Raw genomic sequence first — 144,179 nt, forward strand, 5'->3', positions numbered from 1 at the left:
TAACTTTTTTTCTTCTGTTAGTATGTCTTTTCTCCATATCCTCATCTGGAGAAACAATAAAATGTGTTTGTTTCAGTTTTGGCCAGTTCAGTACACCTAATTGCTTCAAATGAGTATGTAAATCAATGCATATCCTAGGGCTTGTGAAGAGTTTGGCACTCAGTAAATATTTGCTGAGTAAATAAATTTATTATGTTCTCCTATGACTCTTCTCTAATTTTTTTGATTTTTTTTAAACCACACAGTTAGATAAATTAGTTGGAAAATGTATATAAGATTTTCTTGTACAGATGGCTTTTTCTAATCATGAGTTTTGTTTGCTCAGTCCTCAGAATGTAGTGATTACATCTATTCTTTAACAGTTGCCTTGTTGAAACATATTCACTAAATTGGCATAAAGATGACCACAAATTTAGGACTTGATTTTAATGTTGACTGATTTTTTTATTCAAGGTGAATTTTCTTTGTAAGCTTTTTTTAATTGAAGTATAGCACACAAAGTGCACAAATCTCAAACAGCTCAATTAATTTTTATGAATGAATCCATCAGTGTAGCCATGACTCAGATCAAGGTATTAAAACACTACCAAGATTTCAGAAGGATTTTCGATGGCTCCTCCCAGTCAGTAACCTCCTTGCAAAGATAATGACTATTTTGACTTATATTAATAAAACCAAAAATTAATTTTGTCTATTTGAACTTCATATAAGTGGAATCATGTAGTATGTAATCTTTTTTTTCTGGATTCTTTTACTTAATAAATACTCAATGTGGATTTCCTTATGACAGTAATTTGTTTCTTTTCATTTTCATCTTCATATGACTGTTACAATTTATTCATTCTACTTTTATGGATACTTGGTTTATATTTGCTTGGTTCTCTTAGGAATAAAGCTGCTGTGAACATCCTTGTCCATGTCTTTTCATACACATATGCATTCTTTTCTCTTGCATATATTCATGGCCCTAGGATTCCTGGCTCATAGGATATTCATATGTTCTACTTTAGTAGATACTACTAAGTAGTTTTTTCAAAGTAATTGTGTCAATTTACATCACCAGCAGCCACATATGAGAACCTCAGTTGCTTCACATTTTCACCAACATTTGATACTTTTTTTTTTTAATCCATCTGATAGATACGTAGCACTATCTGAGAGTGGCTTCGATTTGCACCTCTGTGATAAGTACTGATGTTGAGTACCTGTTCTTCTGCTCCTTGGCTATTTGGATATCTACTTTTGTGGAATACTAGATTAATTCTTGTACTCATTTTTAAAAATTGGAGTGTCTGTCTTTTTCTAATGGATTTGTAGGTATTCTTTCTATATTCTGGATATATATATTACAGATATCTTCTCCTCTGTGACTTACCTTTTCACTCTTAATGATGTCTTTTGATGAACAAAGGTTTTGAATTTTAAAGACGTCGTGTACCATTTTTTTCTTTATAGTTCTTTTGTGTCCTCTTTAAGAAACTTTTGCTCAACCCAAGGTCATTAATGTTTTTTGCTGTTACCTTCTAGAAGATTTATTTTAACTTTCATATCTAGATCCATGAACCTTCTATAATTTGTTTTTGTGTTTGTTATTAGGTAAAGGTGAAAGTTCTTTTTTTAACATATGGTTATCCAGTTGCTTTAGCGCTATTTTTTGGAAAGACGATCCTTTCTCACTACGTTTCATTGGCATATTGTTGTAAATTCAGTGGTCATATATGTGTGCTTTGTTTATCAACTTTTTATTTTCAGATGTGTTTATTATTTTTGTCCCTTTGTATTTTTACATAAATTTAGCAATAGTTTGTTAATTTCCACACACAAAAATACTTGCTGGGAATTATTGGAATTTCATTGAACCTGTGGTCAACTTTTCCTTAACTGATTTTCTTTACAACATCGTATCATCCAGTCTGTGAACACCTGCATTAATTTGTTTAGATTTTTTTCAAAGATGTTTTGTGGTTTTTAGTGTAGCTATCTTACACATTTTGCATTAGATTTATGCCTAGGTATTTGATATTTTTGTATCAAATTTTGACCTTTTTTATTTTTTATTTGTTTCTGGTATACAGGAATAGAATTGAGTTTGTTTATTGACTTTTTATCCAGTGACCTTGCTAAATTTCTATTAAATTTTATAGTTTAACTCTAGCTTTTTTTGAATTTTCAAATCATGCAAACAAGTCATCTGTGAATAATGACAGGTTCATTTTCCCCTTTTTAGTCTTTATAACACACACTCTGTCTCTCTCTCTCTCTGTCTTTCGGGGTTGGGAAGTAAACCTTATTGCTTTGGTCACATTATTGCTTTGGTCACATCTCCAGTAGAAACATTGAAGTAGACATTATTTTCTTATTCTCATCTTCAAGGGAAAAGCTTTCAGTAATTCACAATTAAGTATGATATTTTTTATAGGTTTTTTGTAAATAGATAAGGAAATTACTATCCCTAGTTTATTTAGAGTTTCTGTCATGAATAGTTGTTGAATTTTATGTTTTTTCTATATTGATTGAGGTGATCATTTTTTTTATTTATGTGGTAAATTATACTGATTGATTTTTGAATATTAAACGTCATTTCTGGAATAAACCCAGACTGGTTTGATATAGTATCTTGCTAATGATATATTATCTTGTTCATCCTGTTCATGGTGTGTTGAAGATATAATATATCCTGTTCACGCTTGGTGCAATGGCTCACAAGCCCCTGTAATCCCAGCGCTTTGGGAAGTCGAGGTGGATGATTTGCTTGAGCCCAGGAGTTCAAGACCAGCCTGGGAAACATGGCAAAACCCCTTCTCTACAAAAAATCCAAAAATTAGCCAAGTGTGGTGGTGCATGCCTCTAGTCTGAGCTACTCTAAAGGCAGAGGCGGGAGGAACGCCTAGCCTGGGAGATTGAGGCTGCAGTGAGCTGGGATGGCACCACTGCACTCCAGCCTAGGTGATGGAGTGAGAACTTGTCTCAAAAATAAACAAACATTCAAACACACAAATATACAGACATATACATACATATATCCTGTTCATGATATATTATCCTGTATAATTGAATTCAATTTGCTTATATTTTATACACTTTTTTGGTTCACGAGACATATTGCCTGTATCTTTTCCCTTGTAATGTCCCTGACAGGCTGTGTTATCATAACTATGCTGGTCTCAAAAGATGATTTGGGAAATAATTTATCTTTTTCAGTTATCTGAAGGAGTTTGTGTAAAATTGGCATCATTTCCTCATTAGTGTTCGCAAGAATTGACAGAATAAATTCCCGACTTTGTTTTCTGTAGGGAAAGGTTTTAATTAAATTTTGTTGTTTTGTTGTTTTTGAGACCGAGTCTCACTCTGTCACCCAGGCTGGAGTGCAATAGCACGATCTTGGCTCACCGCAACCTCCACCTCCTGGGTTCAAGCGATTCTCCTGCCTCAGCCTCCTGAGTAGCTGGGATTACAGGTACCCACCACCACACCCGGCTAATTTTTTTTTTTTTAGTAGAGATGGGGTTTCACCATCTTGGCCAGGCTGATCTCGATCTCCTGACCTCGTGATCCGCCCACCTCGGCCTTCCAAAGTGCTGGCATTACAGGTGTGAGCCACCACGCCCGGGCCCATACCTCATTTTTAATTTCATATTTCCATTATAATTCAGTTAAAAATATTTTCTAATGTCTGTTCTAAATTATTCTCTCATTAATGGTTTACTTCAAATTGTATTACCCAATTCCTAAATATCTGGGGATTTTCTAAGCAAGTTTATGTTGCTGATACCTAGTGTAATTCTACTCTTGTCAGAGAAGATATTCCATTCAAATATTCTACATTCTTCATTTTTTACCACTTATTTTGTAAGTTACTGAGATATTTATGTGAAAATCTCTACTGTAACCATGATTGTAAATTGTTTATTTCTTTTCATTTTTTCATTTTTTGCTTTATGTATTTTGAGGTTCTATTATTAGATATATCTAATATATATAATATATTAGATATGTATTATATATCTAATATATATGTATTAGATATATATTAGTCATATCTTTCTGTTGAATGGTCTTTTATATCATTATAAAATGTTGCTCTTTATTATGGGATAAAGATTACCAGCACTCTTTTGGATACTTTTATATTAAATATTATTTCTTTTTTTACTTCCAAGCCTTCTTTGGACTTATATTTATGATATGCATCTTTTGGTATTGTTTAATGATCTATTTTGATCATCTTTGTTCTTTAATTTTTATGTTTAGTTCATTTAAATTATATGTGATTTCTCACTTATTTGGGCTTGAATGTATCATCATGCTGTTTACACAATTGATTCCTTGATGCTTTTTTCTCCTCATGTCTTCACTTTGTTTATAATCATTAAGGATTGTTGTTGTAATTTTTCCCTCAATTAGCTTCTTAATTATGTGTTCTTTCATTATATTTTTAGTGGTTACCCAGGATAACAATGTGCATTCTGAAATTGTTACAGTCTACCTTACCTTCTAGAAAAGATAAATAAAATAGTTGAAATTATTCGTCACTTTCCAGAAACTGCAAATACCTTATAACACCCTTATCTTTCTTATCTATTATGTATTGTATGTATTTTAATTCTTCATGTCTCTTAAAACCCAAAGACATCACTTTTTTGTTTTAAATATTTAATATTATTTCAATTTAACCATGTATTTATTCTTTACTGTTTACTATTCTTCCACCTGGAGTCATTTTCCTTATGCATGAAAAGTTTTCTTTCACACAGTCTGCTGGCACCATATTATTTGTCTGAAAATGTTTTTATTTTACCTCATAGGTAATTGTTTTTCTGACTGTAGAATTTACGTTAGCAGCTTTTTTCATGTGGCACTTTAGATAGGTTATTTTTGGTGTTGGAGCTTGTTTTGCTCTTGTTGAAAAAAATATACTATCAGTGGGTGGAGCCAAGATGGCTGAATAGGAACAGCTCTGGTCTACAGCTCCCAGCCTGGGCGACACAAAAGACGGGTGATTCCTGCATTTCTGTTTGAGGTACCAGGTTCATCTCACTATGGAGTGCCAAACAGTGGGTGCAGGACAGTCAGTGCAGCGCACTGTGTGCGAGCCAAAGCAGGGCGAGGCATTGCCTCACTCGGGAAGCACAAGGGGTCGGGGAGTTCCCTTTCCTAGTCAAAGAAAGGGGTAACAGATGGCACCTGGAAAATCGGGTCAGTCCCACCCTAATACTGTGCTTTTCCAACGGGCCTGGAAAACGGCACACCAGGAGATTGTGTCCCGCACCTGGCTCGGAGGGTCCTATGCCCACGGAGTCTCGCTGATTGCTAGCACAGCAGTCTGAGATCAAACTGCAAGGCGGCAGCGAGGCTGGGGGAGGGGCGCCCGCCATTGCCCAGGCTTGCTTAGGTAAACAAAGCAGCCAGGAAGCTCGAACTGGGTGGAGACCACCACAGCTCAAGGAGACCTGCCTGCCTCTATAGGCTCCACCTCTGGGGGCAGGGCACAGACAAACAAAAATTCAGCAGGAACCTCTGCAGACTTAAATGTCCCTGTCTGACTCACAGCTTTGAAGAGAGTATTGGTTCTCCCAGCACGCAGCTGGAGATCTGAGAACGGACAGACTGCCTCCTAAAGTGGGTCCCTCACCCCCGAGCAGCCTAACTGGGAGGCACCCCCCAGTAGGGACAGACTGACACCTCACTCGGCCAGGTACTCCTCTGAGACAAAACTTCCAGAGGAACTATCAGACAGCTGAATTTGTGGTCTCACGAAAATCTGCTGTTCTGCAGCCACCGCTGCTGACACCCAGCCAAACAGGGTCTGGAGTGGACCTCTAGCAAACCCCAACAGACCTGCAGCTGAGGGTCCTGTCTGGTAGAAGGAAAACTAACAAACAGAAAGGACATCCACACCAAAAACCCGTCTGTACATCACCATCATCAAAGACCAAAAGTAGATAAAACCACAAAGATGGGGAAAAAACAGAGCAGAAAAACTGGAAACTCTAAAAAGCAGAGCACCTCTCCTCTTCCAAAGGAACGCAGTTCCTCACCAGCAATGGAACAAAGCTGGACGGAGAATGACTTTGACGAGTTGAGAGAAGAAGGCTTCAGACGATCAAACTACTACGAGCTACGGAAGGAAATTCAAAACAATAGCAAAGAAGTTAAAAACTTTGAAAAAAAATTAGACGAATGGATAACTAGCATAACCAATGGAGAGAAGGGCTTAAAGGAGCTGATGGAGCTGAAAGCCAAGTATCAAGAACTACGCGAAGATTGCAGAAGTCTCGGCAACCGATGCGATCAACTGGAAGAAAGGGTATCGGTGATGGAAGATGAAATGAATGAAATGAAGCGAGAAGGGAAGTTTAGAGAAAAAAGAATAAAAAGAAATGAACAAAGCCTCCAAGAAATTTGGGACTATGTGAAAAGACCAAACCTACGTCTGATTGGTGTACCTGAAAATGATGGGGAGAATGGAACCAAGTTGGAAAACACTCTGCAAGATATTATCCAGGAGAACTTCCCCAATCTAGCAAGGCAGGCCAACATTCAGATTCAGGAAATACAGAGAACGCCACAAAGATACTCCTCGAGAAGAGCAACTCCAAGACACATAATTGTCAGATTCACCAAAGTTGAAATGAAGAAAAAGATGTTAAGGGCAGCCAGAGAGAAAGTTCGGGTTACCCACAAAGGGAAGCCCATCAGACTAACAGCTGATCTCTCGGCAGAAACTCTACAAGCCAGAAGAGAGTGGGGGCCGATATTCAACATTCTTAAAGAAAAGAATTTTCAACCCAGAATTTCATATCCAGCCAAACTAAGCTTCATAAGTGAAGGAGAAATCAAATCCTTTACAGACAAGCAAATGCTGAGTGATTTTGTCACCACCAGGCCTGCCCTAAAAGAGCTCCTGAAGGAAGCACTAAACATGGAAAGGAACAACCGGTACCAGCCACTGCAAAAACATGCCAAATCGTAAAGACCATCGAGGCTAGGAAGAAACTGCATCAACTAATGAGCAAAATAACCAACTAACATCATAATGACAGGATCAAATTCACACATAACAATATTAACTTTAAATGTAAATGGGCTAAATGCTCCAATTAAAAGACACAGACTGGCAAACTGGATAAGTAGTCAAGACCCATCAGTGTGCTTTATTCAGGAAACCGATCTCACATGCAGAGACACACATAGACTCAAAATAAAGGGATGGAGAAAGATCTATCAAGCAAATGGAAAACAAAAAAAGGCAGGGGTTGCAATCCTAGTCTCTGATAAAATAGACTTTAAACCAACAAAGATCAAAAGAGACAAAGAAGGCCATTACATAATGGTAAAGGGATCAATTGAACAAGAAGGGCTAACTATCCTAAATATATATGCACCCAACACAGGAGCACCCAGATTCATAAAGCAAGTCCTGAGTGACCTACAAAGGGACTTAAACTCCCACACAATAATAATGGGAGATTTTAACACCCCACTGTCAACATTAGACAGATCAACAAGACAGAAAGTTAACAAGGATATCCAGGAATTGAACTCAGCTCTGCACTAAGTGGACCTAATAGACATCTACAGAACTCTCCACCCCAAATCAACAGAATATACATTTGTTTCAGCACCACACCACACCTATTCCAAAATTGACCACATAGTTGGAAGTAAAGCTCTCCTCAGCAAATGTAAAAGAACAGAAATTATAACAAACTCTCTCTCAGACCACAGTGCAATCAAACTAGAACTCAGGATTAAGAAACTCACTCAAAACCGCTCAACTACATGGAAACTGAACAACCTGCTCCTGAATGACTATTGGGTACATAATGAAATGAAGGCAGAAATAAAGATGTTCTTTGAAACCAACAAGAACAAAGACACAACATACCAGAATCTCTGGGACACATTCAAAGCAGTGTGTAAAGGGAAATTTATAGCACTAAATGCCCACAAGAGAAAGCAGGAAAGATCCAAAATTGACACCCTAACATCACAATTAAAAGAACTAGAAAAGCAAGAGCAAACACATTCAAAAGCTAGCAGAAGGCTAGAAATAACTAAAATCAGAGCAGAACTGAAGGAAATAGAGACACAAAAAACCCTTCAAAAAATTAATGAATCCAGGAGCTGGTTTTTTGAAAAGATCAACAAAATTGATAGACCGCTAGCAAGACTAATAAGAAAAGAGAGAAGAATCAAAGAGATGCAATAAAAAATGTGAAAGGGGATATCACCACCAATCCTACAGAAATACAATCTACCATCAGAGAATACTACAAACACCTCTATGCAAATAGACTAGAGAATCTAGAAGAAATGGATAAATTCCTCGACAAATACACCCTCCCAAGACTAAACCAGGAAGAAGTTGAATCTCTGAATAGACCAGTAACAGGCTCTGAAGTTGTGGCAATAAACAATAGCCTACCAACCAAAAAGAGTCCAGGACCTGATGGATTCACAGCCAAATTCTACTAGAGGTACAAGGAGGAACTGGTACCATTCCTTCTGAAACTATTCCAAGCGACAGAAAAAGAGAGAATCCTCCCTAACACATTTTATGAGGCCAGCATTGTCCTGATACCAAAGCCTGGCAGAGACATAACCAAAAAAGAGAATTTCAGACCAATATCCTTGATGAACATTGATGCAAAAATCCTCAATAAAATACTGGCAAACCGAATCCAGCAGCACATCAAAAAGCTTATACACCATGATCAAGTGGGCTTCATCCCTGGGATGCAAGGCTGGTTCAACATATGCAAATCAATAAATGTAATCCAGCATATAAACAGAACCAAAGACAAAAACCACATGATTGTCTCAATAGATGCAGAAAAGGCCTTTGACAAAATTCAACAACCCTTAATGGTAAAAACTCTCAATAAATTAGGTATTGATGGGACGTATCTCAAAATAATAAGAGCTATCTACGACAAACCCACAGCCAATATCATACTGAATGGGCAAAAACTGGAAGCATTCCCTTTGAAAACTGGCACAAGACAGGGATGCCCTCTCTCACCGCTCCTATTCAACATAGTGCTGGAAGTTCTGGCCAGGGCAATCAGGCAGGAGAAGGAAATAAAGGGTATTCAATTAGGAAAAGAGGAAGTCAAATTGTCCCTGTTTGCAGATGACATGATTGTATATTTAGAAAACCCCATCGTCTCAGCCCAAAATCTCCTTCAGCTGATTAGCAACTTCAGCAAAGTCTCAGGATACAAAATCAATGTACAAAAATCAGAAGCATTCTTGTACACCGATCACAGACAAACAGAGAGTCAAATCATGAGTGAGCTCCCATTCACAATTGCCTCAAAGAGAATAAAATACCTAGGAATCCAACTTACAAGGGATGTGAAGGACCTCTTCAAGGAGAACTACAAACCACTGCTCAATGAAATAAAAGAGGATACAAAGAAATGGAAGAACATTCCATGCTCATGGGTTGGAAGAATCAATATTGTGAAAATGGCCATACTGCCCAAGGTAATTTATAGATTCAATGCCATCCCCATTGAGCTACCAATGTAGCTTCTTTCTTCACAGAATTGGAAAAAACTACTTTAAAGTTCATATGGAACCAAAAAAGAGCCCACATCGCCAAGTCAATCCTAAGCCAAAAGAACAAGGCTGGAGGCATCAGCTACCTGACTTCAAACTATACTACAAGGCTACAGTAACCAAAACAGCATGGTACTGGTACCACAACAGAGACATAGATAAATGGAACAGAACAGAGCCCTCAGAAATAATGCCGCATATCTACAACTATCTGATCTTTGACAAACCTGACAAAAACAAGAAATGGGGAAAGGATTCCCTATTTAATAAATGGTGCTGGGAAAACTGGCTAGCCATATGTAGAAAGCTGAAACTGGATCCCTTCCTTACACCTTATACAAAAATTAATTCAAGATGGATTAAAGACTTAAATGTTAGACCTAAAACCATTAAAACCCTAAAAGAAAACCTAGGCAATACCATTCAGGACATAGGCATGGGCAAGGACTTCATGTCTAAAACACCAAAAGCAATGGCAACAAAAGCCAAAATTGACAAATGGGATCTAATTAAACTAAAGAGCTTCTGCACAGCAAAAGAAACTACCATCAGAGTGAACAGGCAACCTACAGAATGGGAGAAAATTTTCGCAACCTACTCATCTGACAAAGGGCTAATATCCAGAATCTACAATGAACTCAAACAAATTTACAAGAAAGAAACAAACAACCCCATCAAAAAGTGGGCAAAGGACATGAACAGACACTTCTCAAAAGAAGACGTTTATGCAGCCAAAAAACACATGAAAAAATGCTCATCATCACTGGCCATCAGAGAAATGCAAATCAAAATCACAATGAGATACCATCTCACACCTGTTAGAATGGCCATTATTAAAAAGTCAGGAAACAACAGGTGCTGGAGAGGATGTGGAGAAATAGGAACACTTTTACACTGTTGGTGGGACTGTAAACTAGTTCAACCATTGTGGAAGTCAGTGTGACGATTCCTCAGGGATCTAGAACTAGAAATACCATTTGACCCAGCCATCCCATTACTGGGTATATACCCAAAGGACTATAAATCATGCTGCTATAAAGACACATGCACACGTATGTTTATTGTGGTATTATTCACAATAGCAAAGACTTGGAACCAAGCCAAATGTCCAACAACGATAGACTGGATTAAGAAAATGTGGCACAGGCCGGGCGCGGTGGCTCACGCCTGTAATCCCAGCACTTTGGGAGGCCGAGGCGGGCAGATCACGAGGTCAGGAGATCGAGAGCATCCTGGCTAACACGGTGAAACCCCGTGTCTACTGAAAATACAAAAAATTAGCCGGGCGAGGTTGCAGGCGCCTGTAGTCCCAGCTACGCAGGAGGCTGAGGCAGGAGAACGGCGTGAATCCCAGGGGGCGGAGCCTGCAGTGAGCCGAGATCGCGCCACTGCACTCCAGCCTGGGTGAAAGAGTGAGACTCCATCTCAAAAAAAAAAAAAAAAAAAAAATGTGGCACATATACACCATGGAATACTATGCAGCCATAAAAATGATGAGTTCATGTCCTTTGTAGGGACGTGGATGAAACTGGAAACCACCATTCTCAGTAAACTATCGCAAGGACAAAAAACCAAACACTGCATGTTCTCACTCATAGGTGGGAATTGAACAATGAGAACTCATGGACACAGGAAGGGGAACATCACACTCCAGGGACTGTTGTGAGGTGGGGGGAGGGGGGAGGGACAGCATTAGGAGATATACCTAATGCTAAATGACGAGTTAATGGGTGCAGCAAAACAGCATGGCACATGGATACTTATGTAACAAACCTGCACATTGTGCACATGTACCCTAAAACCTAAAGTATAATAATAAAAAAAACAAAAAAAAACAAATAATAATAGTAAAAAAAAAAAGAAAAAATATACTGTCAGTCTTACTGTTGCTCATTTGAAGGAAATATCTCATTTTAATTGGCTACTTTTTTAGATTTTTCTGTTTTTGGTTTTCAGAAGTTTTACTATAGTGTGCCTTAATTTGAGTGTTTGTGTGTGTGTGTGTGTTTTGTATTTTGCGAGGTTTATAGTGTTGATTGAATCTGTGACTTGATGTCTTTCTTTTATTTAGGAAGATTCTTAGCCATTTTCTTTTTAAATATTGCTGTTGCCTATTCTCTCCCCTCCTCCTGAGACTTGGATTGCATGTACATTAGACATCTTCACTTATCTTTTTTAGAGTTTCCTTTTTTTCAAATAGATTCCAATCTCTGGTAAAATTTACTTTTCCTATATTGTCCTGTACATATTAATCGTATTGATTTTGATGTCCCAGTCTTATGTGTATAGTATTTGCTTTGGGTGTATGTATTGTATTTTTTCCCCTCTTGGCATTTGATCATTTGGGTCACTTTGTATTGAACTTTAGATTTTGTGAGTTAAAAATTACAGAAGCTGTTGAAGATGTGTTCCTTCCAGTTAGATTTAAATTTTTTCTCACAGTCAAATAGTATATGAGAGGACTTTGTTTTGTTTCTGGCTACTTCTGATCTGCCTTTCTCCTAGTTCATCATTGCATTGGGGTCTCTACTGACAGCATGGTGTTTTTACCAGAGTTCCTCGTTTTGGTGAGTCCTGAACTCTAACCTCTGTCTTGCCAATATTGCTGAAATATTGGTCAACCCTCTAGCCTTCTGACTCTTGGTTTCCAGCTGTCTCACCCAGCAAATGTTTCTTTTAATAGTTGGCAAATATAGATATTTTTGTTCATTTCTCTGTTGTTCCTTCTTTTTCAGGCTCCTGACCCTTCAATTCTTTGGTAGTCCCAAACTCCAACTTTTATCTTCCCATTCCAATGAGATTTCCTCAAGTGCTGGGCTGCAGCTTGGCCTCTATTTCCTCATAGACTGAATCTGAAAGTGCACTGAGGAAAAAACAAAGCACCTCTATACTTCCTATGTCACCAGACCTTGCCCCCTTAGGTTCTGACTTGGCTGTGCTTTGATGCCTGCAAAGAGTAATTTGGGTGTGGGGGTTATTTTTTAAAAATCTTTTATCTTTCCCCTCTCATCAGTAAGAGGCATGATATGATGTAAGTTTGAAATAAGTCTGAAATAAGTCTCTTAATGTACATTTTTCACATACCAATTTTTAATATCTAAAGAAAGGTGATTCTGTGGATGACATTTTTAAATTCTAAGGGCTCATAGATTCTACGATTTTAGCTATTAGTTTACATCTCTTTGAGTATTGTTTATTTCCTTCTACTGTTAATGCTCCTTTCTGTACGTCATTAAAGGGAGCTTTTGGTTGCCTTATGTCTCTGATTTATGATCTTGAGATGCACTCTACTTGCATTATTGTTGTTAAATACATAATCTTACTATAGAAACTCTCACTGTAGAAAGTTTATTTCTTTAATCTATATTTTTTCATCAAGTTGATAGTTTTCACCTTTTCTGCTATGTATCTTTAAGCAATCTAAGTTTGCTTTTTACATTTAATAATGTTAACATTTTCTTTATGAATTTTTATCTTTTCAGAAACCTAAATTGATTTTTCTATTGAAAATGACAGTTGTTTAAAATGATAATGAAACTACGCAAAGGAATATGCCCATCTGGATTACAGTTTTCTAAAAGTGTTTGTTACACACTAGAACTGATTGAAGATTATTCTAAGTTTAAAAACATCGTTGCACGTACACAACTTTTTTAATGAAAATGCTCAAGGACCATCATGCTGGTCCTGTGCCAGAGAACACTCAAAACTTAAACTTTTGTCTTTAAAAGTAAACTCTGTGCCTCTTGGTGGTGTTAGTATTGCTGTGGTCGTGTTCTTATTTAAAAAAAAAATTATAGAATGTTCCTTGCATGACAAGTATTGATGCTAGGGATTTACAGAAAGCACTTAAGAGTTCTTGCATTTTGGAAGTGTACGTTTTGTTTTCAAAGCACTGTCCTCTGAGCTTTTCCATATTATCTCTGATTATAGGCATTCACTTGTAAAATCAAATGTTAGATGCTGTGTGTTCTATACACAGTTAAAAATACTTTTTCTGAAAAGTTAATTATCTACATAATGTATTACTTCATGTCTCACTACCTCTCTAATGACATTAGTAATACCGTTAGTCCAGAAACAAGTAGAAATTCAATAGTACTAGGTAATCAGCCTCACAGTCTGTCTAAATTTTCTGGTAGTGACATTTGAAGGTTCCAATGGGCTACAAAATATTTAACAATAATATCTAACAAATAATAGTTTGATATTAGTGATTCAACTTGAAGATGTAATTATCTTTTAATTTACTAGGAGAATGGATGATGTTTCAAATGGAGAGATGAGAAAAAAATATCAACAAACTCATGTGACAATTAATATGTAATTTTCTTTTTTTTTTTTTTTTTGAGACAGAGTCTCGCTCTGTCGCCCGGGCTGGAGTGCAGTGGCGCAATCTCGGCTCACTGCAAGCTCCGCCTCCCGGGTTCACGCCATTCTCCTGCCTCAGCCTCCGAGTAGCTGGGACTACAGGCGCCCGCCACCGCGCCCGGCTAATTTTTTGTATTTTTTAGTAGAGACGGGGTTTCACCGTGGTCTCGATCTCCTGACCTCGTGATCCGCCCGCCTCGGCCTCCCAAAGTGCTGGGATTACAAGCGTGAGCCACCGCGCCCGGCCTTAATATGTAATTTTCTAAGATGGCTTTAAAATAATGCTTTTGTGTCTACTGCAGTACTGGATATATAAGTTTTCTATTGCTGCTGTTAACAAACCACCACAAATTTGGTGGTTTAAACAATACAGATTTATTACCGTATAGTTCTTTAGGTCAGAAGTCTGACACCAAGCTGAAATCTAAGTGTTTGGTAGGGCTGTATTTCTTTCCAGGGGCTATAGGGAATAATGAGTTTCTTGCTCATTCAGGTTACTGACAGGAATCAGTTATTGGAGTTGTAGGAGCAGGACTGAGATTCTCGTGTTCTTGCCTATTGTAAACTGAGAGCCTTTCACAGCTTATAGTGGCTGCAGTATTCCTTATGTTCTAGCTTCTTCCTCCTTCCATTTTCAAAGCTAACAATTTGTGATTGAGTTCTCATGTTACATCTGTCTGACCCATTCTTTCTCAGTTATTGGCCATCTTCTACGATGCCTATGATTAGATTTGACTCACCTGTGTATGCTTGTTGGTCTGCCTATTTCAAGGTCTTATCTTAATCCGATCTGCAAAGTCTCTTTTACCATATAAGTATCTACAGCTTCCTGGGACTAGAGTGTGTACATCTTTGATAGGCCATCATTCTGCCTACCACACTGGCTAACCTAGGAATTTATAATGTTTTATATAAAACAAAACAAAACAAAACTACAGTGTGAGAACCTGACTCAGGGGGAACTAAAAACAGGTCCAGCTTCTTTGTTCTTTCTGTTGAACAACTCTTCTTATTTTGACCTCAGGCTAGAGATAACTACTTCTTATCTAACCCAAGGAGCCATGTTAATTAGAATTGCTGTTTTAGTTTTTATCCTCCTTGACTGGGGCAGAAAATCAAATGTTTTGGTTTAACCTTTTTGAGGGCTATGGGAATAAAAACAAGCAATAACAATAGTTTACAAGCACTTATTAGGTACTAGGTGCAGTGCTAAGCCCTATTACTCCACTTTCTATTTTATTCCATTTACCAACTCTGTGAGGTTGGTTATTATTCCACATTACAGAGGAGAAAATTAGGCATAGAAGTTGGGTAGCTTGCTCAATGTTTGGCTAGTAAGTGTTATAGCCAGAATTCAAACCCAGATCTTTTTAATGTTTAAGCTTCTTATTTTTACCAGTTTACTGTACTGTCTGCATTTTGTGATAGTATACAGTATTATTGCTATTATCAAGTTCTTGCAAGTATTCACATTGGAAGTTTGCTACTTGAAGTCATTGTCTTATCAAGTTGAGTACATTTTACATCTAATTATATTCTTGTTCATTCATATAGGTGAAAAACCATACAAATGTCAAATTTGCAATCAGTCTTTTAGAATTAAGAAAACATTAACAAAACACCTGGTTATTCATTCTGATGCCCGACCTTTCAACTGTCAGCACTGTAATGCAACATTTAAGCGGAAAGACAAGCTGAAATACCACATTGACCATGTTCATGAAATAAAATCTCCTGATGATCCTCTCAGTACTTCTGAGGAAAAACTTGTATCCTTGCCAGTTGAGTACTCATCTGATGACAAAATCTTTCAAACAGAAACAAAATATATGGACCAGCCCAAAATTTATCAATCGGAAGCCAAGACGATGTTACAGAATGTATCTGCTGAAGTATGTGTTCCCGTAACTCTGGTTCCAGTTCAGATGCCCGAGACTCCGAGTGACCTAGTGCGTCATACTACCACACTCCCACCATCTTCTCATGAGATTTTGTCACCACAGCCACAGTCGACTGATTATCCACGAGCAGCGGATTTAGCTTTTCTGGAAAAATATACTCTTACTCCTCAACCTGCAAATATAGTTCACCCAGTTCGACCTGAACAAATGCTAGATCCTAGAGAACAATCTTATCTTGGAACATTACTGGGCCTTGATAGCACTACTGGTGTTCAAAATATTTCTACTAATGAGCATCATTCATGAGTAAATCTAAACATTCCACAGATTTTTGGATGGTTATATGCTAATGGTAGAGCTGATAGCTTTTAAATTTGTGGGGCTGCTATTTTCTTGTTTTTTCTAGTTTCTCAAGTCCTCAGAACAGTTTGAAATCAAGAAAACTATGTGTCTCTGTTTACTGAACATGAATATTTGGACAAAACTTCTGGCATAATATTTGAAGTACACATTTTTGTGATTTTTTAAAGATTATTTAGTGCTAACTTTTAATGGTTTCTTAAATTTTTTGCAATTATTAGCTGCTGATATTATGGAAGTATTTTTTTAATCATCAGTGGAAATTTTCATTCTTCTTTAGTCTCATTCCTCTCCTTCTTCTTCCTAGCCCCTCTTACAAACAAGTTTGAGGACCATGTAGCCTTTAAGAAGGAATTAAGAGTCTACTGATAATTGCAACTGTTTCTTATCCTAACTTAAGATTCATTATTATGTTATACAAATTTTTAAAATTGAAATTAGGAATTTGAATTTACAAGAATGCCTTGGATATTTCTGTGTTGTCTTTCCATTCATACATAATTTTATCATTATCCTTTGGACTTTCGATATACTCAAAGCCAGAAAGCTTAACTAATGTAAGATTAGCTGTTAAATGTAGGACTGAAATAATAATCCAGATAATTGGTTTTTGCCTATACTTCAATTGTTATGAATAAGAAAGGCAAACATAGGTCTAGGCATTAAATTATACAAACTGAAAATGTGTTACAAGAAAAATATGAGAGTTTTAACTAGGTGTTTTTCAAGGTAAGTTCACCTTTTGTACTTTGCTATTTATTTCAGAAATGTTGACAATACAACATAGCATATGTCTTCCTCTCACTAAGAAAAGAGCAGTTGTAACTCAATGAAATTTAATTAAACATGCTACTTTTGATTTCATTTACTTGGCTGATAGAAACTCTGGGAAACAGGAACTAAATATTTTGTGTTCAATTGTTAGAAAAGGTGCCAAACAGATTATGAAATTTGTGCCTAATTTAACTTAACATTGTTTAATTAAATGGAACCACTACTTATATACAGATTTAGATGCAATCCAGATCTTTAATTTTGCCTTCACAAAAGCCTAATGTCTAATTAACCTTTAATTTTTATTTCTGTATGAGACAAAAGTTGAGGACTTGGTGAAAGGAAATAGCAGTTACAGCAAAACCTCAGTAATTAAAATTGAGGACAAAGTCAAAATTATAAAATACCTTTAAAGACATGCACTTTCCATATTCTCAAGTCAATTTTAACTAAAAACTAAGATAATGTTTCCTAGTAGAGTTGCTTGAAGATTAGACTAGACAGGGTTGATTTATTATTAGCATGTCATTTGTACATAAACTACTAGAAAATAGCAGTTTTAAAAGTTTTCTATTTCAGTTTTGTTTACACTCCTAATTGCTTTAAGCACTTTTTTGTGTGTGTAAACTGTAAAGTCTAGCCCAGCCCTTGTGAAAAAAAAATCACAAATAAAATAATGAAGTTTTAATGAATAAAGTTTAACCAATTAGTAATGGTGGAAACTGTTGCTGAAGCACTTAAGAAATAAAGGTACTTTACAGCAACGTTCGCCATACTAGCAGAGGTAAAACAAAAGAAATACTGAAAATTAAGGCAGTTAACCAAAGTAGCTCATATAAATAATAAAACCAATCTGAGTTTAGCCTCATTTGTCAAGGTTTGATTGTAATTGTCTTAAGACTAGTGGACATACTTACTATGTTCTCCTTTTTAAAGTATTCTTATTTCTTTGTGTGGAAATGTTATATCTGGGGTACTTACATGATTGAGGTTGACTATATGAGGTACTGTTAGTCTGTTAGTCTTTCAAATTGACTTTTAAAAATACATATCTTTATGATTTTAATCATAAAGACTGACAATATTATAACTAAAAATCTTACTATAATGAAAGAAATCATACATAAAAGCGTAGCCCACCTTACATATAAGCTAATGTAGAAAAGTTTAGACTTATAAAAAGGCAGATAGTATATATATGTTTATATACATGTATGTATATGATATATTATACATTTGGTGGCAGAAAAAGAAGATACTGCATTTTCACATTGAAAAGAATACTTTGATTTTTGAAGGTATTTACTTTAGGGTTCTTTTAATAATAATGTCCGTCCTAATGCTTTAAATATATGATTTAATTGTAGGAATTGGTTTACATAGAACGTTTTTGGAATACATCTCTTAGTAAAGTGAAATATAATAATATAATTGTATTTAGTTACTATTGTAGATAACTTAAACTTGAGTAGTGATTTACTGTTTTATAAAATGCTTTCATATACGTTATCTCATTTGAACCTCATAACCAGCCCTGAAATATTAAGAACAGGCTATATTCCCACTGTATAAAGAATTTGAGGTTAAGATAAAAGGACTCATTTAAGCTCACATGGTCAGTAAGTGGCAGAGCTACTAGTAGGGAAAGAAGAAAGCTAGCATTAATGAATGCTTACTATGTGCCAGGTACTACATCCTGTCATTTAATCTTAACCTAGTCTGGGAGATGCATAATATAATTCTGATGAAGTAATAGTTTCAGTGGATGATTGAAAACAACAACAACAAAAACAAAATGAAACTAATCTGCTGCCTCTAATTTACAAAAATGTAAGAAATTTTACAGTTGTGAAAACCTCATGGATTTGGGCAAACTGAATGTATATAGGCTTTTGACAAAAGTTGGCACAAAAAGTATAAAAGGAGGCCTATTCTTTTCAGTTGACCTTTTGTAATATTTGATTTAGAGTATTTTGGACAAATGCTCTATAACTAATCCATTTATGTTGTAACTGTACTTAAAATTTTGAATCTTGCAACTAAGTTTAGCCTCATTCAGAATTTTTTTATTTTGTGAGCATAATTTATTGTTTTAAATTAATTTTTTAGCAGATAGCAGTTAGCACTTAATCTGTAAATTGAGTAATTTATAAAGTGCAGGAATGTGTTAATCTAATGGGTTTTGACTTAAATGCACCAAAGATTTTTAGTAGGTATTAAATAGTTTAAAAGACTTTAAATTCTTTCTTGCTTGAATAACTATTTGTCCAAAGAAGCACAGTTGAAGTCCTAGAATAATGGATTTTTTTAAAAAAAAAAAGTTGTTAGTTTGAATACTGAGATTGATTATTGTGTTTATATGTATAAAAATAGGAGCAAAAGAAAATACTCTGGGAATAGTCATACTGACAAACCAATTATAAGTGAGAATACTGTTTTCCTTAGTTTAATTAATACAATGTTATGTTTTTTAGAGAACACTACTAAATGCTAAATAAGCCTATTTTTTACACTACACTATCAAAATAATTTTTGCCTTCGAATTTTTTTAAGTCAAGTTGAGGTTATTTTTGTAAGAAACCCAACCTATTTTTTTTGCAGCCTAAAATCCCATTTAAGGTTAGGGGTTGGTCCTTGTGCCAGCAAGATTTAACCAACTGTAAAGGTAGTAGTCTTCACATACATTTAAGTAATTAAGGCATTTATTGCTGGGAGAATAGGAGTAACAAAAATATGGTTTTAAATTGGTGCTTTATTAGGTGACTTCCTTTTAGGCGATGGCAGGTCATGAAATAGGTACACTAATAATTTTCTATCAACCTTAAAAAGTGTCAAAGCATCTTTGTAGGGTGACTCTAAACTGCTAATTAAGGGTTGATAAGTAATTATCATTGGCTGCTTTTCAATATAATTGCAAACAAATTAAAACCCAGTTAAACTGATGTTTGTAAGCTTGAGTTTTCTTCCTACCATATCACTCTCATATATCAGTGATGAAACGTCAGATTTTGAGCAGTAGCTCTTTGACAGTGTCCTTTTATACCCAGTCTTTTCTGCATTGAATGCTTTGTGCCTTTTCGATGTGTCGTAGTTGCTTAGAGTTGATTCTGCTGGCTAGATTGTACTGATTAATAGATTTTTGTTTTTTTTTTTTTGGTTATGGGTGTTATGATTGTGTTGCCTGCTGGTTGGGCAACTGTTTTTTTTTAGGTTGCTTTATGTTTATATAGGCACATTGGCACTGTTAGTGTGAATATTTGTTTTTATGATTTATATATCATTTAAAAAATCTCTGTTGTGGCCTTTATAGTTACTGTGAAGCCACTCTTGGGCCTGTCTCTATATGCTTATTAGAGGAATCTGACAAGTAAAATAAAATGAGTAGTGTGTCTGCATCTGTGTCTCTGTTTCTCTGTCTTTTAAATAACCAGTAACCATAACTACACAGTTCTGCAGTGAATGACCTTATTTCAGTTTGCCTAAAACTGAACAAGAGGTGATGGTTTGAGATGAGTTTCTCATTAGGAGCAGCAACATCCCAACCAATACATAACGAGTTGATCAACTCAGGAAAAATCAGGACTTTAAAGAAGGTTGTATTTGGATATTCTAAGATTCAGTGCCAAATTTAAAATGCCTAGAAATGTATTCTACAAGTAGCATTTCTAAAACTTTAAGTAGTGTTATAGTAAATGCTACTTGCTGTTAAGAGTGAATAATGGATAATGTGAGAATAATTTTCTAAACAACTTCTAGAAACTAGACAGTTCTTCCTTATATCCTACCCTTTTCCACATTTCTTTAATGTGGGGTTTTTTGTTTGTTTGTTTGTTTTGAGGGTAGAGGGAATCCCCTCCTTATTTCCTCTAAAATTGTTTTTACTTAAGATACCTTTTCCCTATAATCTTAGCATGCTTTCTGCTCTTTCTCTTTGGAAGTAGCATTAATAAGATAGATGTAATAGGATTAAGATGTGAGGAAGATAAGAAAAAGAAGGTTTTTGTAGAGAGAGTGCTTGTGTTTTGTTTACTCTTCATGTTTCAACTTGCTGTGTATGATCATAAATCTATGATCTTGAGAAAAATCCTAAAACAATTTAAATTTAGCCTATGCAGCCAATTACATAAAGAGAAATTAAGGATTATATTCAGAGGAGAAATTAAGGATTATATTTAGAGCATAGAGGTTATACAAAGAATATAACCTTGTTTGGTCAAATTCTTAGGTAAAGAAAAGTAATCAATGCTTGCATTGCTGTTAGAGATTCTAAAAGATGTACTGAATGAAGAGGATGTACACATCTCATTGTTACTGCAGATTTTTTTGCTTGGCATTCCTGCTTGCGTTAAAGCTGGACAATGTACTGTGATGTAATTATAAAATTTTTATTCTTTCCAACGATTGGACTCTTCTTATCCCTATTGATAAAACTGTATTACAATTGATGAGTGTGGCTGCCAGAAAATAATACAAAACTGGGCATTTAGCTGTTCCACATTGTGTAGTAAATGTTTTGATTATGGGGATTTACAGTGTACATTAAAGTAGAAATGCTTTTGAACTTGTTTTCAGTCTCAAATAATAATTTTTCTTTTTAATTAAGGATACTTTAAAAGCAATGACAGAAAAATCTAAAATATCAGAATTAATTATTGTGAACTGTGTGTAAAATATCTTGTGAGTTTTATACATACTTTGGTTGTCTGATGTTTCCTAAGTATAAATGTCTTTATAGAAAATTTCAGTTCTCTGTGAAGAGTAGGAAGTGTACTGTATATTGAACTAGTTCTTTGTGTTATTTTGATATTTAAAATAAATATAAAGTTCTTTGGTCCTAATACAGCATATCTAGGTTTTATTGAATCACATTTTCACAGGATGGGAATGCAGTACTCTGAAACCAAGTAACTTGCAGCACATTTTAAAACATTTTCTCATAAGCTATATATTTTGAAATATTTTATATATTAAATGTATAAACCATTAAACTAATTTTAAGTATAATATAAATTCAAATATTAGTGATGACTTTTATGCTTGAAGTAGTCATATTATGCTGTGTTTTAGAGAGAAGTCTGAAGTATAGTAAAATTCATTAGTGAAATGAGTTATTCTGTATAATATTGAGAGGGGCCACTCTTACCTCTTATCCCCCTCACTCCCAGAAACATACATTCTGGCTATGGGAGAAATGGTTGTTGGTTGAAAGCATAAAGTGTAGGCTATAGGATGGTACCCCCAAACTTGCAAGTTGTTATCCCTATCTGGCACCATAACTGAGCCTCCAGTAGACTTTCTCTATTTTATCTCAGCAGCTGCTTCTGAGTGTTAGAAGACCAGTAAATTCTATAGGCATGAGCACATTTCTGCAAGATGAGTCTTCTGATTATAGCCAATGTTGTGTGTGATACTTGGTTTACTATTGCTGTCTAATAAATTATACCGAACTTAGTGGCTTAAAACAACAAACATTTATTACCTCCAAGTTTCTGTGGGTAAGGAACCTAGGCCGGGTTTAGCTGGGTGGTTTTAGCTCAGGGTCTTTCATGAGATTGAAATCAAGCTGTTAAGTCAGTTGCCATCTCTAGAGCCTTCACTGGGGATGGCTTTACTTCCAAGCTCACTCATGTGGTCTTTGGCCTTAGTTCATCACATGGCCTCTCCACAGGGCTGCCTAGTGATATGGCAACTGCCTGCCCCGCCTTCCCCCCACCCCTCCACACACACACCACTTTCCTGAAAGTAATCCAAAAAAGAGAGTGTACCCAGGATTTAAGTTGTTGTCTTTTTATAACCTAATCTTGGAAGTGATAAAGTATCACTTCTGTATTGTCACTAATTCTAGTCCACATGCAAGGGACACAAATTAAACTTTTGGACATATGTGAAAACCATCACATATTCATTGGTTTATACATAAAGCTTTCTATAAATATATAGATAATGGGGGCAGGTATAGTAATCTATACTCAGAAAAATACATTTATCCCAGAGAGGCAAAATATTGCTCCTTCCACAATAGAAAGGGTTCAATGTAACAACATGCCACAGGTAGTTAGCTGGTCCCATTGGAGAATGGAATTAGATTGGATGTTCAGCATCAGCCTCTTTCAGTAGGTTAAGCACTCCACAGGGGCTTATCACATCAGCTTTGGCAAGGGAAATCACCTTGAGCCCATTCTTATCCTCCACCACTGCTGCCATAGCCACTTTCCAAATGGGTTCAATGCGCAAGCAAGTGGATCCCTGGGGGAAGAAGCTGACCTCCACAGGATAGATTGTCCTTTTTACCTGATTTTTGAGCTCCTTCTCAGCCCTGGATATTCTCTGATGGGCATTTACATGGAACACAAATTTAACTTCCTATACTTATTTTGAGAGACCTTTTTATATACCGGTCCTCCCCAGACCAAGCTGTCACCGATTTTCCATTTTGTTTTCTCCAAAGGTTTGACCAGCTGGCCAACCTGTCAGCCATGGTCCATGAATCAGTACAGAGCTTTACCTTAGGCCATATTCTCTTCCTTATGAAGTGGACTACCAGACATACCATCCAGAATTCTCACTGAGAGTATTCCCATCCACCCCTAAGGAGAAGCTGTAGTGCAAGTCTGTTTATGTCTGACCTACCATACAGCTTCATCCGTAAATCAGGCCTTTTTCTTGTGAAATTATCATTAGGAGATACCCAGTTTTTCCTGTGTGGTTTGAGAGAGAGGGAAGTGGCAAAGTAGTAGAAGTAGTAAAAGATACTTACTAAAATCAGTCACCTGTTTGTATCACTTACTTGTATATTTGGGGCCTGCTTAGCCCTGGGCTTGTAGATTCTGCTTTTGTTTGATAGTGCAATGTTGCTCTTCACATCAAATTTTATGGTCCTTGAGATTAGATCCCAGGTCAGCAAATATTTTGTAAAGGGCCGGACACTAAATATTTTAGGCTATACAGGCTATATGTTTTCTATCACAGCTATTCTGCCATTGCAGTGTGAAGGCATAGACAATATGTAAATAAATGCTTGTGGCCTTGCTCCAATGAAACTTTATTTACAAAAAAAAAAAAAAAAGCCAATGGGTCAGATTCAGCCCTTAGGCCATAGTTTGCTGATCCCTGGATTAGGTAATAGTTGATAATAAACAGTTTGTATCACAGTCACTTATAGTCCTTTGATGAGGCATTCAGTCTCTACCATACCTAATAGCATAATTAGGATCTGCTTTTCAAATGATAGATGATTTTCTGCAGAGGAAGGCATAGTCTTATTCTCCAAACCTGGAATTTTGTACTGTGATACTTCTCTGGAAACTTGCCAGAGCTTCTATTCCACATCTTGGATTGTCATGGAATGAGTGTTTTGGGCCATTGCAGCCCAGACCTACTGCAGAGATCTTACTTGTTCCAAGCCTCACTCAAAAATGTCAGTCTTAGAATTTACTATGTAAATGGTTTGGTGAGATGTGTCTTAATAATGCATGCATTGCCTCCAAAATCTAAAGAGGCTTTACAAATGATACAAAGTACAAGTTGCCTCTTATTTTAGAAGAGATAGCCTGACATGTCTCAGACCATTGGATCCCTAAAAACTTTACAGATGTGACAGGACCCTGAACTTTGTCCCATCTGGGTTACATTTGTTTTATTATTGGCATCTAGAGTGCTTGCTCCTGTTGAGAGATGCAACTTACCATGGGCTCTGAGCAGGCCTACACATTCTTGCTGGCTACGCTAAGAATGTGAAGCCCTTATTAATTTTTACGTAGGCCATTTCTCAGGATTGTGTTTGTAGAAATCTTGAAGGATGATAGGATGTCTCCCTGCCCAGGCATAGTAGTATAAAAACAGTCAAATCTCCAATTCGCTCTTCCTTTCCTGTAATACAACCCACTGTGCGTGCAGGCATCCATCATGGGCCCTTTGTATGGTCCCGTGAGACTTAGGAAGCAGGAGGAATCAATGTGAATGAACATGCTGACACTCTAGCTACTGTTTTTTCTGTGAATAATAAAGTCTTGTCTCTAACCCAAAACTCTCATATTTTCTGCTGGCCTTTATGAAACTGGCACGCTAACTCTTTAGCTTGCAAGAGGGATAAAATCTCAGACTCACACAATTCTTGACAAGTACTTCTTGCTCACCAGGTTTAATTAGCAAATGTCATCAATATAATGGACCAGTGTGATACTAAGATCCAGGTCCCTCTGAACAATATTACAGTATAGGTAGGAAATTTGACTAGCCCTGAGGCAGGACAGTAATGCTATAGCGTTGTACTACTACTTAAGTACAAAGTGCTTCGGTTTTTCAATGCTGGATGAATGGGGAAAAACAAGAAAAATGCATTTTGCTTGATTCATAGCTGCAAACCAGCTGACAAAGGTATGTTGATTTGTGTATAAAAATAACACATCTGAAATAATAGTGTAATAATTGGCATAATTGCTATAACCTACAATTGCTATAATTGGCATAATTGCTATAATCTATCATTTTCCAGAACCTATCTGACTTTTGCACTGGCCAAATAAGTGGAGAAAGTGGGTAAATGGACAAAATCACTATCCCAACATCTCCCAGGTATTCAGAATTATCTCTGAATTGGAGTGGTGGGAAAATGGTCATTTTCAGGGGCTTCCACTTGGCCCTTTCTCCAATAACTGCCCTAATTCCTTGGATCTAGGAACCAGTGTGAGAATGTGGTAAGTATTCCTGTTTTATATTCTGGAAATGGGTGGATCCAAAGGACACTTGGTAAGACAGATTCTGATTTAGATGCCATCTGTCACCGGTTCTCGAGAAGCTCTCACTATGTCTGGTGGTCCACAGTGACATTTTAGGATTCTGGAGTATAGCAGAAAGGCAGAGCTATTATCTCATTATCTAATAACCCTTAGGAAGTCAAGTTCCTGCCCCCAATCCATATTCATGTTGGTAAATGACTGCAGTTCCCTCTGGGGAATTGTTGAGAGAAGATTTATGGTATTCATGTTGCAGGGTTCTTTCTAGTCAAGGAGCTTTGGGTATATGAACTGTCTTAAGTTTGGAAAGTGGGTAAAAGGCATAATTGCCACAACATTGGCTTCAGTTAGGTGTCTTGCTTTGCATATGTGGTATTTCTCTGCCTATATATGTTAGGCAGCACCATAGTATACAGCTCATCTTATTTATAGGGCCCTTGAGAAACTGGCCATTGCCACAGATCCCTGCCTCTAATTACAATTCTGCCATTAGCATATTGTGGTAAGAACTATACCACCTTGTCTATTAAGTGCCAATCAGCTTTGACCACTTGTGGATCGTATAATTCACATGGAGATAAGAGAACCTATTTTCATTATTGATCCTCTATCATCATTTCTGGCCTATAAAAAATAGTCACCCAGGTCTTTTCATGGATGATGGAATCCTTTTTATTAATGCATGTATCAACACCTTGGTAAAAGGAGAATGGGTGGAGGGTGTGCATGTTTAGAGGTGACTTGGCTAAGCAGGTTGCACATGTAGATTTTCTCCAACATTCCTATCTTCCTGAGCTTTTGGACTCCTTCGTCTACAGAATGCCAGGTAGTTTGAGCATTTTGACCTAACTGCCTGTTTTGTTTTTGTTTTTATAAAGACCATGTCTCACTTTGTTGCTGGTTTTTAACTCCTGGGCTCAAGCGATCTTCCTGTCTCAGCCTCCCAAAGTGCTGGGATTACAGGCGTGAGCTACCGTGCCTGGCCTTGACCCACCTGACTGTAAACCACTACTGAGTTCAGTTTTCAATTAGTGAACCTATTGAACTATTAAAGCCATTCCCAGGTACTTTGGACATTGTATTAATTAAATGGGTAAAGTGCACCCATGACAATAAATTTGGCCTTATTGTTCCTTATGATTTGTCCTCTTGGTCTAACACCATTACATTCCACCTTAGACTGTCAAAATCTTGCAACTCTTTGCTGTATAGGCTGTTTCCTCCCTCCCACAGCATATCTTGCACTCTCCTCCATCCAAGTTTTATTTTTTGGAGCCTAAGCTAATGGAGAGGTCATGGGAGGTGGATGCTGAGGAGAACTGGAAGTGACTTGTGAGGCTCTGCTCCAGGGTTTTGTTTTTTTTTAAGCCTCTATGAAAGAATTTTTTTTTTTTTTTTTTTTTTTTTTTGACAGCGTCTTGCTCTCTTGCCCAAGCCGGAGTTCAGTGCCATGATCTCGGCTCACTGCAACCTTGCCCCCACCCCCCACTCCAGGTTCAAGTGATTCTCTTGCCTCAGCCTCCGGAGTAGGTGGAATTATAGGCATGCTCCACCACGCCTGGCTAATTTTTTTATTTTTAGTGGAGACGGCATTTCGCCATGTTGGCCAGGCTGGTCTCAAACTCCTGACCTCAAGAATCCGCCTGCCTCAGCCTCGTCAAGCGCTGGGTTACAGGCTTGAGCCACCGTGCCCAGTGGAAAAATTTCGTTTAAATATTGTTAAGGTCCAACTTCAGGTGAAATTGGACACCACTGAATATAACTTCATGTCTCATCTTCCTTATTTTGATTTTCCATTGCCTTCTCTTTTTACATGTTTTGTGTAACCATACATACATCCAGACATTATTTTTATTTTTTAAGTTTTCTACTGCCTTTAGAGGCAATATAGTGTAGTGGGTAAGAGCAAGACTAGGGCCAAACTGCTGGGATTACAGGCATGGGTACCTATCTGGGTTATGCCACTTCCTACTTAGGTGTATGACCTGTATTCCTCATCTGTAAGATACAAATAATGGTACCTATGCCCTAAGAGATACCTCGTATCTCTTAGCTTGAGATAAATAGATAAAGGTTTTTAAAAAATCCCCAGCCTAGGGTCGGGCGCCGCTCAGGCCTGTAATCCCAGCACTTTGGGAGGCCGAGGCGGAGGCGGGCCAATCACTTGAGGCCAGGAGTTCGAGACCAGCCTGGCCAACAAGGCGAACTCCCCCTCTACCAAAAATACAAAAATTAGCCAGTCGTGATGAGGCGCGCCTCTAATTCCAGCTACTTGGGAGGCTGAGGCAGGAGAATCGCTTGAAGCAGGGAGGCGGAGGTTGCAGTGAACCAAGATCATGTCACTGCACTCCAGCCTGGGAGACAGAGCAAGACTCCATCTCAAAATAAATAAATAATTTAAAAAATCCCTAATATGTAAGCTATAATTATTATTAGATCCCTACAATTGAAATAAAAACTAGTAAGTTATTTGTGAAGGGCATTGCCAGTCAAAACGATCATTTATGAATTACTGGTAATCTCAGGTTTCATTTGTTTACCTGGTTTTGCTCCCAGCGTCCCGAGGTAATTAACAGCATGTAAATGTACTGAGTCCCTGCTATGTTGTCACTAAAATAAGCATGTTCACACAAACTAATTATCTTTACATCTCTACCATTCAGCCCTGGAAACCGCGACAGTAAAGTTAATATAATTCTGGGCGGGGTATGCATACGAGAAGAATGGCATAAACCAATTTTTGCCTACTTAACAGTTTTATCTATGATTGTTCCTGGAAACCGCAATGATTACTACATGTATTGTGGAAATGCTGTGACTCCCTTACCTTCAGCACAAACAAAATCTAAAGACGAATTTCAATTCTAAGCCCCGGGTTTTAGACGGTGGCCAGGATTCCGCTACCGGTCTCACCTCCTCCGCAGACAGCGATTGGCGGCCGGATGCAATCATTCAAATGAAGCGCCGCCGTCTCATTGGCAGGGGGTGCAGCTCACCGATTGGCCCGGTGATGAGGAGGGCGGCGCCCGGAGGGCCTCATTGGTGGAGGCGGGAAGTTTAAACAGAGTCAAAACGCCATACTTGTTTGGCTCCTCTTTTGAATTTGCGAGTCTCTTGGGCTTGTTTTCTGTTCTCTAGGGTGTAGGTTAGTGGAAAAGAAAAAGGGCCGAATTCACTCCCACGACCTCTACAGCCGCTCCTGAGGGGAAACGGTCAGCGTAAGTCCTGGATCCCCGCTCCGGAGCAGCCTCGTGGGAGCGGGGCAAGGAGATCCAGGAGGGGTCTCGAATCTGCCATGGCGAACCGGCGAGTGGGGCGAGGCTGCTGGGAAGTGAGCCCGACCGAGCGGAGGCCGCCCGCGGGGCTGCGGGGCCCCGCGGCCGAGGAGGAGGCGTCTTCCCCGCCGGTCCTGTCTCTCAGCCACTTCTGCAGGTCTCCTTTCCTCTGCTTCGGGGACGTTCTCCTGGGAGCCTCACGGACGCTGTCTCTGGCCCTAGACAACCCTAACGAGGAGGTGGCAGAAGTGAAGATCTCCCGCTTCCCGGCCGCGGACCTGGGCTTCAGCGTGTCGCAGCGCTGTTTCGTGTTGCAGGTAGGTCTTAGGAGGAGCGTGCTCCAGGCCGGTGTTCTGCTTCTCCGCTATCTTTCCTGCCACCCTCCTCAGGAAGGTTGACGCTTGGAGAAGAAATCAGAAAAGACCCTTAGAGAGTAAAGTCAGTTCCCTTTCACTCCATAACTGTGGGTGGGCCCTTGACGCATACACAAGTGTGTGAGTATATATATGTGTCAATATTTTATATATGTATATATTCTCTAATTGAAGGCTAGGATAGACGCTAACTTGGGCGGGGACAACACATCAACGCACGCGCACTTAGTATCTTTAGGAGCAAGTTATATAGACTTCTCTGTTAAATTGACAAGCACTTTTACTAGACTGAAGGCGTTGGGAAATAGTCTTGCCGTTCTAAATTAATAGGCAATGCACTTTTTTAAACACTTTTTTAAGATTGACAGGAGTACCTTGGTTGGTTAAAGCAGCTTTTTTTTTTTTATTACTTTCTATCAGCCATCTTAATATGCATTTTAGTTTCCATATGTACCCTTAGAGTCGAGGTAACTGTTTTTTTTCCGGTGAAATAGCTTTGTTTTGGCTAAATGCCTACAATAAAAACCAAAAAAACCTATTCAGAGTTGTTTTCAGTATGTATGTGTAGTATGTATGCACACTTTGGTATTTTAGTCTTTTTTCTTTGCTGTAAGTGTAATTTTAATGCTGCATCAAATTTAATTTTATAAATGTTGTTTCAAGAACTCCTGTAGCTTTCTTTTACTGCATTGCATTTGCAAGAGTAATGCTCCAATCCCCTTCACCAAAGACCGGAGAATTTGTTTTTATTTTGACTCCTGTGACCTTTCCATTGAGTAGAACCACCAAAAGTATGAAAACCGTTAGCCCAGGAGGTCTGAACTAGTAGGCTAATAACCACTTCATTAGGCAGAAAAAAGAGATTCTAATCTGAGGTCCCTTAACTTGTGTGTCACCAATGGTTCATCTATCTACACTTCAGAACGTGCCCACCCTGCCCCTCTGTTTCATGAATCACTGCCTGCTTTCCTTTCTTTGGAAAGACAGATTTCTTTTCTATCCACGTAATACTTCAACTTACTCTTTTTTGTTATAATGTAGAACTAAATTTTGTGGTATTTTTAGAATAAACTATTTTATAGAGTAAAAATGCACCATTCTTATTTTTTAAAATCAGTTGTTTATGATGTTATATTATTTCTCCTTTAAAACAAAAACTTGTCTGTTTCTCCTGAAAAACAAAATTTGTTTTGTCATGTCAGCGTTTAAATTTGGCAGATTCTACGTACCTGCCAGGGTGTAGGGTGTAGATGTTAAAGTCCAAACTCTGGCATTAGACTGCCTGGGTTCTAATAGGTACCTGTGTGACTTTGGCAGACTTTTCTGGATGTTACTTCATCTGTAAAATGTGCATAATCATAATACCTGCTTCCTAGGGATGTTAGCATTAAATGAGTTTTATAGGATACCTGCACTTATGCCTGGAACAATAATAACTGTTTAAAAAATCTCAGTATGATGGTGTGGACCTTAGAGGAATTTGTGAGGAAGAAGGAATTTAGTTGATCGTCTTTATATTTCTTTTTAAATAAAGTCTTCATAATGCAGGGTCATTATGTTTGAAACAGAAGTACTCTACACATCTAAAAATTAGAAATGTACAATTAAATCTTTTGAAACCACTCAAACAAAATGATTTAGAGACTATCTGTTCTATTGCTTTAATACAGTTAAGATTTTATTATTTATTTTGTTGTCAACCTTGTTATTTTTAGTGTCTTTTTTTCATATAATTAAGCAGATAGGGTAGGAGAAATATATTTGATTTATTAAATGTTTAGTGTATAGAGTGTTGGTTAACAATTATTAAGCCCTACTATATTGTAAGTTGTATATAAGGTGTTTTGGTTATTATGTAATTACTATTGTAATTATATAATGTATTGTTCTGATTATAGCCTAAAGAGAAAATTGTTATTTCTGTTAACTGGACACCATTCAAAGAAGGCCGAGTAAGAGAGATTATGACATTTCTTGTAAATGATGTTCTGAAACACCAAGCTATATTACTGGGAAATGCAGAAGAGCAGAAAAAGAAAAAGGTAATGTTTTAACCATTCTATTATTTACTCTAAGAAATTGTTTAATAATAAATAAAACTTATTTTGATAACAGGCTTGAAGTAATATTGCTTATTTAAAGGTAATATTGCTTATTTAATATTCAATAGCTACAAACTTAATTGGTATATTTTCCTTATTTTTGCAGAGGAGTCTTTGGGATACCATTAAAAAGAAGAAAATTTCAGCCTCTACAAGTCACAACAGAAGGGTTTCAAATATTCAAAATGTTAATAAAACATTTAGTGTTTCCCAAAAAGTTGACAGAGTTAGGAGCCCACTGCAAGCTTGTGAAAACTTGGCTATGAATGAAGGTGGTCCCCCAACAGAAAACAATTCTTTAACACTTGAAGAAAATAAAATACCCATATCACCTATTAGCCCTGCTTTCAATGAATGCCATGGTGCAACTTGTTTGCCACTCTCTGTACGTCGATCTACTACCTACTCATCTCTTCATGCATCAGAAAATAGGGAACTATTAAATGTAGACAGTGCCAACGTTTCAAAAGTTTCTTTTAATGAGAAAGCTGTAACTGAAACTTCCTTTAATTCCATAAATGTTAATGGCCAAAGTGGAGAGAATAGTAAACTTAGTCTTACCCCCAACTATTCTTCAACTTTGAACATTACACAAAGCCAAATACATTTTCTAAGTCCAGATTCTTTTGTAAATAATAGTCATGGAGCTAATAATGGACTAGAATTAGTAACATGTCTTTCATCAGATATGTTTATGAAAGATAATTCAAAGCCTGTGCATTTGGAATCAACAATTGCACATGAAATTTATCAGAACATTTTAAGTCCAGATTCTTTCATAAAAGATAATTATGGACTAAATCAGGATCTAGAATCTGAGTCAGTTAATCCTATTTTATCCCCTAATCAATTTTTAAAAGATAACATGGCATATATGTGTACATCTCAGCAAACATGTAAAGTACCATTATCAAATGAAAATTCTCAAGTCCCACAGTCTCCTCAAGATTGGAGAAAAAGTGAAGTTTTGCCACGTATTCCTGAATGTCAGGGTTCAAAATCTCCCAAAGCTATTTTTGAAGAACTAGTAGAAATGAAGTCAAATTACTACAGTTTTATAAACCAAAATAATCCTAAATTTTCTGCAGTTCAGGATATTTCTAGTCATAGCCACAATAAACAACCTAAGAGACGCCCAATACTTTCTGCCACTGTTACTAAAAGGAAGGCCACCTGTACCAGAGAAAACCAAACTGAGATTAATAAACCAAAAGCAAAAAGATGTCTCAACAGTGCAGTGGGTGAACATGAAAAAGTAATAAATAATCAAAAGGAAAAAGAAGATTTTCATTCTTATCTTCCAATTATAGATCCAATATTAAGTAAATCTAAGAGTTATAGAAACAAAATAACGCCCTCTTCGACAACAGCTTCGGTTGCTCGGAAAAGAAAGAGCGATGGAAGCATGGAAGATGCAAATGTGAGAGTTGCAGTTACAGAACATACAGAAGTGCGAGAAATCAAAAGAATCCATTTTTCTCCCTCAGAGCCTAAAACATCAGCTGTTAAGAAAACAAAAAATGTGATAACACCCATCTCAAAACGTATTAGCAACAGAGAGAAATTAAACCTGAAGAAGAAAACTGGTGAGTCTTGTTTATAAAATCTACTGAAGTATACCTGTAAAGGGGATATTTCCTTTTGGTTTAGTAAATCTGCGTTGATAAGTTTGTATTATACTTTTTACTTATTTGCTAGGTACATTTCCTTAGCAAATGTGAATACAGCTTATGTGACATCTTGTATCTGTCTGATAACTATTTTTCTTTGCTTTTGCTGTTTCTTGTAGATATGTTCTGATCAGATAACATATTCTTTGATAATAAGGAACATATCTATTTTAATCTCCTACAAGGTGTACAATAAAAGATGAATTGAATGAATGGATAAGTGAATAAGTGAACAAATAAGCCACTGAAGGGTCGACACTCACACCTACTGTTTGTTTGAGGCAGCCAGCTGGTTGAGCCTCTAGTCTAGAATTAGAATTGTACATATTGGGTATCTGATTTATGAGCCTATGTGAGAGGCAAGTAAGTCACCAAGAGTGGCTCTTTCTACCTCTGACAAATCTAAGGGAACAGAGAAGGCAATTTTTCTAGATATATTTATTTGACTGATAAGGTACTTACTATGTGATGTGCATTTTTCTAGGCACTGTGTACACGGGGGAAAGGGATAATTCCTGTCCTCAAGTTGCATTCAGTCCTGTGATTATGCTATGCTCAGGAAATTAAGGAAGCACAGAAGCAGAGGGTTTGTGTGTAAATTGTAAGGAAGTATGAGATGGTTCCAAGAAAGACTTCCTAAAGAAGAAAATGGTTGCAGGGAGAGGGACTAATTTCTGTAAGGTTTCAGAATGAGGAATTTCTCCTTAGAAATTTACTTTTTAAATGTTCAATTCATAGAACCTTACAATCTAATAAGTATTATGTTGCAGTTTAGTCATGTTCCTTATTTTCACAATTGATATACGTTTGAGATTGCTTTAAAACAAGGGTAAGCAAACTTCCTAGATCTGCACTGCAATTACTCAACTCTGCTGCACTTGTGGGAAAACAGCCATAGACAATGTGCAAATCAAGGAGTATGGCTGTGTTTCAGTAAAATTTTATTCATAAACACCAAAATTTGAATTTTATGTAAGTTTTGTGTTTTATGAAATGTTATTCTTTTGATTTTTTTTTAACTCTTTACAAATGTAAAAGCTATATTTAGCTCTTGGAACATACAAAAACAGTCGGGAGGGTTTTGCATGGGGGATGGATGTAGTTTGCTGACCCCTGCTCTTATTAGGTCTTTGCTTATATTTAGTAGCAGTATATTTTGTTGTGAAACCTGTTTTTGAAAGAGCGAACTGCTATTCCAGTAGGTTATTTGCTACTGCGATTTGTATTGCATTTTCTTTGGTAGCCACCTGGCATTATATCAACCATCTTGGTTACATATTTGGGAATCAGTCTGTTATTCTCTATCACTGTTCTAATAAGTTGGTATTAAGGGTTGTTGCTTCCACTATTAAATAAATCTCCTCTGATTTGTCTCCATTGACTCTGTTTTAATTTGTCTCACCACATCCACCTTGGGTCATTGTAATAACTGCTTTGTAATTTTCTGTTTCTAATCTTGACCCTGTTCATTCCATTGTCCATACTGTTTTCTTAAATATAAATGAGGCTTTTTACTTCTTTGATTAAAATTCTTCACTAGCATAGAAGGTGCTTCAAAGTGATTAATAGTGGAGGTTCTGTAACTATACTGCCTTTGTTCAAATCTTTGCTACTTACTAGCTTATGTGACCTTAGACCATGTGGCTTAATTGCTCGAAGCCTCAGTATCCTAATTATATACATTGCGGTAATAATAGTACACTTCTCCTAAATTTGTTCTCATAACTGTGTGAGAAAAAGATTATGATAGTGCCTGGCACAAAGTATTTATTAGCTGCCACTATTATTTTGAATATTATTGAACTCCTCCCTACCTCTTCCAACCTCTTGCATGCCATTTCCTATATGTATTCTTTGCTTCGTCCTTATTGCAGTTCTGGCAACAGGCCACATTCCTCATGCCTCATTTTAATTTCATAAGTTAACTCAAGTAGATTCCCATCTGGGAAGGCTCTTCTACCATTTTTAAACCTTTTTTACCAGACTGAGAACTACTTCAGGGCTGGGACCATATTTTTCAATTCTGCATATTCTCAGCACCTCACAGAGAGTCTGGAATATACAGACACAATAAGTTGTGGTTGAATCTAGACTTTCGCCTCTATAAACACAAAATAAATTGTGGTTTATGGTCTGTAACTTCTGGATGTTGGTTTGATAAACCACTGAATTCATAGCATTAGTGCCTGGAGTACAGTGCTTATTAAGTGTTTGCTAAATGAATGTGATTGTGAAGAACCCAAACTTTAACTTTCAAATCACTGACCTATTTAGGGAATTTATATTTTAATGCTCTTACTTTTGTTTTCTAATTTATTTTAGATTTATTAATGTTCAAAACTCCAATTTCTAAAACAAACAAAAGGACAAAACCCATTATCGCTGTAGCACAGTCCAGTTTGACCTTCATAAAACCATTAAAAACAGGTAAGTATTTATTATACTTAAACTTCTGAAAACATGACATCGAATGAAGCATTAATTGCATTTCACATGGAAATGAATTGATTTTTGTTGTTGAATAACAGCCTGGAAGAAGTTAAAGTGTGTATTAAAATGACAGGATATTGTGTCAACTTTCTGTTTGATAAAAGGAATAAAGACCAAATGTTCAATAAATCAGTAGGGTCACTATAGTAATCTATTGTATATTTCAAAATAGCTAGAGGAGAATAACTGATGTTTCTAGCATAAAGAAAAGACAGATATTTGGACTACAGATGCCCGCCACCACGCCCAGCTAATTTTTTTGTATTTTTAGTGGAGACGGGGTTTCACCGTGTTGGCCGGGGTGGTCGGGCGATCTCCTAACCTCGTGATCCCCTCCCCTTGCCTCCCAGGGTGCTGGGATTGCAGGCGTGAGCCACCGCGCCTGGCCAAAAACATGGGCTGTTACCCTTTGCTGTGGTAGGGAGTATGGATGAAGTGAAAGTTGGAAAAAGGATGGTCAGAGGCCGTCACTAGCCTTGGGGAGTTTTCCAAGTGGAAAATGAAAATCACCGTGACTTCATTAAGCTCCAAGATATGCTTCTTTGTACCAATATGGAAAATCTAAAAGAAAAAACCCACACTCGGCACTATGAATGCTATACGTACCAAAAACTGCAGAAAATGGGCTTTACAGATGTGGGCCCAGACAACCAGCCAGTTAGTTTTCAAGAAATCTTTGAAGCCAAAAGACAAGAGTTCTTTTTTTTTTTTTTTTTTGAGACGGAGTCTGGCTCTGTCGCCCAGGCTGGAGTGCAGTGGTGCGATGTCAGCTCACTGCAAGCTCCGCCTCCCGGGTTCACGCCATTTTCCTGCCTCAGCCTCCTGGATAGCTGGGACTACAGGCGCCCGCCACCGCACCTGGCTAATTTTTTTGTATTTTTAGTAGGGACAGGGTTTCACTGTGTTAGCCAGGATGGTCTCGATATCCCGACCTTGTGATCCGCCCGCCTTGGCCTCCCAAAGTGCTGAGATTACAGGCGTGAGCCACCGTGCCTGGCCGCAAAGGACAAGAGTTCTATGATCAATGTCAGAGGGAAGAAGAAGAGTTGAAACAGAGATTTATGCAGCGAGTCAAGGAGAAAGAAGCTGAAAAAGAGCTGCAGGACAAGTTCGAGCATCTTAAAATGATTCAACAGGAGGAGATAAGGAAGCTCGAAGAAGAGATAAAACAATTGGAAGGAGAAATAATAGATTTTTATAAAATGAAGGCTGCCTCTGAAGCACTGCAGACTCAGCTGAGCACCAATACAAAGAAAGACAAACATCGTAAGAAATAATAGTTTCTCTTAATTTTCTGTTTGAGAGCCCTATCATTCTACATCCCAACTTCCTGTGAGATTGTATTTGTAGCATTTAACTCTGATTGAAGTCCTCATTTTAAAAATTGGCTTGCTTATTGTATATTTTCCCTAACTAAAGTGTGAACTCCTAGCGGGGCATGGTGGCTCATGCCTGTGATCCCAGCACTTTGGGAGGCTGAGGCGGATGGACCACCTGAGGTCAGGAGTTCAAGACCAGCCTGACCAGGATGATGAGGCCTTGTCTCTGCTGGGAATAGAAGAGTTGGCTGGGCGTGGTGGCCGGTACCTGTGGTCCCAGCTGCTTGGGAGGCTGAGGCGGGAGAGTCACTTGGGCCCCGGAGGTGGAGGTTGCAGTGAGCCGGGATCTTGCCATTGCACTCTAGCCTGGGCGACAAGGGCAGGACTCCGTCTTAAGAAATAAAAAGGTGTGAACTCCCTGAGGACAGGTCCTGTGACCTTCTTTTCAGATTCTGTATCCTGGCACTTAGGACGTAGACTAACACGAAGATGACATTCAATCTAGGACGTAGACTAACACGAAGATGACATTCAATTAATATTTGCCAAAATGAAAAAACAAACATGTAACATCATGTTAAAGGAGCAGTTTAGGTGTTTAGGTGGAGAAATTTCTTTACCACTGCTTGTGGATCCAGTAGTGACTTTTACATTTTATATCTAAATAGAAGCTTGAGGCTTTGTTGGGGACTCATAGGCATAAAATATTATGTTATACAAATCTAATTAATAGGCCTATTTTCCTTTTTAAATTCTATAATTTCTTGATAGTTTTTATTATGATAAAAGATTGGATTTTCATTAGAACTCTCATGCTTTTATTTCAGACTTAAAACTGATATTAGAATAAAGAATTCAAAAGCTAGAGAAAATCAGAGTACAATGAGAAGCCATGAGTTGCATTTGAATGATAATACTATGTCTTACAGATTTGGGGTATACACTGAAGTTATCAAAGTTGTAAAAACAAGGCTGGGTGCAGTGGCTCACGCCTGTGGTCCCAGCACTTTGGGAGGCCGAAGTGGGCGGATCACTTGAGGTCAGGAGTTTGTGACCTGCCCGGCTGGCATGGTGAAACCCCGTCCCTACTGATAATGCAGAAGTTGGCTGGGCATGGTGGCGTGCACCTGTAGTCCCTGCTACTCAGAAGGCTGAGGCAGGAGAGTCGCTTGTACCCAGGAGGCAGAGGTGCAGTGAACAGAGATTGTGCCACTGCACTCCAGCATGAGTGACAGAGCGCTATGAGTCACTACACCTGGTATGGGCCACCATGCCCAGCCCACAGTGACTTTTATACATGTTGTTAAATCATCTTACAGATTTTGTAATTTTGGGGAAGACAAATTTTACTAAATGGTCTTTTAATGGAAACTCTACAAGAACCAGAATCTTTGCTTTGTTCACTTACGTATCCATTCCTAGAACAATGTCTGACACATAGCGGCAATTATTCCTTGAATAAATCGACCCAGCAATAGTATATTAGCTATGCTATATGCATAAATTAAAAATGTAGATTATTGACTTTCAAAAAATAATTAATGTGACTTCTTACTGCTTCTGAACATGTTTGTGAGTTATATTGCTGAGGGACCTTTATCTTCTCATTCTTTCATCTTAATCCGATGTTATTAAAATTGAAATCACCAATATTATTCCATATCTAAAAATAATATCTACCTTATAAAATTATCCCTCTGCTGCATTTGAGAATAGACATTTTAGGTAATAATAGTATGATCCATAGGGTTTTTTTAGGGCACAGAAGTATTCATGCTAACAGAACATTTTATTTTCTATTTTCCCAGAGCTATAAAACCTGATATTATATGATACTATAAGGCATATTTTTACTCTGTTCATAATTTTTTCTAAAAAAAAATTAGTATTTGTTTCCCATATAACTTTTAATTTTATAAGTAAATATTTGTCTCTTTCAGCTCCAGTTTTATGTGAAATAGAGTTTCCAGATTTATGTAGCATGGAAAGTTTTTTTTTTTAAATTTTTTTTATTATTATACTTCAAGTTTTAGGGTACATGTGCACAATGTGCAGGTTTGTTACATATGTATCCATGTGCCATGTTGGTGTGCTGCACCCATTAACTCGTCATTTAGCATTAGGTATATCTCCTAATGCTGTCCCTCTCCCCTCCCCCCACCCCACAACAGTCCCCGGAGTGTGATGTTCCCCTTCCTGTGTCCATGTGTTCTCATTGTTCAGTTCCCACCTATGAGTGAGAACATGCTGTGTTTGGTTTTTTTGTCCTTGCGATAGTTTACTGAGAATGATGTTTTCCAGTTTCATCCATGTCCCTACAAAGGACACGAACTCATCATTTTTTATGGCTGCATAGTATTCCATGGAAAGTTTTAATAAGTCAGAGTTACTGATTTTTGCCAGTCATTTTCTGAATTATTAACTTCTTTTATCTTTAGTTGATTTTTTTTGTAGTGACAAGTTTTGTTTCTATTCTCATTTCCTTTTGTGTATATTCTATGTATATTTTGTTTTTGTTTACTATGAAAATTACATATAACATCCTAGAGTTATAACATTCTAATGTGAATTTGTTTCAACTTAACTTCAATCACATACCAAAATTCTACTGCTATATAGCTCTACTCTTTTTAGGTTATTGATGTCACAAATTATATCTTTATTCATCGTACACCACCTAACAGATTTACAATTACATTTTATGCATTTGCCTTTTAAATCCTGTAGAAAATAAAAAGCGGAGTTACAAACCAAAATTACAATAATACTGTTTTTATGCTTGTTTATGTATTTACCTTTACCAGAGAGCTTTATATATTCATATAGCTCGCTTATTTACTTACATAGTTACTGCCTAGAGTTCATTTATTTCAACCTGAAGGACTTTAATGCTTCTTGTATGGCAAATTTAGAGATAAATGGATTTTTTCAGCTTTAAAAAAAATCTAGAAATGTCTTAATTTCTCCCTTATTTTTGAAGGACAGGTTTTCCAGCTATCAATTTCTCAATTGACAGGTTTCTTCATTATATTAAGTATATAATCCACTGCCTACTGGCCTTCAAGTTTTCTGCTGAGAAATCAGCTGCTAATGTTATCCAGATCCCTTGTCTGTGAGAGTTGCTCTTCTCTCTGAGCTTTCAAGATTCTCACATTGTCTTTTTTTGTTTTGTTTTTTGGGACAGAGTCCTGCTCTGTTACCCAGGCTGGAGTGCAGTGGTGTGATCTCGGCTCACTGAGACCTCCATCTCTTGGGTTCGGGTGATTCTTCCGTCTGGGCCTCCCAGGTAGCTGGGGCTACAGGCATGTGCCACCATGCCCAGCTAGTTTATTTGTGTTTTTGGTAGATACGGGGTTTTGCCATGTTGCCCAGGCTGGTTACAAACTCCTGGCCACGAGCAATCTGCCCAGGACTACCATTTACCCAGCAATCTCATTACTTGGTAAAGACCCAAAAGAAAATAAATCATTCTACCAAAAAGGCAAAAAAAAAAAAAAAAAAAAGCCGACAGATATTTAAGGTGATGGATATCCCAAGTACACTGACCTGATTTGTATAAATTCTATGAATATATTATCACATGTACATCAAAAATATGTACATCTATTATGCATCAATTATAAAAAAGATATTCTATCAGACTTTAATGTAGTTGACTCATGGTGGTTTAGTATTAAATATCCAGGAAATATCGCTTTACTTTTCCCCATTTTGCTCTGATTACATTTCATACCCAAAATGCTTTCAGCTCTTTCCTGCAAGTAGTAGAAAAGCAAATATTGTTCAGTGTTTTAAAGATGGTATTGCTAGTTAAAATGACTTTTGCTATATATTGTACAATAAGTTAAAGGAAATTTTTTTATGCAGTAACCTAATTGTATTCTTAGATATTCCCAGACACCCTTTGCCATTTGCTGCAAAAAACATGTTTTATGATGAACGCTGGAAGGAAAAGCAGGAACAGGGCTTCACTTGGTGGTTAAATTTTATATTAACCCCTGATGACTTCACTGTAAAAACAAATACTTCTGAAGGTAAACGTTAAGTTAATGTTTAAATTTAATAATACTTTTAACAGATAAAATTTTTAACATCGTTTGTCATTCTTTAATTATGCATAGTTATTATAATTAATGCATAATTCCCTGTTCATTAGCCTAAATGCTTATATAGGTAAGAATTTTTACTTACATAAATTTATATATGTAGATTTTCTTTACCAAAAGTACTGAAATATACTTTTTGTTCTCTATTCTCTCTCATCAGTCATTGCAATCAGTCCTGTGTGGCCTGCCCACTTTGGGCATATTGTCCCCACTGTTCAATACCTTAGTTTAAGAAGTATGTTGGAAAGCTATAGGATTATGAGGAAACTAAACACCAATTCATATGAGGAATTTTTAAACATTTCAGTGTTTGTTCTGGAAAAGAGAAAACTTGGGAAAGGGACCAGGTAGAGATGTGCCTTTCAAACATTTGAAATGTTTTCTTGTGAAAGAGAAGGAAACTTAACTTTCGTGCAGCTCTAGCATAGAAGTTATAGGGATCAATTTCAGCTGAAGATAAGGAAAAATTCTTATAAATGTTTAAATTGTCAAATCATCATATAGGCGAACTTTTAAAGTGACGATTTTCCTATTGTTCTGGTGTTCAGACAGACACTGATTTATTTTTGTCAGAGAAACACTTGTATAGGATTTTTTTTTCTTTTTTGCTGTTGGAGACAAGGTCTCACTCCCTTACCCAGTCCGGAGTGCATTAGCGTGATCACAGCTCACTGTGGCCTCCGCTTCCCAGGCTCAAGCAATCTTGCTCCCTCAACCTCCTGAGTAGTTGTGACTACAAGTGCACGCCACCATGCCTGGTTAGTTTTTTTTTTTTTTATTATTTTTTATTTTTGAATAGAAGAGTTCTTGCTATGTTGCCAGAGTTGGTCTTGAACTCCTAGGCTCGAGTAATTCACCTGCCTTGGCCTCCCAAAGGGCTGGGGATTACAGGTGTGAGCAATTTTACCTGGCTGGATTTTTGTATTAAAAGGGTCTTTGAATTAGATGCTCTCTAAGCAGTGATCTTAGAGATCACTTAAAAAAAAAAAAAGTTGTTTTTTTTCCAAAAGGAAGCAAAGCCCCATTTTTCATTCTTTTCTTAAAAGAAAATGTGTTTTATAAAAGATTAAATTATGTTTCAAAATTCAATTGATTTTTAAAAATTATATTCCTTAGAAACTTGACTTTTATTAATTTATAAAAAGGATGGGAACAGATAAACCAGTTAGGAGGTTAATTCATTAGTCTGAATTAGAGATAATCATGTTTGAATTTGTGATAGTAGAGGCAGTGAAAAGTGGCTAGACTTGGAATACATTTTGCAGGTAGAGCTAACAGGTTGCAATGATAGACTGGCCTAAGGAGTAAGCTTGGAGGGGGTGAGGAATAGATTATGGTTTTACCGTCTGAAATTACATTTTATTGCTGGTTTTAAGAATATGTAGAGATATTGTTTAACCAGAAACATTCTTTCTTTTGTTTTTTACCCAGTAAATGCTGCTACTCTTCTTTTGGGAGTAGAGAATCAACATAAAATAAGCGTTCCTAGAGCACCTACAAAAGAGGAAATGTCTCTCAGAGCTTATACTGCTCGGTGTAGGTTAAACAGACTACGTCGTGCAGCATGCCGTTTGTTTACTTCTGAAAAAATGGTTAAAGCTATTAAAAAGCTTGAAATTGAAATTGAAGCTAGGCGGTTAATTGTTCGAAAAGATAGACACCTATGGAAAGATGTGGGTAAGAAGATTGCAGAAATCTTGACATTAATTCTTTAAAAACATTCAAGAGATTCTGTGTTTTTTTCCCCCAGCTTTATTGACATATAATTGACAAGTAAAAATGGCATATATTTAAGGTGTACAACATGATGTTGATATATGTATACATTAATAAATGATTATAACAATCAAGCTAATTAATGTATCTACTCACATAGTTACCTTCTTGTGTGTATGTGTGGTGAAAACATTTAAGAAGTACTCTCAGCAAATTTCAAGTATACAAGTCACTGTTATTAACTATAGTCATCATGGTGTACATTCGATCTCCGGAATTTATTCATCCTGCGTAACTGAAACTTTATACCCCTTTGACAACATCGCCCCAGTCCCTCTACCCCATTCTCTGGCAACCACCATTCTCTGCTTCTATAAATTCAACTTGTTTAGATTTCACATATAAATGAGATCATACAGTATTTGTTTTTCTATGCTTAGGCTATTTCACTTTGCATAATATCCTCCAGATTGATCCATGTTATCACAAGTGACAGGATTTTCATTTTTAAGACTGAATAGTACTTCATTATATATAAATATATATATATATCATATATATTTATTTGTATATATACATTTATCATATATATTTATTTGTATATATACATACACATACCCCACATTTTCTTTATCCACTTATTCACTAATGGACACTTAGATTGATTCTGTATCTTGGATATTATGGATAATGCTGCAATGAACATAAGAATGCAGGTATCTCTTCCAAATACTGATGTCCCCAAGAGATTTTGTATTTCAAAACTAGGTATACATGCTTTAGCTTTGCTGCCAAAAATCCCACATACTTGAATATGATCATGTATATTTAAGACTAGAAGTGTATTTTATTTAAATTATTTCATATAAGCAATTTTTTTTTCCCACTGATATACTCTCCATGAAGTTTTATTTCTTGTCTCTATTTGATTATCGATTTGAACTTATCTGTCTTTGACATGCATTTCAGGAGAACGTCAAAAAGTCCTGAATTGGCTGTTGTCCTACAATCCTTTGTGGCTTCGAATTGGTCTAGAGGTAAGCATACATTTCAGGTTTCTAAAATAATATTTTTTATTATACACTTTTTGTAGAATAGACTCATTTTATTACAATGTGGTTTTACTTATAAAAGTTTAAAGTCATTAGGTTAGTTTGATTCATCTTTTAGTATAAAATGTAAGACCCATTAATAAATGCTTATTAGGTAAATAGACTATGCCATTATATATTATTACACCATATTATAATACAACATTTTACTGTACAGTCTCTTTAAACATAATTTGGTGCTGCATGTAATGACAACTATAGTAAACTCATTTTTGAAAATTTACAAATGAAAAGACAAGGCTGCTGTGTATACATTTTCTAATTTAAATTTCTTAAAATCCAGTGAGGTATGTATTATTATTTCCACTTCACTAACGAAACAGAAGCTTAGATGTTAAAGTGACTTGCCCTGGCCGGGCGTGGTGGCTCACGCTGTAATCCCAGCACTTTGGGAGACTGAGGTGAGCTGATCACGAGGTCAGGAGATCGAGACCATCCTGGCTAACATGGTGAAACCCTGTCTCTACTAAAAATACAAAAAAATTAGCCGAGCTTGGTGGCGGGCGCCTGTAGTCCCAGCTACTTGGGAGGCTGAGGCAGGAGAATGACGGGAACCCGGGAGGTGGAGCTTGCAGTTAGCTGAGATCACGCCACTGCGCTCCACCTGGGCCTGGGTGACACAGCGAGACTCCTTCTCAGAAAAAAAAAAAAAGTGACTTGCCCTATGCCAATTATTTGGTCAGGAGTTGAACCTATACCAGTCTGATGAAATAGTACTCATAAAAATGTCATCAGGATTTGCATTCTTTACATAGTACTTGGCACTGTAATATCTAGAATGTTGAAACCAACTGAATTAGATACTATTAATAATTGGCTGTTTAAAGACATTTTTATTACAAGTATCTTTTTTGCGTCCGTATTCTTTAGTCTTTTGCTAGTATGCTTTCACATTTTTTCTAGGTTTCTTACCTTCTCAATGTAGGGTCTCCCATTACTATTTCAGTTTATTCCAGGTTTTGGAGTAGAAGAGTCTTTGGGACCGAACAGGATCTTTGTAATAATCTGGCTTTTATATACCAATAAATTGAGGCCCAGAGAGAATAAATAATAAGCTTACTGTGGTTACACAGCCTTATGGTGTCATTGCTGGGATTTCTTATTTCAATTCCAGTGTCCTTTCCCTTTAAATGGTTGGCAAGTTACAGATCAACTAGCTCTACTTCACATATGAAAGAATTCTGGAACCTCAATTGAAATAGAGCCCCCCATATTTGGGACATAGCTTTTTTGTGGCAAAAATAAAATCAAGAACTTTGTGTGGAACCTTACAATGCTTTTTAAAACCTCTTGGATGTAATTTGTATCATCTCCACCCACATTCCATTGGCCAAAGCACGTTATGTAGCTAAGCACAAACTAGTTAGGAATGTATTAACCTCCCACAAGTCACAGCAAATTTATGGCAGGTGGTGGGGATGTGTAATCTTTTTACAGGTACCTTATTACTACACCCTAGGATTCTTTAAATAAATGTAGGTGAGGATTTTAAAAAAAAATTCAAAGGCCAAAAAAAGTAAATAAAGATAAATTCCTCTATTTTGGTAGGTAATAATTAATACTTTTCCATGCTTTAATCTTTATATTTTGTCAATGTAGGGTTGCAGAATTTGATTTTTTTAAAGTTTTTTCTAATTGCTTTAAAAATTATTAATAATAAGCATGCTAATGTTAAACTAATTTTATATTTAAATCGTTGATTATAAACAGACCTGTACTTTTCAAATTATCTTGGATGATTTGCAGATGTTTTCTACATTGATAACTACCATAAAAATTTGAATATTTAGGTTTCTGTTATAACTTCATGATGTACTTAATGGGACAGTTATAAATAAATTTGAACAACATGCCTATATTTGATAGTTCTTTAACTTAAATGAAAAAATTAAAATGGGAATGTTGCTCGTCAGATGATTAAGACTTATCTTAGTCCTGAGCTTTGTCTTTTTGCATTGCAAAGTATACCATATACAATAAGATATAAATAAATCATATATGCATAGTTTAAAGAAGTTATTTAGCAAATAACCATGTCATTTAGAAAGTAGAACGTTGCCAGTTCCTTAGGTTATGGTCTGCCATCCCTCAGTCACTTCCCTTTGTTTCTTAGAGATAGCGTAATTCTGACTTTGGCTTTAATTTATTTTCAGACAACTTATGGAGAACTCATATCTTTGGAAGATAACAGTGATGTCACAGGGTTGGCTATGTTTATTCTGAATCGCTTACTGTGGAATCCTGATATAGCAGCTGAGTATAGACACCCCACTGTTCCTCATCTGTATAGAGATGGTAAGTATCTCTGCCTCTCCTACATTCTCTCCACACTATACATGAATGGCTTATTGTCATTCTTCCTGTTTCTGTTTACATTTTCCTTTCTCAAAGAAACCAATCTAAATAAGTCTCTGCTTCTAGTACTCTCCCTTCCTAGACCCTCATTCCCCATTAATTCCTCCATCACTATTTATAATTCTATCTGTTGTCTCTACCCATCCTCTCCCCCCAGTAGGTTGTAAGTCCTATGGGGGTCATGTTTGTTGTAGTTTGGCACTGTATATCTAACACCTACGATGGTGCCTGCACGTAATAGGTGTTCATTAAATATTTGTTGAGTAAGACCAACTAAATCTCTTGATGCCTCTGTGCCTGTTTCCTCATCTGTGAATTGAAAATATTCAGTGGTGCATACTTGTCCCATAGAGTTATTGGGAGGATTAAATGGATTTATACACATAAAGCACTAAAAAAGGCACATGGTGTTTTATTTGTGTTTGCTACCCCACACTTTTTGTTTTACTAACACATTATCATTATTGTTATCATATTTTAAGATGAAACCTACCTTTCATAGATTAACTTGCTGTGCTTTTTTTGTACTTTATTTAAGGTCATGAAGAAGCTTTGTCCAAGTTTACATTGAAAAAGTTATTGTTGTTGGTCTGTTTTCTTGATTATGCTAAAATTTCCAGACTCATTGATCATGATCCTTGTCTCTTCTGTAAAGATGCCGAATTCAAGGTATGCTTTTCATTTTATGCTTTATATTTTATATTTCCTATTTATGACTTTTGCTTGCTTTTATGGTATGTTTTCTCTTTAGAAAAAAATTAGTTTTCCAAAGAATAATACTCAGGGGAGTAAAATAGGAATGCCTGTCTAGTGAGTCCCATCAGTAATTCTAACCATCCCTGATTTTTATTGGTTTACCTTTCATCAGCACATTATCATTACTCTTAATTTTGACTTGAAAATGGATTAAACTATGCTTCTGAAGATTTAATTTTTGAGAAAATTTCTTTCCTAATTTTGATGTAGTATATAATCAAGTTAATGCTAGTTTTTATAATGTATTATGAGCAACTTTTAGACAGATCTTAAGTTGGAAATATATATGAAATTTGCATTATTAATGTATAATATGAAACTGTTTATACTATTTATTTTATTTTTATATGTACAGAATGATTTAGAGGATATGTTTTTATTATAAGCAAAATTATAATATTGGAATATAATATCTGGAACTTATTTCTTTATAGGCTAGTAAAGAAATCCTTTTGGCTTTTTCACGAGATTTCCTAAGTGGTGAAGGTGACCTTTCCCGTCACCTTGGCTTATTGGGATTACCTGTTAACCATGTTCAGACACCATTTGATGAATTTGATTTTGCCGTTACAAATCTTGCTGTAGACTTGCAATGTGGAGTGCGCCTTGTGTACGTATAAGAAATAGAATTATTTTGCTTAATGGAATAGACTAACATTTTCTGGAAAATACTTGTTTTGTAATTATTCAATCTTGCTCTTTCATGTAGTACAATAAATTTAGTATTGAAAAAAATTGAGATTTTTTTTTTTTTTTCAGGGAAGTGATACATCAATGTTATGTCCAGAAACCTTGTCTCTTATCCACACCTTTTTTCCTGATGGCGTGTGACTAGGGCTCATGGATAATAATTACTGATGTCTCAGAATAGGAGTTGGGAAGACCATTAAACTAATTAAAATATCAAACATTGAAATAACACTTTTATTTTTTTTGAGACGGAGTCTCGCTCTATTGCCCAGTATGGAGGGCACTGGCAAGGTCTCCGCTCACTGCACGCCTGCCTCCTGGGTTCACGCCATTCTCCTGCCTCAGCCTCTGGAGTAGCTGGGACTGCAGGTGCCCGCCACCACGCCTAGCTAATTTTTTGTATTTTTAGTAGAGACAGGGTTTCACCGTGTTAGCCAAGATAGTCTCGATCTCCTGACCTCATGATCCGCCTGCCTTGGCCTCCCAAAGTTCTGGGATTACAGGCATGAGCCACCGTGCCTGGCCAAAATGATACTTTTTATTGACAGTGGTTTCATGAATTTTATATCATTTGAGACCATTTTTAGTAGTATGAACCTTGTTTTACATATGAGGAAAATAAGATGAAGTGGTAGAATAGATTGCCCAAGTTTTCCACAGTGGAATTGAGACATAAACTCATGAAATCTGACTTCAAATTACACAGTATTTCCTCAATAACAAACTGGAATGCTCAAAATTGGCTTTGGTATGTATGATGGATAGACAGTTTTGCTTAGAAGGAATGGCCTTTAGCATTTTGCCATGACTGGCCTCTTTAGGGTATCTGAGTTGGAGATACTCATTTTATTTCTAGGGAACTCTCCAAAATATATGTTACATCCTTATCAAGGAAGCACTTTTGGGGTCAAGGCAAGAGATTTCTTTAAAGCAATGAAAGTTTTTTTCTCTGTGTATTTAGGAAGTTGTTATGCCTCAAAACAGCTAGTTAAATGTTGACGTATGGGAAGCACAGATTTAATGGTCTTTATAAAATATCTCTGCTACGGTAAAACTTACCAACTCTTTAGCTGACACTGGTACATTTTTGTCAGATTTTAGATTGCTTATATTGTAGCTAAAATTAATTGCAGGCAGTCTTCATGTTAAAATTCATGTTGTCTAAAAACTCAACTGAATAGGAAAGAAGCTATTTGGATATACTTTTTAATTTCTTTGTTTCGACTAGAGATAACTTTAGAGTATAAACTAAAAAACCTTATATCCATGTTTCGTGGAGACCAATTGAAAGAACTGTGAATATTTAGAGAAATAGAACAGAAGAGAAAACTCTGGGGCATAAATGTTTTAAGATATTTGAAGAACTGTCTTATAATAAAAGGTGATTAAATTGTTTATTGCCAAGCAAAATAAGTATGCATGAACAATGAAAGTTTCAGGAAGATGAATGTGGGTTTGGTATAAAAACTTGCCAATATTCAGACGTGTCTTTAGCAAACAACCAGTTCACAGTGTTGGAAGGTTCAAGCAGAGGTCAGAGGACCGCTTGGCCAGAATGGAGGAATTCTTTGACATTTATGAGGACGAGATCCTAGATTTTTATGAATCCCTGGTTTTTGAAAAACAATTTACATGTCCCTTGCCTTCTTTTAGGCTAAATTTCCATGAACATTCTTTCCTTTCTGATCAGTATTCTCACAAGTTAATAGTCTTTTTACTGCAGCTTTGTCTCACTTTAGCAGTTCCATACGAGCTAAGATCATTTTGCTTAAAATATTTCACATAATTTTTTTTAGTTGGTTAATTTGTTTATTTAATAAATTCAAGCTACCACATCAATATTCTGGCCAATAGGAATTGTTTTTATACTTTTTCCACTTTCTAGGAGGAACAAGGATTGGTTTAATGTTCAGTGCTATATTTCCACAAAGAAAGCCCCCCTCTTTTTTTTTGAGACAGAGTCTCACTCTGTCACCCAGGCTGGCATGCAGTGGCACGATCTCGGCTCACTGCAGCTTCTGCCTCCTTGTTCAAGCGATTCTCCTGCCTCAGCTCCATGAGTAGCTGGGACTGTAGGCGTGCACCACCACACCTATTTAATTTTTGTATTTTCAGTGGAGACGGGGTTTCACCATGTTGGCCAGGCTGGTCTTGAACTCCTGACCTCAGGTGATCCACCCTCCTTGGCCTCCCAAAGTGCTGGGATTACAGGCGTGAGCCACCGTGCTGGCCAGAAAGCCCATTTTTATGCTTTTACATGAGTTACTGAGGATTCAGCACTGTTGGATGTTGATGTTATTTAGTCGGTTAGGAATTCTAAGTAGTTAAGAAATCGATCTTGTATAACCAAATTTCTGTTTTGACAAGTGTCAGCAAAATGACTGTTTTATAAATCTTTGAAGTCACTTGAGAATGCTTTGGGATGATTACTCTACTAATGCCATGGAAGATGGGTTGGTCTACAATTGATTGGATGGTTGGCCTAGAATTATCTTAAGTCTCTTTCTAGCCTTTAGAGACTATGGTTGTCTAAATCTACCAGCTTTTTGTTGAAGACAGAAATCAGTTGGGGCTTGCTTTTTCTGTCTTTGTTAGGTAGATACTCAAATATTTGTGTGTGTATATATACATACATATATATATATATATATATATATATATATATATAGGAATTACTGTGGAAACTAGCAAAACTGGATTTTAGTTCTCGTCTTAGTTTTGCCATTACCAGCTCTATGACCATAGGCAGTTCATTTAAGCTCTATGGGCCTTAGTTTCTTCATCTAACAATAAGTAATTGTGGGCTTTACCATGATAACTGAAATAAGAAAATAAAGCACTTGCTTGATGTGTACAATATAGTACATCCCAATAAATGTGCTTCCTCTCTGCTCTACATCCCTCTCCTCTCTTTTCTGTCCTTTCCTTTCTTCTTTCTCTTCTCTGTAGAGCCCTATTATTTTGTTCATATGTGCATTTATGTATGTATGTCTTATTTTCTTATTATCTGTTCACACACTTCAATCCCAAACTTAAAATAAGAACTCTACTTGCCGACTATGAAACAACAGAGTTTTGAGATAGTTTTTTGAAGTCTTTCTGATCATAAAGCCCTGTAACTCTTGGGATTTATGTGGGAAATAACTATATTTCAGTGAAGGGTTTTTTCATATATGTTTTTATAATAAGTTCATCTGAACATTTTATTACTGCCAGGCGAACCGTGGAACTTCTCACACAGAACTGGGACCTCTCAAAGAAACTCAGGATTCCGGCAATAAGTCGTCTTCAAAAGATGCACAATGTTGACATTGTTCTTCAAGTTCTTAAATCACGAGGAATTGAATTAAGTGATGAGCATGGTAAAAACTGAGTAGAGGTAAAACTTATTCTCCTCACTGAATATTGATATGTGCGTACATTATGCTAATGGACAACCTTTTCTTTTATAGGAAATACAATTCTATCTAAGGATATTGTGGATAGGCACAGAGAAAAAACTCTCAGGTTGCTTTGGAAAATAGCGTTTGCTTTTCAGGTATTATACATTTGGTACATCTTGTACTTTTTATCAATTTTGATTACTGATTTATAAAAACAATTTGAATCTAATAAAGAATTACGACAACAACCGTCATTTAATAAGGTTTATTTTGCCCCAGTAACTGTGATAAATGCTATATATATATATATTTTTTTTTTAATCTAATCTTCACCACACCTGCAAAGTAGGTGTTATGTCTACCTCTCAGATGAGGAAACTGAAACTACAGTTTACATCATTGATAAATCCCATGTGGCCCAAATCCCATGTTCTTAAACACTGAACATTTTATCACTTCAGTGTAGATGGTGTTTGCCTTTGGGGAAAAAAAAGCGACTGTTTTGTACTAAAATATCCATTTCAAGCACTTTATTTTCTTTGATTTTTTTAACTTTCTGGTTTAAAAAATCTACAGTTTCTCTTAAATAGAAGACAATTACTTTGATTTCTGTGGGTTAAAAATAATCTATGGAAAATATGAAGGTATTTATCTTTTTTTGTGTTTGTTTTAGGTGGATATTTCCCTTAACTTAGATCAATTAAAGGAAGAAATTGCCTTTCTAAAACACACAAAGGGTATAAAGAAAACAGTATCTCTACTATCATGCCATTATGATGATCTTATTAATAAGAAAAAAGGCAAAAGGGATAGTGATTCCTTTGAACAATATAGTGAAAACATAAAGTTATTGATGGATTGGGTAAATGCTGTTTGTTCCTTCTATAATAAAAAGGTAAGTTTCTTTGTTTTTTGTTTTAACCCAATATATTTTAATAAATTTTGATGCAAGTCACTTAAACTTAATGCCTGAAGTCTTTTCTTTAATTTCTTTTTTTTTTGTTTTTTTTGTTTTTTTTTTTGAAACGGAGTCTCGCTGTCGCCCAGGCTGGAGTGCAGTGGGCGATCTTGGCTCACTGTAGGCTCCGCCTCCTGGGGTTCACGCCATTCTCCTGCCTCAGCCTCCTGAGTAGCTGGGGCTACAGGCGCCCGCCACCTCGCCCGGCTAATTTTTTGTATTTTTAGTAGAGACAGGGTTTCCCTGTGTTAGCCAGGATGGTCTCGATCTCCTGACCTCGTGATCCGCCTGCCTCAGCCTCCCAAAGTGCTGGGATTACAGGCGTGAGCCACCGCGCCAGGCCCTTTTCTTGAATTTCTTAGTTCATCTGTGTAAGCAAACTTTCCCTCAAATGAGTGAATGTATTATCATACACTGTATTTCATCTAATCTGTCACCAATTGTGTGATACGTGATAATTTTATCACTAAGAAAAGAAAAATATGCCCTAGATGGAAGTCTTAGTAGAAGATGCTTGCGTAGAACTGGGACATAAAAGAATCATATCATTATTATAAAGGTCAATTCAAATAAGCCCACATTCAGAAAGGGACAACTAAGAACTTACCACTAGATAGAGGAAGAAGAACAAAATTTGAGTCTCTCTATAATCGTTTGTTAGGTTGACACTGAATTTCTGTATGAAGTATACTTCTTAGCGTAAATATATGAAAAAAATTTCCCCTAAACACGTGGATAAACTATCTGGTAACAAATACAAGACAGAAACAGTGATACACGGCATGTGTAGCTAAATATGGTAAGCCTTGCAATATGGTTATACCAAGAAGTTATTAGTACAAAAATTGTTAAACATATGGATAATCTTCTATGTTTTAACTAAATACTAGAGAGCCAAAGTTGATCATCGGTATTAATTAATTCCATATTTGGAATTTGCATACTAGCTAAAATTTCTTTTTGATGCCAAAATTAGTAGTTGCAGTATTTTGTGGTCATTTATTGACGTGTGTGAATGCCTAGGCCCTCATTGCCAGCTGATGTCAAACAAAGTGGTGCTCTTTTTGTTTCAGCTCTTATACTGTAAACAAGCATCCTTTTCAGGACCCATTTAGCATTGTGCTTTTTTGCATTTTTTGTGCTGTTTGTTGGTGAGTTCCCTGTTTAAAATGGCTTTCAAGTGTAGTAATGAAGCCCTATTCAAGTGTAGTAATGAAGCCCTGTCTAGTGTCCTTAGGAGAACACTGTGATGTGCCATATACAGAAAATATATGCGTTAACTAATTTTAATGCAGGCATGAATTATAATGCTGTTGGCCATGAGTTAGTGTTATTGAATCAGAAACACCTGTAAAACAAGGTTATGTGTGGATTGGTTGATAAACATATTATAACCAGAGGCTCACAGGACACTAACCTTATATTTCTCCTCTATGCAATGGTTCAATATTCACAAATATAGTTTTCACAAATAACGAGAATCCACTCATTGCTTGTTGTTGTAGTTTCCTAAGACTACCATAGCAAATTACAACAAACTAGGTGGCTTAAAGTAGAAATTTATTCTCTCACAGTTCCAGAGGTTAGAAGTCCGAAATCAAGGTGTTGGATGTGCCATGCTCTCACATAAGGTTCTAGGGGATACTCTGTTTAATTTTTTTCTTTTAAATTTTAGAGTTTACCAGTCAAACTTGCCATTACTTGCCTTGTAGATTTGTCACTCCAGTCTCTGCCTTTATCATTCACAGGTATTCTGCAAACCATTATGTCTATATTGCTTTCTAAATGTGGTTGTTTTTCTGGCATTTTCAATCAGGTGGAGAATTTTACAGTGTCTTTCTCAGACGGCCGTGTGTTATGTTACCTGATCCACCATTACCATCCTTGCTATGTGCCATTTGACGCTATATGTCAGCGTACTACTCAAACTGTGGAATGTACGCAAACTGGTTCAGTGGTATTAAATTCATCATCTGAATCTGATGACAGTTCTCTGGATATGTCACTTAAAGCATTTGATCATGGTTAGTCCCTTTTTGTTACTTTTCCAGTTTTTTGCCATGTTTGATTTGAAGCTATGGCTAATTTCTCCTTTCCTCCTGCATAATAGAAAATACTTCAGAGCTGTACAAAGAGCTCCTAGAAAATGAAAAGAAAAATTTTCACTTGGTCAGGTCTGCAGTTAGAGACCTTGGTGGAATACCTGCTATGATTAATCATTCAGATATGTCAAATACAATTCCAGATGAAAAGGTAAGTGAAAGAAGAGTTTCTTAATTATTAATTCAATAATAAAGTCTCAGAAGATGATAGTAAGTACTGTATTCTCTGTTGATATTCTGTTTTTGTCTTTTGTGGGTTTTTTTTAGGTGGTTATTACCTATTTGTCATTTCTTTGTGCAAGGCTTTTGGATCTTCGTAAAGAAATAAGAGCTGCTCGACTCATACAAACAACATGGAGAAAATATAAACTAAAAACAGATCTCAAACGCCATCAGGTACTCCTAAAATATGAAACTACTATAGTGTGAATTATACTTTAGCAGATATCAGTTGATTGATTTTTGATATGATTTTACATTTTACGGATGTATGGCATTATTAAGATAAATTTAATAATTGTGTATATGTATTTTGGGTTGGGGAGGTATAAGTATTTCTCCCTAATTGCTAATATTCCCTTCATTTGATGTATCTTCCAGTCTCTGTCCACCCCTTCACTTAGTCTGTTCCAGGGGAAGAGGAATAACTTAATCTGCTTTTTAAATTTATGAGGAATACATAGGGATGCTTGACTCAGCTCTTCCTTTCCTCCTATTGGAATCTAACCTGCCTCTGGAGAGCAGGAGCTTTCCATTAATTTTTTATTCTGTGCTGTATGAGGCTTGACCTCAACTAGTGCTGCCTGGGCCTGGGCATCAAGTGTCTGATTTTGTGATTTAACTAGTAAGCTTAGTTTGTTTGCCATGAAGCTGGCTTCTACTTTATCCTTTATTAGTTTTAAAAGTGGTATTTTGGTTTCTGCTATTAATTTTTCAAAATGTTAGGATCTGGGCATGAGAATAGAGATGTTATTTATTGTTTCCCTTTGTGACCCCAACAGTACAAAAATTACATTAATGTAAAAAATTTTTTTCTTAAGTTCTGAGAAAATTGTTATTTTTAATAATCTAAGAAATGATCTACTTGATCAAGTTAAACAAACTGTTTCAATCTTTTTGTCTCCCTATTCCATCTACTAACTAATATTGTATTTATTTATTTGGAAAACCAAAAAAAAAAAAAACAAGCATCCATGCCTAGTAAAATTTATCATAAATATTTCAGAAATACATTCCACCCAATATTCCTTCTCAACTTTGAAATATAATGCATCTATGATAAAGTTCTTGGTAGCTGTGTAAAACAGCTAAATTTTGACAACTTTCAAACACAATATGTGTTTTTTCATTTCACACCAGACTTGGAAATAAGACTAATTGAAATAATTTTCTTTTCCCCTACTCAAACTCTTCATAGTAAAGTTTGGGAAATAGGCAGGGTCTTAACACTCACAAATGGTCTTTTCTGCTACTATATATGCTCTGTGCCATATAGTGCCCCTAAACTCAGGATCTGCCTCCCTGCCTACATATCACTTGGAGAATAACTTCCTGAAAACTTTCCCAAAGCAGTTCCCCTAGAAGCTTCCAGTACTTCTAGGGGAATTGGAAGAGTTCAGGAAAGTGTCTCCCCTGGCCAGTCCTCAAGCTATTTGATTCACCCATTGTATATTGCATTAAATGAGAGTTTTAGAATTACAAGAGATAGATATATATGTATTCTGCTTTTATTTTCTGCTCAAGATAGCCTTGTATTAATCAGATTTTTTTTTTTCTTTTGGAGACAAGGTCTCACTCTGTCACCCAGGCAGGAGTGCAATAGCGCGATCTTGGCTCACTTCAGATTTTTCCTCTTGGGTTCAAGCCATTCTTGTGCCTCAGCCTCCTGAGTAGTTGGGATTATAGGTGCATGCCACCACGCCCAGCTAATTTTTGTATTTTTTGTAGAGACAGGATTTCACCCCATTGCCTAGGCTGGTCTTAAACTCCTGGCCTCAAGTGATCTGCCTGACTCTGTCTCCCACAGTGTTGGGAATACATGCATGAGCCACTGCACCTGGCCTTAGTCTGATATTAACTGTACAATTTTCTTAGCTTTTTGCTAGTGAGATCCCTTTTCTTGATTTATTTCCTTAATGCAAATAGAAGTTTCCATTTTTTTGAAGGACTAAATTAAGAGAAATTTCTATACTTAATGGTGAAACTTCTTGGACCCAGTCAGACCATTCTTCTCTCCTTTTTCTTGGTGCCCATGCTCCCTCTTTTATACAGTTACCTCACATCCAATTATATGTTTCCATTTTCTATTTAGAACATTAAGCAGCAGGCTCCCTATGTGATTGCAAGCTACTAAACATATTAACTTGAGATAGCTATTTTTCAGGTTTTATATTTTGCTTTTATGTTATAATTCATATAAATCTATTAATAATGGAGTGGCTCAAACTTTTATAGTGACAAAGAAACTTTGTCAAGTAGCTAAAATTACCTGATGAACTATTGAAGCATCCCCTGGTACATTACAGCTCTCAGTTCTTCCTGTCAACAAATAGACATAAACTCCAAAGCAAAAGAAGTCCTAGAATTTGGCCCTATATATATGAGGCAAGATAAAAGAAATAAGCTGGTACCTGGCTGACTCAACAACAGTCTGATTAAAAAGGGTCAGTGACCATAGGCATGGAAACTTTTATCATCAGTATATGTAATTTTCAAATACTTGTGAAATTTGATAATATATTTGCCTCTTCTAATTTATTTACTTTCCATCTTTAAATTCTCTAATGGCATGTAAAGTTGTATTTTAGTTCTATAGAGATGATCTAAAAACTGAGATAAGTTACAATTTACTTTAGTCTATTTTGTCCATGAATGCCCTGACCCTTACAACTTTTGTCTCAAATGCAATATACTTCTGAACTGCAACATTTGAAAATTTTATTTATTTGTGTATTTATTTATTTACTCTAACAGGGGTGTGCTTTTAACTTGAGCCTCTACAGTCCTAAAGGCCATAGGTTTCACAAGGGCATTGATAATGGTGTTAGATGACTTAATCAACTTGTGATACACATAATTCCCCTAGCCCGATTTTAGAATTGCCTACTCTTTCTCCCCAGAGGAATGATCCAATATATAGCCCTTACCATTCCTTAGCACTTATGTTTCAATCTATTGGTCACCTTTTTTATACGTAAAAATAACAGTTTGATTATTTCCATAGTTGTTTCCCCTATTGCACAATTTTCATGCACAGATACCAACCACTGATTGTTATTAATTAATAATTGGAATTATAGCTAATCTCTGTGTAGAGCCTACCCTTGCATGGAGGACTGTCCCAGACAGCAACACAAAAAGCTGCCAGACATCCCTGCCATAAGTTATTCCTTCCCACCAGAGGAAATAGTTCATTTTCTAGTCTCCAATTCCAGTGAAGTAAATTGAGAAATCTAGTGTTGGACAGTATAGCAAAGTTACTTTAAAGCCAAACTGCCTGATTCGTATCCTGGCTATATTGCCAATAAACTAACAAGCTACTTGACCTCAATGCCTCAGTTTTCTACTGATCATAAGAGTAGTATTTGCTCATTTGTTCTTATGGTGGTGGTTGTGAGATTTAAATGGATTGTTCATGAAATGTTCAGAATGGTGCTGGACGTAGAATATGTTATTATTTACAGCAATTTATTATCAGAAGTAACAAATAGAGATATGGGGGGTATTGTCCTCTAACATAACTAGGGAGCTGGCTCCTCTTTGACCACAAGTGTTGGGCATCTCAGATACCACTTCTCATAACCCAAACTATACTCTTTCTCTTGAGCTTGTATGACCTAAGGCCACAATGTATTCTGTGCTAAAGTAGGAGGTATTTTGTTTCTCCCCTTTAGTGTTTTGCTTTGTTCAAATTGTTACAATTCTCTAACACATTGTTTTTTTCATACAATCCTCCCCTGTCCTAAAAGTTAATCATGAATTCAGTGAACCCGAATCTGAGAAGCATACCACATTACGCTTCAAATGGCCTTTATCTTGATTACTGAGGATCTGTGATAGATCAAACATGTCTGATCTTTATCTTAGACTATTTCTTAGGAATCTTTGTTTCATCATACGAATATATGTGCAAGCCCACCTATCAGCACTTTCGACATGCCTGGAATTATCAGTATTCCAAAGATGAACACAAGAAGTGTAGGGGTGTTTTATTTCCAGTATCAATTTGATTGGTGTTTAACATGATTATCTTACAAAGAATAATTTAAGGTCTTAAGTGAGTGTTTAATTTACATTTGCTGACTTTTTTATTTTAGGAGACAGATAAAGCTGCAAGAATTATTCAATCAGCTGTAATCAATTTTCTAGCAAAACAAAGATTGAGAAAAAGAGTTAATGCAGCACTCGTCATTCAGAAATATTGGCGAAGAGTCTTAGCACAGAGAAAATTATTAATGTTAAAAAAGGAAAAGCTGGAAAAAGTTCAAAATAAAGTAGCATCACTTATTCAGGTATAGTATCCTGGACTAATTTTTGAATTTACAAAATTTTAATGACCTTTTTAAGTAAGAAGGCAAAATGTGATGAAGTTTTCAATGATTATATTTTAGGATTCTTTATCTAATACTTAATTTAACAAATATTTACTACCTGAAAAGCTCGTTATGGTGTTCAGCAGAAGGCTGGAACATAATTGAAATGCATTTGCTCTGAAAAAGCAAACATTCTAATTCTGTACCTGTTGCTATCTTCCTTGTTGCATCTTCTACTCTGTGGGACATGCTGGCCTACTGAACCATTCTACTTTGTAGATCCACATAACCAACCAGGGTCTTTTTTATCTTTGGTTTGAGTCCTGGAAACTTCTCTCTGGGACAGCCGTACACATTTTTCTCTCTACTCCACTCAGTTGGCATGTAACGGAAATAGTACTTATAATTAGTCTATAGAATACCTATATTATTTTTCTTTTTAGGAAAAAATATATAATATTGACTTAATATAGTCTTTACATCTATGTAAATTAGTTTTTTATATTAAATTATATTTTAATAACATGAGAGATGTGCATTATTTAAATTTACTATTTGTAAATGCCATTGAAGCTTCACCCCATCCATGTATCTGATTTATGAATTTGAAAGTTTTTGTGTCTGGCTACCATTATTGATAAATGAGGGGTTCTCTGACTTAAATAATTGTCTTTTTTTTTAAATAATTGTCTTTTTTAACCTTTTTTTAACATGTAAAATATTACACATAGAAAATTACCCAAAATAAAAATATAGAGCCTAATGATTTTTCACAAAATAAATACCAATGTAAAACCACCTAGGCCAAGAAATAGAATATTGCCAGTGTAGCAAAAGGCATTTTTCAATTAACTCTCCCGTCCCAGCTCAAGCTAACCATTATGCTAATCATGCCATTTTCCTAAGTGTTTTCTTTAAACACAATAATTTAGTTTTGCTTACTTTTTGAATTGTTACAGGTGAGTTCAAACCATATAAATTCTTTGATTTGATATTACTACATTTTTTGAGATTTATCAGCATTGAGTATAGCCGTGGTTTAATTTTTTTATTTCATATTCTGCACTATACTTAATCTGTTCTATTTTTGATGAACATTTGGCTTTCCAGTTTTGAGCTATTATGATTAAAGGTATTATGAACATGTCTTTTGGTGTGAAATGTATTCATTCTCTTCAATTGTACCAGAAGTACAATTGTTCTTAAGGCATATAGGCAGACCTCGTTTTATTGCTCTTTGCATTATTGTGCTTTGCAGCTATGGAGTGTTTTACGAGCTGAAAGTTTGTGGCAACCCTGTGTTAAGCAAGTCTGCAACACTTTTTCCAACAGGATATGCTCACTTTGTGTTTGTGTCATATTTTGGTAATTCTCACAATATTTCAAACTTTTTCAATTAGTACTACATCTATTATGGTAATGTGAGATTAATGATCTTTGATAGGAAGTGTGAGTGGTCTAGATAGAAGATGAAACCAGCCACAACATTCCCATAAGCCAAAGCCTAATCCAGAGAAGGCCCAAACTCTATTCAGTTCTACAAAGGCTGACAGAAATAAGGAAGCTGCAAAAATTTTGAAGCTAGCAGAGAATGGTTCATGAGATTTAAGGAAATAAGCTGTTCCCATAACATAAAAGTACAAGATAAAGCAGCAAGTGCTGATGTAGAAGCTGCAGCAAGTTATCCAGAAGATCTAGCTAAGATCATTAATAAAAGTGGCTACACTAAACAAAAGTTTTCAATCTAGACAAAACAGACTTCTATTAAAAGAAGATGCCATCTAGGACTTTTGCATCTAGAAAGGGGAAATCAATTTCTAGCTTCAAAGAGTCAAAGGAGAGTTTTACTCTCTTATTAGGGGCTAATGCAACTGGTGACTTTAAGTTGAAGCCAATGCTTATTTATCCTTCTGAAAATCCTAGGACCCTTAAGAATTATGCTAAATATACTCTGACTGTACACTATAAATGGAACAACAAAGTCTGGATAACAGCACATTTGTTTATAGCAGGGTTTACTGATTATTCTAAGTCTGTTGTTGAGACCTACTACACAGAAGATTCCTTTTAAAATATTACTGTTAATTGACAGTGCACCTGGTCATGGACATGGACAAGGAGAGAAATGTTGTCTTCATGCCTGCTAACACAACATCCATTCTGTAGTCCATGGATAAAAATTTGAGTTTTAAGTTGTATTATTTAAGAAACACATTTTTGTAAGGCTATGGCTGCAATATATAGTGATTCCTTTGATGGATCTGCGTAAATTGAAAACCTTCTGGAAAGGATTCATCATTTTAGGTGCCATCATAAACATTCATGATCATAGGAGGAGGTTAAAATATCAACATTAACAGGAGTTTGGAACAAGTTGATTCCAACCAACTTTTATGGATGTCTTTGATGGGTTAAAGATTTCATTGGAGGAAGTAACTGCAGCTGTGGTAGAAATATCAAGAGAACTAGAATTAGAAGTGGTGCCTGAAGGTGTGCTGAATTGCAGCAATCTCATGATATAAGTTGAACAGATGAGGAGTTGCTTCTTACAGATAAGCAAACAAAGTAGTTTCTTGAAATGGGATCTACTCCTGGTAGCCAAGTGTGGTAGCTCATTCCTATAATCTCAACAACTTGGGAGGCTGAGGTGGGAGGATGGCTTGAGGCTAGGAGTTCGAGATCAGCCTGGGCAACAAAGTGAGACCCCATTTAAAAATAAAAATAAGCTGGGCATGATGGCTCATGCCTGTAATCCCAAGCGCTTTGGGAGGCTGAGGCAGGCAGATCACATGACGTCAGGAGTTCGAGACCAGGCCGGCCAACGTGGAGAAACCCCATCTCCACTAAAAATACAGAAATTAGCCAGGCATGGAGGTGCATGCCTGTAATCCCAGCTACTTGGGAGGCTGAGGCAGGAGAATCCCTTGAACCTGGGAGGCGGGTGTTGCAGTGAGCCGAGATCACGTCATTGCACTTCAGCCTGGGTGACAGAGCGAGACTCCATCTCAAAAATAAAAAAAAAAAAAAAATAACTAGCCAAGTGTGGCGGCACACATCCATAGTCCCAGCTACTCAGGAGGCTGAGGTGGGAGGATCCCTTGAGCCTGGAAATTCAAGGCAGCAGTGAGCCATTATTGCACCACTGCACTCCAGCCTGGGTGACACAGTGAGACCCTAACTGTTTAAAAAAGAAAATCTACTTTTTGTAAAATTTAAAACAGTATATAAATTTAGTTGACAAAGCAGCAGCAGGCTTTGAGAGGATTGACCCCAATTTTAAAAGAATCTCTACTTTGGGTAAAATGCTAATAAGTGGCATTGTATGCTATGGAGCAATCTTTTCTGAATAAGGAGTCAATCAATGCGGTAAACTTCATTGTTGTCTTATTTTTAAAAGATTGCCAAAGCTACCTACAATAACTACCATTCTGATCAGTCAGCAGCCACCAACATTAGGGTAAGACCCTCCACTAGCAAAAAGATGACAATTTGCTGAAGGCTTACATGGTTCTTAGCATTTTTTAGCAGTTTAGTATTTTTAAATTTAGGTATGTACATTGTAATTTTTTAGACATAATGCTTTTGCACACTTAATAGACTGCGGTATAGTGTAAAGATGACTTCGGTATGTATTGGGAAACCAAAAAAATTGTGTGACTCACTTTATTGTAATATTTGCTTTATTGTGGTGGTCTGGAACTGAACCTGCAATATCTTTGAGATATGCCTGTATATATTTCAACTTTAGTAGACACTGTCCAAGAGTTTTTTAAAGTACTTGTAAAGATTTAAAACCCACCAGGTGTTTATGACCATTCACATGACTCCATGTCTACATTAACTTTTGGAAATTATCTTTTTAATTTTAGCCATTCTGGTGATTGTGTAGTAGTATTCAGAGTAGTTTTAATTTGATTTTTCTTCATTAATGATGTTGAACAACTTTTCCATTTTGGAAATCTTTTGTGAAGTATTATTTTGAGCATCTTTTAAAACTGTTGCCTTCTTGTGGATTTATAAAAGAGCTTTATACTATGATTGTTATTAGGCCTCTATTTGATGTGTGTGTTGTATCTTCTCCCAAGCTATAACTTACTGTTTTATATCTTACTAATGAAATTTCTTGTTTTTCTTTTATTGTTAGTATTTTTTGTGTATTATATAATGTGTTTCTTTATCTTCTTTATCGTTAGGCCTTGTAGATGTATGCCTATGTTATACTCTACAAGCACTAATGTTTTGTCTGCCTCAGTTTGATCTCACCTAAAATTAATTTTTAGATGATTTGTTTTAGAGGACATTTAAAAAATATATGGATATCCAGTTGTTTCAGTGTGTTTTGCTGAAATGACCATCCTTGTCCTGTTGCCATGCTACCTTCAGTATACATTGTATATTCTTTTTTTGTTTCTTCTACTTCTATTTTAGGTTCTGGGGATATATGAGCAGATATGTTACATGGGTAAATTGCATGTCACTAAGCCTTAGTGTACAAATGATCCTGTCACCCATGTATTGAGCATAGTACCTGATAACCTTCCAACCCACACTTCCCTCTGGCTCGCCCTCATCAAGCAGTCCCAGTGTCTGTTGTTCCCATCTTTGTGTCCGTATGTATTCAGTGTTTAGCTCCCACTTATAAGTGAGAATATGTGATATTTGGTTTTCTGTTCCTGTGTTACTTCACTTAGGATAACGGCCTCCAGCTACATGCACATTACTGCAAAGGACATAATTTTTTTTATGGCTGCGTAGTATTCCATGGTGCTTATGTGTTACATTTCCTTTTTTTGAAAATTACTCTTTATTTTAGGTTTAGGGGTACATGTGCAGGTTTGTTATATGAATTCCCAAAATTTGAGTCAGGTCTCAGTTAATTTAGAAAGTTTATTTTGCCAAAGTTGAGGATGTGCACCCATTACACTGCATCAGGAAGTCCTGACATGTGCCCAAGGCAGTCGGGGCACAGCTTGGTTTTATACATTTTAGGGAGACATGAGACATCAATCAATATATGTGAGAAGTATATTGGTTTAGTCTGGAAAATCAGGATAACTTTAAACAAAGGCAGGAAGACCCAAAGCAGGGAGGGGGGCTTCCAGGTCAGCTAGGTGAGAGACAAACAGTTGCATTCTTTCAAATTTCTGATTAGCCTTTCCAAAGGAGGCATCAGATATGCATTTACCTCAGTGAGCACAGGGATAGCTGAATAGAATGGAAGACAAGTTTGCCCTAAACAGTTTCCAGCTTGAGTTTTTCTTTAAGCTTAGTGATTTGGGGGGCCCAATTTATTTTTCTTTCACAGTTATATAGGTAGACTTGTGTCATGGGGGTTTGTTGTACAGATTATTTTGTCACTCAAGTGTTAAGCCTAGTACCCATTAGTTATTTTTCCTGATCCTTTCCCTCCTCCCACCCCTCACCCTCCAATAGGCCCCAGTGTGTGTTGTTTCCCTCTGTGTGTCCATGTTTTCTCATCATTTAGCTCCCACTCATAAGTGAGAACATGCAGTATTTGGTTTTCTGTTCTCATGTTAGTTTGCTAAGGATAATGGCCTCCAGCTCCATCCATGTCCCTGCAAAGGACATGATTTCATTCTTTCTTGTGGCTGCATAGTATTCCATGGTATGTATGTACCTCATTTTCTTTATCCAGACTGTCATTGATGGACATTTAGGTTGATTCCATGTCTTTGCTATTGTGAATATTGCTTCAGTGAACATCATGCATGCTTCTTTATGATTGAACAATTTATATTCCTGTGGGTAAATACCCATTAATGGGATTGCTGGGTTGAATGGTATTTCTGCTTTTAGGTCTTTGAGGAATCACCACACTGTCTTCCACAATGGTTGAGCTAATTTATACTGCCACCAACAGTGTATAAGCATTCTTTTTTCTCTACAACCTCACTAGCATCTGACTTTTTGACTTTTTAGTAATAGCCATTATGATTGATGTGAGATAGTATCTTATTGTGGTTTTGATTTGCATTTCTCTTTCAGTGATGTTGTCCTTTTTCCATATGATTGTTGGCTGCATGTATGTCTCCAGTGTGTGTGTACCACATTTTCTTTATCCAGTCCACTGTTGATGGACGTCTTGGTTGATTCCATTCTTTGCTATTGTGAATTAGTTCTGCGATGAACATATGAATCCATGTGTCTTTTTGGTAGAATGGTTTATTTTCCTTTGGGTATATACCCCGTAGTGGGTTTGCTGGATCAAATGGAAGTTCTGTTTTAAGTTCTTTGAGAAATCTCCAAATTGATTTTCACAGTAGCTGAACTAATTTACATTTCCACCAGGAGTATATAAGTGTTCTCTTTTCTCTGTAACCTTGCCAGCATCTGTTTTTGACTTTTTAAAAACAGCCATCTTGACAGGTAAGATGGTATCACTGTGGTTCTGATTTGCATTTTTCTGATGTTTAGTGATGATGGGCATTTTTTCATAGATTTGTGGGCCGCATGTGTGTCTTCCTTTAAGAGGTGTGTATGTCCTTTGCCCATTTTTTCGTGGGGTTGTTTTTTTGTTTTTTGAATTAAGTTCCTTATAGATACTGGATATTAGACCTTTGTTAGATACATTATTCACAAATATTTTCTCTCGTTCTGTAGGTTATCAGTTTATTCTGTTGATAGTTTATTTTGCTGCACAGAATCTCTTTAGTTTAATTAGGTCCCATTTGTCAATTATGGTTTTCGTTGCAATTGCTTTTGGGGACTTTGTTATAAATTCTTTCCCAAGCCTGATATCCGGAGTGGTATTTCCTAGGTTTTCTTCTAGGGTTTTTATTGGTTTGGGTCTTACATTTAAGTCTTTAATCCATCTTGAGTTAATTTTTTGTATGTGGTGAAAGGAAAGGGTCCAATTTTAATCTTCTGCACTGACCGTTTATTGAATAGCATATCCTTTCCCCATTGTTTGTTATTGTCAACTATGTCAAAGATCAGGTGGTTTTAGGTATGTGGCTTTATTTCTGGGTTCTCTACCCTGTTCTATTTGTGTAGTAGACATCAACTATTCTTATATGTGTGATTCTGTTTCTAGTATTTCTTTCTATTCAATTGGTCCATTTGTCTATCTTTGAGCCTCGCAGTGTAGCAGTAGGTGAAATCTGGATATCTAGTAGGTAAATCCTCCTTCTTTGTTAGTGATTTGCACATAATTTCTCCCAATCTGCCACTTGTCTTTTTATTCTTGTGACAGGGCTTTTTGTTCAGCAGAAGTATTTCATTTTGATGGAATCTAGTTATCACTTTTCTTCTTTTATGGATTATGCTTTTAGCATCATATCAAAGTACTCTAAAAGTTTTATAATTTTTCATTCTAAATTTTGACCTATGATGTATTTTGTGTTAGTTCTCCTCGAAGGTAAGGGTTAGGTCAGTGTTCACTTTTTTTATATATACATGTCCAGTTATTCCAACACTATTTGCTGTAAAAAACTATTCTTTCCACATTGAAATATCTTTGCACCTTTGTCATAAATCAGTTGGTCATATGTGTGTTGATCTTCTGGACTGTATTCAGTTTCATTAATACATGTGTCTATACCTTCATCAATACCACAGTTTCTTGATTACTGCAGCTTTATAGTAAGCCTTAATGGATATTGTGATTCTTCCAATTTTTTTCTTTTTTCAAAATGAGTTGGAATTTTCTAGCTGCTTTGTCTTTCCATTTAAGTTTTAGGTTAGTTTTTCTATGTCCTCAAAAAATACTGTCAAATTTTGATTGAAATTGCATCACATTTACAGATATTTTGAGGTGCGCTGACAACTTTACTATGTTGATTATTCTGATTCATAAAGGTGATATATATCTCCATTTATTTAGATCTTTCAGTTGTTCACCATCAGCTTTTTGTTAGATTCCTACCTCAGTATCTTATTTTATTTTGGAGCTATTATAAATAGTATTGCTTTTTAATTTCAGTTCCCATTTGTTTCTTTTTTATAAACATTCATCCTTATGTGTTAACCCTTTAACATATAAAAGGGTTAACTATTAATCCTGTTAAAAAAAACTCACTTATTTCTATGAAGTTTTTATGTTTGTTTTTGTTTTAGATTCTTTGAGATTTTCTACATAGACAGTCATGTTGTCTGCCTTTCTTTCCAATCTAAATATTCTTTCTATTTTTTATTTCTCCCACTTATTTTATTGGCTAAGAATTCCAGTATGATGCTAAATAGGAGTGCCTTGTTCTAAGAATTCCAGTATGATGCTAAATATCTTTGCCTTGTTCACGCATTAAGTATTATATAAGCTGTCGTTTTCTTGTAGATGCCCTTTATCAGGTTGAAGGAGTCTCTGTTTCTTAGCTTACTGAGAGTTTTATCACATATAGATTTGGGTTTCATTAAATAACTTTTTCTGCTTCAATGGATATATTAACATTTATTGGATTTCTAATCTTGCAGTGAACTTATATTCCAAGGATAAAATTCAAATATTAGTTTATGTATTTTTCATATGCATTGATATTTTGTTAATTCCACCTGCTAGTATTTTATTGAAGAGTTTTGCATCTGTGTAATGAGTTGACAAGTTTCAGCATTCTTTTATGTTTTCTGGAAGAGATTGTTGACATTTAGTATTATCTTGTCTTTAATTATTTTATAGAACTCACCAGTGATACCATCTTAGAGTGGAAATTTCTATTTTATTTTATTTTTTTCCTCTTTTTTTACTTGACATAATTGTGCATATTCATAAAGCCCATAGTGATGTTTTGATACATATACTGTATAGTGATCACATTAGGACAATTAGCATATTCATCATCTCAAACATTCTTCTCTGGACTTTTTTTGTTGTTTTTTTTTTTTTTGGAGACAGGGTCTTGCTCTGTCACCCAGGCTAGAGTGCAGTGGTGCAAACACGGCTCACTGCAGCCTCAATCTCCTAGGCTCAAGCCATCATCCCACCTCAGCCTCCCAAGTAGCTGAGACTACAGGCATGTACCACTACACTCAACTAATTTTTATATTTTTTGTGGAGATAGGGTCTCACTAAATTGCCCAGGCTGGTCTCGAACTCCTGGGCTCTAGTGATCCTCCTGCCTTGGCCTCCTAAATTGCTAGGAATACAGGTGTGAGCTACTACACCTTGCCAGATTCTGTTTTTTAAATTTGTATAGGACTATTTATCTTTGATGAGTTTTGGCAGTTTCTAATTTTCAAAGAATTGGTCCATTTCATCCAAGTTGTTGAATTTACCATATGTATATACAAAGTATATCTTTAATATCCTTTTGATGCCTAGGTAGTCTGTAGTGATATTCCCTTTTTTCATTCCTGATATTGATAATTTGTATCTTCTCTTTTCTTCTTTGTCAGTCTTGCTAGAGTTTTAACTCTCTTGATCTTTTCAGTGGACAACCCTTTGGCTTCATTGGTCTCTGCTCAGTCTTTATTATTTCTTGTTTTGAATAATTTTGCTTTTCTTTCTATAGTTTCTTTAAGTATAATCTTGAGTAACTGATTTGAGTCCTTCCACTTTTAATGTAACCCATTAATGGTATAAATTTTCTTCTAAGTACAGGTTTAGCCACATACTACAAATTTTGATATGGTATTTTTTTTTTCATTCAGTTCAAATAGTTTTTAATTTCTCTTGAGGCTTTTTCTATGATTTAAAGTTTCAGAATATGTTATTTACTTTCTAAATGTTTGGAGACTTTCCTATTCTTCTGTTAGTGACTTTTTGTTCAATTCCATTATGACCAGAGCACATACTGTGATTTCAATTCTTTCCTATTTGATAACGTTTAGTTTATGACCCACAGTATGGTCTATCATGGTCAGAGGTTGGCATATCTGCAGGCCAAATTTGGCCTACCATGTGTTTTTATAAATAGAGTTTTTTAGAATATGGTCACAACTATTTGTTTATGTATTATTTGGGAACTGCTTTTGTACTACAATAGCATAATTGACTTGTTGCAACAGAATTGGCCCACAAAGCTGAGATATTTGCCATCTTGGCTGTCATCTCCATTCTGCTATTGTGCCATACCAGTGAATTTTTATTTTGGTTAGTGTGTTTTTCAGTTCTACTATTCTCACTTGGTTCTTACTCATATCTTTGATGTCTTTACTGAGACTTTTTATCTTTCCATTAGTTTCAACTTGTTGTAGCATTTTTACTTTATCTGCTCTAAAGTCATTGTGAGTTAATTCCAATTCTGGTATCTTTGTCATCTCATCGTTGGTGTCTATTGATTGTCTTTCCCTGTGAGAAAAGAAATTTTTCTGTTATGTTGTATGTCAAATAATTTTTAATTGCATTCTAGAAATTTAATGTTATGTTATCAGACTATGTTTTGTTTAAATCCTTTGGAGAATGTTGATATTTTAGTTTTAGCAGCTAATTCACTTGATTGGGTTCAGGCCACCTGTTCTCATCAGCCTTCCATGGGCGTAGCTTCAATGACAGTTCCTTTTTGAAAGCCTTTACTGCGAGCGATATTTGTATCATATCAGTTTCATTATGTAACTCCCAGTAGCCAGTCTGGGATCTAGATTGTGATCTGTATCTTATTCAGTTCTTAAAGTCTATAGCCTACTGTGGTCTAGATTCACATTGTGCACAGCTTGGTGGTGAACCTAGAAATTCATAAACAACATTATCAGATTGCTTCCCTGAGCTCCCCAGTCTCTGCCATCTCCCTGGTACCCTCTAGTTCCTCTAGGCTGCCATGTTTCATCATCTGACCAGAAAACTGAAGATTGAGTTACACTGCTCTACTGCATTCTTTCCATGACTGTGCCCATATCTCAAGCAGAGAAACTTTTGTATGAGGAAAAACAAAGTATGGCACAGGTTATAGTTACTGGGAGAGATGAAGAATTGGGCTGTTAATGCAATCAACCTGCTATAGATATCTGTGGTAGAGTAGAAAGAGCACTTGATTTTGATGTGATAATCTAGATCCTAAGATCAATTATTTTTATTTGCTGTGGGACTTTGCAAAAGTTTTGTAACATTAGTGTTCCTTTCTTTAAGTGAAGAAAGAATGCCAACTTACTGTATTTTTATGATAATTAAGTGAGAAAATTGTTTGTCATGTGTTCCTTAGTAAAAGCTATTTATTTTTAAGAACTGTATGACAATGGTGAAAAATTGCTATTGTAATAAGCAAAACTGTTAGAAGAGGAGATGATCTTATCTTCCATGTTATATATCAACATTGATTAAGATTTCAGTAATGGAGTAGTAATAGTAATTTAGAAAAAGTGATTATTAAGGTATAAAACAGTCTGTACATACTGATTCTTCAATTTCTTAGTTTGAGGATTTTACATAGAAATATCTGTTGGGGGTGGGTGCTCAAAAGAAAAATAATATCTGAATTTCTGAGTACTATTACTGCTTTACTTCACCCTAATTTAAAGCAACTTAATACTTTATGCAGAGTTTATTGTTTTCAAAATACTTTTGTACAAATAAGTTTGACTGTTGTTGGATAAATATTTTAATAACTTGTGCATCTCTTCTTGGTAAGAGAAATAATATGTATACAATCATTTCCTGTCAGGTTGAAGAGTACAAACAAAACCTCAGGTAACGTTTAGTAGAGGAAGAAGGCGATAAAACTTATAGGAAAAGGGTCAGGAAAAGGGATGTGCATGTTCTCCTTAAGCTTCCTCACCCATGGATAGGTATGCTTAGGCCAGTCATAGCTGCAAGCAAACTCGATACTTCTATAGGAGAGTGAGGTACCCAGTCTGTGTATTACTCTACTTATATGTGAGAAAAAGTAAGATGTAGTAGAGAACAACCTCTCCATGCCACCCCCAATCTTAGCAATGTTTGGAGTGTTTGTACAAAGGAATGGTCTTATTGCTAAAACATCTAGAACTTGACTACCATTAGCCTGGGACCATTTTAGATACCAGCAACTGGCATTAGCTTGAGAGTTTGTAGCTCTTTTTGTTGAGCCAACATACTGTTGGATTAGCCATTGTAACCATGGCTTTTCAAAAGACAAAAGTTTTGTCATTTCTCAAGTCTTTCTAGAATTCTACTTTTAAGCCATGTATTTATAGTTCCTAAATTTGGGAAAAGGAAGTAATTTTATTCTTAATGAAAATAACGACTCTGAGAATGATCTGGTTCATTTATTCCTAAACTTCTATATTTATATTATCAGGCCTGTAATGTGATAATGCAGGATCCTTCACATAAACAGTTTCTAGTCATTATAAGGTAGCTTAGAAACATTGAAATAAGTGGACCATATAAGGCCCAGAAATAAACTCATAGGAAATTCCTTAGAATCAATAGATAGCAAAGAATATTACTATAGTTTTATTTTGACTCTTTTGCTTGTAATATAACATAAACTTGCTTATGTTTCTTGTGATTCTGGAATACAAATGCAGTATATAAATATAATGAGGATTTGGATGGATTTCTGAATTGGCTACAGCTATATCAATGTAAAAACTAAACTAAAAACAAAAGAGACAAATATCTCACAAAAATAATTAGTTTTCTAATTCCATGTGTTTATTTTTAAGCAGAATGTTAGAAAAATTAGTGTTTTGAAAAGTGTTAAATATAGAAAACTATGCCTATTTTACTTTATGTCCTTTCTTACCTTTTCCAGGGATATTGGAGAAGATATTCCACTAGAAAAAGATTTCTGAAATTGAAATATTATTCAATCATCCTGCAATCTAGGATAAGAATGATAATTGCTGTTACATCTTATAAACGATATCTTTGGGCTACAGTTACAATTCAGAGGCATTGGCGTGCTTATTTAAGAAGAAAACAAGATCAACAAAGATATGAAATGCTAAAATCATCAACTCTTATAATCCAATCTATGTTCAGAAAATGGAAGCAACGTAAAATGCAATCACAAGTAAAAGCTACAATAATATTGCAAAGAGCTTTTAGAGAATGGCATTTAAGAAAACAAGCTAAAGAAGAAAATTCTGCTATTGTCATACAATCATGGTATAGAATGCATAAAGAATTACGGAAATATATTTATATTAGATCCTGTGTTGTTATCATTCAGAAAAGATTTCGGTGCTTTCAAGCCCAAAAGTTATATAAAAGAAAAAAAGAGTCCATACTAACTATCCAGAAGTACTACAAAGCATATCTGAAAGGAAAGATTGAGCGCACCAACTATTTGCAGAAGCGAGCTGCAGCCATTCGATTACAAGCTGCTTTTAGGAGACGGAAAGCTCATAATTTATGTAGACAAATTAGAGCTGCTTGTGTTATTCAGTCATATTGGAGAATGAGACAAGACAGAGTTCGATTTTTAAACCTTAAGAAGACTATTATCAAATTGCAGGCACATGTAAGAAAACATCAACAATTACAGAAATATAAGAAGATGAAGAAAGCAGCTGTTATAATTCAGACTCATTTCCGAGCTTATATTTTTGCCAGGAAAGTTCTAGCATCTTACCAGAAAACACGCTCCGCTGTCATTGTGCTACAGTCTGCATATAGAGGGATGCAAGCCAGGAAAATGTATATTCGCATCCTCACATCTGTTATAAAGATTCAATCATATTATCGTGCTTATGTTTCTAAAAAGGAATTTTTGAGCCTAAAAAATGCTACCATAAAATTGCAGTCAATTGTTAAGATGAAACAAACACGTAAACAATATTTGCATTTAAGAGCAGCTGCACTATTTATCCAGCAATGTTACCGTTCCAAAAAAATAGCTGCACAAAAGAGAGAAGAGTATATGCAGATGCAGGAATCTTGTATCAAACTGCAAGCATTTGTTAGAGGATACCTTGTCCGAAAGCAGATGAGGTTACAAAGAAAAGCTGTTATTTCACTACAGTCTTATTTCAGAATGAGAAAGGCTCGGCGGTATTATCTGAAAATGTATAAAGCAATTATTGTCATTCAGAATTACTATCATGCATACAAAGCACAGGTCAATCAGAGGAATAACTTCTTGCAAGTCAAAAAAGCAGCTACTTGCTTGCAAGCAGCTTACAGAGGTCATAAAGTACGCCAGCTAATCAAACAACAATGTATAGCTGCTCTTAAAATCCAGTCTGCTTTTAGAGGCTATAATAAAAGGGTAAAATATGAATCTATGCTTCAATCTATTATAAAGATTCAGAGATGGTACAGGGCGTACAAGACTCTTCATGATACAAGAACACATTTTTTGAAGACAAAGGCAGCTGTGATTTCCCTCCAGTCTGCTTATCGTGGCTGGAAGGTTCGGAAACAGATTAGAAGGGAACATCAAGCTGCCTTGACGATTCAGTCTGCATTTAGAATGGCCAAGGCCCAGAAACAGTTTAGATTGTTTAAAACAGCAGCATTAGTCATCCAGCAGAATTTCAGAGCATGGACTGCAGGAAGGAAGCAACGTATGGAGTATATTGAACTCCGTCATGCGGTACTGATGCTTCAATCTATGTGGAAGGGAAAAACACTGAGAAGACAGCTTCAAAGGCAACATAAATGTGCTATCATCATACAGTCATACTATAGAATGCATGTGCAACAAAAGAAGTGGAAAACCATGAAAAAAGCTGCTCTTCTGATTCAAAACTATTATAGGGCTTACAGTATTGGAAGAGAACAGAATCACTTATATTTGAAAACAAAAGTAGCTGTAGTAACTTTACAGTCAGCTTATCGTGGTATGAAAGTGAGAAAAAGAATAAAGGATTGCAACAAAGCAGCAGTCACTATACAGTCTAAATACAGAGCTTACAAAACCAAAAAGAAATATGCAACCTATAGAGCTTCAGCTATTATAATTCAGAGATGGTATCGAGGTATTAAAATTACAAACCATCAACATAAGAAGTATCTTAATTTGAAGAAGACAGCAATTAAAATCCAATCTGTTTATAGAGGTATTAGAGTTAGAAGACATATTCAACACATGCACAGGGCAGCCACTTTTATTAAAGCCATGTTTAAAATGCATCAGTCAAGAATAAGTTACCATACAATGAGAAAAGCAGCTATTGTTATTCAAGTAAGATTTAGAGCATATTATCAAGGTAAAATGCAACGTGAAAAGTACCTGACAATTTTGAAAGCTGTTAAAATCCTTCAGGCAAGTTTTAGAGGAGTAAGAGTTAGATGGACTCTTAGAAAGATGCAGATTGCAGCAACACTCATTCAGTCAAACTATAGAAGATACAGACAGCAAACGTATTTTAATAAGTTAAAGAAAATAACAAAAACAGTACAGCAAAGATACCGGGCAATGAAGGAAAGAAACATACAATTTCAAAGGTATAACAAACTGAGGCATTCTGTAATATACATTCAGGCTATTTTTAGGGGAAAGAAAGCTAGAAGACATTTAAAAATGATGCATATAGCTGCAACTGTCATCCAGAGGAGATTTAGAACTCTAATGATGAGAAGAAGATTCCTGTCTCTCAAGAAAACTGCTATTTGGATTCAGAGAAAATATCGGGCACATCTTTGTACAAAGCATCACTTACAGTTCCTTCAGGTACAAAATGCAGTTATTAAAATCCAGTCATCATACAGAAGATGGATGATAAGGAAAAGGATGCGAGAGATGCACAGGGCTGCTACTTTCATCCAGGCTACTTTCAGAATGCACAGATTACATATGAGATATCAGGCTTTGAAACAGGCCTCCGTTGTGATCCAACAGCAATACCAAGCAAATAGAGCTGCAAAACTGCAGAGGCAGCATTATCTCAGACAAAGACACTCTGCTGTGATCCTTCAGGCTGCATTCAGGGGTATGAAAACTAGAAGACATTTGACGAGTATGCATTTCTCTGCAACCCTTATTCAGAGTAGGTTTAGATCATTACTTGTGAGGAGAAGATTCATTTCCCTCAAAAAAGCTACTATTTTTGTTCAGAGGAAATATCGAGCCACCATTTGTGCCAAGCATAAATTGCACCAATTCTTGCACTTACGAAAGGCAGCCATTACAATACAGTCATCTTACAGAAGACTGATGGTAAAGAAGAAGTTACAAGAAATGCAAAGGGCTGCAGTTCTCATTCAGGCTACTTTCAGGATGCACAGAACATATATTACATTTCGGACTTGGAAACATGCCTCAATTCTAATTCAGCAACATTATCGAACATACAGAGCTGCAAAATTGCAAAGAGAAAATTATATCAGACAATGGCATTCTGCTGTGGTTATTCAGGCTGCATATAAAGGAATGAAAGCAAGACAACTTTTAAGAGAAAAACACAAAGCTGCTATCATAATACAAAGCACCTACAGAATGTATAGGCAGTATTGTTTCTACCAAAAGCTTCAGTGGGCTACAAAAATCATACAAGAAAAATATAGAGCAAATAAAAAGCAACAGAAAGCATTTCAACACAATGAACTTAAGAAAGAGACTTGTGTTCAGGCAAGTTTTCAGGACATGAACATAAAAAAACAGATTCAGGAACAGCACCAGGCTGCCATTATTATTCAGAAGCATTGTAAAGCCTTAAAAATAAGGAAGCATTATCTCCACCTTAGAGCAACAGTAGTTTCTATTCAAAGAAGACACAGAAAACTAGCTGCAGTGCGTACCCAAGCAGTTATTTGTATACAGTCTTATTACAGAGGCTTTAAAGTACGAAGAGATATTCAAAATATGCACCGGGCTGCCACACTAATTCAGTCATTCTATCGAATGCACAAGGCCAAAGTTGATTATCAAACAAAGAAAACTGCAATTGTGGTTATACAGAATTATTATAGGTTGTATGTTAGAGTAAAAACAGAAAGAAAAAGCTTTTTGGCGGTTCAGAAATCTGTACGAACTATTCAGGCTGCTTTTAGAGGCATGAAAGTTAGACAAAAATTGAAAAATGTATCAGAGGAAAGGATGGCAGCCGTTGTTAACCAATCTGCACTCTGCTGTTACAGAAGTAAAACTCAGTGTGAAGCTGTTCAAAGTGAAGGTGTTATGATTCAAGAGTGGTATAAAGCTTCTGGCCTTGCTTGTTCACAGGAAGCAGAGTATCATTCTCAAAGTAGGGCTGCAGTAACAATTCAAAAAGCTTTTTGTAGAATGGCCACAAGAAAACTGGAAACACAGAAATGTGCTGCCCTACGGATTCAGTTCTTCTTTCAGATGGCTGTGTATCGGAGAAGATTTGTTCAGCAGAAAAGAGCTGCTATCACTTTGCAGCATTATTTTAGGACGTGGCAAACCAGAAAACAGTTTTTACTGTATAGAAAAGCAGCAGTGGTTTTACAAAATCACTACAGAGCATTTCTGTCTGCAAAACATCAAAGACAAGTTTATTTACAGATCAGAAGCAGTGTTATCATTATTCAAGCTAGAAGTAAAGGATTTATACAGAAACGGAAGTTTCAGCAAATTAAAAATAGCACCATAAAAATTCAGGTATTTCTATATTTAATTTAAATATAAAACTGTGAGTCTTTGTTTTGACCAATATTTGTTAGAATATATAAAATGAGCTTAAGCAGGTCATAAAGAATAGTACTTAGTTGAGGTGAGCATTTATCTTCCAAAGTGGAACATTTTTGAAAGTGGGAAAGGGCACTAGTAAGTCAGCCAAGACAGCACAGAACAGGGATTGTTCTGGCCATGGTCACCCTGTGTGTGGTGCGTTTCAGTATGGGTTAATTGTAGCACTCTTAGAAGAATTTTGAGAAAATAGGAGCCCTGTATTTGGCAAAGTTATTTCTTTAAGTGGAACATATAAGCTAAGATAAAGTATTATTTGGCATAATATAGGCAAAATAGAGTAACTTTGTTCCTCTAATCATCTATTAAACAGAGCTGTTTGCTGCTTAGCCTAGTAGACATACTTTATTCTGAGTGTTTAGTACTTTGGCTTCCAAATCACTTTTGTATTATTTTGTTTTGTCTATTTGCCAAACATGTGAGGAATGTACAGTATTATCTCTTTTAAAATATGAAGGAAGTGATAAAGTTTAAGTAATTTTGCCAATGTTGCACAGAGAGGCAGATCCAGGAACTGAATCTAAGTGCTTCAGCTATTTCTTTTTACCTGCAATAACCCAGGCTTTAACCCAGATGTGGTATGTTCATATCTTGCTGGATTACTGTTAAATTTAGAAATAATGTTTTAATTCAAGAAATGTCAAGTGCTAGAAATGTGCCAAATGCTGTAGTGGGTGTTATAAATAGACAATGAGTAAGATATACTTAGTTGCTGTCCTCAAGGAACTTAATTGAACAAGGAAGTATAATTATAATACAACATGAGAAGTGTATGTTTCAGGAAACACAGAACTGGAAATCAAGCTAGTCTCCATGGTCAGAGACTTCCCAGAGTGAGTAACATTTAAGTTGAAATGTTACGCTGAAGCATGAATTAGAAATAGCAAAGTAAAATATATAGAAGAATATTCCAATTGCAAGAGATAACATGGAAAAATCAAAAAACTAGAAACGATAAAAAGTGATATGGGACCAGGTTGGCAATAGAGGGAGTAAGATTGTGGATAGATTTTTAAGACAGAAAAAATTTAGTCTTTATGCTCCAGACAAAACAAATTCTAGAGGAGTTTAAGCAGGAGAAGACCACAGTCATTTTTATTTAAAAAAAAATTACTCTGGCAGGAATGTGGAAGATGGACTGGAAAAGGAGCAAGACTAGAAGCAGGTAGACCAAATGAAAGATAGGCAGTAAGCCAGGTGAGAAAGGGTTACAGTTCAGTATAGGTTTGTGACAATGGGATTGTAAGTTGGCATTATATAGAGCATGAACAAGGAGACAAGCCATGTTGATGGCTTAAGTAACTCTGCAGAGTTACTCCCTCACACCCTGACATAGGGAATAAAGAGGGAAGAGCAGGTTTTGAGATTGATGATAAATTCAGTTTGGAGTACATAGGTCTGAAGTACCTAGCAGGTAACCCCCTTGAAATATCTAGTAAGGCAATTGACTATGTTTGTCTGGAGTTCAGGAGAGTAGTGTGAGTATTAGAAGTTTATTTGTACATTATTGGCTTACGCTGATAATTAAAGTTCTGGGAATAATGAGATCACCAAGGAACAATACATAAAATGAGTGAACAAAGAGGGCCTGGGACTTGAGCCCTGAAGAACATCAAAATTCACAGACATTGACAAGAGAAGCCAACAAGGTGTTAAGAGGGAAAGAAGAAAGGTAAGAGATTATGGTATCAAGAAACCAAGGTTTGAAAGAGGAGAGAAGGAGTTCTCAAATTCCAAACACTACTGAGAAGTTCACAATTGAAAGGTGTTCATTGGATGTATTAGTTATGGTTTTATTCACTTGAAATGATTAAATAGCCAAAATAACAATCTTATAAAAATTTCTTTTTTCTCTTACATAATTACATAATAAAATTGTATTTTCCACATGTAATTTTTAGCATATGCCAGTGGTCTAAAACTTTACTGCACATTGGAATCACCTGGAATTTTAAAAAATACTCCTACCTTTAGACATTCTAATTGGTATGGGAAGCAACACAAGCGTGGGATTTTTTTTCAAAGCTCCCAGGTGACTAATGAGCAACGAAGTTTGGGAGCCACTGGGATATAGTATACATTACTAAATACTTATATGTGTAAATATGTATGAAAAAAAGAAAAAATATATATATATTTATTCATATATATATATATGAACTTCTCTGTAGCATTTAGAATTTAAGCACACTTTGTTTCTTCTCTCAACCCTTGGTTTCTTGATACCATAATCTCTTAGCTGTCTTATTTCCCTCTTAATGACATGTTGGCTTCTCTTGTCAATGTCTGTAAATTTTGATGTTCTTCAGGTGTGATGTGTGTGTGTGTAAATATATATATATTTGTATATATATATACAAATATATATATATGCACACACATATCTATACATATATATATACATATATATAATTTTCTCATTAAAACTTTGTTTTAATGGGTCTCAAAATTCTGTGACAGATTTTCGGTCAAGTTGTTTTCATTAAAAAGTACTGATTTTAAAAACTAGTAACTTAAAACTGCCACAAGCAAAACAAAAACAAAAACACCAAAGTGGTCCACAAAACATTCTCCTTTCCTCCTGAAGGTTTTATGATGCAGTGTTACCATTAACCAGTCTTTTACTGTTACAGTTAAATGGCCAATTGAAACAAACAGTTCTGAGACCATTCTTCTACCACTGATTAAGACTGAGGTGGCAGGTACTGGGGATATACACAAATAATGTATGCAGGTTTACATAAAAACCATATACAATATAGTCTGAATGAGTTAAGGTCATCTCAGTAATTTTGGCCATATATAATTATTGCATTATCAACTGAATTTAGAACCTAATCTAAATATAAGTTGTGCCTATAGTATTTGTTGTGCTGTGGGATAATTAAGGAATCAGAGAGACTGAGGGATTTGAGGAGGAATTATTTAATTATTTAGGTGCACCGACCCAGTCGGCTTAACATCCAAAGGACTGAGCCCTGAACAAAGAGTCAAGCTACCTTTTAAGCATTTTGTGGGGCATGGGGAGATCTGTGCAGGGGGAGGCATATTACAGAAGAGAGAAACAAAGACAGTTATTCAATTAAGAGATGCATTACATTATTTCTTACTTTTTAAGGAACAACATGTTTTACGACTTGAGATTATCTGTCTAGTGTCCTTGCAGCTGCACAGCTAGAGAAACAGTCTTCACAATGCCTGGGAAAGGGAGAGATAAGGCTCACTAGCCACAGAGAGAAAAACAGGCAGTTAATTTTAAAGGACTCCAGCCCTTTCTCTTCCCAAGGGGAATTGGGTTTTCTTACATACAACTGAGTTTTTGCTTACACAGTCTTTAATTTCTTTTAATTCCTCTTCCAGTAGGGATGTTGGAGTCAAATAGACTTGGGTTCAAATCTTGACTCTATCACTTAACAGCTATGTGCTAACAAGTCCTTCTTAATTTCAATTTTGGATTTTTTTCCTTTTTTATAAAATAATGATCTTAAACATTTTATAAGATATTTATAAATATTAAGTAAGACAACTCTGCCACTTATTAACCTGTGCGACATCAACAAGTTAGTCAATTTCTCTAGGCCTTGATTTCCTCATCTCTAAATTAGAAATAATAGTATTATCTACCCATGTGATTATTAAGGACTGATCTTCTTAGTGCTTAGTTCAATAAGTTGTAGCTGTCATGTAAACCTTTAGTCTGCCAGAAGGTTGTCAAAATCAGAAAGTCTGACAGTCCTGTCACAGGAGCTGTCAGGATTCTCCTGCAGGCTGAACACAGAACCCAAAGTGAATATGGATTGGGAAGAATTCCTCTTTCTCCTCAGAACTTGCAGTAGGTCAATGTGTTCATTTTCTTTTCTTCCAAATGGATTGAGGTGATGAGGATAATTTACATAATCTGGGGCTTTTCAGACATGTATCTTACAATTTATAAATACTGGTTAGGGTTTTGTTAGGCTGGGCTGGCAGCCAGCCATAAGGTATGTGTGATAAAGCACATAATAGATGTTCACTATAGTAAGCACCACTGTTCGCAGAAGACTCACTATGTGTCAGAGTCTAATAGAGTCATGATATGACTATGCAATTTATTTTTGTCTGCACTAATGTTATTTTAACTGTCTTTATACTGATTTGTCTTATTTACAAAAAAAAAGAGACAACTCATTGCATACTTGTTATATTTATGTATTTAATAGGCTATGTGGAGGAGATATAGAGCCAAGAAGTATTTATGTAAAGTGAAAGCTGCCTGCAAGATTCAAGCCTGGTATAGGTGTTGGAGAGCACACAAAGAATATCTAGCTATATTAAAAGCTGTTAAAATTATTCAAGGTTGCTTCTATACCAAACTAGAGAGAACACGGTAATGTATCATAGTTCTGTGGAGAGTGTAAAAGTATTTTTGTGTGATAGCTAAGTCCTTACATAAAATAACACTGCTGATTTTTATTTTAAATATTTGTTATGCTTAATTTATATGGTTGGTTTTGTTGATATTTTCTTTATGAAGGAAACAAAATGTATCTCTTGTACTGTCTTGCTTTTTTGAGATAGAGCATAGCCTTTAATTAATATAATCTAAAAATATTTACATATACTTGATTAATTCAGGTTCATAAGGATTAGAGTAAGGACAGAGAGGTAGGAAGTGAATAAAATCATTTAGTTAAGACTTGGTTTTCTTATTAGTGCTTTGGTCCATTTTGTTGGGTGACTTAACTACTGGCAAAATTTGTTTTCTTACTCATTCTTTTTTTCTTTGAACTTTGTATTATTCCTCATACTCTTTGTCATTAATGATGAGGACCCTAATTACCAACCTGTCTGTGCTAATTGTATTTCACTATTCCTAGCTCATTTCTCACACACACATTTTCAGAAGCTGTTACCAGATCATCTTTTTTTAAGTTCATAGTATAAGAATCTTTCTTCAGCTCCAAGAGTTGATGAATTATTGAATCAATGACGGTTTTAAAGACGGTTTAGGTAAGCACACTAGTGTGAGAGGAATTTTTGGATGAAGCCCATGGTAGAAGCAGGGCTTAACATATGCAACTGATCCCATGAAGATAGAAGTAGAATGTTGGTTACCAGAGGCTAGGATAGGGAGAGGGGAGGGGTGGATAAAGACAGGCTGGTTAATGGGTACAAAAATACAGTGAGAAAGAATAAGAATTACTGTTTAGTAGCACAATAGGGCAACTATAGTTAACAATAATTTATTGTATATTTCAAAATAACTAGAGGAATAGAATTAGAAGTTTCCTAATAGAAGGAAATGATAAATGTTCGAGGTGATGGATATCCCATTTACCCTGGTTTGATCATTACTCATTGTGTGCTTGAATCAAAATATCACATGTACCCTGTAAATATTTACAACTATTATATATCCATAAAATAAAAATTAAAAAGCATATAAAGATACAGTTGCTACTATCAGCTATTAAGGACCAGTATCTAATTTTCCTGTAACAGATGCTGAATTTTTCTCAGTGGTGTTTGGTCCTATTTTCTAAGAAACATGGCAACAAAACAAGCTAATCATTCTACTTTTTCCACATTATCAAGAACAGAGTAGAAAACCTGTCCATTCTCACATTTTATCTCTTAGTATTATGTTGATCCCTAAAATTTAATCTCTAGCGCTCAGATTTTTTAAAATTTTTTTCCAGTTCTGTTTACGAAATATCTCTACTTAGATATTTTTCCTTTCAAATGAAAGGAAGTACCTGATGCTGCTTGTAATCACATTCTCTTCTTAACCACCTCCCGTCTGCTCAAAGACTCACTTGCAATGCAGACTCCAATCTTATATTTTACCATTAATTCTACCATTCCCCCTTTATCTAGTTTTTGTCTAGATCTGGGTAACCATACTTTCTTTTGATCCTGTTCAAAATTCTGTGCCATATTAGAATCGTAGAACTTCATATTTCTTACCCACTGGAATATTGCCAATTGTAAAACTTCTTTTGTGTGCGTGTGTAAATTCCGATTGTTAGAACTTAACTATGAATTATACTTGCCCACTTTTTAAAATTCTGTCATTGCCTTTCTTATATTTTATGCTCTTCTAATATTTTAAAGGGGGGAGGCAATAAATACTCGTTGAATAAGTTAAAGTAGTTTGACATTGCTTTCCAATAACTACTTTTTAGGTTTTTGAATGTGAGAGCATCAGCAATTATCATTCAGAGAAAATGGAGAGCTATACTTTCTGCAAAAATAGCTCATGAACACTTCTTAATGATAAAAGTAGGTATTAAAAATTAATTCAATTGCAAATAACTACTTTAGGAAATAGAAAACAGAAAGAATGTTTTGTTTTTTTTAAGTTTTAAAAATAAATCCTTTGCTGGAAAAAAAAAAGTGTTTTTAAGACCTAACTATGCATTTATTTCACACACATCTATTTCAGTCAATTAAAAATTATATTCTCCCATAAAAATACTATTTGCTAGTTTTTAAAAATATATAACTGTACAGGCATACCTTGTTTTATTGTACTTCGCTTTATGGTGCTTTGCAGATATTGCATTTTTTATAAATTGAAGGTTTCTGTCAACCCTGTGTTGAGCAAGTCTGTTGGTGCCATATTTCCAACATCATGTGCTCACTTTGTGGCTCTGTCTCATTTTGGTAATTCTCACAGGATGTTATGTAATTGAGGAATCTAAGGTGTGCTGGTGGTATGCTATGTTTTTTCAAGCTACAGACAGCTTCTGTCACAGCTATTTATGATCACCGTGCTCTTTCTATTGTAGCTAGCATTTTTATTAAATGTATTTGTCCTGTAATGCTAGTCCTTTTCCCTCTCACAATGAAAAGTATCAAGAGGATGAGAGGGAAAGAGCACCAGGTATCTATTGACCCTTGACCCTTGGCTTACACCTTCATCTTGGCTATAGACCTATGTGAGTTTAGAAATAATGCTTCATCATCATTTCATATCTATGAAACATTCTTAAACTATAAATCATAATTATGCCATCTCATTGAGAAATTCAAGAACTTCTAGTGGGTTGGAAATCTTTTTATTTCTACCCATTAATGTTACTTGTAAATTTTTCCTTATAGAGACATCGAGCTGCTTGTTTGATCCAAGCACATTATAGAGGATATAAAGGAAGGCAGGTCTTTCTTTGGCAGAAATCTGCTGCTTTGATCATACAAAAATATATACGAGCCAGGGAGGCTGGAAAGCGTGAAAGAATAAAATATATTGAATTTAAAAAATCTACAGTTATCCTACAAGCACTGGTGCGTGGTTGGCTAGTACGAAAAAGAGTAAGTATTTTCAAGTAGCATATCTCATTCTTATACAATGAAAGCACTTAATGTTAAATAGTGTTAAGAAACTTTGGATTTTAGAGAATAATTTCAGAACTAATATGGCCATTAACTTGAATTAATTCAGCTGCTAGAAACGTAAGTGACAAGAGCACTGACTGTCAGATTTTTTTCTCTGATCCTAGTCCTACTATTTCTCGCAGGTGTTCACCACCAAAGACGCAAAATAAAATTTCTCTTTTGTAATGAATCTTAACAAAGGAACTGAAAATATGAGAGAGAGGCTCCATATGTGAAAGAGTTTAAATGTTATTCTAGTAGCTTTTTGCCACCACCAAGCAACTTTTGAGGCGTTGCAACCAGCATTCCTGTGACAGCTTCCACATCTTCAGCAAGAGATAATTATTTTTAGGGAGGTCATGATATTTAAGCTTACAATATGTGAAGTACTGGCATAGACAAAATAATTTGATTTGAAGTAAAATAGGAGGAATGTTTGTATTTTGTTCATTAAACATCAGGTGAAAGTCTGAAGCCCAACAGCAACTGTAGAAAGCTCCTTCTGCAGAGTCTTATGCTGGAGTTGCAATGTACTATTTAATAGTAGAGAAATTAATTCACATAATTTTTTCTGATTTAATATCACCATTTCCAAGAGTTCTGCTTAGAATTCTGTAACATTTTTTGAGTTTAATATTTATACCCTTCTCTAATAGGGCAGTCTGGTTGAATTAGAAGCTATGGTTATTTAGTAAAGTACCCAAAATATAATTTTGCTTTCTACACTCTGAGTTATGAGTTACACTATTGGAAATATTGTATAGTACAATACTGTAATTACTTTGAATTACAATATAAGTAATTGTAATGATTAAAAATTAGTTTATTCTTGGTAGTTTATATAATTTGATGTTGAGGTTATACAAAAAAATAAACCCTCATTGATTAACTTAGGGGCAGATACTTGAATGTGCTTTGTTGTTTCACCTTTAGATTTTAGAACAGAGAGCCAAAATTCGACTTCTTCACTTCACTGCAGCTGCATATTATCACCTGAATGCTCTTAGAATTCAAAGAGCCTATAAACTTTACCTGGCTGTGAAGAATGCTAACAAGCAGATTAATTCAGTCATCTGTATTCAGGTTTGCTTCTTCTTTGCAGTAAAACTATATGATATAATTTTTCTGTTAGAAATTTTTGATATGTAATAAACAATTTCCAAATGTTTTATGCCAAGGTCGTACAACATTTAGCCTTTCACCATATAGCTGTTAGAATGATTTGAGGGTTAGAAATAGATTGATGTTTTATGGCACGGTAATAAAGTTGTGAATTATTGTCTGATGTAATTGTACTCATTTACATTCCTGCCAGCAAAGTCTTGAGGGTACTCTGTTTCTCTACATGCTTGCCAACATAAAGTATCAGAAGACTTTCTGATTTTTGCCATTCTAATGAATGGGAAATAGCATCTCATTTTTGTTTTGGATTTACTTGATGGCTAATGATTCTAAAATTATATTCTATATGTTGGTTATTCAAGTTCTTATCTGTGTACTTTTTTTTACCATCTTTTTTTCATACACTTTGCCCATTTTTCCATTGGCTGTTCTTTTTTATTATGATTTATAGGAGTTCTTTATATATTTTGAAAAAGAATTCTGTTTGTTTATATACATTAACATACATTTACATATAAAATATTTAGTAAAAAAAATGCAGAATGATACATGCAGTTTGGTAGAATTGTAAAATGAAGACATTGTTGTCCAGGATTAAATATACTCCTGTGCATGTGTGTGCACACACACACACAGAAGCACCCAACATGGAGTGGAAAGGTTTTTTCACCAAGTGGAGTGGGGAAGTAATGCCTCTGCGGAAAGCTGAAGGATTTCTTGATATACCGTTCTATTTCTTTCATTTATGTATAAATGTATATTTGTATATTTTTTTAAAAAAAACCTGAAGTAGAAATGAAAAACAAAAGTCTGTGTTTTAAACAGAGATGGTTTCGAGCAAGATTACAACAAAAGAGATTTATTCAGAAATATCATAGCATCAAAAAGATTGAGCATGAAGGTCAAGAATGTCTGAGCCAGCGAAATAGGGCTGCATCAGTAATACAGAAAGCAGTGCGCCATTTTCTCCTCCGTAAAAAGCAGGAAAAATTCACTAATGGAATCATTAAAATTCAGGTAATTGAAACTTGTATAGTTTTAGTTCAAAACTTTAGTTTGCAATTCATCTACACGATATCTAACACTATAAAAACATAGTTACCATTTTAAAAAGCGAACACATTAGCCAGTAGAATAACTCATAAGCACTACACTACCATAATTTCATTGCTAAGCTCTTTATTTTCAAATGCTCTAGAGGAGGTTTATAATTAAGAAGTAAAAATATTTTAACATTTTGAATAAATTTAGACATCTTTGGTCAATAAATGCTGTCCACTTTACATACAGGAATATTATCTGTATTTCTTTTTTTGAAAATTGATTTTGCTATTTATTTGAACTTGAGATTTTAATTGGAATGTATGTGATCATGTCAAATAAATTTACTGAAAATGTTTACATTGTGAAAACAAATGTAGATATAAATAGAAAACATTGGCTATAATCTTAAAATTACTCTGTTTTATCTCTTTAAGGCATTATGGAGAGGCTATTCTTGGAGGAAGAAAAATGATTGTACAAAAATTAAAGCTATACGACTAAGTCTTCAAGTTGTTAATAGGGAGATTCGAGAAGAAAACAAACTCTACAAAAGAACTGCACTTGCACTTCATTACCTTTTGACATATAAGCACCTTTCTGCCATTCTTGAGGCCTTAAAACACCTAGGTTAGTTTGTGTTAACATGTTTAAAGAATGATGTAATACTACATTATTAGCTAAAACTTCATTTTGTTGCTGTAAATTTGCCTGTGTGCTTTTTTTTTTTTTTCTTTCAGAGGTAGTTACTAGATTGTCTCCACTTTGTTGTGAGAACATGGCCCAGAGTGGAGCAATTTCTAAAATATTTGTTTTGATCCGAAGTTGTAATCGCAGTGTTCCTTGTATGGAAGTCATCAGATATGCTGTGCAAGTCTTGCTTAATGTATCTAAGGTAGTTTTTCATTTTATTAATGAGATATACACTGGTCAACAAATATGCCCCTACAAATTAAGTTTGTGTTTACTCATCATTAGGGCTTAAATCTCTACGTTAAAGTTCATTTATGTGCAAGAGTCTTAGGGTGAAAAAATGTTTATTAACATAAATGTAGATTTAAATACCAATTTTTGTATGATTTTATTTCCTCAGTCTTTATAATATTAAAAACAATGATGATTAAAAGTTATTAAGTACTTACTACATGCTAGTATTTTTTATGCATTGTTTAATCCTCATAATAATCCTCTAAAATAGTTCATATTATTATTCCCATTTTATAGAGAAGAAATAATAATAATTATAGAAATTAGGTTCCTCCCGTAAGAACCTGAGTGTGATAAGTGGTAGAGTTGAATTTGGATTCATTTCTGTCTGCCTTTAGAGGTGGTGGTGTTATCTACTGCATTATATCAAAATAGTATTACCACATTATAATCATGTCTAGCAAAGCGTGTGAAAGAAAAATATTGCTATAACTTAGTTACTCTGTAACTGTTAATCTGTGTATCAGAATTTGTCTTTTGGCCTTGGACTATTCCAAACTATATTGTATGCAACCAAAGGTTGAAAGATTTCTCTTTCCTACTCAACCTTTCAGTGACAACTTAAAGCACTTTACCCAATGTTTTTATTTTGAGAGGTAGTGGTTAAGAACACAGATCTGAGGCCAAACTGCTTGAGTTTGAATCCCAGCTCAGTAGCTTATTATAGGTTGCTTAGCTTCTCTGTACTTTACTTTCTGCAACTATAAAATGAGTATAGTAACAGTACTCGAAACGTTATTGTGAGGATTGAGTTAATACACATTAATACATAAACATGCCATACAAAGTGTCAGCTATGTTGTTTTGTTATTTTTATCTTAGTATCATTATTTGTTACCATGCAAATTTCACTGTGAATCTAATCATACAATTAGAAAAATGAGGCATGGAAAATATATCCTAGACTTATTAGTATCAAATGTATTTTATTTTCAAGCAAGCTCTTCTTCCTCTCAAGGAGCATGTAATAGAGTAACTAATTAGATCCTGCCTTTATCATTATCTTACCTATGATTAATAATACCACAGATAAGTTATCTTTTTCCTTAGAGATTCTTACTAAAGTGGTCTTATCTTTAAAAGTTTGCTTTTATTGACTTCAAGATGTTTATTTTCAGAGGTTTTAATTTTGATTTATTTTATGTGAAACTTTAGAATTGGGGGGAAAGATTAAGATTAAAATGTGAATTCACATATACGATAGATCCATAAATGATGATAATATCAAAACTATTTCACAAAGTCCTTTGCACTTGTTGCACGTGGTCCAAAAATTTGGCTATACAAAGTATGGACTTTTGTATTTTGTTTTTTCGGTTGGGTTGTTTGTAAATATGTGTTTATTACAACTTTTAATTTCATTCTGTTCTCTTCAAGTATGAGAAAACTACTTCAGCAGTTTATGATGTAGAAAATTGTATAGATATACTATTGGAGCTTTTGCAGATATACCGAGAAAAGCCTGGTAATAAAGTTGCAGACAAAGGCGGAAGCATTTTTACAAAAACTTGTTGTTTGTTGGCTATTTTACTGAAGACAACAAATAGAGCCTCTGTAAGTATTAGTCAGTTGCCTTTCTTTAAGATTATTTTTCTGTGGTCTTAAGTCTATGACTTTTATAGTTTTCCTTTAGTAATTATCACTCTAGGGTTTTACGTGTGTTCAAACCTGCTTTTTGCACTGATAAAATGAGTTCAGGATGTATCTATGAGTTGTTTCTTTCTGACATATTAAAGAGACTGAATTCTGAAAATAAATTTATTTCAGCCATATAAGTAACCATATCCCATTTACTAGAGAGAAAAGTATCCTAGCAAGATAGAAAACCAGATAGGTATAACTTCTTATCCTCCTGTTGTAACCATAATTGTATTTCAAGCTTTTCTACGATGAGACCTCTGAGTCATTCTTTTTAAGTGTCACAGTTAACATGGGGAAACTATAGGCCATAATTGGACTGTGGGCTTTATCCTGATAAGTGGGAACCACTGCAGGGTAAAGCAAGGGAATTATATTTTCCAATTTAAATTTTAAGAACACTGTGGCTTCTGATTGAAGGATGAATTTGGGAGAGCATGTGTGGATATAGGGAGACCATCAAAGCAGGTGGCAAGTGTTGATATGTAGTGATCTAGGCAAGAGATTGTGCTTGTCTTAGGATTGTGTCACTGAGAGATGAGTAGAAGACTTTGGAAACTGCAGAGGTAAACTTTTCAAGACTTGGTAACTGGATATGATAGGTATGTTAACTATAATTCCTATGTTGACTATAATAATTCCTTCTTGTATTCAGTGTGGAGTTAAGTATGCAACTTTTGAATATTTATCTTCTTTATAATTGCCTTGCAAATTAGCTCGTAATTTAAATCAATCTACCTGCCAAACTTGGTGAGGTTTCTTTGATTATTCAAAGCTTAAAAGTTTACTGCAGGCTGGGCGTGGTGGCTCCCGCCTGTAATCCCAGCACTTTGGGAGGCTGAGGCGGGCAGATCACGAGGTCAGGAGATTGAGACCATCCTGGCTCACACGGTGAAACTCTATCTCTACTAAAAATACAAAAAAAAAAATTGGCCAGGTGTGGTGGTGGGTGCCTGTAATCCCAGCTACTCAGGAGGCTGAGGCAGGAGAATGGCGTGAACCCGGGAGGCGGAGGTTGCAGTGAGCTAAGATTGCCCCACTGCACTTCAGCCTGGGTGACAGAGCAAGAGAGACTCTCTCAAAAAATAAAAAAATAAAAAAAGGTTTACTGCATAGTTTTTATTTATTATGTTTGATTTTGCTAGTCTAAAAGAGATAACATTTTAATTCTTATTACTTTTTAGTAACTGTGCATTTTATTTTGTAGGATGTACGAAGTAGGTCCAAAGTTGTTGACCGTATTTACAGTCTCTACAAACTTACAGCTCATAAACATAAAATGAATACTGAAAGAATACTTTACAAGCAGAAGAAGAATTCTTCTATAAGCATTCCTTTTATCCCAGAAACACCTGTAAGGACCAGAATAGTTTCAAGGTAAGCAGTTAAATATAGTCCATAAATTTGTGTCACTGTTCATTCATTCATTTAACAAATATTTATTGAGCACTTACCATAAACAAGATGTGCTTTTCAGTGGAGAAACAACATATGAATAAGAATGGAATGTTTGGTAAATTTAAAAGAGGCAATCTTGGTAAATAATGAAATAACATTATACTGTAGCTTTGGACATTTAGTAGTTATTCAACAAACTTCTTGTATTAAATAGTTAAGAGCTAAGGCTAAGAAGCTTGTTATAAGTTTTGTTATTTATTTTATTTATTTTATTTTGCATGAAAGACAAGCTACACTGTTTAAGAAGTGCCAAAAGTCCTTCTTAGCCAAAATATCAACCTCCAGTCCTCCCATAATCACCCTGATTCTTGAAATTTCTCCTTCTGGAAATTTAGATTGACATTTTCTGATTTTATTGGCAAAAAGATTTAATTTATTTTGGTGAATTGTCATGGCATTTAATTAGTGTTTTTCCTCCCTTCCTTCTTTCTCCCTCTTCCTTTTTTACTTCCCCCTTCTCCCTCTCTCCCTCCCTCCCTTCCTTCCTTCTTTCTTTCTTGAGGCTTAGCAATTCTCTATACTAGGTACAAATCCTACATTATTGACAACACACTATTTCTTGACCTGAGTGGTTACACAGCCATTAGCTTTATAATTATACTCATAATTATAAATTGTAAAATGTAGTTATAAATTGGTTTTATGCATGCATATTTCACAGCATAATGTAAAGTTCATTTGCTTGAAATATATTAATGGGACCATTTCTACATGTTTTTTAAGGACTTGGTAGAATTTAATATTCATTATGTTTTAAAAGCTCATACTAACATATGAATAGATTCTCTTAAAATTTTGATGTAGGTCGGGCTTTTGAAGTAAAATTTACTGACAGTATAAATGCATCCTTTAAATGTATGCAATTCAATTCGTTTTGACAAATGTATACGGTTAGGAAACTACCACCACTGAGATACAAAATATTTCTATAACACAAAGTTTCCTTATGCCCCTTTGTTGTCAGTTCTCTTTCTTTATTCCCTGGATTTGGGGAACTACTGATCTGGTTTTTGTACCTTTAGTTTTGCCATTTCTATGCTGTCACATATATGGAATCATAGTAGATAGCTTTTTGTGACTGGATTCTTTTCCTTAGCATAATGCTTTTGAAATTTGTTCATGTTTATGCATGGATTTGAATTTCATTCCTTTTTATCACTTAGTACTATTCCATTGTATGGTTGTACCACACTTTGTTCACTCGCCAATTGATATATGTTTGGATTTTTAGCAGGACAAAATAAGATGATGGAAATGCATATAGTAGGGAATTATGTGAGAAGATGCATGAACTCCCTCGGTTTGATACTATTTTCTCAATAAGTTTGAGATTATAAACTGAACAACTCAGAAGCAGTTCAGAGGGTATGGAGGGGAAGTTTGAAAAGAGGAAAGGACCAAGATAGTCATCTTGGAGAGAAAGGGAGCATGCTGGCAATTTCAAATGCTCATTTTAGATTTGCAATTGGCAAAAAATAAAGTCAGCTTGGTTGTGTGAACTTTTTTAGTAATATGCAGCTGTATAGGAATGGAGAAGGCAGATATTTTGACTCAATTTGAAATCCAAGTAGAATTCTTCAGGCTAGTTTGGTAGGAGAGAGAGACAACAGTTAATGGCATTTGCAAAGGTTTTGGTAATACTGATGCACCTGAGCTAGATGCACAGGAAAGTAAGGACAGCATTCTGGTGGATGTTGGGTATGTGTTGAGGCCAAATGAAGTGGAGATCTCAGTGGGGTAGAAGAACTGGTTCAGTGACTGTGTTAGAGCATATGACATGGATGAATCAGAAATGGTGGATGGAGAATGGAAGTCTCGAATTAAGATTTCAGTGGTCACACACTTTCTGATGATGACAAAGTCTAGTATGTGATCATATTAAAAAGGATTGGTTGAGGTAGAATTGAAGGAAAGTGGGGCAGAAACGGACTAGGTTGTTGGCTTTTTGGCCACATAGATGTTGCTGTGGTTGAGAATGGTGACAGTAGGTAAGAGGAGACCAAGAACCAGGTTTACAAGGAATAAGACACTGAGAGTTTGGCTGATGACCAATGGCAGTGGTCAAGCTAAATAGCATAAGCTTCAAAGAAGCCAGCATTATTTTTTAGAAAGGATGGAGAGAAATAGTCTGAAACTAGTGATGGGCAATAATATGAAGTTCTCCCACCTCTTTGAGCAGTTTGTAAGGGAAATGATGTGTTCAGGAGTAGCTACAATTTAGTTAAGACAAAAAAGGTGAAGGTAACTCTTAAGAGAAGAACTTTATTAACGCCAGACTTTTTTTTTTTTTTTAAACAGACTTAAGCCAGATTGGGTTTTGAGAAGAGATAACATGGAAGAAATCACAAATCCCCTGCAAGCTATTCAAATGGTGATGGATACACTTGGCATTCCTTATTAGTAAATGTAAACATTTTCAGTATGTATAGTGTAAAGAAATATTAAAGCCAATCGTGAGTACGTAAAGTGATTTTTGCTCTCTGTGTACAACTTTTAAAATCTGACTTTGTTTTAAAAAAACATAAACTGTTCATTTCATTCTTCAGTTTTTATTTATAGTTTTATGCATGTAATAAACTAATATGTCATAAGATGATTATATTATTCCTATTATCTTAAAGTATTATAGTAGTTTCAATGTAATGTTATTCCTAAAAGGAAATAATAGCTGATTACACCTTTTTTATAGGTAAGTTGAGGAATTTTTATAAAACAAATGTTAGAAATTGAAGATCTGTCTACTCACTAAGAAGTGAGACTAGGATAAAATAATCTCACAAATTCATATCAGTGGCATTCTTATCCATATCCTTGACTGACTAAAGCATCCAGATAAGCAAGTGAGCCCTTCTAGGCTCACAAAAAGAATACACCCACCACTGTATTTACTGAAAATTCTTACCATTGAACCGATGGGGGTTATAATTTGAAGTGGAAGGAACATGCTATTGCTTATAATAGAATCTTGTTGTGTAGTTATACACCACAGACCTGAAGATGATTCAGTATTGAAATGTAATTTTTTTTCTACGCTTTGAGTCACTGTTACTAGTATCTGTGGTTTCAGGGCCACAGATGTCTAATTCTCATGGCTGAAATCTGATAGAGTCTCAAAGTCTGCCCTGGGAGTTAGAATCCCTGAGCTCATCCTTTTCTTTCATCACTTTGTTCAGCAAACTTAGGAGTAATCAACTAACTTCATTATATTCCTTGGTTCTCCACATATGGTCAAAGGTATTATTTATAGAGACGCTAAACTCCTTGCTTCTCCGGAGCAGTTAATAAGGAGTATCAAATGCATTTATTTTGCATAACTCTCTAAACAATTCACATCAAAAACTATCAGTGTTCTCCATACTATTAGAAATAGAGTCTTTAGCATTTTTGGATCTAATCAGATTAAACAGCCAACTCCAGAAACTCCAAAACCAATTAAAGAAATCCGTCCTTAAAACTCTGTTCCTCTAGAACAACCACTGGTACCAAAATCTGTATTAGTCAGGGTTCTCCAGAGGGAAAGAACTAATAGTATATATGTATACACAAAAGGAAATTCATTACGGAGAATTGGCTCACGTGACCAAATGGAGAAGTCTTAGGATAAGCTGTCTGCAAGCCAGGGAATAAAGAAGCCAGTAGTGGCTCAGTTTGAATCCAACAGTCTCAAAAGCAAGGAAGCCAACAGTTCAGCCTTGAGCCTGTGTCTAAAGGCCTGAGAGCCCCCAGCAAACCACTGGTGTGATTCCAAGAGTCCACAGGCCAAAGAACCTGGAGTCTGATGTCCAAAGGCAGGAGGAACAGAAGAAAGCATTCAGCGTGGGAGAAAGATGGAAGTCAGAAGACTCAGCAAGGCAGTTTTTCCCACCTTCTTTCACCTACTTTGTTCCAGTTGTGCTGGCAGCTGATTGGATGGTGCCCACCCACATTGAGGATGGGTCTCCCTCTCCCAGTCCACTGACTCAAATGTCAATCTCAGGTCTCTATCTCTCAGTCCACTGACTAAAATTTCAGTCTCCTCTGGCAACACCCTCACAGACACATCAAGAAACAATACTTTACCAGCTATCCAGGCATCCTTAAATGCAATCAAGTTGATATCTAATGTATTAGTCCATTTTCACACTGCTGATAAAGACATACCTGAGACTAGTTAATTTATACAGGTAAAAGGGTTTAAGGGACTTACAGTTACAGGTGGCTGGGGACGCCTCGCAGTCATGGCAAAAGGCAAGAAGGAGCAAGTCACGTCTTATGTGGATGGCAGCAGGCAAAAAGAACTTGTGCAGGGAAGCTCCACCTTATAAAGACAACAGATCTTGTGAGACTTATTTAATATCACAAGAACAGCATAGGGAAAACTACCCCCATGATTCAGTTACCTCTTACTGGGTCCCTCCCACAATACATGGGAATTCAAGATGACATTTGGGTGGAGAAACAGCCAAAACATATCATTCTGTCCCTGGACCATACCAAATCTCATATCCTCATATTTTTAAACCAATCATACCTTCCCAACTGTCCCCTAAGTCTTAACCCATTTCAGCATTAACTCAAAAGTTCACAGTCAAAAGTCTCATCCAAGACAAGGCAAGTTTCTTTTATGTATGAGCCTGGAAAATCAAAAGCAGGCTAGTTACTTCCTAGATGCAGTGGGGGTATAAGCATTAGGTAAACGCAGCCATTCCAAATGGGAGAAATTGACCAAAACAAAGAGCTACAGGCCCCATGCAAGTCTGAAATCCAGCAAGGCAGTCAAATCTTAAAGCTCTAAAATGATCTCCTATGAATCCATGTCTCACATCCAGGTCACACTGATGCAAGAGGTAGGTTCCCATGGTCTTGGGCAGCTCTCCCACTGTGGCTTTTCAGGGAACAGCCTCTCTTCCAGCTGCTTTCACGGGCTGGGGTTGAATGTCTACAGCTTTTCCAAGTACAGGTGCAAACTGCTGGTGGATCTACCATTCTGGGTTGCGGAAAGATGGTGGCCTTCCTCTCACAGCTCCACTAGGTGGTACCCCAGTAAGGACTCTGTGTGGGGGCTCTGACCCCACATTTCTCACTGCCCTAGCAGGGATTCTCCATGAGGGCCCCCCCCTCCAGCAAACTTCTGCCTGGCCATCCAGGCATTCCCATACATCCTCTGAAATCTAGGTGGAGGTCCCCAAACCCCAATTATTGACTTCTGTGCACTAGCAGGCTCAATACCACATGGAAGCTGCCAAGGCTTGAGGTTTGCACCCTCTAAAGCCATGGTCCGAGATCTACATTGACCCCTTTCCGCCTTGGCTCGAGTGGCTGGGATGCAGGTCAGCAAGTTCCTAGGTTGCACACAGCATGAAGACCCTGGGCCCAGCCCACGAAACCACTTTTTCCTCCTAATCCTCCAGGCCTGTAATGGGAGTGGCTGCTGTGAAGACCTCTAACATGCCCTGGAGACATTTTCCCCATTGTTTTGGAGATTAACATTTGGGTCCTCATTACTTATGCAGATTTCTGCAGCTGGCTTAAACTTCTTCTCAGGAAATGGGATTTTCTTTTCTATCACATTGTTAGGCTACAAATTTTCCTAACTTTTGTGCTCTGCTTCCCTTAAAAAACTGAATGCCTTTAACAGCACTCAAGTCACCTCTTGAATGCTTTGCTTCTTAGACATTTCTTCCACCAGATACCCTAAATCATCTCTCTCAAGTTCAAAGATCCACAAATATCTGGGGCAGAGGCAAAATGCCACCAGTCTCTTTGCTAAAACATAACAGGGGTCACCTTTACCCCAGTTCCCAACAAGTTCCTCATCTCCATCTGAGACCACCTCATCCTGGATTTTATTGTCCATATCACTATCAGCACTTTGGACAAAGCCATTCAACAAGTCTCTAGGAAGTTCCATACTTTCTCACATTTTTCTGTCTTTGAGCCCTCCAAACTGTTCCAAACTCTGCCTGTTACCCAGTTTCAAAGTCGCTTCCACATTTTCAGGTATTTTTTCAGCAGTACCCTATTCCTGGTATCAATTTACTGTATTATTCCATTTTCAGACTCCTGATAAGGGCGTATTCAAGACTGGGTAATTTATACAGGAAAAGGGGTTTAATGGACTTACAGTTCCATGTGGCTGGGGAAGCCTCACAATCATGGCAGAAGGCAAGGAGGAGCAAGTCACGTCTTACAAGGATGTCAGGGAAAAAGAGAGAGCTTGTGCAGGGAAACTCTGCCTTTTAAACCCATCAGATCTCATGAGCCTTATTCACTATCAGGAGAACAGCACAGGAAATACCTGCCCCCATGATTCAATCACCTCCCACTGGGTCCCTCCCATGACATATGGGAATTCAAGATGAGATTTGAGTGGAGACACAGCCAAATCATACCATCTAATATTAACCATCATGGGGGCCAAATGCTTCCTTTTATTAGGAACTCACACCCACAATAACTAACCTACCTCCCTTGAAAATAGCATTAATCCTTCCATGAGGGTAGAGATCTCACGACCTAATTATATCTTAAATGTCCCACCTCCCAACACCTTTACATTGGAGATTACATTTCCAACATGAACTTTGGGGAACACTTGCAAATCATAGCAGACATTAATATCCAAAATATATGAGTAACTCCTATAACTTAATAGGAAAATAAATTACCTGATTTTAAAACTGACAAAGAAGACATACAAATTGCTAACAGGTATATGAAAACGTGTCCAACATCACTAATCACTAGGAAAATGCAAATCAAAACTACAATGAGATGTCAGCTCAGACCTGTTATTGGTCAGAAACTGCAGAAAAGGAAAACTTTATACATGGTTAGTGGAAATGTAAAAAGATGCAGCTACTATAGAAAACAATATGGAGGTTTCTTTAAAAAATTAAAAGTAGAATCACCATTTGATCGAGAAATCTCACTTCTGAATATATGTCTAAAGGAATTAAACTCAGTACCTCAAAGAGGTGTCTGTACTCCAATATTCATTGCAGGATTATTTACAATAGTCAAGATATGGAAACAACTTAAGTGTTCACTGATAGATGAATGAATTTTCAAAAGCAGTACAGTTGACTCTTTAATAACATGGGTTTAAACCATGTAAGTGCACTCCTATGCAGATTTTTTTTTCAATATATATGTTGGAAAACTTGGGAGATTTTTGATAATTTGAAAAAACATGCAGGTAAACTGTGTAACCTAGAAACATTAAAAACATTAAGAAGTTAAATATACCATGCATGCATAAATATATGTAGATAATAGTCTTATTATATACTACCATAAAATATACACAAATCTATTGAAAGAAGCCAAAATGTATTAAAATTTACACCCACAAACACTTGCAGACCATACATGAGACCATTCACAGCTGAGATAAATGTAAATAAGCATAAATATGCAGCATTAAATCATAACCACATAAAATTAATTGTAGTATATACTGTACTACTGTAATAATTTCATATCCACCTCCTGTTATTATGTAGTGAGCTCCAGTGTTGTATCTGCTTAAAATGCCATGTGATGCTAATCATTTCCATGTGAGCAGTTCATCACTCTAGTTAATTGTGTATTGCAGTAAAAAGAGATCTCTCACGGTTTTTGTGTATTCTTCATTGTATTTAGTGCGATACTGTAAACCTTGAATAACAATAGGAAACACACACCAAGTGCTACTAGTGATACTGCAGGGGCTCCCAAGAAGCAAAGAAAAGTCATGATACTAAAAGAAAAGGTTGAATTGCTTGATATGTACTGCAGATTGAGGTCTGCAGATGAAGTTGCCCACAATTTCAAGGTAAATGAATCTAGGATAAGGAACATTGTAAAGAAAGAAAAGGAAATTTGGATAGCCATCACTGCATCTATGCCAACAGGCACAAAAACCTTGCAGGTTTTGCAAAATATCTTTCTGTATTGAGAATGTAGCTTTTATGTAGGTGCAAGATTGTTATAGGAAAGGCACCCTTATAGACTATAATATAATTCGTAAAAAAACAAAGTCGTTATATGACAACTTACAGCCAAAGGGAAGTAAAGGAGTTAAAGCTGGAAAATTTAATGACAGCAAAAGATAGTTTGATAATTTTAGAAAAAGTTTTGGTTTTAAAAATATCAGGAAACAGAAGTAGCTTCTGCCAACCTAGAAGCAGCAGATGAATTCCCAGGTGCCATTAAGAAAATCATTGAGAAGAAAGGATATCTGCCTGAATGCATTTTAAATGCAGACGAAAATGTCCTAAATAGAAGAAACTGACACAAAGGACATTCGTTAGTAAGGAAGACAAGCAAGTACCAAGATTTAAGTCAGGAAGGGGTATGCTAACTCTACCATTTAGTGTAAATGCAGTCGGGTTTATGATCAGGACTGCCCTTATCTATAAAGTTGGTAACTCCTGAGCCTTGAAAGGAAAAGAGAAACACCTGTTGCCAGTTTCTTGGTTGTACGACAAGAGAACCGTAGTTGAACAAGGAGAACTCTTTTTCTGGATTGGTTCCATGGATGCTTTGTCCCTGAAGCTAGGAAGTACCTTGCCAGCAAGGAACTGCCTGTTAATATTCTTTTGATATTGGACAATGCCCCAGCCATGCAAAACCGCAGGAGTTCAACGATGAAGAGGTAGAAGTCATCTTCTTTCCCCCGAATACAACTCAATTTGGCCTCTAGATCAGGGGTTATAAGGATCTTTAAGGCTCATTACACACATTACCATATGGAAAAGATTGTCAATGCTCAGGAAGAGAATCTAGATAGAGAACCCCTGAAAGAAAGAGCATCATTAAAGTCTGGAAAAATTACACTACTGAAGATGTCATTTGTTGTTATATAAATAGCTGTGAATGCCATCGATCATAAAACAATAAATTCCTGCTGCAGAGAACTGTCCAGATGTGCATGCCTTCACAGGATTTACAATGGAGCCAATCAAGGAAGAGTGTGGATATGGCAAAAGAAAAAAAAAAAAAGGTAAGGAGTGAAAGGTTTAAACATAAGAATTTTGTAGAAATTCAAGAGGTAATAGACACCACAGCAGAGAAATTAGTAGAAGACTTGATGGAGAAGAGTGCTTCTGAACCAGTGCCAAATGATGAGGAAGAAGATATAAAAGAAGCAGTGCCAGAAAGCAAATTTACATTAGACAATCTGGCAGAAGGGTTCTGATAATTCAAGACTGCTTTTGTCTTTGTTTATGACATGGACCCTTCTATGATACGGGCAGAGAAACTAAAGCAAATGGGGAAAGAAAGATTGGTACTGTGTAGAAACATTTTTAGAGAAATGAAAAAAGAAAACATCAGAGATTACAATGCATTTCCATAAAGTTACACAAAGTTTGCCTGCCTCTCCTGCTTCCACTTCCACTTCTTCCACCTCTTTTGCCTCTGCCACTCCTGAGACACCAAGAACAACTCCTTTTTTTCAAAATGAAGATGACAAGGATAAGGCCTTTGTGATGATCCACTTTCACTTAGTAAATATATTTCCTCTTTTTATGATTTTATTAGTTACATTTTCTTCTAGCTTACTCTATTGTAAGAATATGGTCTATAACATATAACAAAAAATATGTGTTAATCATCTATTTGTGTTATTGGTGAGGCTTTCAGTTCACAACATGGTATTAGTAGTTAAGTTTTGGGAGAGTCAAGTTATATGTAGAATTTTGCCTGTGCAGAGAGTCAGCAGCCCTAACCCCCACATTGTTTAAGGGTCAACTTTATGTGCATACAATGACATATTATACAGTCTTAAAAAAAGAAGAAAATCCTGCCACTGACAGCAACAAGGATGGACCTGGAGGACATTACGTGGAGAGAAATAACCAGACACATAAAGACAAATACTCCATACTCTCACTTATATGTGGAATTTAAAACAGTCAAACAAGTGGAAACAGAGAGTAAAATGGTGGTTGCTAGGGGATTGCAGGGAAAAGAAAATAAAGAGGTTTTGGTCAAAGGCAACAGTTTCAGTTATGAAAATGAATACATTCTGGAGACCTATTGTTTAAAAATTAGGTTAATTGAAGCATTTAAAAATTAATAAGAAAACGATAGTAAAATGTTAATGATAGCATCTAGGTAGAGGTTTTGTGTGAAAAAAATATTTGAAAATAAGCAGATGTCAATGATTTTTATAAATTGTGAGTAACCCAAATTTACATAAATAGTTGAATGGATAAATTATGGCATATTTACAGAATGCAATACTATTTAGAAAAGGTGCTATCTATTGTATCCTCAAATGGATGAATCTCAGAACCAAAATGTTAAACAAAAGGAACCAGACATAAAAATATACATGTATTTCCCATATGATTCCATTTATATAGTATAAAACTACTGATTGATCTATGTTATTAGAAGTCAAGATAATGTTTAACACTAGGATAGATGTAGGCAGTAACTTGGTAGGGGGATTTTGGGGTACTGGTATTTTCCTTCTTTGTTCTGGGTTGTGGATTCATGGATGTGTTAAATTTGTGACAATTCTTAACATGTACACTTTTCTGTTAATATATTTTAATAAAAATTACAAAATTGAAATAATAATAGCTTCTGCCTTGCAGAATTATTTTGTACTCTATTTTATTTTATTTTTTATTCCATAGGTTATTGGGGGAACAGGCAGTATTTGGTTACATGAGTAAGTTCTTTAGCAGTGATCTGTGAGATTTTGGTGCACCCATCACCCAACCAGTATACACTGAACCCAATTTGTAGTGTTTTATCCCTCAGCCCCCTTCCACCTTTCCCCAGAATCCCCAAAATCCATTGTATCATTCTTATGCCTTTGCATCCTCATAGCTTAGCTCCCAATTATAAGTGAGAACATACGATATTTGGCTTTCCATTTCTGAGTTACTTCACTTAGAATAATAGTCTCCAGTTCCATTCATGTTGCTGTGAATGCCATTAACTCATTCCTTTTTATGGCTGAGTAGTATTCCATCCTGTATATACACCACAATTTTTTATCCACTCGTTGATGTTGATGGACATTTGGGCTGGTTCCATATTTTTGCAATTGTGAATTGTGATGCTATTAACATGCTTGTGCAAGTATCTTTTTTGTATAATGACTTATTTTCCTCTGGGTAGATACCCAGTAATGGGATTGCTGGAGCAAATGGTAGTTCTACTTTTAGTTCTTTAAGGAATCTCCACACTGTTTTCCACAGTAGTTGTACTAGTTTACATTCCCAGCAGCAGTGTAGAAGTGTTCCCTTTTCACTGAATCCACACCAACATCTATTATTATTATTTTTTGATTATGGCCATTGTAGGAGTAACGTGGTATTAGATTTGGATTTCCTGACGATGAGTGATGTTGAGCATTTTTTCACACATTTGTTGGCCATTTGTATATCTTCTTTTGAGAATTGTCTATTTATGTCCTTAGACTACTTTTTGATGGGATTGTCTATTTTTTATTGCTAATCTGTTTAAGTTCTTTGTAGATTCTAGATATTAGTCCTTTGCCAAATGCATAGATTGTGAAGACTTTCTCCCTGTTTATTCTGCTGACTGTTCCTTTTGCCATGCAGAAGCTCTTTAGTTTAATTGAGTCCCATCTATTAATCTTTGTTTTTGTTGCATTTGCTTTTGGGTTCTTGGTCATGAAGTCTTTGCCTAAGACAATGTCTAGAAGGGTTTTTCCAATGTTATCTTCTAGAATTTTTATAGTTTCAGGTCTTAGATTTAAGTCCTTGATCCATCTTGAGTTGATTTTTTTTTGTGTGAGAGATGAGTATACAGTTTCATTCTCCTACATATGGCTTGACAATTATCCCAGCACCACTTGTTGAATAGGGTGTCCTTTCCCCACTTTATGTTTTTGTTTGCCTTGTTGAAGATCAGTTGGCTGTAACTATTTGGGTTTATTTCTGGGTTCTCCATTCTGTTCCATTGGTCTATGTCCCTATTTTTATACCAGTACCATGCTGTTTTGGTGCCTATGGCCTTATCGTATAGTGTGAAGTTAGGTAATGTGATGCCTCCAAATGATTTGTTCTTTTTGCTTAGTCTTGCTTTGGGTGTGTGGGCTCTCTTTTTGGTTTCATATACACTTTAGTATCGTTTTTTCTAGTTCTGTGAAGAATGATGATGGTATTTTGATAGGAATTGCATTGAATTTGTAAACTGCTTTTGGCAGTATGGTCATTTTCACAATATTGATTCTACCCATCCATGAGCATGGGATGTGTTTTCATTTGTGTCATCGATGATTTCTTTCAGCTATGTTTTGTAGTTCTCCTTGTAGAGGCCTTTCACTTTTTGGTTAGGTATATTCCTAAGTATTTTTTTTTTTTTTTTGCACCTATTGTAAAAGCAGTTGAGTTCTTGATTTGATCCTCAGCTTGGTTGCTGTTGGTGTATAGGAGAGCTACTGACTTGTGTACATTAATTTTGTATCCAGAAACTTTGCTTAATTCTTTCATCAGTTCCAGGAGCTTTGTGGAGGAGTCCTTAGGGTTTTCGAGGCATACAATCATATCGTCAGCAAACAGTGACAGTTTAACTTCCTCCTTACTGATTTGGTTGCCCTTTATTTCTTTCTCTTGTCTGATTTTTCTAGCTAGGACTTCCAGCCCTATGTTGAAGAGAACTGGTGAGAGTGGGCATCCTTATCTTCTTCCAGTTTTCAGAGGGAATGCTTTCAGCTTTTCCTCATTCAGTATTATGTTTGTTGTGGATTCATCATAGATAGCTTTTATTACATTGAGGTGTGTCCCTTGTATGCCAATTTCACTAAGCGTTTTAATCATAAAGCGATGCTGGATTTTGTCAAATGATTTTACTGTGTTTACTGAGATGATGATGTGATTTTGTTTTTAATTCTGTTTATGTGGTGTATCGCATTTACTGACTTGGGTATGTTAAACAATCCCTGCATCCCAGGTATGAAACCCACTTGATCATTGTGGATTATCTTTTTGATATGTTATTGGATTCAGTTAGCTAGTATTTTGTTAAGGATTTTTATTTCTGTGTTCACCAGGGATATTGGTCTTAGTTTACTTTTTTTTGTCATGTCCTTTCCTGGTTTTGGTGTTAGGGTGATAATGGCTTCATAGAATGAATTTGGGAGGATTCCCTCTTTCTCTGTCTTGTGAAATGGTGTCAATAGGAGTGGCACCAATTTTTCTTTGAGTGTCTGGTAGAATTCTGTTGTGAATCCCTGGCCCTGGAATTGTTGTTGGTAATTTTTTTTATTACACTTCAATCTCACTGCTTGTTATTGGTCTGTTCAGGGTATCTAATTCTTCCTGATTTAAGCTAGGAGGATTGTATTTTTCAAGGAATTTATTCATCTCTTCTAGGTTTTCTTTTTCTTTCTTTTTTTTTTTTTTTTTTTTTGAGATGGAGTCTCACTCTGTCGCCCAGGCTGGAGTGCAGTGGTGGGATCTTGGCTCACTGCAAGCTCTGCCTCCCAGGTTCACACCATTCTCCTGCCTCAGCCTCCCTAGTAGCTGGGAGCTGTTACAGGTGCCCAACACCATGCCCGGGTAATTTTTTTTTTTTGTATTTTTAGTGGAGACAGTGTTTCACTATGTTAGCCAGGATGGTCTCGATCTCCTGACCTCATGATCCTCCTGCCTCGGCCTCCCAAAGTGCTGGGATTACAGGCGTGAGCCACCGCTCCCGGCCCATCTCTTCTAGGTTTTCTAGTTTATGCATGTAATGCTGTTCATAGTAGATTTGACTGATCTTTTTCTGTGGTGTCAGTTGTAATATCTCCTGTTTCATTTCTAATTGAACTTATTTGGATTTTATTCCTTCTTTTCTTGGTTATTCTTGGTTAATATAATGGTCTATCAATTTTATTTATCTTTTCAAAGAACCAGCTTCTTGTTTCATTCATATTTAAAACAATTTTTTTTTGTTTCAATTTCATTTAGTTCTGCTCTGATCTTGGTTATTTCCTTTCTTCTGCTAGGCTTAGGTTTGGTTTGTTCTTATTTCTCTAGTTCCTTGAGGTGTGACCTTAAATTATCTGTTGGTGCTCTTTCAGATTTTTTGATGTAGGCCTTTAGGGCAATGAACTTTCCTCTTAGCACTACCTTTTGCTGTATCCCAGAGGTTTTGATAGGTTATGTCACTATTATCATTCAGTTCAAATAATTTTTTAATTTCCATCTTTCATTGTTGGCCCAATGATCATTCAGGAGCAGGTTATTTAATTACCATGTATTTGCATGGTTTTGAAGATTCCTTTTGGAGTTAATTTTCACCTTATTCCACTGTGGTCTGAGAGAGCGTTTGACATAATTTTATTTTTTTAATTTACTGAGGCTCATTTTGTGGTCTATCATATGGTCTATCTTGTAGAAAGTTCCATGTGCTGATGAATAGAACGTATATTCTGTGGTTGTTGGGTAGAATCGTCTGTATATATCTGCTAAGTCCATTTGTCCCAGGGTATAGTTTAAATCTATTTTGTTGTTGTTGTTGTTGTTGACTTTCTGTCTTGGTGACATGTCTAGTGAGTGGAATATTGAAGTCCCCCACTAGTATTGTGTTGTCTGTCTCATTTCTTAGGTCTAGTAGTAATTGTTTTATAAATTTGGGAGTTCCAGTGTTAGGTACATGTATAATTAGGATTGTGACATTTTCCTGTTGGACAAGGCCTTTTGTCATTATATAATGTCCTTCTTTGTCTTTCTTAACTGCTGTTGCTTTAAAGTTTGTTTTGTCTGATGTAAGAATAGCTACTCCTGCTCGCTTTTGGTGTCCATTTGCATGGGGTATCTTTTTTCACCCCTTTACCTTAAGTTTATGTGAGTCCATATGTGTTAGGTGAGTCTCTTAAAGACAGCAGATAGTTGGTTGGTGAATTCTTATCCATTCTGCAATTCTGTACCTTTTACATTCAACATTCCTATTGAGATGTGAGGTACCATTCCATTCATCATGCTATTTGTTGCCTGAATACCTTGATTTTATGTATTTAAGTATTTATTTATTTACTGTATTTTTGTTTTATAGGTCCTGTGAGATTCATGCTTTAATGAAGATCTGTTTTGTTGTGTTTCCAGGATTTGTTTCAAGATTTAGAGCTCTTTTCAGCAGTTCTTGTAGTGCTGGCTTGGTAGTGGCAAATTCTCTCAGCATTTGTTTGTCTAAAAAAGGCTGTATCTTTCCTTCATTTATGAAGCCTAGCTTTTCTGGATACAAAATTCTTAGCTGACAATTTTTTTTTTTTTTAAGGAGGCTGAAGATAGGTCCCCAATCCCTTCTAGCTTATAGGATTTCTGCTTAGAAATCTGCTGTGAATCTGATAGGTTTTCTTTTGTATGTGACCTGGTGCTTTTGCCTCACAGCTCTTAAGATTCTTTCGTCTTGACTTCAGATAACCTGATGACTATGTGCCTAGGTGAAGATGTATTTATTTATTTATTTTGAGACGGTGTCTCGCTCTGCTGCCAGGCTGGAATGCAGCTGCGTGATCTCAGCTCACTGCCAACTCTGCCTCCTGGGTTCAAATGATTCTCCTGCCTCAGCCTCCCGAGTAGCTAGGACTACAGGCATGGCACCACGCCCAGCTAATTTTTGTATTTTTAGTAAAGATGGGGTTTCACCATGTTGGCCAAGATGGTCTTGATCTCTTGACCTCGTGATCCGCCCACCTCACCCTCCCAAAGTGTTGAGATTACAGGCGTGAGCCACCACACTCAGCTGCAATAATCTTTTTTTTTTTTTTTTTTTTTTGAGATGGAGTCTTGTCCTGTCACCAGGCTGGAGTGCAGTGGCATGATCTCAGCTCAATGCAACCTCCACCTCCTGGGTTCAAGCAATTGCCCTGCATCAGCCTCCCAAGTAGTTGGGGTTACAGGCATATGCCACCATGCCCTGCTAATTTTTTTTTTTTTGTATTTTAGTAGAGACGGGGTTTCACCATTTTGGCCAAGATGGTCTCGATCTCCTGACCTCGTGATCCACCTCCCTCGGCCTCCCAAAGTGCTGGGATTACAGGCATGAGCCACTGCGCCCGGCAGTAATGATATTTTTATGATGATTTCCCAAGTGTTCTTTGAGCTTCTTGTATATGGATGGCTAGACTTCTAGCAAGGCCAGGGAAGTTTTGTTTTTTTTTCAATTATTTCCCTAAATATGTTTTCCAAATTTTCAGATTTTTCTTCTTGCTCAGGAACACCAATTATTCTTAGGTTTAGTCATTTAACATAATCCCAAATTTCTTGGAGGCTTTGTTCACTTAAATTTTTTTCTTTGTCTTTTTTGGATTAGATTACTTTGAAAACCTTGTCTTCAAGGTCTGAAGTTCTTTCTTCTGCTTGTTTTATTATATTGCTGAGACTCTCCAGTACATTTTGCATTTCTCTAAGTGCGTTTTTTATTTCTTGAAGTTGTGACTGTTTTTTATTTATGCTATCTATTTCACTGAAGATTTCTCCACTCATGTGTCATTTTTTTTATATCCTTAAGTTGGATTTCACCTTTCTCTGGTGCCTCCTTGATTAGCTTAATAATCAAACTTCTGAATTCTTTTTCTGGCAGTTCAGAAATTTCTTCTTGGTTTGGATTCATTGCTGATGAGCTAGTGTGATTTTTGGGAGGTGTTAAAGAAGCTTGTTTTGTCATAATACCAAAATTGTTTTTCTAGTTCCTTCTGTTTTGGGTAGGCTATGTCAAAGGGGAGATCTGGGGCTCAAGGCTGCTGTTCAGATTCTTTTGTCCCACGGGGTGCTCCCTTGATGTAGTATTCTCCCCCTTTTCCTAGGGATGTGACTTCCTGAGAACCAAACTGTAGTGATTATTATTACTTTTCTGGATCTAGACACCAGAAGGGCTACCAGGCTCTGGGCTGGTACTGGGGGTTGTCTGCATAGAGTCTTGTGATGTAAACTGTCTTCAGTTCTCTCAGTCATGGATACCAGCACCTGTTCCAGTAGAGGTGGCAGGGGAGTGAAATGAACTCTGTGAGGGTCCTTAGGTGTAGTTGTTTAATGCACTAGTTTGGTGCTGGTTGGCCTCCTGCTGAGAGGTGAAGCCAGCCGGACTTCCTGGGTTGAATGGGGACTTGGAGAACTTTTCTGTCTAGCTAAAGGATTGTAAACACACCAATCAGTGCTCTGTGTCTAGCTAAAGGTTTGTAAATGCACCAATCAGCACTTTGTAAAAACGGACCAATCAGCACTCTGTAAAATGGGCCAATCAGCAGGATGTGGGAGGGGCCAAATAAGGGAATAAATGCTGGCCACCCAAGCCAGCGGCAGCAACCTGCTCTGGTCACTTTCTAGGCTGTGGAAGCTTCGTTCTTTTGCTCTTTGCAGTAAATCTTGCTGCTGCTCACTCTTTGGGTCTGCATTATCTTCATGAGCTGTAACACTCACTGCAAAGGTCTGTGTTTTCACTCCTGAAGTCAGCAAGACCTCAAACCCACCAGGAGGAAGAAACAACTCCAGACGCGCCATCTTTAAGAGCTGTAACACTCACTGCGAATGTCTGTGGCTTCACTTCTGAAGTCAGCAAGACCACGAACCCACCAGAAGGAAGAAACTCTGGACACATCTGAACATCAGAGGAACAAACTCCGGACACACCATCTTTAAAAACTGTAACACTCACCGCAAGTGTCCGCAGCTTCATTCTTGAAGTCAGCAAGACCAAGAACCCACTGGAAAGAACCAATTCCGGACACACTGCCGTGAGGTAGTGCTTTCAAGAGAGCATCAGCTGTGGTATATAGGGGAGGATCAGGTGGTGGGTGGGATACTAGAACTTCCAAGAGAATATGACCTTTGTCTTCAGCTACCAAGGTGGGTAGGGAAGGACCATCAGGTGGCGGCAGGGTTAGGCATGTCTGAGCTCAGACTCTTCTTGGGTGGGGCTTGTTGTGGCTCTGTGGGGAATGGGGGTGTGATTCCCGGGTTAATGGAGTTACCTTCCCAGGAGGATTATGGCTGCCTTTTCTGTGTCATGCAGGTTGTCAGGGAAGTGGGGGAAAGCTGGCAGTTACAGACCTCACCCAGTTCTCACACAACCCAACAAGCAAATCTCACTTCTACTGTGTTCCCCCAAAAAGCCCCAAATTTGTTTCCGGGCAGTAGGGGAGCAGGATTGAGAACCTACCCCAGGTTACCAGCCTCCTAGCCGAGAATGCAAGCCAGACTTTCGTGCCTCCCTACCTGTTAAGTCTGCACACCAGATTCAGGCCCTTTCCTGAGTTCTGTACAGGAAAGTTTGTGTTCGGTTGGAATTGTTACAAAGTTCAGCTGGAGGTTTCCTTCTCCCTGTGGTCTTTTCCCAGTTCCTCTGGCAGCCCCTGTGAGACAAGTCAGAAATGGCTTCTCTGGGGACCCACAGAGACCACGGGGCTTTACCCCCTGCTTCCTCTACCCCTGTATTTCGCTCAGCTGTCTAAATTATCTCAGCTCCAGGTAAGGTCAAATCCTTCTCCTGTGATCTAGACCTTCAGTTTCCCCAAGGGTGTGTGTTCAGGGGTGGACAATACCCCTTTCACACTTTTCACAATTTGGGCATTCACAGTATGTGGGCTGTCTTCTGGGTCATGCAGGAGCAATATACTTCCTTCAGAGGGCCTGTGGATTCTCTTGGCTTTCCTGGTATATCCCTGCAGTAGTTCTTGGAGCAAAAGTTCACAATGCGAGTCTCCACATCCTGCTCTGTCCATACAAGTGGGAGCTGCAAGTTAGTCCTTCCTCCTATCCACCATTTTTTCCTATTTCGTATTTTAAATTAAAACTCATTAGAATGTAAACTCCATAAGGGCAATAATTTTAATCCAGTTTTTTCACTGCTAAATACCTCAAAACTGTTACATGTCCTGCCATATCATTGACATTCTAAACATTTCTCATGAATGAATGTTGATATAGCACAGTGCTGATCTCACCACCTGCCACAAAGTAAAAACTCTCTAAATGTCAAATACTACTATTATAAGTAATACTATTCTATCATTGAGACAACTATGGTTCTGTATCTCTTTAAGGAGTGCAGTCTAGGCAACAACATATTTCAACATCAGGTATCTGTTATCTCATGTTCCTAAGTTCATCTTTTTACCTGATCAATATTAGTAAAGATCCATGGCCTCAAGTGAACTTTACTCTATGAATTTACAATCGGGAACTTAGGTTGAAAATTTACCTAGTATTATTTATTCTGCTGCTATAATTTATTATTTATTGTGCTGCTATTGTTGCCCTAATCAGTTATAATGCTCTTACTGGACTCTGGCGTAATAAGTAATGTCAATTAATATAGTTGTGTTATTTTAACATTATTTCAAAATATTTTAAGTGAAATATAAGACTCATTACAAAAGGACTTAGAGGTTACAAATTATTAACTTTTTCCTCAAGAGAAGTATTGTGTACTTAATGACAAGTTCCTAGTGCTTTAGAATTGTTAAAATCTTTGTGAAGCACACCACTGAAGATGAGGTTGAAAAACCTGACTTTTATCATCATATTGATAATCTCAGGAGAACTCTATGCAGAAGGTAAAATTAATTCTTAATATTCTTTATTCTCTAAAACATATAAATGGAGATTCTAGTAGTTATACAACTCAAGTTTTAATATACTCTTTCATTTTCATATATCAGTTTTATAACATATATTTTATAAATATAACTTTTTATAATATTTAGGCCTTTTCCTTTGAGCAAAATTAGTAAAGTCTTCTTACAGTAGCATAAGTCAGAAAAACAAAACAAAACAAAAACCCTTGTATCTCTAGGGGGCATTGGAGACCAGGATCTAAATACTTCGGAAAGTTTTTCAGGCTAACAATATGTCCATTTTGAAGTCACACGTTAACTTTAATTCTAAATTTATGCTAGAATCCATTCCTAATACTGACAAAACTTGTACAATTTTAATTCTGTTCATAAGGTGAGAGTTCAATGTGGGAAATTTGAAAAGGAAATAGCCATAAATATTTTCTACTTTTGAGACTTTGATTTTTATCCCAGTGAATTATTCATTTGTTGGAGACATTAAGTAGTGATTAGTAGGTGAACCATATAATTGCTTGTGCAAACAGGGACACTTAGTAAAAGAGGGGCTCTATTAATAATTGTTTGGACAACAATGTAAATCAGGACTTTCCAAACAAACCAATACCTGTGGACTCCCTATTAGAAAGCTTTATAGTGAGATTGCCCAATGTGTAAGATTAATGTGTGAGTGGAAGGTAGGCAGTGTACATGGGTATGTTGTTTAGGAACATTAGCAATATTATCAGGCTGTAGGATGAAGAATCCAGGGAGGACACTTAGCATTAGCAAGAGTGAACATACAAAGAAGGAAGCTACAGCAATAAAGCTTTTCTAAAATAAACATCTTAGGGAATTTGTTGAAATTAAACATATAAGTTTTAATTGTGTTTTAGTTGAATAGTTAACTATAAATTTTCTACCAAAACATCTATAATTAAAATTATAAAAGTGAAAGACACAGAATTAATCTTATTTTATACTTTTAATTCTATAATAGGATGATTTTTGCATGAATTTCTTTTGATTTTATTTTTCTGTCTAAATAGGGAAATACCAGCAGATATAATTGTCCATTATTGCAACGGACATTTGCAAAGACATTGCAATATTCTAGTTAATTTTCTAATTATTATAAGGTTATAATGCTATTTTACACAACAAAAAAAAAGTAAGCTGCTTGAAGACCGAGACAATGATTTTATTTTTGCATGCTTCTCTCAACTCCCACTGTGCACTTCAGGGACAAGAATTGAATTAATTGTGTTTCTCATTTCATGGTATGCAAGTATTATTGGCCTATGAAAGGTCTCACTCTTGCTTTACTTACACATTTTATCCCTTTATTCCTAATCTTGAAGTCCATTTCCCCTGGGACCTACTACAATGTTTTAACATGTTACTCTAGCTCTCTCAACCACAAATAGCTCTGGAATGAATATTATAATATAACCAACTTATCTTTCTGTGAGAATATCATCAGTCTGTATTCACTCACAGATAGCATTATTGAGTCTATTCTTGTACTTGATTTCTGTGAGTAATGAGAGATTACTTTTGCAGAATGGCAGTTTCGAAGTATATCATCTCTGAGAGAGGATGTAAATTGTTGCTTCTCATCATTCTCACCAACACCTCATATTGTCCATTTTTGTACTGGTTGCTATACGGTTATTCATAAAGTGATATCCCATTTTTATTTATTTACCATTCCCTGATCAGTAGTAAGTGTGTACATCTCTTCATATACTTTTTTTATATGTTCAGACATCTGTGATTTTCTGGTTTATATATGATTAGTATATTCCCCACATTTCTCATTAATTTTTTCTCAGGGATTCATATTCTCCAAGGCATTCCAGCTACCTTAACAAGTAATGTGCCTATCCTGGTGGTGGAGGGAGATGCCTAGGATTGTTGTGCAGAGAATACTTTGCTGCCCCTCCCTGACAAGCAACCATGCTCCTCAGGGAAATTCCTTGTGTATTCACCATTGCACTACTATTTTGGAAGACTCTTTTTATTGTAAATTCCTTTGGTGCTTGGGTGTGAAAAAATGGTGAGAATAATTCTCAGGGAATGGGGGCTATCCTGCCCATGTTTTTCCGTCTACTCCATCAGATGCTGGAAGTTTTGTTACTCATCATTCCACATCCATTTCCTTCAAACCTAGGCTAGCACTACTACTATTTTATGTCTCATAGTAGCCTTAAGGTATACAGTGATCAACCAGGGCATTGAAGCCGGAGTAATCACACTGGATCCAGGCCTTCTTCCATCCATGACTGCCCATGTTTCTTCCCAACACAGCTCCTAGGGTTGTTCAAGCATTTCTTTCTTTTAAGTGTTTTTATGATTTTAAGATCTTCAACATAAAGATATATTTTTAAAATATATGTTTTATTTGGAGTATAACATATCCAGAAAAATGCAAAAATCATAGGATACACTTATATAGGTTTTACAAAATTTTACACCATCCTGATCAAGATATAGAAGAGTGATAGTACCCCAGCAATATAAATGATCCCTCTAAGGTACTAAACCCCAAAGGTAACCATTCTGACTTCTATTATCATGGATTTGTTTGTCTTCTTTTAAAAAGTTATGCAAATGTATACATTAATTCATATGTGATTGGCTTCTTTCACTCAATATTATGTTTATGAGATTCATCATTTGTTCATTTCTGTTGTTGGATAATATTCCATTGTATGCATAGTCTAAAATATGTTTATCTTTTCTATTATTTATGGGCGTTTAGGTTGTTCTCAGTTTGGGACTATATGAATACTGCTGCTATAAGCATTTTTTTACATGTCTTTTGGTATACAAATATATGCTTTTTTTATTGGGTAATATGGTTTGTACATGTTTTACCCCAATATATATTGCAAAGGTGTTCTCTCATAGAGTTTGGACTTATTTATACTTTCAGTTGTAGAAATATGCGAGTTCCAGTTTCTTCACTTCTTCACAATCATTGAGATAGCTTGTCTTTTTCATTTCAGCAGTTCTATTGGATATGCAGTACTTTCTCATAGTGGTTTAAATTTGCGTTTCCCTGATGACTAGTAATGCTAAGTACCAGGTCTCTAACCATTTAAATATCCTATTTTGCAAAGCTCTTGCCAAGTATTACTTCGTTTTACTTGGTTGTCGTTTTTCTTTAAAATGCTATTTATTTCAAAATTTTTTATGAGTTAGCATATGTTAAGGAGAAACTTTATCTATTCCTGAACTGTACTGTCCAATACAGTGGCCATTAGCCACATATAGCTATTGGAGACAGTACTTAAAATGTCACTAGTCCAAGATCAGATGTTCTGTAAGTATAAATATATAGTGGATTTTATAAGAAAAAAAAAGAATGTAAAATATTTTCAATATATCGGGTTAAATAAAAACCTATTATTAAAATTAACTTCAATTGTTCCTTAATATTTTTATGAATGTGACTATTAGAAATTTTTAAATTACATAAGTGACTTGCAATACATATCTATTAGAAAGTGCAGGCAGGGTGGAGGGGCTCAAGTCTTGTAATCCTAGTGCTTTGGGAGGCCAAAGCAGAAGGATCCTTTGAGTCCAGGAGTTTGAGACCAGCATGAGCAACAGAGTGAGACCCCTCATCTCTACAAAAAATAAAACAAAAATTAGCCAGATGTGGTGGCATGTGCCTGCAGTCCTAGCTACAGGAGAGGAGGTTTGCTTAAGCCCAGGAGCTCCTGGTGGCAGTGAGCTATATTTCAGCACTGCACTGAAGCTTGGATAACTGAGGAAGACTCTGTCTCTAGGAAGAAAAAAAAAAGGTACTGTTCTATGAAGTTATGCAAAGCTTCCCTGAAAAAGTGGTCTGCTAAGTTTTATCATGACTGTTGGATGTTTAAAGTCATTCGCAGATCAATTATGATAAAAGGACTGCTTGAATTATCACAAAAGTATCTTAAAAATTTAAGTGAGAAAAATAAGTACTAGTTGTGCCTCTAAAAACTTTTAGTTTGTATTGTCATCTGATTACAAATTTATGTTTTTAGATTTGTTTTTCCATTTTTGGCTTGACATTTACTCATTTCAGAGAAACCCTGTGGTTTTCCTCATGTGGAAAATGGAAGAATTGCCCAATATTACTATACTTTTAAAAGCTTTTACTTTCCAATGAGCATAGACAAAAAATTGTCATTTTTCTGCTTGGCTGGTTATACAACCGAAAGTGGAAGACAAGAAGAGCGAACCACGTGTAAAACAGAAGGCTGGTCTCCAGAGCCAAGGTGCTTCAGTAAGTCAGCTGGATGTGTCACTCAATGTTTCAATACTCAAAAGAAATTTGTATATAAAAATAGGGATCCAATAAAAATGGAAAGCTAGCAATCTCTTTCTGCAAAATGAAGGCATAATTTGAAATCTGGTAAATAATGCTTTTACATTAAAATGTTATTTTCTTTATCTGTTTTTAATAATACTCTGTTGAAGGGAATAGGGTAATAACTGAAATTATTTATCACATTGCCAGGCAAAGAGAGATAATTTACTTTAAGTAACAAGAAACTTATTTTGATAATTAAGCATAGGATGCCAGAAAAATGCTTGAAACTCTGGCCTCTGGAAGGGCAAGATTGCTACTCTAATGCTTTATCATTTGTAAGACTCATCTCTCCTTTGTGTGCCAACTTCTCTCATGATACCCATTGAAAAATGTGTTTTTCAATCTTGAATTGAAAGTTTGAGTTCAAATTTGTGAGAAGGTAATCTAATTGACTCATTTCATTATTTTATATCAGGCTACACTATCATCAAACTATCAATGATCTTCCACTAGGGCAGGTGACCCAGAGTAAGGGGCTTTGGTTGAGCCAGTTTCATTTAAAAGAGGATGTTCAATATGGCTATTGCGGTTGATATATCTAGTAAACCTACCTAGAAGTAGATGTGGTAGGGGTAGAAATTACTATAAGAACTAAAATTAGTAAATACAAAGAGAGTCAATGTTAAATTGAATCCATTTCCAAAAAAAAATATGCAGGTATTTCCAAAATGAAATCGCTAATAATAACATTATACTTTTGGCTTAATTTTACAATTTAGTAAAAGACAAGCTTAGTTTCATCATTAAGTTAAACAAATAATTTTTTTTTCCCATAGAAAAATGCACTAAGCCTGACCTGAGTAATGGTTATATCTCTGATGTAAAGTTATTGTATAAAATTCAAGAGAACATGCGTTATGGTTGCGCTTCAGGGTACAAAACCACTGGAGGGAAGGATGAAGAAGTGGTTCAATGTCTCTCTGATGGATGGTCTTCTCAACCAACCTGTAGGAAAGAACATGGTATAAATCATTTCCTAAAACTGAAGATAAGAGCTTGTCAAGCTTATATTGAATATATTGAAGGTTATATTGATATCTATTATTTAATAGAATTTATTTTTCATTATGTCTACAATGCAGGAAGTTGATATTACATTGCTTTTCTCAAGTACTAGGTGATTACTTAATCCAAATGTTCTCAATCCCTACAACCCACCTACACCAATAGTTCCTACTTTGCATCAATAAAAGGAATTGGAATGGAATAAAATGAAAGGAGCTTTTTCTTTATATGTCACTATTTCCTTTATTATAGAAGAATTTAAGATCATGTACATTATTTTATATTGTGAACCAATGTCAGATATACTTAAAAATAGTTCAATAATTTAAATATATGTATACTTTGATAGTAAGTTGTTTAAATTGTAAAAATGCATAGACAGCACATACTTTCACAATTGCTACTGCACAAGCCTTTAGTTGAATTTTGGCCTTTGGTGAAGCACTCGTAGACCAGAATTTTAAAAACAGAAAACTGGTAGGGTTAGGTCACAAGGTATATGAAGAAAGAGAATAGAGGCAAAGAAAAATTGGGGCTATTTTTCAATTTTGCTAAGAGTTGATTTTACCATATATTCTTCAGATTTGTAAAAACACATTTTGAGATTTTTTTATAATCTAGATTATTAAAAAAGTTTATAAAATAAATAATTTTTATAATTTTAGAAACATGTTTGGCTCCTGAATTATATAATGGAAATTATTCCACAACACAGAAAACATTCAAAGTGAAGGACAAAGTACAATACGAATGTGCTACTGGCTACTACACAGCTGGAGGAAAGAAGACAGAGGAGGTAGAATGTCTCACATACGGATGGTCTCTCACACCAAAATGTACCAGTAGGTTCTCATTTGGAATAAAATCTACTCTCACTCTGAAAGCTTTTTCTCATAGAGAAGTGTATATAAGTTGTCATGCTCATTATGTTTCATCTTTTCATACATTTTTGCCTTTATTTTTAATTATGTTGATAGCATTCTTTGATAATTAAAGCTCTCAAGTAGAATAAATTCATTTTAGCTCACAGAATTAAATTAGAATAAGCCTAATGATATTTAACAAATATATAAAATGAATTCATAAGCTTTTTGGCAAATTTAATTTCTATTCTAGATATGTCACGTAAATAGTGCATTTTGTTGTAGCAGAAAAAATAAACATTTGTTTGTAATTTTATTCATTCTTTTATTTGCAGAATTAAAGTGCTCTTCTTTAAGATTAATTGAAAATGGTTATTTTCATCCTGTAAAGCACACCTATGAAGAAGGAGATGTCGTTCAGTTTTTCTGTCATGAAAATTATTATCTAAGTGGATCTGATTTAATTCAATGCTATAACTTTGGTTGGTACCCAGAATCTCCGGTATGCGAAGGTAAATTTTTAACTTTAATACTCACAAAATGCCATGTTTTTATCAGCTTTAATCTCTATTAGCTCTGACAAAATTCCTGTGGTCATATCTATTTTTTTTCCTGAGTCCTATTTTTAAAATAAATATTATCTTTTAAATCAGTGCTATTTTCAGCAATCTTTAATATATCCCACCTGAATAAATCTTGTTTTGTATTAGTTTGTAAATGACTATATCTTTTAAATTTATTATTTTAAAATATCTATTATATATTTTAAATCCCTTATTATAATGAATAACTTTTCTTATTGGGAATTTATTAGACCTAATTACCCCAATCTGGCAGCTTTGCAAGGATACTTTCTCTTAATTTGCCACATATTTCCAGATGTAAAAATTAATCTCCAAAATAGTGAGGTAGAAAGCAGAGAAAACAGGAAAAGCAGAAGAATAATACCCAGAAGTTAAAATGGGAAAAGAGGTTATCTAGTAAAAGTTGCCCAAAAATGTAATATCTATGGTCACATTTCTATTACTGGAAGTGTCCAAACAGATAATGCAATTACCTGTCAGAAGACATCCATAGTTATTTAAACACACCTACAATTTAATATGAGGAGGGTCCTATCTAGCAGAAGATATGAAAACAATAATTGCAGATATGAAAAAAATAATTGCTATAATGTGACAAATGGTACAATCAACTCAGGTACAAAGTGCAGGAATAAACATTAGAGATTCTGATTGGTATGCTGTGGAATAGCATTCACAGAATGATGGATAATATTTAAATTGGGTCTTAAGAGATAAGTAGGAGTTTGAGGATTGGGAGGATAGGGAGAGGCAAAGGGTTTGATAGTCACTTTTTATTTTCTGTAATATGGGATATAATGTCTATTGACAGGCAGGTGAAAGACATGAAGGTAGAACTTGGAAGAGAGTGGTGAAGATTTGGAACAGGTGCTAGGGGAAACAAATGAGGGCTCTGACCATGGGTATGCAATGGGATTGCCAGAACTATCGTAATTCCCTAAATGCACCATACAGTAACTTTAAAGATTTTATGATTTTTCATTCACGCTCGACATCCTTGCTATAGTAGTAGAGAAGAAGATTTTTTAAGCAAAATTTTTTAAAGCATATTATTCCTTTTTTGTTTTTTGAGATGGAGTCCTGCTGTGTCACCTAAGCTAGAGTGCAGTGGCACGATCTCAGCTCACTGCAACCTCCACCTCCCGGGTTCAAGTGATTCTCCTGCCTCAGCCTCCTGAGTAGCTGGGACTACAGGTGTCGGCCACCATGCCCAGCTAATTTTTTTGTGTTTTTAGTAGAAACAGGGTTTTGCCATGTTGGTCAAGCTGGTCTTGAACTCCTGACCTCAGGTGATCAGCCTGCCTCGGCCTCTCAAAGTGCTATTTCAAAAATAAATGGCAGACCTACTTAAGGCCTTTTATACCCCTCTCCTCTTCCAAATTAGCCAGCATGACAACATGCCTACTTTTTTCCGGTAAATAGTCATTAGGCATACAATAGGCAGTGTTGTGGGCTGAATTATATCTCTCTTACTCCTCCCAAAATATAGCCACATTCTAATACTGGGAACCACTAAACGTTACCTTACATGGTAAAAGACACCTTGAGGTTAACAATCTTAAGATAGGAATATTATCTGGAATTATCTATCCAGACTCTAAATATAATCACGAATGCTTTTATAAAAGGGAGGCAGAGGGAGATTGACTACAGAAGAGGAAGCAGGAGATATGACAATGGAAGCCACAGGTTGAAATGTTTTGAGGAAGGGGTTATGAGCCAAGGAATATAGGTAATTTCAAGAAGCTAGAAAAGGCAAAGTAGCCGATTCTCCTCCAAAGCCTCCATCAGGAATGCAGCTCTCCTGATAGCTCGATTTTAGTCCAATGAAACTAACTCTAGACTTCTGGCCTCTAGGACTGTAGGAGGATAAATTTGTGCTGTTTTAAGCCACTAAATTGTAATTCATCAAAGCAGCAATAGGAAAGTAGTGTGGTCAGTATTTTAGAGCAGGAGACTTTAATTTAGACAGACGTGGGTTCAAGAACAGATCTGCTGCATGCTATTAATTTATTCTTAAGTTTTAGTTTGTCTATAAGATGGGAGAAATAATAGTTCCTACTTAATAAAGTTATTTTAGGACTAAAGGAGGTAATGAATGTAAAATGCCTGCTACTTTAGTATTCTACTGGTGCATAACAATGTCACCACAAACTCAGCAGCTTAAAACAACACAATATTATTTCCCATTGTGTGTAGGTTGGGAGTCTGGGTGTGGCTTAACTGGCTCCTTGCATCCATGGCTAACAAAGCTGCAATCAAGATGTTAGCTGGATTGCAGTCTCATCTGAGGCTTGATTGGGCAAGACTTCTTCCAAACTCACTGTAGTTATTGGCAGCGTTCAGTGCTTTGCAGACTGCTGAACTGAGAGCCTCTGTTTCTTGTGGCTGTTAACTGAAGGCAGCCCTCTGCCCCTTGCCTTGCAGCCATTCTGCTTTGGAAGCTCCTGATGTAGCCTCTTATTTCTTCAAAACCAGCAAGGAGAGAGAGTCTCTTGGCAAGAATGGCGTTAAAATCTGATGTTACATAATTATGTGTACATAATCACGTACTAATCCATCACCTTTGCTGTATTTTGTGGGCTAGAAGCAAGTCACAGGTCCTACTCATGGAAAGGGATATCACACAAGGAAGTTAACATCAGGAGGTGGGGATCAAAGGAATGCTCTTAGAATCAGTCTGCCATCCTCTCTATGATGCTTGACACAATGAACATTTTTATTTAATCTTTATTATTTTTTGTAATTATATGACTAAAGGTGCTGATTTTTTTTTTTTCCGTAAGGAAGAAGAAACAGATGTCCTCCTCCACCTCTGCCCATAAACTCCAAAATTCAAACACATTCAACAACTTATCGTCATGGAGAAATAGTTCATATAGAATGTGAACTTAATTTTGAGATCCATGGGTCAGAAGAAATACGTTGTGAAGATGGAAAATGGACAGAACCTCCAAAATGCATTGGTTAGTAATACCTTGAAGAAGCTTTGCTAAAATGAAATCTGCATGTGTAGCTAAATGGTCAGTTCTCTTTCAACTGTACCTTTTCAGAAGGACAGGAGAAGGTAGCCTGTGAGGAACCACCCTTCGTTGAAAATGGTGCAGCAAATTTACACTCTAAGATTTATTACAATGGGGATAAAGTGACATATGCATGTAAAAGCGGCTACCTTCTCCATGGATCGAATGAGATAACTTGTAATCGTGGAAAATGGACACTTCCTCCTGAGTGCGTTGGTATGTATGCTACATTTACCATCAGTAGCTAAACTTATGGTGTAAAATTTTCCATTCTGTTACTTTAATCTGCATATTCCTAGGAAAAGACCACTGCTTAGGCAAATTAGAAACACATTGCTACAGCACCCACTCTTCTGCTTTGCATGTGTGCATGTGTGTGTGCGTGTATGTGTAGCCACCTATAGAATTTAAGTCAATGTAAAGAATTCTAAAAAAAAAAAAATTTTTTTGAACACTAGTGCTAAGCACGGTTATCTGATCTGTGTCATGCCATGACCTATAAGTTATAAATGACAACACATAAATGACGATGTGCTTCATTAGATAAGTAAATAAGGGCATGGTGGATTGAGTGACTGGCCGTAAGCATTATCTACTTCTTCTCCCCATATGTCCTGCAAAGTAAGGGTAGTGCATTCTGTTCTTGACCTTGGGTAAGTCCTGCTGATATTTTGCATCTGGCCATTCTGAACCTTATGCCCTTCTGAGACATGTCTCTGGTCTTTCATTTTACTGAAGGGCACCACCAGGCTACACTATCATTCCTGGGGGCTACTCTTCCTGTCATCTATCTCATTTCTTAATCAGATCACAGCAAGATCTCCACACACATTTATCTAGGATATGTATTAAATAAGACAAAAGCGATGAAGGATGCTAAAGAAATAGACAAACTGAGAGAAAGATACCAAAAAGAGGAAAAAAAAATGGATATTTCCTTCATGGGTCGATTGAGACCTGAGATGAAGAGGAATGAAAAAGAAGAAAATAAAAGTGGGGTAATGCCAAAGAGCAATTTTAGAATTGACCATAATCTTTAGGCTGAAGAACAGTTTCTCATTCTATAGGTTTAAGAAATGTTTATATCATAATTCCTTCACAATCAAGAAAAGAGAAAAATACGTATAGTTGTTTTTAGGTAACATATTTGCTGTCAACCCTTGCTTAGCAAATTTTAAAAATATTTGAGCTGAAAAACATTTTTCATATTTGTAATGAATTTATAAAACAATTGTCCTAAATTATATAATACAAATATCGAGACACTATAGTATGAGTCACTATAGTATATTGTTATGAGCTCATATTAATTTTAAAACAACCTCTTTTCTTAGAAAATAATGAGAATTGTAAGCATCCTCCTGTTGTAATGAATGGGGCTGTTGCAGACGGGTTATTGGCAAGCTATGCAACAGGATCCTCAGTGGAATATAGATGCAATGAATATTACTTACTGAGGGGATCAAAAATATCTCGTTGTGAACAAGGAAAATGGTCATCCCCACCTGTTTGCTTGGGTAAGAAAGAGAACACATGGAATGTCTACGTTTGTACTTTTATGTGATTTTCTTACAGTGTTTTATATCATGAAAATGATGATTCTGTATAAATCTTTTTTTCACAAGTGTTTTCCCTCTCATTTCTTTAAGTAGAACGTCCTTAAAATATTAGTGTATTTTTTCTATTGTGTTAAAATATACATAACATAAAATTTACCACTGTAGCTATTTTTAAGTGTACAATTCAGTGGCATTAAGTATATTAACATTTTTGCGACCAATTACTTTTTGGGTTGTCTTTCTCCTAGCTGAAATTCTCTCCCTGTTATACAGCCCTCAATATCTCTGCTTGTATTGCCCTCAGAGTGTCGTTTCGAGAAGAATAATTAGTCCTATTCTTTCCTTGGTAGAGTATATTGCTAATAGTTTTTTACCACCACATCCTCATCTGAATGGACACATTTGTTACATCTTGTTGATTATATAAAAGTGTTTGCTAATGACTTAGATAATAAATGGTCTTCTAAATGTTTTACACACACATGCACACACACTCCACAAAAATGCTATGATATGATGCAGAGGTATATATCTTAGATTTTTTCTCTAAAAATATATTGTAAACATGGTTTGTCATACTTCTACAATATATACTTTAATGGCTGCATAGTATTCCATAATGTAGATGTACATATGTAATTTAACCAGTTTATTGACGGATGCTTAGTGTTCAACATTTTTATATTCCAAACAGTACACTTGCAAGTAAATCTTTGTACATGTAAAACATATTTATTTTTGTTAAAAATAATTATCATGAGATCAGGAATTTTAATTCTTTTTCTACTAATTGCCAAATTGTCTATCAGAAAGTTTGTTCTGCTTTGTTAAACCTACCATAAGTGAATTAAAGTAGTAATTGTCCTAATCTTTGTTAACTTTGAATGTTTTAATCTTGGCATTTATTGTTAAGCAGGCAAGCACAATTATTTTAATTTGATTTATTTAAGAATTAATTAATTTGGAATTTTTTAACTTTCTAGTAGCCACAGGTTTTTTTCATGAATTAATTATTCATAGTTTAGCCGTTTTTCATACCTATAAGATCTATATCTATATAAATTATTTTATCCAATTGAGAATCATGTTTATTGCAATTATTTTTAATTTCTTTTTATTTATAGTGTTTTTAAGTATCTATAAGTGTATGTTTTAAGTCTTGAGCTCTTTCAACCTTTTGTTAGTAGTTTCCACCTTTCAAGTAATTCTTAGGAGGCTATTCCCATTCAAATTCAGATACAGATACATATTCACATAGAATTTTGCTATTGCTCTCATATTTTTATACATGTTTTTGATATTAAGTTTTTGATGATTTGATTGATATTGCATTGAGTGGAGATATAGTAATCTCTAAGGACAAAGACTAGATTAAAATATTTATGGCAAAGCTGGTAATGAAACAAGCTCATAAGGAAATAACAACATTTAAGGAAATACATCATTCTATATCTGGAACAACTGCCTCAAGAGAGTTAGGTTTGGTCCTAATGAATCAAAGCAAATACCAAATGAAGATTAATCATTGTTATCAGGGCAAGAGAAAAGGGCTTTGTATATCTTGCTTATCTATTGAAACTGGAAAGGCTATCAGTACAAATTCACAATGGTATGATAAAGCGTAGAATTTTCTCTGTAGGAATTATTATTCCAGACATTAAGAGTCTCTCTAACCTCTCCATGCTCTCTTCCCTGCTCTAATCACTCCAGTCTTTCCGGTCTCCTTACTCTTCCACAAACAAGCCAAGAATGCTCTCACTTCAGGGCCTTTGCACTGGTTGTTCCCTTTGCTTGGGACACTCTTTCATAAGAAAATGACATGGTTCACTCAGTCTCCTTCAAGCTTTTGTGCAAATATTATTCTTATTTAGGCCTACCCTAATCACCTTACTGAAAAGTGCAACTTCTCTTCGCCTAGCTCTTTTGTTACCCCCTCCTGTTCCAGTACTCTTTTTTTTCATCCAATTTATCTTATGCTGTAGTTTAAAGATGGCCACTGTGTTAGTCTGTTCTCATGCTGCTAATAAAGACGTACCTGAGACTGGGTAATATATAAAGGAAAGAGATTTAATGCACTCACAGTTCCACATGGCTGGGGAGGCCTCACACTCATGGTGGAAGGCAAAGGAGAAGCAAGGGACATCTTACATGGTGGCAAGCAAGAGAGCATGTGCAGGGAAACTCCCCTTATAAAACCATCAGATCTCGTGAGACTTATTCACTATAAGGAGAACAGCATGGGAAAGACCCACCCCAGGATTCAATTACCTCCGACCAGGTTCCTCCCATGACATGTGGGAATTATGGGAGCTACAATTGAAGATGAGATTTGGGTAGGCACACAGCCAAACCATATCAGCCACAAATTATACAATTCATGTCTTTATTATATTTAGTATATATTGTAGGTGTTTCTCTCAGTTAGAAGGTAAGCTCCATGAGAGCAGGAGTCTTGGTTTTATTCATTAGCAGGTTTTCTATCATTTTCTACATGGTAGCTGAAGGTTTTTATTTTATAGAAATTATTATTAATCTAACTGATCGATGCCCTTAAATAGTATTTTTGATGTTGTAAATTAAGTGGTTTTAGTTTATGACAATAAGTAATGTATAGATTCATTTGATAGTAATAAAGTATGTATTTTCTTATATGTATATATGTGTGTGAGAAGCCTTAATTATGATTTCAATTATAAAATATTGCTTTTGATACTTGTCATAATTTTTGTTTTAAAAAATACCACTTTTGTATTTGTCAGACAAATAAAGAATTTAAAAGAGCATTTTGTTTTTCAGAGCCGTGTACTGTTAATGTGGATTACATGAACAGAAATAACATAGAGATGAAGTGGAAATATGAAGGGAAAGTCTTACATGGAGATTTGATAGATTTTGTATGTAAACAGGGATATGACTTATCTCCATTAACCCCATTGTCTGAATTATCTGTGCAGTGCAACAGAGGAGAAGTGAAATATCCTTTATGTACTAGAAAAGGTAAAATAATGATGTTCTCTGCGAGTATCTTACTTGATCAGTATCTGCTACCTGGGTTGAAAATGTATTTATATTTTGTTGTTATTTTTCTTCTTATTATTATCATTCTTTTTAATTTTGTTTTATTTTATTTTTATTTTACTTTAAGTTCTGAGATACAAGTGCAGAATGTGCAGGTTTGTTACATAGGTATATGTGTGCCATGGTGGTTTGCTGCAACTATCAACCTCTCATCTAGGTTTTAAGTCTCACATGCATTAGTTATTTGTCCTAATGTTCTCCCTCCCCTCGCTTCCCACCCTCTGACTGGCCCCAGTGTGTGTTGTTCCCATCTTTATGTCCATATATTCTCATTGTTCAACTCCCACTTATGAGTGAGAGCATATGGTGTTTGGTTTTCTGTTTCTGTGTTAGTCTGCTGAGGATAATGGATCCCAGCTTTATCCATGTCCCTGAAAAGGACATGATCTCATTCCTTTTTATAGCTGCATAGTATTCCATGGTGTATATGTACCACATTTTCTTTATCCAGTCTGTCATTGATGGGCATTTGAGTTGGTTCCATGTTTTGATATTGTAAATAGTGTTGCAATAAACATATGTGTGCATGTGTCTTTATAGTAGAATGATTTTTAGTCTTTTGGGTATATATCCAGTAATGGAATTGCTGTGTCAAATTGTATTTCTGGTTCTAGATCCCTGAGGAATCACCACACTGTCTTCCACAATGGTTGAACTAATTTACATTCCCACTAACAGTGTAAAAGCATTCCTATTTCTCCCCAGCCTTGCCAGCATCTATTGTTTCTTGGCTTTTTAATAATTGCCATTCTGACTGGTGTGAGATGGTGTCCCATTGTGATTACACCTTATACAAAAATTAACTCAAGATGTATTAAAGATTTAAATGTAAAAACCCCAAACCATAAAAACTCTAGAAGAAAACCTAGGCAGTACCATTCAGGACATAGGCATGGGCAAATACTTCATGACGAAAATGCCAAAAGCAATTGCAATGAGAGCCAAAACTGACAAATGAGATCTAATTAAACTAAAGAGCTTCTGCACAGCAAAAGAAACTATCATCAGAGTGAACAGGAAACTTACAGAATTGGAGAAAATTTTTGCAATCTGCCCATCTGACAAAGGTCTAATATCCAGAATCTACATGGAACTTAACACAAATTTACAAGAAAAAAACAAATAACACCATCAAAAAGTAGGCAAAGGATATGAACAGTCACTTCTCAAAAGAAGACATTTATGTGGCCAACAAACATATGAGAAAAAGCTCAACATCGCTGATCTTTAGAGAAAATTTATACCTATGACCCCAATTCACCACCATCATCTTCTAATCTATAAAGTTGAGAGGAGTGATCCAACTTCCAAACTTCAATCAGCATATATACCTATATAGGATGGCCATGCTGACATCTTTTAATTCCAATAAGTCAATTTTATGAAGGGAAAAAATCAAGAGGTTTTATAAATGTTGCCAGACTGTCAGAGAATTGATCACCTTCTTGGGAGCACTCAACAACAAACACTGTAAAGCATTGTTCTACTTAGGGCTTTCTTGGGACCCATTGTCTCAGTACTCCCTGGCTATAGGGACTATTACTTTTAATAAGGAAGAAAAGGAAGATAATATATACAGAAAGCATGGCTTCTAGAAAAATCCCATACACTTAGGGAGAAATAAAATCATGATTGTTAATACTCTCATAGTTTTAAATATCTATGTAAACACTATAACATGGGATTCTAATTATAAAAATAAATTGTATGGTATAATATTATTGCAAAAATATCTTCAATATTTTAAAAATATTTGAGAACTGCCTAAAAAATGGCTTTATGGCTAGGTGTAGTGGCTCATGCCTGTAATCCCAGCACTTTGGGAGGCCAAGGTGGGCAGATTTCTTGAGCCCAGGAATTCAAGACCAACCTGAGCAACATAGTGAGACCCTGTCTCTACAAAAGAAAAATGCACCTGTAGTCCCTACTAGTTGGGAGGCTAAGACAGGAGGATCACTTGAGCCTGGAAGGCAGAGGTTGCAGTGAGCCATGATCATGCCACCATACTCCAGCCTGGGCGACAGAGCGAGACTCTGTCTCTGAAAAAAAAAAAAAAAAAAGGCTTTATATTATATGTCTCAATTTATTTCCTGGTTGTTCATTATAGCAATTCATTGTATACTTTAAAACTCATTTTTGCAGAATCTAAAGAAATGTGCACATCTCCTCCTCTTATTAAACATGGAGTGATCATTAGTTCAATAGTAGACACCTATGAAAATGGCTCTTCAGTAGAATACAGATGTTTTGATCACCATTTCCTACAAGGATCTAGGGAGGCCTATTGTTTAGAAGGAATGTGGACTACGCCACCATTGTGTTTAGGTATGTACTACTAAATATGCCTCTAACAAAGTAAAAATATATATTTTTAATTTGCTGTCATTTTTGAGTTAACATAACACTAATATAATGCTAAATTTGCTACATTTGTGTTATTTTATTCATGTGCTTATTTTATCACTGGTTTCTATTCTTTCCTCTAGATCATAATTAACTATAGTTCAGTTTGTTGTAATACAAATTTATTAAAGACAAACCACACATCAGGTTGGTATGGGGCTATAAGTTGAATAAGTCATAGTGGTGTGAGTAAACTTTAACAATTATCATTCATTGTGAGAGGTACTATAATAGAAAACATTAGGGAAACGTATAATAGAAAACAATGGGGAAATAAAGAAATGGACAACTCAATATGGAAAGATGAAGCAAGTTATTGTTTTATTAGCAAGGCATCCTAGTAAGATTAACAACATTTACTAAGGCCCTCAAAGGCATGAAATAGCACATCTGTAAATAATAAGAAAATATTTTTTATTTCCAATTCTGACTTTTATCTACTTGTCTTGTCTTCTTTCCTGGCTAGGACTTCAGTACAATGTTGAATGGAAGAGGTAGTGGATATCTTTATTTGCTTCCCATTCTCATAAGTAAAACCTTTGATAATTCACCTCTATGTGTTGTTATAAATATTTTTTAAAAAATCAAGTTAAAGGTATAGAAACCTTTCTTTCTATTTCGTCAAAAATATTTTTAAAGAATCTTCAATCTGTGTTTAATTTTAGCAATATCTGTTGAAATAATTACATGATTATTACTTTTTTCCTCTGCAAATTTAATGAATTATATTGCTTCTTTTGAATGTTAAAGCACGATTCTATTCCCATGAGAAATTCCACAAGGTTGTGATAAATTATGCATATTATATGTTATATTTTTATTTATCAGTATTTTACTCATCTATTTTCATGAGAAAGACTGGTTGGTTATTTTCCTTTCTGGTTTTATATCAAGTTTGTGCTGACCTTATCCCATGAATGGGAAGTGTTCCGTCTTTTCTGGTTCTCTGGATTGATGCTGTTTCTTCCTTTATAATTTTAAGAGTTAACCAGAGAAACCATCTGGGACTTGAGTTTTTCTGTGAAAAGACAAATTGACAGCTTCGATTTGTTTAACAAATAATGGTAATTATTTCTTCTTCTGTCAGTTTTGGTAGGGAGTGGTTTCTTGATGGTTCATTACAACTACATTGTCAAATCTACTAACATAAAGTAGTTATGACATCTTCCTATCCTCTTTTTGATGTTTTTATTGATGTATCTTTTGTTATTACTTCTATTAATATGTATCTGTCTTGGCCGGGCGCGGTGGCTCACGCCTGTAATCCCAGCACTTTGGGAGGCTGAGGTGGGCGGATCACAAGGTCAGGAGATCGAAACCATCCCATCCTGGCTAATATGGCGAAACCCTTTCTCTACTAAAAATACAAAAAACTAGCCGGGCGTGGTGGTGGGCGCCTGTGGTCCCAGCTACTCGGGAGGCTGAGGCAGGAGAATGGCAGGAACCCGGGAGGCAGAGCTTGCAGTGAGCCGAGATCGCGCCACTGCACTACAGCCTGGACGACAAAGTGAGACTCTGTCTCAAAAAAAAAAAAAAAAAAAAAAATGTGTATCTGTCTTGACATGCCTTGCTAAGGGTCTATACATTTTATTAGTGTTTTCAAAAAACCAACATTTGCATTTGTTGATTCATCAAATTTTGCTTTCTATTTTATTAATTATGCTATTATCTTTATTATTTCCCTTCTACGTTCTTGGATTTATTTTGTTACTCTTTTTCTGGCTTGTTTAGATGAATACATAGATTACTGATTTTCAGCCTTTATATTTTTTCTAATACATGAATTTAAAAATAGAAATTTCTCTCTGAGCACAACTTTAACTTCATCCAACCCATTTTTATATCTTGGATTTTTACTATCATTCAGCTCAAAAATTTTATAGTATTCATTTTGATATATTCTCTGTGCTCTGAATCATTTAGAATTCTCTTTTTAAAGTTCTGAATATTTAGGGGATTTTCTAGTTTTCTTTTGGTTACTGATTTCTAGTTTAATTCAAGTAAGACACACTTTGAATTATATCTGCACTTTAAAATTTGTTAATATTTGCTTTTTAACAAGCATGTATTTGCTTTAGGTAAATGTTCTTTTTGTACTTGAAAAAAGTTAACTTTGTCATTGTTGGGTTCACTGTTTTATATATGCGAATTGGATTGAGTTTTGTTTTTGATGTTTAAGTTAATCCAAAGCTGTACTGATCTGTGTGTGTTTGATTTCTATCAATCACTGAGAAAAGCATGTTAAAGTCTCACTTGGCATTTTAAAACATTACTAATTTTAGTTCTGTCAATTTTTGCTTCTGTATTTTGATACTATTTCATTAGGTACACACACAAATTGAGACACTAAATCTTGGTGTATTGGCATTGTCTAATTTTAAAAGACCTCCTTCATATATAGTAATGCTTTGCTTTTTTTTTTTTTTTTTTTTTTTGCCTTGAAGTCTCCTTTAGCTGCACCAAAGGGCTTTTGACAAGCATTCATGTAGTACACATTTTTCCATCCCTTAACTTTCAGTCTTCTGGGTTCTTACTTTTAGTGTGCATCTCTTATAAGCAATATATAGTTTATTTTAAAATATACTTATGCAGTTTATAATTTTTTCCTTGTAATGGAATAGTCTATTTACATATTCATGTAATTACTAATATATTTCGGTTTATACCTACCAACTTTCTATACTAGGTGTATGTTACTATACTCCATGTATATCCTATTGGTCATCTCCCTCTTTCTCTCTCTCTCTATATATATGTGTGTGTGTGTGTATATATATATATATATATATATAATATTTTAAGTTCTAGGGTACATGTGCACAATGTGCAGGTTTGTTACACAGGTATACATGTGCCATGTTGCTTTGCTGCACCCATCAACTCTTCATTTACATTAGGTATTTCTCCTAAAGCTATCCCTCCCCCAGCCCCCCACCCACGGACAGGCCCTGGTGTGTGATATTCCCTGCCCTGTGTCCATGTGTTCTCATTCTTCAACTCTCACCTACGAGTGAGAACATGCAGTGTTTGGTTTTCTGTCCTTGTAATAGTTTGCTTACAATGATGGTTTCCAGCTTTGTCCATGTCCCTGCAAAGGGCATGAACTCATCCTTTTTAATGGCTGCATAGTATTCCATGGTGTGTATGTGCCACATTTTATTAATCCAGTCTATCATTGATGGACATTTGGGTTGGTTCCAAGTTTTGCTATTGTGAATAGTTAAGCAAAAAACATATCTGTGCATTTGTCTTTATAGCAGAATGACTTATAATCCTTTGGGTATATACCCAGTAATGAGATCACTAGGTGAAATGGTATTTCTATTTCTAGATCCTTGAGGAATCGCCACACTGTCTTCCACAATGATTGAACTAGTTCATACTCCCACCAACAGTGTAAAAGTGCTCCTATTTCTCCACATCCTCTCCAGCATCTGTTGTTTCCTGACATTTTAATGATCGCCATTGTAACTGGAGTGAGATGGTCTCTCATTGTGGTTTTGATTTGCATTTCTCTGATGACCAGTGATGACGAGCATTTTTTCATATGTCTGTTGGCTGCATAAATGTCTTCTTTTGAGAAGTGCCTGTTCGTATCCTTTGCCCACTTTTTGATGGGGTTGTTTTTTTCTTGTAAACTTTTTAAGCTCTTTGTAGATTCTGGATGGTAGCCCTTTGTCAGATGGATAGATTGCAAAAATTTTCTCCCATTCTGTAGGTTGCCTGTTCACTCTGATGATAGTTTCTTTTGCTGTGCAGAAGCTCTTTAGTTCAATTAAATTCCATTTGTCTATTTTGGCTTTTGTTGCCATTGCTTCGGTGTTTTAGTCATGAAGTACTTGCCAATGCCTATGTCCTGAATGATATTGCCTAGGTTTTCTTCTAGGGTTTGTATGGTGTTAGGTCTTACATTTAAACTTTTAATCCATCTTGAGTTAATTTTTGTATAAGGTATAAGGAAGTGATCCAGTTTCAGCTTTCTACATATGGCTAGCCAGTTTTCCCAACACCATTTATGAAATAGGAAATCATTTCCCATTTCTTATTTTTGTCAGGTTTGTCAAACATCAGATGGTTGTAGATGTGTGGCATTATTTTTGAGGCCTCTGTTCTGTTCCATTGGTCTATATATCTGTTTTGGTACCAGTATCATGCTGTTTTGGTTACTGTAGACTTGTAGTATAGTTTGAAGTCAGGTAGCCTGATACCCCCAGCTTTGTTCTTTTTGCTTAGGATTATCTTGGCGATGCAGGCTCTTTTTTGGTTCCATATGAACTTTAAAGTAGTTTTGTCCAATTCTGTGAAGAAAGTCAATTGTAGCTTAATGGGGATAACACTGAATCTATAAATTACCTTGGGCAGTATGGCTGTTTTCACGATATTTATTCTTCGTATCCATGAGCATGGAATGTTCTTCCATTTGTTTGTGTCCTCTTTTATTTCCTTGAGCAGTGGTTTGTAGTTCTCCTTGAAGAGGTCTTTCACATCCCTTGTAAGTTGGATTCCTAGGTATTTTATTCTCTTTGAAGTAATTGTGAATGGGGGTTCACTCATAATTTGGCTTTCTGTTTGTATATTATTGATGTATAGGAATGCTTGTGATTTTTGCACATTGATTTTGTATCCTGAGACTTTGCTGAAATTGTTTATCAGCTTAGGGAGATTTTGGGCTGAGACAATGGAGTTTTCTAAATATACAATCATGTCATCTGCAAACAGGGACAATTTGAATTCCTCTTTTCCTGATTGAATACCATTTCTTTCTTTCTCTTGATGGATTGCCTTGGCCAGAACTTCCAACATTATGTTGAATAGGAGTGGTGAGAGAGGGCATCCTTGTCTTGTGCCAGTTTTCAAAGGGAATGCTTCCAGTTTTTGCCCATTCAGTATGATATTGGCTGTGGGTTTGTCATGAACAGCTCATATTATTTTGAGGTACATTCCCTCAATACATTGTTTATTAAGACTTTTTAGCATGAAGGGCTGTTGAATTTTGTCGAAGGCTTTTTCTGAATCTATTGAGATAATCATGTGGTTTTTGTCATTGGTCCTGTTTATGTCATGGATTAAGTTGATTGATTTGTGTATGTTGAACCAGCATTGCATCCCAGGGATGAAGCCATCTTGATCGTGGTGGAAAAGCTTTTTGATGTGCTGCTGGATTTGGTTTGCCAGTATTTTATTGAGGATTTTCACATCGATGTTCATCAGGAATATTGGTCTAAATTCTCTTTTTTTATTGTGTCTCTGCCAGGCTTTGATATCAGGATGATGCTGACTTCATTAAATGAATTAGGGAGGATTCCCTCTTTTTCTATTGATTGGAATAGTTTCAGAAGGAATGGTACCAGCTCCTTTTTGTACCTTTGGTAGAATTCGGCTGTGAATCCATCTGGTCCTGGGCTTTTTTTGATTTGTAGGCTATTAATTATTACCTCAATTTCAGACCCTGTTATTGGTCTATTCAGACATTAAATTTCTTCCTTGTTTAGTTTTGGGAGGGTGTATGTGTCCAGGAATTTGTCCATTTCTTCTAGATTTTCTAGTTTATTTTCGTAGAGATGTTTATAGTATTCTCTGATGGTAGTTTGTATTTCTGTGGGATTGGTGGTGATATTCCCTTTATTATATTTTATTGCATCTATTTGATTCTTCTCTCTTTTCTTCTTTATTAGTCTTGCTCTCAGTCTATCTAGTTTGTTGATCTTTAAAAAAAGAAACAGTTCCTGGATTCACTGATTTTTTTTGAAGGGATTTTTTGTGTCTCTATTTCCTTCAGTTCTGCTCTGATCTTAGTTATTTCTTGCCTTCTGCCAGCGTTTGAATGTGTTTGCTCTTGCTTCTCTAGTTCTTTAATTGTGATGTTAGGGTGTTGATTTTAGATCTTTCCTGCTTTCTCTTGTGGGCATTTAGTGCTATAAATTTCCCTCTACACACTGCTTTAAATGTGTCCCAGAGATTCTGGTACGTAGTGTCTTTGTCCTCATTGGGTTCAAAGAACATCTTTATTTCTGCTTTCATTTCGTTATTTATCTAGTAGTCATTCAGGAGAAGGCTGTTCAGTTTCCATGTAGTTGTGCAGTTTTGAGTGAGTTTCTTAATCCTGAGTTCTAATTTGATTGCACTGTGGTCTGAGAGACAGTTTGTTGTGACTTCTGTTCTTTTTCATTTGCCAAAGAGTGTTTTGCTTCCAGTTATGTGGTCAATTTTGGAATAAGTGCAGTGTGGTGCTGAGAAGAATGTATATTCCATTGATTTGGAGTGGAGAGTTATGCAGATGTCCATTAGGTCTGCTTGGTCCAGAGCTGAGTTCAAGTCCTGGATATTCTTATTAACCTTCTGTCTCATTGATCTGTCTAATATTGACAGTGGGGTGTTAAAGTCTCCCATTATTATTGTGTGGAAGTCTAAATCTCTTTGCAGGTCTCTAAGGACTTGCTTTATGAACCTGGGTGCTCCTGTATTGGGTGCATATATATTTAGCATAGTTAGCTCTTCTTGTTGAATTGATCCGTTTACCATTATGTATGGCCTTCTTTGTCTCTTTTGATCTTTGTTGGTTTAAAGTCTGTTTTATCAGAGATAAAGATTGCAACCCCTGCTTTTTTTTTTTTTTTTCTTTCCATTTGTTTGGTAGATCTTCATCCGTCCCTTTATTTTGAGCCTGTGTGTGTCTTTGCATGTTAGATGGGTCTCCAGAATACAGCACACCAATGGGTCTTGACTCTTTATCCAATTTGCCAGCTTGTGTCTTTTAATTGGGGCATTTAGCCCATTTACATTTAAGGTTAATAGTGTTATGTGTGAATTTGATCCTGTCATTATAATGTTAGCTGGTTATTTTACCCATTAATTGATGCAGTTTCTCATAGTGTTGATGGTCTTTACAATTTGGCATGTTTTTGCAGTAGGTAGTACCGGTTGTTCCTTTCTGTGTTTAGTGCTTCCTTCAGGAGCTCTTGTAAGGCAGGCCTGGTGGTGACAAAATCTCTCAGCATTTGCTTGTCTGTAAAGGACTTTATTTCTCCTTCACTTATGAAGCTTACTTTGGTTGAATATGAGATTCTGGGTTGAAAATTCTTTTCTTTAAGAATGTTGAATGTTGGCCCTCACTCTCTTCTGGCTTGTAGGGTTTCTGCTGAGAGATCCACTATTAGTCTGATGGGCTTCCCTTTGTGGGTAACCCGGCCTTTCTCTCTGGCTGCCCTTAACATTTTTTCCTTCATTTCAACCTTGGTGAACCTGACAATTATGTGTCTTGGGGTTGCTCTTCTTGAGGAGTATCTTTGTGGTGTTCTCTGTATTTCTTAAATTTGAATGTTGGCCTGCCTTGCTAAGTTAGGGAAGATCTCCTAGATAATATCCTGAAGAGTGTTTTCCAACTTGGTTCCATTCTCCCTGTCACTTTCTGGTATATTTGGTCTTTTCACATCATCCCATATTTCTTGGAGGCTTTGCTCATTTATTTTCACCCTTTTTTCTCTAATCTTGTCTTCTCACTTTATTTCATTAATTTTGTCTTCAATCACTGATATCCCTTCTTCCACTTGATCGAATTGGCTGTTGAAGCTTGTGCATGCATCACCAAGTTCTCTTGCTGTGGTTTTCAGCTCCATCAGGTCATTTAAAGTCTTCTCTACGCTGTTTTTCTAGTTAGCCATTCATCTAGCCTTTTCTTAAGGTTTTCAGCTTCCTTGCTATGGATTAGAATATGGTCCTTTAGCTTGGAGAAGTTTGTTATTACCGACCTTCTGAACAGAGACTACTTCCGTCAACTCGTCAAACTCATTCTCCATCCAGTGTTGTTCCTTTGCTGGCGAGGAGCTGCGATTTTTTGGAGGAGAAGAGGCATTCTGGTTTTTGGAATTTTCCACTTTTCTGCTCCGGTTTCTCCCCATCCTTGTGGTTTTATCTACCTTTGGTCTTTGGTTGTTGACCTACAGATGGGGTTTTTGTGTGGATGTCCTTTTTGTTGATGTTGTTGCTATTTCTTTTTGTTTGTTAGTTTTCTTTCTAACAGTCACACCCCTCAGCTGCAGGTCTGTTGGAGTTTGCTGGAGGTCCACTCCAGACCCTGTTTGCCTGGGTATCACCAGCAAAGGCTGCAGAACAGCAAATATTGAAATATTGCTGCCTGATCTTTCCTCTGGAAGCTTCATCTCAGAAGGGCTCCCACCTGTTTGAGGTGTCTGTCAGCACCTACTGGGAGGTGTCTCCCAGTCAGGCTACACAGGGTCAGGGACCTGCTTGAGGAGGCAGTCTGTATGTTCTCAGAGCTCGAATGCTGTGCTGAAAAAACCACTGCTCTCTTCAGAGTTGTCAGACAGGGACGTTTCAGTCTGCAGAAGCTGTCTGCTGCCTTTTGTTCTGTTATGCCCTGCCACCAGAGGTGGAATCTAGAGAGGCAGTAGGCCTTGCTGAGCTGTGATGGGCTCTGCCCAGTTCAAGCTTCCCGGCCACTTTGTTTACACTGTGGGCTACCCAAGCCTCAGCAATGGTGGACGACCCTCCCCCCATAACACTGTCGTGTCACGGGTTGATCTCAGACTGCTGAGCTAGCAGTGAGCAAGGCTCCATGGGCGTGTAACCTGCCAAGCCAGGCAAGGGAGGGTATCTCCTGGTCTGCCAGTGGCTAAGACCCTGGGAAAAGCACAGTATTTGGTCAGGAGTGTACCATTTCTCCAGGCACAGTCTGTCATGGCATCCCTTGGCTAGGAAAGGGCAATCCCCTGACCCCTTGCACTTCCTGGGGAGGCAACACTCTGACCTGCTTCACCTCACCCTCCATGGGCTGCACCCACTGTGCAACCAGTCCCAGTGAGATGAACCAGGTACCTCAGTTGGAAATGCATATATTACCTGTCTTCTGCATTGATCTCCCTGGGAGCTGCAGACTGGAGCCGTTCCTATTCGGCCATCTTGGAACTAACATATATATATATATATAGAGAGAGAGAGAGAGAGAGAGAGAGCGAGCGAGAGGGAGAGATTTGTTTCTAAGGAACTCCAGCCTGGGCAACACAATGAGACTCTCTCTCTCTTAATATCTCTGTATCTATGTAGACACATCTAGAAATGTATATATATTTTATATATAATTTTTTATAGAGACAGGGTGTGTGCCACCACACCCAGCTATTTTTTTATTTTCATTTTTTTAGGGTGATAAAATCTCATGTTGCCTTGGCTGGTCTATTGATAGATAGATAGACAGATATATATAGAGAGACAGGATCTCATTTGTTGCCCAGGATGGAGTGCCTTGACCTCAGGCTTAAATGACCTCTCACCTCAGCCTCTTGAGTGGCTGGGACCACAGTTGTTCACTACCACGCCTAGCTAATTTTTAATTTTTTTTTTTATAGAGACAGGCAGTGTGCCACCACACCCAGCTATTTTTTTTATTTTTATTTTTAGTGGAGATAGAGTCACCTTATGTTGCCCAGGGTGGTCTTGAACTCCTGGGCTCAAGTGATCCTCCCTCTTTGGCCTTCCGAAGTGCTGGATTATAGGAGTAAGCCATGTTGCGCGGCCTGTTATCTATTATTTTTTCTTTTTAAATATATTTTTACTTTCTTATGGATAAATCTATTTTTTGTTAAACTATTTCTTCCTCCCTTAGCTTGTTAATTATACTTTCCTGTCATTTTTTTCTTAACCGTTATCATAGAGATTATATCATACAATCTTTATTAATTCAATCCAATATATATTAGAACTTTTACCACTTCTCTAGGACTTTAAAACACTTTATTTACTCTTCCAACTTTTTGTATTACTATATCATGTATTTTAATTCTACATATATTTTAAATCTGAAAGATATGATTGACATTATTGTTTTGTCCAACAATGTTTTTTAGATTTACCTATATATTTATCAATGCATTTGCTCCTTGTCTTTTCCTATTTTTCTCTGTTTCTCACTGGGATAATTTTACTTTGCTTGAAAACTATTATTTTTTTATTATTTTCTCAGTTTTTTTTTTTTAATTCTGCAAATGTCTTTATTTTCATTCAATTTTGAAGGATATTTTTGCCTGATACAGAATTATAGCCTGGCCCTTATTTTCTTTCAGTGCTTTAAAATGTGTCATTTTGGCCATGTGCGGGGCTCACGCCTGTAATCCCAGCACTTTGGGAGGCCGAGGCAGGCAGATCACGAGGTCAGGAGATCGAAACCATCCTGGCTAGCATGGTGAAACTCTGTCTCCACTAAAAATACAAAAAAATTAGCCAGGTGTGGTGGTGGGCGCCTGTAGTCCCAGCTACTCGGGAGGCTGAGGTAGGAGAATGGCGTGAACCTGGGAGGCAGAGCTTGCAGTGAGCCGAGATCGCACCACTGCGCTCCAGTCTGGGCGACAGAGCCAGACTCCGTCTCAAAAAAAAAAAAAAAACCAACCAAAAAACAAAAAACAAGTGTCATTTCATCCTTCCTGGTTTTTATAGTTTTTGTTAAATAATCAAATGCCATTGTTAATGGTACTTTTTTGAAGGTAATGTATTGTTTTTTCTCTGCTGTTTTTTTAACGTTTCTCTTTGTTTTTAATCTGAGCAAATAATTTATGTTGGCCTAGATGTGGGCTTCTTTGTATATTTTGGTCTTCGAGTTAGTAGCATTCCTTGAATCTTGATGTACTTGATATCCTTCATGGGTTTTAGAAATGTTTGGCTAATATTTTTTAAAATGTACATTTCTCACCTCTTCTGTGATACCATATTACATATATTACATCTTTTTGCTATGCCATTGTCTCTTTAAATCTATATTTTCTCTCATTTTCTTCTTGTTTCACTGTAGTAATTTTTTGGTAATTTTCTCATTGTATCATTTCTTTGTTTCAATTTGGTAATTTTCTTCTAGTTTAATAATCCTCTCTTTAGATGTGTCTAATCTGCTTTAAACTCATCTTTTGAGTTCTCAATTTCAGTTATTATCTTTGCATTTCTATTTCATATTTTCTTTTTGTAGATTTGAGTTATCTGATGAAAGATCCTAGCTTAACATCAACTTCTTGAACATATAATTCATACTTTTTATTAAGGCTTGTCTGCAAACTCCAATATCTGGATCTATTTTCTAGCCCCAAATTCTTGATATTTTTGTTAACAGTTGATTGAATTTCAAATATTATACGTGGAAAATTTCAGGAGGTTTGGATGATGTCAACTTACTCCAAAGAAGACTCATCTCATCCTCTGGCTGATCATTAGGGTAGAGGCAGTTGGTTTTAATACAATTAGAAATAAAGCATTCTCTATGTTTGTTTTCAGACCTCTGTTTGCCTTTTCTCACAGTCTGTAACTCTCCAGGGCTCTTCACGAGAGTTTGTTGTGCGTATTAAAGCTTTTTCTTCTTGACTGTCTCTGATGTTACTGGGAGACTGCCAAATGCCCACTGTAACTTTTTATTTACTTTCTGCTTAGCTTCTCATCCTATGCCTCTATACAACTCAAGGATAAGCAGTACTTAGGGAAAAGCTAGTGCAGAGCCTCAAGCTCATATCTCTACACCTCCTATCCTTCTAAGTTCTTTATTTTTCAAGTCCTGGCTGCTTTGGTTTACTGAAATTCTCATTTTTCTATCTTCAATTCCATGAGATTTTCAAAAGTTCTGCGGGCTCTATGCCTATGCTGACCATTCTCTGTCATCTAACCTCTCAGGTCAGACTTAAGAGTCAACAAACACCTCAAGAGAAAAAATGGCACATAGAATTTTTTTTTTTTTTTTTAGATGGTCTCTTTCTGTCACCCAGGCTGGAGTGCAGTGGCGCAATCCCTGCTCACTGCAACCTCCTCCTTCTAGGTTCAAGAGATTCTTCTGCCTCAGCTTTCCCGAGTAGCTGGGATTACAGGTGCATACCACCATGCCCGGCTATTTTTTTTTTTTTTTTTTTGTAGAGATGGGTTTTCGCCATGTTGGCCAGGCTGGTCTCAAACTCCTGACCTCAGATGATCCGCCCTCCTTGGCTTCCCAAAGTGCTGGGATTACAGGTGTGAGTCACCGCACCCAGCCTCACATAGATGTTGAACTCACCTGAATGCATTTTTTCCAGAACCTTACTTCCTTGACTAAGTTCCTTGGAGGTTTTCTGATACCTTGAAATGCTTCCTGTTTTTCAGATTTTCTGGTTCTTAATAGAAGTGCTGGTTTGATATAATCTACTCTGTCATAGCTGAAAGTTAAAGGTCCATGAATCAACTTTTAAATTTATTCTAATTTAAATCTCATGTTTTTTCATGTTCATCCTAAATTATAATTTAAATCTCATGTTTTTTCATGTTCATCCTAAATTATAGTGCTATTTGACTTCATTTATAATTTAAATCTCATGGTTTTTCATGTTCATCCTAAATTATAGTTCTATTTGACTTCATTTTCACAACTATTTTGTAATGAGTGTAATAATTCTTGTTCATTTTCATCACCTGTAGCACTTCCAGCATAATGTTTGACACATAGGCATTTAATAAGTAGTTGTTGAAAAAAGTAACTGAACACAGTACTCTGAGCTGCGGTTTCACTTTCTGTGGTTTCAGTTACCTGCCGTAAACTGCAGTCTGAAAATGTTAAATTGAAAATTTCAGAAATAAACAACTTATAAATTTTAAATTATGCACTGAGTAGTATAATAAAATCTCATGCCATTCCATCCTTCCTGCCCCAGATATGCTAAAAAGAAGCTGTAAAGTGCTTCCTTAAAGTGAAAGGGTGGAAATTCTTAACTTAAAAAGAAAGGAAAAATAAATGTATGCTGAGGTTGCTAAGATCCATGGTAGCAATGAGTCTTCTGTCTATGAAAGTGTGAAGAAAGAAAAAGAAATCCATGCTAGTTTTGTTGTTGCATCTCAAACTGCAAAAGTTACAAGCCACAGTGCATAATAAATATTTAGTTGAGGTGGAAGAGGCATTAAATCTGTGGGCAGAAGACGTGAACAGAAACGTGTTCCAAATGAATGACAATAGGGTTTGGCATTATCTGCGGTTTCAGGCATGAACTGGGGCTCTTGAAACGTATCCCCTGCAGGCAATCAGGGAGGGCATACTGTAAATAAGTTTGTTAATGTACTACAGCTATACGATTGATATGCCATATTAGCAACTCTGGACCTTTTTACCTGTCTCAGAAGTTATTCCTTAATGCTAGGTCATCCAGGAGACAAATAAGGACATAAGAAATCCTATTTTCTGAAATAATTTGATATTTGATATTTTAGAAATATTAATGTTTTTATTCTGTAAAAAAAAGAAGAGGTTTTTTGTGTATTTTAATACATACTTTACCGTTCTCTTTTGTTTATTATACATGGGAAAGGACACAATTATACTTTGTATGCTTAGAATTTAAAACATCTTAATCCAGTCTTGATATTTCTTAACTAGAAATTTTAAAGAGAAGTAACTGTCAACCATTTTGGATGGCATGAGGTTATAAAGCTTGGGTCAGTGTTGAGAATCTACATTTCCATAAAATGTTATTTATACAGCAATTAATAATTTGTCTCATGAGAATTTTATTTGAACTTTCTGAAGAAGGAAAAGGGAAAAGAGCATGGTATCAATGACTATTAGTAACTGTCAATGCTTCCCCCAAAATACCTTTTTGTTTGTTTGCTATCTTTGAAAAAGCTAATGACATAAAACTAAGTGACTGGCAGAAAATACCTTTTCTCCAAATCCAGGACCACAGAGAGAAATGACTCACTGTTTTCTGTGAGACTTGAACATACTTTCTGACTCAAATATTAATTCTGATTAACTGACTTGCTGCTCTTAGGTCTGAGAATTTTAAGGTCCTCATGAGTAGGCAACACGATTCCTGTTCGTATCAAGATGTAACAAGATAGTTTTCTTCTTTTTCTTTCTTTTTTTTTTAAATTGTTGTTCCCAGAGCCATGCACATTATCTTCTGCTGAAATGGAAAAGAATAATTTACTTCTGAAATGGGATTTTGACAATAGACCACATATCTTGCATGGTGAATATATTGAGTTTCTTTGTAGAGGAGACACTTATCCAGCTGAATTGTATATTACTGGATCTATACTTAGAATGCAGTGTGACAGAGGGCAGTTAAAATATCCAAGATGTATTCCAAGACAAAGGTGAGAAGAGGCTTTCACCTATAGGTATGTTTTTTTTTTGGTCAGATTGTTATTCAACATTTCAGAAATGTTATGTTCTATACCACTCATACTTTATGGCAATTGCAAAGAAAAAATAATAATATTTCCTTCATTTTTTTTTTTTTACACCAAACAAACAACTGGAAGTGGTAATAAATTCAACAGGCCTTCTGAATTGTCTGAAGTGAAAGCAACTTTTGCCATTTGATATTTGTGACACTTTGGCAAATGGAAAAATAAATCAATTTATATGTGCAATATTTAAATGTGCAAATATTAACCTATGTGTTCTGTGATAAGGACAAAATCACACTTTCTGCTACTTCTCAATATAAGTTCAAGCACTACTAATAAAGGTTGGAAAATATGGTATTTATTTTCAGGACCACATTTTTGTGTAACTTTTGGAAATTACATACTAAAGTGTTTCCTCATATGACAGTTTAAAAAATATATCCTCTGCTACTTACAGGAAATAATTTAACTATTTTCTTAGAGAAATGTTAAAAAAAAGTATAATAAAATGATGTAAACCATTTTGTAGGATCAGAATTTTAATGCTTTTTGAAGACACTATATATAGAAAATGGAAATTATATTTTTTGTTCAACTAAGAATATTAAAAATATAAGTAGTGGCAAAGTGCATGTGGTCCTGTTTTAAAAAATGCAAACAATGAACTGTATGAACTACATAAAGTCAGCTTTTTAGATGCTTTGATCACTCTAGTAAAAAAAATTAAAAAGACACACAATAGTGGGAAAAATTTTTATTTTTATTTCTAACTGCGGTGACATCAGGGTGGAAAAAATTTTATAGGCTATTTAAATGTTTTGGTACAGTATGAATTTCTCACTTTCAAGAGAAAAAGGTAAACATGTAGAAAAATTTAAAAAATGGTGACTTGTATAGCAAATAATATTGAGTTTTTAAAAGGGAACTGGTGGTATTATTTACTAAGTAAGATCATTTATTCTTATTAGTACTTAATAAAAACAATGACTCATTATATGAGAAAATTGAAAGGCTAAGATTGTAATTAACACTTGACTGCAATTGATGCTTATTTCAAAAATCTCTTTTTCCCCTCAAGGACTCTGTCTTATCAAGAACCCTTAAGAACATAGAAATGAATGGCAGAAAGAGGAGTCATATTTCAATATATCATGAAATTCCTTATAAAACATAATTTTGAGGAAATAAGTTAAAAACTTCGGAGTTTTTCCTTGCTTAAATATTTGAATCTAAATTGTGCTGAACATTTCGTTATTTATAAATAAAAACCAATAAATGTCTAATTTTTAGTTTGTATGATTTGATGTAGAACTTAATCTCTTTTGTATGTCTTCCATCTGTTACAAGTTAATCTACACATCATATTTTCATTTCCTAATGCCCATTGACTAGACTATATAATTGTTTTCAATATACTGTATGTGCAAAAATTTCACATTCACATTCATCATCATCTTTATTAATATTAAGGCTTTTGTTACCCTTAATTCAAAGTTTATGTCAATATTAAAGGGCCAAACACACTAGAGATAAGAAACTATGTGCTGTATTAGAGGATCTGCCTTATTAAAGGCAGAAGAGACTGCCCTTCAGACTTTCTAAATGTAAAAAACTTTTAAAATTAACTGCAATACTTGCTACAACATTAATAACCAAATTGTTTATGAGGTAGTGTACTACCATATTTGAACATGTGCTCAAATATTGTTAAAGAGACACAGTTAAAGAAAGAATGACTCTTGGAATTTTATTTTATTTAATTAATTAATTTATTTAATTATTTATTTATTAATTTATTTATTTTTTGAGACGGAGTCTTGCTCTGTCACCCAGGCTAGAGTGCAATGGCATGATCTTGGCTCACTGCAATTTTCACCTCTTGGGTTCAAGCAATTCTCGTTCCTCAGCCACCACCACGCCGCTACTTTTTTTTTATTTTTATTTTTTGTATTTTTAGTAGAGACGAGGTTTAACCATGTTGGCCAGGCTGGCCTCGAACTCCTGACCTCATGTGATCCACCCGCCTCGGCCTACCAGGACTCTTGGTATTTTTACATTTTACACTTTCAAGTCTTTTTTTAGATCAGATGATTTTTGGAATTATGCAGACTACAAAATCTGAAATAAGAGAGTCCTATAAGCATCAAAATATGAGTGTCAGTATTATCAAGGTCTGTTAGGGACGTGAAACAGCAACACTGTCACTTTTTCATTTGAAGTGAGAATTATACTTCTAATTATTTCAGCTCATTCATAAACATATGTAATAGCACTAGTACCCAGATACTAGGACCCTGATTAGGATTGGTTGTTGGTAATAGAACAAGTTTTCCTTTCTAGAAACTACTCAGTTTTTCTAACTCAAGATCTTCGTTTCTCATTATGATGATATTCTCAAATGCCCAAAGTACAATTTTCTACTGCTGGGTATGAAATAGCTTCTTTTGGAAATGACACCACAGCTGACGTAACTCTGTGGATTAAATAAGTATTAATTCATTCAATGTTAAACATGTATATTTCAGAACTGTCCTTGAGTTCATATTCATTATTTTAATTAATCTCCTATAGTAGGTTCCCACAGTGGATCCCATAAAAATGGAAATTTAATTAAAATTAAATATCAACAGAAAAGCATTAATCTTTTTAAATAAATTTACCAATCTATCAATTAAATAACATTATTGAGCGCCTGCTATATCCCAGGGAACATGCTGGGTAGTGCAGGATTCAAAATGATTAAAATTCACCTTGTTTCAAAGAACTCACAAAGTAAGGAGCTACTTACTTAGTAAAAGAGACAAACTTGTACTAGTGATTGCAAACTCAAAATGGGTGATGATTGTGGCTTATCTAGTGATATTTCTAGTGAACTGGAGATGGCATGCACTGTTTAACCTGGACAACTACTTCGCTCAAGGTGAATAATTGTCATGGGGAAATATTGTATCCAGTATTGCCATATGTTCTGATTTGTTAATTGTGATATGCACTGATTTTTATATGTTGAGAGGAGATAAAAAATTCTTTAGGCAGTGCAGCTCAAAGTAAACTCCACATGCTAAAGAAATAAAAATTTTGAAAAGTGCAACAGTGGAAGCATGTACAAAGTAAAGTGGTGGCACAAAGTAGGTAGTATTTAACTTTTTTTTTTTTTTTTTTGAGACGGAGTCTTGCTCTGTCGCCCAGGCTGGAGTGCAGTGGCGCAATCTCGGCTCACTGCAAGCTCTGCCTCCCGGGTTCACGCCATTCTCCTGCCTCAGCCTCTCCGAGTAGCTGGGACTACAGGCGCCCGCCACCACGTCTGGCGAATTTTTTGTATTTTTTAGTAGAGACGGGGTTTCACCGTGGTCTCGATCTCCTGACCTCGTGATCCGCCCACCTCAGCCTCCCAAAGTGCTGGGATTACAAGCGTGAGCCACCGCGCCCGGCCAACTTTTTTTTTCTATGAGTTTGGTATAGGAAGCTTCTTGGAAAAAAGTAAAAGTAAGTCTGAGGTTTACAAGACTAGAAAAGACACTTCAAGTAGAAGGAATGGCATTTGCAAAGTCAAAGCTCATACTATATGCTAGGCATTACACTACACTGAAAATAAAACAATGAATAAGACACAGACTGTTTCTGCTCTTGTGAAGCTTTCTCTCGGAGTGGAAGAAAGATATAAGGAAATCCTTACAAAATAAGGCATGGCAGTAAAGACACCATCTTTGTCAGTAAACACCAGATGATACTGCCTAGTACTGGGTGTTTAAAAAGTCTTCAGTGAGGAAATGATATATAAGTGACATATAAGCTGAGATTGGATGGGAGAAATGCTAAGAATTCATGTAGAGAAAGAACATGAAACACAGCAAAGAACACGACGTTTCCAAGAAGCTAATAAAAATCCAGTATGGACTGAGTGGAAAGGAGTGAAGGACAGAGAGGAGTACTTGAAACTTGGAGAGGTTGGAGC

General features: G+C 35.9%; 3 protein-coding genes across 7 annotated transcripts in view; all 3 read left to right on the top strand.

The window, feature by feature from the left end:
* The window catches only part of ZBTB41 (zinc finger and BTB domain containing 41), a 59,039-nt gene extending 37,228 nt beyond the window's left edge, over window positions 1–21,811 (top strand). For 2 of the 4 annotated variants that reach the window (XM_055234188.2, XM_063613722.1), the window contains exon 11: window positions 15,493–21,811. In XM_055234188.2, coding sequence (XP_055090163.1) covers window positions 15,493–16,145 — 653 coding nt within the window. In that variant the 3' untranslated portion in view covers window positions 16,146–21,811. Of the gene's footprint in view, window positions 1–3,335; window positions 3,834–15,492 lie in introns of those variants that run through there. The other 2 variants (XM_063613723.1, XM_063613724.1) reach the window with 2 other exon arrangements.
* Window positions 21,812–28,707: 6,896 nt separating this feature from the next.
* On the top strand, window positions 28,708–92,185 carry ASPM (assembly factor for spindle microtubules). Of its 2 annotated transcripts, XM_055234185.2 has the most exons (28): window positions 28,708–29,300; window positions 31,256–31,399; window positions 31,566–33,045; window positions 35,452–35,556; window positions 40,826–40,972; window positions 42,476–42,721; window positions 43,730–43,797; window positions 46,026–46,167; window positions 46,766–46,896; window positions 47,418–47,593; window positions 50,890–51,035; window positions 51,126–51,211; window positions 51,730–51,951; window positions 53,831–54,038; window positions 54,125–54,267; window positions 54,384–54,512; window positions 58,433–58,627; window positions 71,272–76,026; window positions 80,313–80,479; window positions 82,278–82,374; window positions 83,197–83,406; window positions 84,403–84,552; window positions 85,417–85,608; window positions 86,070–86,262; window positions 86,373–86,527; window positions 87,997–88,173; window positions 89,465–89,634; window positions 92,014–92,185. In XM_055234185.2, exons 1-28 carry the CDS (start codon window positions 29,004–29,006, stop codon window positions 92,114–92,116), a joined length of 10,434 nt encoding a protein of 3,477 aa, XP_055090160.1. In that variant the 5' UTR covers window positions 28,708–29,003; the 3' UTR covers window positions 92,117–92,185. The 2 variants fall into 2 exon arrangements, with proteins under 2 accessions (XP_055090160.1, XP_055090162.1); XM_055234187.2 differs by lacking the exon at window positions 71,272–76,026.
* Window positions 92,186–109,103: 16,918 nt separating this feature from the next.
* Window positions 109,104–141,969, top strand: F13B (coagulation factor XIII B chain). The gene is made up of 12 exons (XM_055234164.1): window positions 109,104–109,204; window positions 113,280–113,480; window positions 114,344–114,529; window positions 115,238–115,414; window positions 115,771–115,947; window positions 118,806–118,985; window positions 119,073–119,258; window positions 120,377–120,559; window positions 123,398–123,598; window positions 125,822–126,004; window positions 139,975–140,188; window positions 141,303–141,969. Exons 1-12 carry the CDS (start codon window positions 109,141–109,143, stop codon window positions 141,334–141,336), a joined length of 1,986 nt encoding a protein of 661 aa, XP_055090139.1. The 5' UTR covers window positions 109,104–109,140; the 3' UTR covers window positions 141,337–141,969.
* Window positions 141,970–144,179: the final 2,210 nt, after the last annotated feature.

Source organism: Symphalangus syndactylus, chromosome 19 (genome assembly GCF_028878055.3).
Source record: "Symphalangus syndactylus isolate Jambi chromosome 19, NHGRI_mSymSyn1-v2.1_pri, whole genome shotgun sequence".
NCBI classification, from domain to species: domain Eukaryota; kingdom Metazoa; phylum Chordata; class Mammalia; order Primates; family Hylobatidae; genus Symphalangus; species Symphalangus syndactylus.

Bases quoted from the DNA above. Each gene is read 5' to 3' on its own strand.
- ASPM (XM_055234185.2), top strand. From the start codon at position 29,004: ATGGCGAACCGGCGAGTGGGGCGAGGCTGCTGGGAAGTGAGCCCGACC. The intron at 42,722-43,729 runs GTAAGAAGATTG...CATGCATTTCAG, and splicing joins ACACCTATGGAAAGATGTGG to GAGAACGTCAAAAAGTCCTG. The intron at 51,212-51,729 runs GTATTATACATT...TGTTTGTTTTAG, and splicing joins AAATAGCGTTTGCTTTTCAG to GTGGATATTTCCCTTAACTT.
- F13B (XM_055234164.1), top strand. From the start codon at position 109,141: ATGAGGTTGAAAAACCTGACTTTTATCATCATATTGATAATCTCAGGA. The intron at 114,530-115,237 runs GTATAAATCATT...TTATAATTTTAG, and splicing joins AACCTGTAGGAAAGAACATG to AAACATGTTTGGCTCCTGAA. The intron at 118,986-119,072 runs GTTAGTAATACC...GTACCTTTTCAG, and splicing joins AGAACCTCCAAAATGCATTG to AAGGACAGGAGAAGGTAGCC.